This window comes from Hyaena hyaena, unplaced genomic scaffold (genome assembly GCF_003009895.1).
Source record: "Hyaena hyaena isolate Hyena2069 unplaced genomic scaffold, ASM300989v1 scaffold_73, whole genome shotgun sequence".
In the NCBI taxonomy this organism is placed as follows: Eukaryota; Metazoa; Chordata; class Mammalia; order Carnivora; family Hyaenidae; genus Hyaena; species Hyaena hyaena.
This window is the reverse complement of record NW_024080705.1, coordinates 1,763,010-1,885,877: the sequence shown is the minus strand read 5'-3', so window position 1 is coordinate 1,885,877 and position 122,868 is coordinate 1,763,010. Positions and strand designations below refer to the sequence as shown.

The 122,868-nt window shown below is 41.9% G+C and overlaps 3 protein-coding genes, 1 long non-coding RNA gene, 1 other non-coding gene and 3 pseudogenes across 7 annotated transcripts in view; 3 read left to right on the top strand and 5 right to left on the bottom strand.

The window, feature by feature from the left end:
• Positions 1-2,287: 2,287 nt before the first annotated feature.
• LOC120232530 lies at positions 2,288-2,388 on the bottom strand (annotated as a pseudogene).
• A 9,870-nt stretch (positions 2,389-12,258) lies between these two features.
• Positions 12,259-64,210, top strand: STOX1 (storkhead box 1). 3 transcript variants are annotated; one of them, XM_039233213.1, is made up of 4 exons: positions 12,259-12,571; positions 54,617-54,769; positions 57,496-59,854; positions 63,974-64,210. In XM_039233213.1, exons 1-4 carry the CDS (start codon positions 12,259-12,261, stop codon positions 64,119-64,121), a joined length of 2,973 nt encoding a protein of 990 aa, XP_039089144.1. In that variant the 3' UTR covers positions 64,122-64,210. The 3 variants fall into 3 exon arrangements, with proteins under 3 accessions (XP_039089144.1, XP_039089145.1, XP_039089146.1); XM_039233214.1 differs by having other exon boundaries at positions 57,496-57,692; positions 63,974-64,058; XM_039233215.1 differs by lacking the exon at positions 57,496-59,854 and having other exon boundaries at positions 63,974-64,079.
• A 6,911-nt stretch (positions 64,211-71,121) lies between these two features.
• Positions 71,122-104,092, top strand: DDX50 (DExD-box helicase 50). Its single transcript, XM_039233262.1, has 15 exons — positions 71,122-71,304; positions 74,771-75,070; positions 78,473-78,548; positions 78,915-79,093; positions 80,590-80,707; positions 80,822-81,007; positions 81,491-81,636; positions 87,571-87,720; positions 93,476-93,637; positions 94,072-94,191; positions 94,961-95,034; positions 95,259-95,418; positions 99,077-99,211; positions 100,307-100,351; positions 103,593-104,092. Exons 1-15 carry the CDS (start codon positions 71,215-71,217, stop codon positions 103,869-103,871), a joined length of 2,220 nt encoding a protein of 739 aa, XP_039089193.1. The 5' UTR covers positions 71,122-71,214; the 3' UTR covers positions 103,872-104,092.
• On the bottom strand, positions 86,786-86,890 carry LOC120232526. The gene has a single exon (XR_005528586.1). It is a non-coding gene; the product is annotated as a U6 spliceosomal RNA (small nuclear RNA).
• LOC120232491 lies at positions 90,458-91,041 on the bottom strand (annotated as a pseudogene).
• Positions 95,366-111,076, bottom strand: LOC120232493. Its single transcript, XR_005528578.1, has 4 exons — positions 110,969-111,076; positions 106,477-106,646; positions 103,642-103,746; positions 95,366-95,426 (listed from the first exon to the last, which is right to left on the bottom strand). It is a non-coding gene; the product is annotated as an uncharacterized LOC120232493 (long non-coding RNA).
• On the bottom strand, positions 101,220-101,758 carry LOC120232492 (annotated as a pseudogene).
• Positions 111,077-111,152: 76 nt separating the features above from the next.
• DDX21 (DExD-box helicase 21) overlaps positions 111,153-122,868 on the top strand; it is a 31,374-nt gene continuing 19,658 nt past the window's right edge. Inside the window, exons 1-6 of the mRNA XM_039233302.1 lie at positions 111,153-111,302; positions 113,263-113,706; positions 115,317-115,392; positions 116,262-116,440; positions 117,161-117,278; positions 122,065-122,250. Coding sequence (XP_039089233.1) covers positions 111,216-111,302; positions 113,263-113,706; positions 115,317-115,392; positions 116,262-116,440; positions 117,161-117,278; positions 122,065-122,250 — 1,090 coding nt within the window. The 5' untranslated portion in view covers positions 111,153-111,215. The remainder of the gene's footprint in view (positions 111,303-113,262; positions 113,707-115,316; positions 115,393-116,261; positions 116,441-117,160; positions 117,279-122,064; positions 122,251-122,868) is intronic.

Genomic DNA, 122,868 nt, shown 5'->3' with positions numbered 1-122,868 from the left:
AGGAAGGAAGGAAGGAAGGAAGGAAGGAAGGAAGGAAGGAAGGAAGGAAGAGAAAGAAAGAAAGAAAGAAAGAAAGAAAGAAAGAAAGAAAGAAAGAAAGAAAGAAAGAAAGAAAGAAAGAAAGAAAGAAAGAAAGAAAATGTGCTTTGAGAACTTACTGGCCCTAGAAGGTCTCTGATTTCCTAAAAAATTCAGAATTCTGAAGTGGAGGGCCTGCTATCTGGTGCTCTTGAATTCCAAGGAAACGGATTGCTACACAGGGCTCTAATAAAGTTGCCATAAACATCTGTGGGAAATCTGAGCGTAATCTTGTGGAGGGATATTAAATTTGCAGGGCCTGTTGGCTATTTCCCGCTCCCCCCCCCCCCACAAGTGTTAGGTCCCCGTCTGGTAAATGAGGTGAATTCCTTGACACTGTTTTCCTAAGGAGTCTGGAGAGCTCTGAGGATTGGTAAGAGGGCTGCCTTTCACTTTTTAAGCCCTGGTTTGAATCTAACCTGGGTTAACCTTGTGACCCTGAATTGTTTGTGTGCAATGAGGCCCCATCTCAGTCTTGCCTGAAGGAAACGCCTTTCACATAGAAATCGGCACTAATTGGTCTCCCTGTTGACAAGCTTAGCTGAGGGGCCAGGATTGAGTAGGCAGTGAGGACAGAAACTAAATGACCCCACCTCGGCTCAGCATGTTGGCTGGAGGACACGGAGCAGCTTCCAGTTCTTTCCCTCTGACAGCAGCATCCAGCACTGGAGGCAACGGCGTAGATCCGGGAGGTCTGCAGGCCCACCGGGTGTGCACGAAGGTCTGATGCTTTCCACATGTCAGGCCCTGCTCTGCAAAGCAGCCTTGGCGCCCATAGGGCTCTCGGCCAGGATTCTGCCAACTTCTTTTGTAAAGGGCCAGGGAGGAGATAGGTTAGGCTTTGCAGACGATACAGATTTTGTTGGAGCCGCTCAACTTGACTGACAAAAGCGGCCACACATCATACCTATGTGACTGTGTGTGTGCCAATCTCCCAACACAATCGTGGGGCCATGGAAAATTGAGTTTTATATAATTTTCACACGTCAAGAAATATTTTCCTTTGTTTTTTTTTTCAAGCATTTAAAAATATAAAGATTATCCTTAGCTTACAGGCCATACAAAAACATGCAGTGGGCCACATTTGGCCTACCCCCGCCGTAGTTTGCAACCTCTGCTTTATTTATTTTATGTTTTGTTATTTTATAATTTGTATGCCATATTTTTTTTTTCAATTTGAGAGAGAGAGGAGAGAGAGAGCAAGCGAGGGAGAAGGGCAAAGGGAGAAAGAGATCCATGTTCAGCAAAGAGCCCGGGGTTTGATCCCAGGACCCTGTCCTCATGACCTGAGCTGAAATCGAAATCAAGGGTCAGACGCTCAACCGACTGAGCCACCCAGATGCCCACCCCCCATAATTCTTTTTTTAATTCAAGTATAATTAACATACAGTGTTACACAAGTTTGATTATATTAGAATCAATATAATGATTCAACAATTCTATGCATTTCTCACTGCTCATCAAGATATGTGAACTCTGTGGCTAAAATGAGCAAATCAGAGAACTCTAGATGCTGACGAGGATGTGGAGAAACGGGCACCCTCCTACACTGTTGGTGGGAATGCAAACTGGTGCAGCCCCTCTGGAAAACAGTGTGGAGGTTCCTCAGGAAACTAACAATAGAGCTCCCCTAGGACCCAGCCATAGCACTGCTAGGAATTTACCCAAGGGATACAGACATGCTGAGGCATAGGAGCACATGGACCCCAATGTTCATAGCAGCACTCTCCACAATAGCTAAAACGTGGAAAGAGCCTAAGTGTCCATCAACAGATGAATGGATCAAGAAGATGTGGTTTATCTATACCATGGAATACTACATGGCAATGAGAAACAATGAAATCTGGCCATGTGTAGCAACATGGATGGACCTTGAGGCGTTATGCTGAGCGAAATAAGTCAGGCAGAGAAGGACAAATATCATATGTTCGCATGTATAGGAGGATTAGGAAGAGCTTAACTGAGGACCATGGGGGAGAAGAAGGAGGGAAATGGTGGGGGAGAGGGAGAGAGGCAAACCATGAGAGACTCTTGAATGCTGAGAAACAAACTGAGGACTGATGGATGTGTGGGGGAGGGGGGAGATGGGCACAGAGGAGGGCACTTGTGGGGATGAGCACTGGGTGTTATATGGAAACCAATTTGACAATAAACAATTTGTAAAAAAAAAAAAAAGATATATGAACTCTGAGTCCCCTTTCTACACCCGATAAATGTGGAAAACTTTCCGAATTTGTGTGTCATCTTTGCTCAGAGATTCTCATCTCTGTATCATTCCAACTTCAGTATATGTGCTGCGGACGCAAGCGCTCCAGACTTCTGCTGCTGACCAAGACTTGGAACTTTCCCTCATTCCCACTCCAGCAGTTAGCGGTTGCTCTAGGGGACCCTGGGCATTGACTCCACCTCTGCAGGTCTCGGTCTTTTCATCAAGTGTGTTTTGACAGATTGGGGAGGAACAGGAACAAATGAAACAAAGTTCCTTTTAGCTATATTAGATTTCCTGATTCTATTCTAGGAGTGTAAGTCAACACAAGCAATGTTACCTATGTGGAATGGAAATTAATTAAGTTAAAGGAAGCACATAAATCTTAATATTCTCAATGTGATTTTTTCCTTCTAGTAAGAGGAGCAATGTCACCATCCTGATAGCAAGACCAACATTTATAGCCTCCTATCTCTATTTGAAGGCTCACACCCTTTCTTTCTGTTTGCCAGCACTATTATTCTCTTTTCTGTGTTTTTTTATACTTTTCCTTTTTTTGGTGGGTGTGGAAAATATGATCCCAGAGTTTATTGGAAAACAGAAATGTTTTTCCTCCAAAGATGTTATTTTAAAATATTAATGTTTTGGGGGGCGCGTGGGTGGCTCAGGTAAGCCAGCTCTTAATTTCGGCTCAGGTCATGATCCCACAGCTTGTGAGTTCGAGCCCCATCATGGGCTCTGTGCTGACAGTGTGGAGCCTGGTTGGGATTCTCTCTTTCCCTGTCTCTCCTTCTTTCTCTCTCTATGCCCCTCCCTCACTTGTGCACATGTCTTTCTCTCCCAAAATAAATAAATAAACTTTAAAAATTGTTAGTGGCAAGTATATTTTATAAGCACTGCTACCCAGGTGTACCTTATTGTAGGGGGTGATGACTGAGGGTTAGTAATCATTTTCACTGAAGATCAGAAAAGAAAATCCCCAAACAGCTTACCGAACACGCTGATTTTTTTAAAGGTGAAGGTATTTTCAGAACATATTCATTTCTTCACAAATTACATTCATGTATCCCTTTGGTGTTCCTTTTGTTCTTTGTATCAAATACCCAGCCAGTGTTCAAATTTCTCGTAAGTTGTTTCCCACTTGCTTTGTTGAATTTAGGATCCAAATAAAGTCTACACTAACCAGGGCATTAGTTGATACCTCTTTTTTTTTTCTTTTTACTTTATGCTCCTCCCTTGGTTTGTTTTTGTCATCATAAATTTGTTATGAAGGCTCTGATGTTTTTTGTTTTTTCTTAAAATTTTTTAATATTTGTTTTTACTTTTGAGAGAGAGAGACAGAGCATGAGTAGGGGAGGGACAGAGAAAGAGGGAGTCATGGAATCTGAAGCAGGCTCCAGGCTCTGAGCTGTCAGCACAGAGCCCCTTGTGGGCTTGAACTCACAAACCATGAGATCATGACCTGAGCCGAAGTCAGACACTCAACCAACTAAGCCACCCAGGCGCCCCAAGTCTCTGATGTTCTGAAAAACACTAGATTGAAAGCTGAGTGAATGGAGATGTTTCCTCCATTTTGTGTCTTCCTCTTTATTTTAAACGTCTTATATATTTTGAGAGAGGGGGAGAGAAAGAGAGAGACAGAAAGAGAGAAAGAGAGCAGGGGAGGGGCAGAGAGAGAGAATCCCAAGCAGGCTCCCATCAGCTCAGAGCCTGACCCTACAAACCATGAGATCATGACTGGAGCCGAAATCAAGAGTTGGAAGCCATGCTCAACCAACTGAGCCCCCAGGGCACCCTTGTGTCTTCCTTTTTATTAACCAAAGCAGCACCTGGGATTTAGCAGGCTCAATAAATATTTTTGTTCTTTCTTCTTTTTCTTATTTTTGAGAGCACAAGGGGGAAGGGGGGCAGGAAGAAAGAAAGGGAGATAGAAGATTGGAATCAGAATCTGTGCTGACAGCAGAGAACTGAATGTGGGGCTCGAACTCATGAACCGTGAGATCATGACCTGAACCAAAGTTGGATGCCTAACCAATGGAGCTGCCCAGGAGCTCCAAGTGCTTTTTCTTGCTGCATTATAGGTACTTCTACAAAGTCTCCTGCTCTATTTGGATGCTCTAGAGAACGCTGAATGAACTGCATCCACACAGGCTCAAACCAGGGTTGGTTGGCACCGACTTGGACATCCAGTCCTTCCTTATCACACTGTTGTTCTTTAACCATCTTGTTCAGAGAACCATTTTCTGGCTTTTGAGCCATGCTGTGAGGTCATTCTAGAACGTATACAGATGAACATAAGTAATCCCACATTCCTGTTAAGAAGCTTAAACAACGGGTAACAGGTAGCCTATGAGAAGGGACAAAGCATCCGTTTGTTTCCCAATCCAAGACAATTTCAGGCGTGACGAGACGCCTTAGCATCTTCCTCCCTTCCCTCCACACGAAAGCAGAGAAGAAGGGCGCCCGGGGGCCTCAGTCAGTTAAAGGTCTGACTTCGGCTCAGGTCACGATCTCATGTTTCGTGGGTGAGCGTCCACATCGGGCTCACCGCTGTCGGTGTGGAGCCTTCTTGGGCTCTTTTGTGCCTCTCTCTTCCTGCTTCTCCCCCACTCACACCGTTTCTCTCTCTCTCTCAAAAATAAACAAAAAAATTAAAAAAGAGAAAAAAAGAAAGAAAGCAGGGAAAGGAGACTCCTAGCTACAGGGCAAGGGCCTCGCTGGAAACAGAGTTCCTTTGAGATCTGGGCATCTGGAGTGTGGCCAACTCATTTTTGAAGGGATTTGCATGGAAATAATAGGATATGAGGCCCAGCTTTAGAGCCTGTGCTGTAATAAAACCGAAGAGAAGTGGTTTCTCCTTTAAAATCCTGAAACTCAGTTTGGCATCTTGCCTGGGGCCTGCATACTTTAGTCTTTTTTTTTTTTTTTTTTTAGGTGTAGAGGAAAGAGTTAATTTGATTTTCCATGTTTCAAACAGGAATCTTGTTGACTTGCTCTGGTACCAGGGCACTTCACTGGATGCTTTTTAAACAGGCTGGTGTTGCAGCTTTCTCTCTGGAAGTAATATTTTCCAGCTCTGAGACCTGCCCTCTGACCCCAAGTGCAATGGGTAAGTGGAATGATGGAGTCTCGCCATTGTGGTGAGAAGGTTTAGTGGCACCGATGGCCCCCGTGCAGGAGAGCCAGCTGCCTTAACTTCCTTTAAAGCAAACATTACTGGGGCCTTTTCAAAAAATTCTGGTATAGAAAAACTCAAAGAAAGAAATAATAATTGCTTGTAATTCCACCATCTAGAAATAATCTTTTGTAATATAGTGATAATATTCCAGTTCCCCCTCCCCAAACAAAATGGGATTATACGGGCACCTGGATGGCTCAGTGGGTAGATCTTGTGACTCGTAATCTCAGGGTTGTGAGTTCAAGCCCCGAGCTCCATGCTGGGTGTACAGATTTAAAAAAATAAATAAATAAAAGAGGATTGGGGCACCTGGGTGGTGCAGTGCATTAAGCTTCCAACTTTAGCTCAGGTCATGATCTTACAGTTCATGAGTTCAAGCCCCTCATAGGATTCTGTGCCGATAGCTTAGAGCCTGCTTCAGATTCTCCGTCCCCTTCTTTCTCTGCCCCTTCCCTGCTTGCTCTTTCTCTCAAAAATGAATAAACATTTAAAAAAAAGATTATGAGGGTATTTTAAATGTCTTATGAGTGTTCCTTTAACCAGTGGGAAGGGGCAGAGTGCAGGAAGTTAGTATTGGTTCCTGACAAAGACTCTCCTTGACCAAACTTTGGGTCAGGCTCCTCTAAGCCTTCTTTCTTTTCTTTATTTTTTAAAAGTAGTTTTCACAGACAACGTGGGGCTTGAACTCACGATTCTGAGATAAAGAGTCAGGTGCTCCACTGACTCAGCCAGCCAGGTGCCTCTCCTCTAAGCCTTCTTTCTGAGTAGGCCTTGACTTTGGGCCCCAACGTGTCTTCTGCCTACTCAGCCTTAGCAAGAATCCTGCCAAGGTCAGTTTAGTATGAATCCCCAACCAGACCCTTGATATCTGACCAAGTTCTTCACTCTCTACCTTTGATGTATAAATCCTTGACCTGCCTTTAGCAGGAGTCCTATTAGGTCAGTTTAGCAAGAACCACCCCCCCACCCCCCGCCCCACCACTGGACCCTTGATGTCTCCTTCTTAGTGATTTTCTATCCACTGACTCCCTAACTCTGCTTCCTGGTTGAAATCCCCAGCTTCTCTGCTGTCTTTGCTTTACAACTGTCTGCTGTTTAGACTTTGCAATAGTCTTAAACAAAGTCTTCCCTCCCATTTTAGCAAGCGTCTGAATAATTTTTTCTTGAACACTTCTCACGTCAGAATCATGGGGTTTCCAGTGTTCGTCGCCTTTAAATGTTTCAAACTAAGGATCTTTTTTTCTCCAATATTTATTTCTCTGCTGGCCTCTTGCCATTGGAGACATAAAGTGGACTGTTCAAAGGCAAATCAGAGTCAGCTTTGGGATATCCGGCTCTCAGGGTCTGGATTTGCATCCCTTAGCGTCTCACTGGACTCCATGACTATTTAAAGTACATTTGGGTTTCTATTTTTGGGTGTGAAAGTGGAGGTGTAGCACCAGGAAGCTGGAAGGGATCCTAAGATGTTCTTCAGGTTTGGCTAAGTATTTTACTCTCTTTTTACAGGTAATGCTACCATGATCCAGAGTCTTATCTGAGTTCAGTGGCTAGAATAATGGAGATAATTTGTGGTGTGGTGTGGTGGTGTGTGTGTGTGTGTGTGTGTTTAAAGAAATGGTATTAAATGCCTTTCCCCTGCCCCCACCTACTCCTCTCCTATGCTCTTTGCATCAACACAGTTGCTTAGCAAAGCCTCACATTGCTCTTTGAGGAACACAAACAAAAGTCTCCAGGGTTCATTCATTCATTCTTCTGGAACAGAGAAAAAAGGATGGTATGGAAGCAGAAGTGGTCATAATAAAGAGAAGCCAGACAGAAAATGATTTCTAAATCAGCCTTTAGTGTCAAGCCATGATTATCTTTTTAAAATTTCTTTAAATGTTTATTTTGAGAGAGAGAGAGAGAGAGCGAGAGAGAGCAAGGGAGGGGCAGAGAGAGAGGGAGACACAGAATTCGAAGCAGGGGCCAGGCTCTGAGATGTCAGCACAGAGCCCATTGCGGGCCTCAAACTCATGAACGATGAGATCATGAACTGAGCCGAAGTCGGAAGTTAACCAAACATCATCCTCAGTGTAACATGTGTGCTGTAAACAGACTCCAGAGAAACCACTGAATTCTAAATGCCTGGGTATGGCCTGGGCGTGTCTATTCCTTGAAGCTCTGCTCTGGCATTGGCTGTCGGATGACCAGGTCTTCCTGTGACTCACCCACAAACCAGTAATGCTTTGGTGTGTGATGACCCCAAGCTAGTGAGAAGCAGCAAAAGTGAAGTTATTCTGGATGGAGTACTAGTTAAATCGGGCTAGGAGCGCCTGGGTGGCTCAGCCGATTAAGCGTCCGACTTTGGCTCAGGCCATGATCTCGTGGTTCGTGGGTTCAAGCCCCATGTCAGGCTCTGTGCTGACAGCTTGCTCGGAGCCTGGAGCCTGTTTCAGATTCTGTATCACCCTCTCTCTCTGACGCTCCCCTGCTCACACTGTCTCTCTCTCTCTCAGAAATAAATAAAACATTTAAAAAATACATAAATAAAACTAGTTAAATCGGGCTTGATTCAAGTAGAAAGAATCTATGGCCCAGGTACTGGACTATGTGCAGGGTCACAGACATGACTCAGGAGCCTGGCCCTCAAGAAATCTCAGGTTGCCTGACGAGACAGATAATTATTGCAGCCCTTAACACACAGGTGTTATAAAAGGGTTAACAATGTGCTCCTCAAACAGATGATACCACCCTGGATTTGTCACATCTCTCTGTCTGTCCCCTGTTCACACAAGTGCAGGCTCTCTCTCAAAATAAATAAATTATATATATGTATATATACATATATGTATATGTATATATCTGGAATATTGTATCAATCAGTGCATAAAGTTTTGTCTCAATATTTTTAACAACTGCATAGCATGCTGTTTAGATTAGTATATAGTGTTAAAATTACTTTGTTCTTTCTCAGGCATAGATTCTACTGAAAAAGATTATTTAAAAATCCCTTTATCAGGAGACTTTTTAGTGTACCTTTTAGTTTGACTACTGTGTCCCTCTTTAAGCAGACGATGATACCAAATCCGTCTTCTAAAAATGTTTCTGTGGGGCCGCCTGGGTGGCTTAGCCGGTTAAGCGTCCGACTTTCGCTTAGGTCATGATCTCGCGGTTCATGGGTTCGAGCCCCGCTTCGGGCTCTGTGCTGACTGCCAGCTCAGAGCCTGGAGCCTGTTTCAGTCTGTGACTCCCTCTCTCTCTGACCCTCCCCTACTCACGCTGTCTTTCTCTCTGTCTCCTAGAAATAAATAAAACATTAAAAAAAAAAAGATAAAAATGTTTCTGTGGGGCGCCTGGGTGGCTAGGTCGGTTAAGCGTCCGACTTTCACTTAGGTCATGATCTCGCAGTTCGTGGGTTCGGGCCCCGCGTCGGGCTCTGTGCTGACTGCCAGCTCAGAGCCTGGAGCCTGTTTCAGTCTGTGACTCCCTCTCTCTCTGACCCTCCCCTGCTCATGCTGCTCTCTCTCTCTCTCTCCTAGAAATAAAAAAAAATAAATAAAAACGTTTCTGTGTCTGGTTTCCAGAGATCGCAAAGATGGAGGACCCCTGAGAAGGTTCTATTTCTCTAGTTTTGCCATGTCATACTGGCCATTCAGGTTGGAGACCCTGTGTTCCATTAACTCTTAAGACATGTTCCAGTTGGTAGGAGTCTGCGGATATTTGTGAGGTAACTGATCCTTTGGGAAAACAAGCAGATGCATATTTGGCTGTAGTTTGAATTTCTGTCCTTATAGGGATGCCTGATTGCTCACTTGGAAGAGCATGCAACTCTTGATCTCACGGTCATGAGTTTGAGCCCGACACTGGGTGCAGAGATTACTTAAATAAATAAACTAGGGGCACTCAGCCGGTTGAGTGTCCTACTCTTGATTTCAGCTCGGGTCATCATCTCATCATAATCTTGAGATCGAGCCCAAATGGGGTTCTCTGGTGGGTGTGGAGCCTGCTTGGGATTCTCTCTCTCTCTCTGCCCCTCCCCTGCGCGCATGCTCTCTCTCTCTCAAAAATAAATAGATAGATAGATAGATAAATGAAATTAATATGTTTATTATTAATTAAGTTTATTTATTTAAACTTAAAAATAAATACAATTTTCCTCCTTACAGTCTTCCCCTTCTTTTGTTAATTAGACTAGCTTCAGTAAAATAATGGAAATGTCACACATCTGAATGAAAGTTTCCACAGTTCAAGACAGTTCTACCTCACAATTTCAGGCCATGAAACCTCATAGCTGGGTCTACTTCACAGCATCCCGGTCTCTATTAAGGGTCTGATTGTATATTTCCAGTTCAAGTGCTTAGAGAGAGAATCGAGCTCAGAACAATTTTTCAGACCAGGCAACAGGTCCCGTGAGTCAGGGCGCGGTGTTTTGCCTCCTCGCCTCGCCTGTGAGCGGGCAGTGTTGGTATCTTTGCTTCACCGTCTGTTAGCCTCGTCCTCATAGGCAAGTGGCCTAAGCTATCTAAGTTTGCTTGCTTGCTTCCTTCCTTTCTTCTTTTTTCTTTTTTCCCTAGCTTTCGTTTTTCTTGTGGAAGATGCGGCTTAATAGTATTACCCTTTTCAGAGGGTAAATTTTGAGGATGAAATTAGATTGCACATGTTCCAGGCATAGAGTGAGCTGAGAGTAAATGAGAATTATCATTATCCTTATTATCATGGAAAAGACACTGTGCTAGTTACTAGAGGTACAGAGACAGAAGTCATCGTGCTCCAGGATGGGGAACAGGGCAAAGGTGTCCTTGATCCCACAAGGTTAGGGCTACGACAGAGAGAACTCAGTGGAGGAAACCTAGTCCTCACTGTGCAGCTCCTACAGGCCGAGGAGTGAGGCTCTTTTAGGCTCTGGGCTGTATTGACCCGTCCACCTCCATCAGCGTCAGAATTCGGATGTGATGTGGTTGTCTCAGGTTTGCGTGCTCGTTTGAATTGAAAATTGTGTCTGACATGGGGCACCTGGGTGGCTCGTCGATTAAGCCTCTGACTTCAGCTCAGGTCACGATCTCGAGGTTCTTGAGTTCGAGTCCCACTGTCAGGCTCTGTGCTGACAGCTCAGAGCTTCGAGCCTGCTTTGGAGTCTGTGTCTCCCTCTCTCTCTCTCTCTCTCCCTCAAAAATAAATAAACATAATGTTTTTTTAAAAAAAGAAAGAAAATTGTGTCTGACTTACTTGTCATTGGGAACCCTAATCCATGGTTGCCCAACTCCACCTCTTATTACCTGTGTGATCAGTTAGCACTTCTTAATCCAACACAGCTTGCAGTTTCATCTACAAAAAATATAGAGATACCGAGGCACCTGGTGGCTCAGTCGTTGAACATCTGATTCCTGGTTTTGGCTCAGGTCATGATCGGGTGGTTAGTGAGATGGAGCCAGCACTGGACTCTGCGTTGACAGTGCAAGGCCTGCTTGGGATTCTCTCTCTTCCTCTCTCTGCACTTCCCTCCCCCCGCTATCTGTCTCTCTCAAAATAATTAAATAAACTTAAAAAAAATAGAGATTCTAACAGTAGTTAACACGGAGTTGTGAAATTAATGCCCCCAACATATAGTATTCAATAAATGTTAGCTATCATCATTTCATAGCATCATCTATCATTGTGAGAATGATTTACAAGGAGTAGGGTATATCCAATTATTATGGTTGTTATTGATGATTGATGAGCTGAGGGAGCGGGAAGTCTGGAGTGATTGCCCAGTCTGGCCAAGCATCCCTCCTCCCTCTTATAGGGCCAACTTCTAGTAGTAGTAATAAAAGCCCTACCTCTCATTTTCTGTTCTTTCCTCCAGGAACCCTCACCCAGTGCCCCAGCCAAGGTTCTGTCCTCAGCACATGAGCTGGACCACCTCACTCCGAGGCCCTCGCTACAGTCGGCCGGACAGATCACAAGCGCCTCTCCCTTCGGTCCTGGGAGCTACTGGGACAAGACGGTCTTTTCGGAATGCCCGGATCCAACCCAAGGCGGAATTCCACGGACTTCACCACCGCGCCTCGCCAATCGGGGTGGCCCCTCTGGAACATTTTCCTTCCCTTACCACCTACGTGTATAGGATTTCCCAGGGAGGGGGGCAGACCCTAGAACCTCGGACATTCATGGATAGAAGGAATTTTAGAATTGTTAGAATTCAGTTCCAACTCTTCATTTTACAGGACAGTAAAGGGAGACTCCCAAAAAAGGGAAGTAGCGAGCAAAACAGCAGACCGAGCCTCAAATCTGAGTCTACAGACTCCCGCCCGGAGAGAGGTCCTCGACACCCGCGGGCTGTCCCTGGTGGTGGCCTCTCTCACTAGGAAGGATCCCAAAGCCAGGGCGATGGCGGCCACTCGGGTCCGCTCAGCTCTGGGGACCGCTGGACGCGCTACTCGAGCTGCGGTTGAAAAAGGCTCTCGGTGGCTACGGGGCAGGAGAGCTCCCGGTTGCCCCGGGAGCTGGGAAGTGCAGGGAGACACCGGGGGGAGGGGGGTGGCGGGGGGGAGGTAATGGGAGGCGGGGCGGCGGTGTCCTGACCGGGGTGGAGCAAGGCCTGGTAACTCAGGCCTTGGAAACCCCCATTGGGCGCCGGCGGCCGCCCCCAGTCCTCGCGTCCCGCCCCACCCCCCGACCCGCCGAGCGCAGTGGTCCCCGCCCCCTGGAGCCCGTTCCCCCGGCAGCCGGCGCCCCGCGCAGTAAGCCGATTCCTCCCGCCGGACGTGCGGGGCCCGCAGCCGGTGCTCCCGCCTGACCATGCGCTAGGCTGCGGGCCCCGACCTCCCGCGGCGGCATGGCCCGGCCTGTGCAGCTGGCGCCGGGCTCGCTGGCGCTGGTGCTGTGCAGGCTGGAGGCGCAGGAGGCGGCGGCGGCGGGCACCGAGGAGCCTGGCGGGCGCGCGATCTTCCGCGCTTTCCGCCGCGCCAACGCGCGCTGCTTCTGGAACTCGCGGCTGGCGCGCGCCGCCTCGCGGCTGGCCTTCCAGGGCTGGCTGCGGCGCGGGGTGCTGCTGGTGCACGCGCCTCCCGCCAGCCTGCAGGTGCTGCGCGACGCCTGGTGCCGCCGCGCGCTGCGCCCCCCGCGCGGCTTCCGCATCCGGGCGGTGGGTGAGTGCGGGGGCCCGGACGGGAGGGTCGCCCGCCCCGGCCGCGGGGACGGAGCCCTGGCCACCGGGGGCGCGTGCTGCCCGGGCTCGGCTGTGAGGTCGCGGGAGCGGGAGAAGAGGGAAGAGGGGTGGGCGGCCAGCGGGCTGCTAGAGGAGGACCCGCCGCCTCCCAAGACATTTCTTTCTGCCAGGACACTGAAGCTCCCCCCCTCAACTGCCCCCCCCCCCCAGCTCTGCCTGGCCGCTGCCCTGGCCAACCCCGGGGTGCCTCTATATCCCAAGTCTTTCAGCCAGTGGAGTCAACAGGTTCTAGGCCTAAGGAACTTTTACTTAGGAAAGTGATGCTTTGGGGGAGCCCGGGGCATCGGGGTTGGGGTCAGGAGACAGAGGCCTCTGCCCCGCACCATGGGTGTGCTTAGGAAGGATACTGATTCTGAACTGGTTGCTGCCTTTTTTTTTTTTTTTAAGTTACAGGCTTGGAGCGGTCAACAGTCTGTGGTTTCCATGCCCTTCTGTACTGGGTGCTGTGGTGGTCTCGGCCCAGGGCCTAGTGGAAGGTTTGGGGTCATTAACTGCTTGGGATAAAGAAGTGACAAATGGTGCTCTGAACACAGCCCATCCCATTAGCCTAAATGGAGAGAATTCCTCCTTTTCAGTCTTTTCAGAGAGCCCGTTCGTTAAAAGACAGACAGCAACTTTTTGCTCGTGTAAAATAGCTTCATTTGAGAAACGAAAGCACTGTACCTTGAGTGGTCTTGGACACCCACCGCTAAACTCTGGAGGGTTTGTCAGCTGCCTGTGACAGTCTCGTTTGTTTGCATTTAAGTGGGGTTGTGACGACCATTTGATGGTGTGCTGTTGACAAGTCACCAGTTGGTTCAGCCCTGAATTCTGACTCCTGCCAAGGAACCACCCCCCACCCTCAGTCCATAAATCCTCCTCCTCAGATGGAGCAAATAAAACACATTTGTTTTAAGTCCCCAGGGAGAAGGGAGGTGGGGGGTGGGAGGGTAGCAAGAGGCACTTGATGTTCTTGTGTATCATCTGCTCAGAGATGATGTCTCAACATCCAGGGCCAGGTGGGCTAAATAAACCTTGGCTTTTCATCTCCATGCATTCCCATTCTGTCTGGTACCCCTGCCCCACTTTCATGGGGGGAGGGGGCAGACCTACTTTAACTCTTCTGTTAAAAGCAAAAGAGAACTCATCTGTAAAGCCACATACACACATTTCATCACCTTTGACTTGCAGGTATTAGTGAAGAAAATAGGTTTCTGACTCTAATAGCAGAGAGCCAAGTAGCCAAGCCAGAATTCTCACAGGGAAGGGGTCTTTCAGACAGGCTGGATGAAAAACTCTTTTCAGCTCTGTGTTCTCTGTTTTTCTGGTTTGAATTAGTGGTCGCATTCTCTCCCCCCACCCCCCCTTCAAAGGGTGAGCGAGAGTATTGTAGAGAAGGAGTGGAGGGAATTGGGTCTGGACCTGAGGGTGACGCAGAGCACTTGTGCTACGCCAGAGGCAGCCATGATGTTACCTCCTGGGGCCCGTCAAGCAGTGGGGGTGCTGGTTCTTGGTTTGGCCCTGTTTGCTGCCATCTGAAAAGTGCCATGGGGCAAAGAAAGTCCTGATGATGAAAGTCACCTTCCAGGAAGGCAAGGGGAGAACAGCGGTGCACTCTTGCAGGTACTGTTACCTTGTGGCAAGGATCAAAATGCTAGCAAAAGACAAAAAAGATTAGTTTGGTCAGATCAGTTCGGTTCCTTTGCTGTAGATTTTTTTTTTTTTTTTAAGGCTCATTTACTCCCATATAAAAGCATTTGAGCATAGGGAATGCTGCTGGCCAGCTCCGACAATGGGCAGGGGGTGGCCACCAGCATTATAAATCCATGGTACTCTGCTGGGTCCTTCTCCTGGGCTTCTGGACCTGGAACTCCTAGGGCCTCATAAAATATGAGGAAGGCGTGCCCTGGTTGGGCAGACAAGAGTGACTGGAGTTTCGAGTTTCTGGTGCAGACCCGAGTTTAAGGAGAAATTTATGTTTTCTCCATGTTTTGTGTCTTTTCTTTCCCTCTTCACTCTCCAAATCAACTTCCCTCTGGTGCGAAAATCCATTCCCAGGCATGATGGGCATGGGATCTTTAGCTGAGATGGCCAGGAGCTAACTCTTCTTTTGTGCTCTAGTCCTTCTGTCTTTGTTTGCTTGTTTGTTTTTAATAAGCAAGTGACATTAACAAATGAAAAGGGTGAGCTCTGGAAACTGGAGGAAAATATCTGCGCTGCCAGCTGAGCCACTGCAGGTGGTTAGGGGTGGGGGGCACCTGTATTTGTTAGGCTGAATCAGTTGTTACTCTGGGACCACACCTCCTGGTGTGGTGAAAGGTTAATGATAGCTTCTCAGGGTAAGAGAGGGAAGGCCACTTGGCCAAACAGTTTGTTCCTTTCTCCTGAAATTTATAGCTGCGGTATCCCTACTCTTTCGCACCCTAGCATGGCCTTCCATCTGTTATCATTGAATAAAAATGCCTGTGGCTCTTTCCAGTTACTTGCTTCATTAGTCCATTCATGTGTCAGGTACTGTTCTGGGTGTGTCTGTGTTTCAATGCATATTTCATTCAGAGCCTCTTGTGTACAAGGCGAAAATAGAGTCAGCCTATTTCTTCTGTATTCAGTTCAAGGTGTGATGGCTGAATGGGAGGATGTGTTCTAGAAGTTGGCTGGTTTCGGGGTGCCTGGGTGGCTCAATTAGTAAGCATCCGACTCTTAAACTTGGCTGAAGTCATGATCTCATGCTTTGTGAGATCGAGCCCCACATCTGCACTGTCAGCCCTAAGCCTGCTTGGGACTCTCTGTCTCCCTCTCTCTCTCTCAAAATAAATAAATAGAGAAGATGGCTTGTTCACACAGTCTTTTCTATCCCACTGTGACATTTGTGGGCACTACAGGATTGGTGTGTGATTTAGTTGGGCAAGAGTTCTCTGGCATGTGATTTGGGGCGTACTGAAGATCAGGCAGGTCAGACTGGTGAAAGGGAGGTAATAGAAGGATCTTTCCACCTTTCCCCATGTCCCTCATTCATCCGGATTTGCCTGAGACTTCCCTGGATTTAGAAATGATAGTCTTGCATCTTAGGAACCCCTTCAGTCCCAGGCAAACTGGGATAATTGGTTTTCCTAATTTGGGGAGAATTGACATTTTAGCAATCCATGAACATGGTATATCTCTGTTTGCATGTTCTTAATTTTTCTTACCAATGGCTTGTACTTTTTAGGATAGAGGGCATGAATATTGTTGTTAAATTTGTGTTCCTAAGAACTTTATGCTTTTGGATGCTACTATAAAATTATTTTACTTTTTTTTTGAGAGAGAGAGAGAGCAGGAGTGTGAGCAAGGAAGGGGCAGAAGGAGAGGGAGAAAGAGAATCTTAAGCAAGCTTCATGCCTAGCACAGAGCCCAGTGAGCCCAAGACAGGGCTGCATCTCACAACTGTGAGATCATGACATGAGCCAAAATCAAGAGTCAGATGCTTAACTGAATGAGCCACCCAGGTGCCCCCCATCCCCCCAGTTTTTATTTTTATCACCTGGTGCTTGTCGTGACAAGTGCACTCCTTAATCCTCATCACCTATTTCACCCATCCCCCCACCCACCTCCCCTTTGGTAATCATCAGTTTGTTCTCTATAGTTAAGAATCTGTTTCTTGTTTTCATTTCCTCTCTTTTGTTTTTGTCTGTTTCGTTTCTTCAGTTCCACATATGAGTAAAATCATAAGGTATTTGTCTTTCTCTGACTGACTTATTTCTCCTAGCGTTATACTCTCTGGTTCCATCCATGTTGCAAATGACAATATTTCATTCTTTTTTATGGCTGAGTAATATTCCATTGTATCTGTATACCACATCTCCTTTATCCATTTATCTATTGGTGGACAGTTGGGCTGCTTCCATAGTTTGGCTTTTGTAAATAATGCTGCAGTAACCATAGGGATTGCTGTATCCCTTTGAATTCGTGTTTCTGTGTTTTGGAGGTAAGTACCCAGTAGTGTGATTACTGGATCAGATCATAGGGTAGTTCTTTTTTTTTTTTTTTTTTTTTACAAATAGTTTGTCAAATTAGTTTCCACGTAACACCCAGTGCTCATCCCCACGAGTGCCCTCCTCCATGCCCATCCCCCCTCCCCCCACACCCATCAGTCCTCAGTCTGTTTCTCAGCATTCAAGAGTCTCTCATGGTTTGCCTCTCTCCCTTTCCCCCACCATTTCCCCCCTTCTTCTCCCCCTTGTTCCTCAGTTAAGTTCCTCCTAATCCTCCTATACGTGCAGACATATATTTGTCCTTCTCTGCCTGACTTATTTCGCTCAGCATAACGCCTCAAGGTCCATCCATGTTGCTGCACATGGCCAGATTTCATTGTTTCTCATTGCCATGTAGTATTCCATGGTATAGATAAACCACATCTTCTTGATCCATTCGTCTGTTGATGGACACTTAGGCTCTTTCCATGTTTTAGCTATTGTTGAGAGGTTTTTTTTTTAAGATTTTATTTTTACTTTTTTGGCTTGTTTTTAATGTTTATTTATTTTTGAGAGGGAGAGAGACAGAGAGAGAGAGCGTGAGCGGAGGATGGGCAGAGAGAGAGGGAGACAGAATCTGAAGCAGGCTCCAGGCTCTGAGCTGTCAACACAGAGCCCGATGTGGGGTTCGAACTCACAGACTGCAAGATCATGACCTGAGCCGAAATCAGACGCCCAACCGACTGAGCCACCCAGGCACCCCTTAAGATTTTATTTTTTAGGTAATCTCTATACCCAGTGTGAGGCTCAAACTCAAAACCCCAAGATTAAGAGTTGCATGCTCTACCAAATGAGCTAGCCAGGCACCCCATGGGTTGTTCTATTTTTAACCTTTTGGGAAACCTCTATACTGTTTTCCACAGTGGCTGCACCAGTTTGCACTTCCACCAGTGACGCAAGAGGGTTCCTTCTCCACATTCTCCCCAACACCTATTGTTTCTTGTGTTTTTGATTTTGGCCATTCTGACATGTGTGAGGTGATATCTCATTATAGTTTTGATTTGCATTTCCTGATAAGTGTTGTTGAGCATCTTTTCACGTGTCTGTGGGCCATCTGTAAATCTTTCTTCTTTGGAGAATTATCTGTTCATGTCTCCTGCCCATTTTTTAGTTGGATTATCTGTTTTTTAGGTGTTGAGCTTTATAAGTTCTTTATATATTTTGGATATATGTCAATTGCAAGTATTCACCCATTCCATAGGTTGCCTTTTAGTTTTGCTGTTTCCTTCGCTCTGCAGAAGCCTTTTATTTTGATGTAGTTCTGATAGTTTATTTCTGCTTTCGTTTCTCTTGCCTCAGGGGACATATCTAGAAAAAACTTGCTACAGCTCTTGTCAGAGAAATTACTACCTTTGCTTTCTAGGATTTTTATGGTTTCAGGTCTCACATTTAGGTCTTTAATCCATTTTGAGTTTATTTTTGTGTATGGTTTAAGAAAGTGGTCCAATTTCATTCTTTTGCGTATTGCTGTCCAGTGTTCCCGACACCATTTATTGAAGAGACTTTTTCCCATTGGATGTTCTTTCCTGGTTTGTCAAAGACCATATAATTTGGGTTTCTTTCTGGGGCTTCTAATCTGTTCTGTTGTTCTTTGTGTTTATTTTTGTGCCAGTTCCAAACTGTTTTGATTACTACAGTTTTGTAATATAACTTGAAGTCTGGAATGGTGATGCCTCCAGCTTTGCCATTTCTTTTTCAAGATTGCTTTGGCTATTCGGGATTTTTTGTGGTTCCATACACAATTTAGGATTGTTTGTTCTAGTTCTGTGAAAAATGTTGTGTTTTTTTTTTTAATTTTTTAATGTTTATTTATTTTGAGAAACAGAGCACAAGTGGGGAAGGGCCAGAGGGAGAGAGGGAGACACAGAATCTGAAGCCGGCTCCAGGCTCTGAGTTATTAGCTCAGAGCTTGATGTGGGGCTTGAACTCACAAACTGCAAGATCATGACCTGAGCAGAAGTCAGACGCTTAACTGACTGAGCCACCCAGGCACCCCAAATCCCGTTGGTATTTTGATAGAGTTGCACTAAATGTGTGGATTGCTTTGGGTAGTACAGACATTTTAACAGTTTGTTCTTCCAATTCATAAGTATGAAATGTCTTTCAATTTCAAAGACAAAATGTCTTTATCTTGTCTTCATTTTCTTTAATTGTTGTTTCATAGTTTTCAGAGTACAGATCTTGTTTTTCTGTTTATTTTGAGAAAGAAAGGGAGAGTGAGAGCAAGCACGAGCATAGGAGGTGCAGATAAAGAAGGAGAGAGAGAATCCCAAGCAGGTTCCGCACTGTCAGCACAGAGCCCCATGTGGGGCTCGAACTCACAAATCGTGAGATCATGACCTGACCAAAATCAAGAGTCAGACACTTAACTGAGCCACCCAGGTGCCCCCAGAGTACAGATCTTTTACCTTTTTGGTTAGGTTTATTTCTAGGTATCCTTATTTTTGGTGCAATTATAAATGACATTGTTTTCTTAATTTTGCTCTCTGCTGCTTTATTATTGGTGTATAGAAATAGAACAGATTTTTAGGGCACCTGGGTGGCTCAGTCGGTTAAGTGTCCGATTTCGGCTCAGGTCACAATCTCACGGTTCGTGGGTTTGAGCCCCGTGTTGGGCTCTGTGCTAACAGCTCGGAGCCTGGAGCCTGCTTCGGATCCTGTGTCTCCCTCCCTCTCTGCCTTCCTCTGTTCATGCTCTGTCTGTCCATCTCTCTGTCTTGAAAATAAACATTAAAAAATTTTTTTAAAAGAGAAATACAATAGATTTCTGTAGATTGATTTTGTATCCTGTGACTTTACTTAATTTATCAGTTCTAGCAGTTTTTGGGTGGAGTCTTTGGGTTTTCTACATATAGTATCATGTCATCTGCAAATAGTGAATGTTTTACTTCTTCCTTACCAATTTGGATGCCTTTTATTTCTTTTTGTTATTTGATTGCTGTGGCTAGGACTTCCACCACTATGTTGACTAAAAATGGTGAGAGCAGACATTCTTGTCTTGTTCCTAACCTTAGGAAAAAAGGTTCTTCAGTTTTTCCACGTTGAGGGTGACGTTAGCTGTCGGTTTTCAGCTAAGGTCTTGATTTCACAGTTTGTGAGATCGAGCCCCGTGTTGGGCTCTATGCTGACAGCATGGAGCCTGCTTGAGATTCTCTCTCTCTCTCCTCTCTCTCTCTCTGTTGTTCCCCCCACCCATGCTCTCTTTCTCTCTCAAAATACATAAACTTAAAAAAAAATGTCATTCTGGTGATGAGAAATGTCTAGCCTGTAGAGAAAATAATGGTCATGTCAAGATTATTTAGATAGTCACCAAGGACAAATATCTCTGTTCTATCTCTTCTTTCTCCCAAACTGATCTTGATATCTCCCGAGTCTTCTGTAGCTTGCTTATTCCTTTTCTTCTGTTAGGTGGCAATAACTCTGTCTGTTTTGCAGACAGGAAATGAAATTTAGGCTGTCCTGTGGGTGGTGGTGTGTGCATTTCTTGCCTTCCTCTCTATTCACTATCAGTCTTTCCAGGGTTCCTGTGAAAGTTCTGGCATTTGTTTATCAGTCAGTGCCCTGGCCCTCACTCTCCCTGCGAGGCTGTCAGATGGCCACCATGCCTTTGGTCCACCCCAAGGCCCAGGAAATGGCAGAAACAGCTGCTCTGGCCATGCCCCCGCTCTCACCTCTCTCCTTCCTACCCAGGATCCTTCCAGACATGTTTTTTCTGACTTCATTCTGCCAGATGTTACCTTTCTCCTTCTGTGCAGGGGCAGCTGAACAGTTCAGTCCGAAAGAGGCAAAGGGCTCACAATAGGATGTCTTGTAGGCATATTGTTACCAAGCTGGATGAGCGGTATGTAGCCTCTGGGCGGTTAATGAGCGTTTCTGGCTCCATGGTTTTACTTAGCAGCTGGTGGCAAAGAGAAGGTGCCTCGGGTTGCTGCCATGCAGCTCTGAGGCCCAGTGGGATGAAAAGATCCGTTAACCTGAAAATCAGCTTGGATTCCTCCACCCTCTTCCTCATACACCAGGCCAGCAGGGTCACCAAGTTCCATGAGGCCTAACTCCTCAGTGTCTCTTAAACCCAGTTCTTTCTCTCCATTTCCCCTGCTAGGCCTTTGTCCACCCAAGATCTTACTCTTCCTGAGTTTTGGTGTCAGCTTCTTCCCTTTCCTGGGGCGCCTCCCTTGCGCTGGCTCCATGCATCTAGTCCCTGCTCCACCTCACAGGTGGACGGACCAATGGCATCTGAAATGTGTGTTTAATTCTGCTCTTCCTCTGCTTGGATACCTCTCTTGCTCCCCTCTGCTTTTCAGAAAAAGTCCAGAGCCCTTAACATGCATCACAATGCTTCTAATCCCATTCCAGCCTGAGCCTCCTTTTCCTCCCCACCTTCTGCCGCCTGCCTTCTTGTTACCAATCCAGGTTCAATCAGAGATTCCGAACCGGTATGAGATGTATATTCAGAGATTTATTACAAAGAATTGCCTTTGCAATTGATTGTGGGGGCCGGGGAGGCAAGTCCAGAAGCTGTAGCTCTCGCCATGATGCAGGGCAGGCTGGGACTCTGAGGCACAGACGAAGCTCCTCTGTACAGGCAGAATTTCTTCTTTTGTGAAATCTCAGTTCTACTCATAAGGCCTTTCCGCTGATTGAAATCTAGATTAGGTAGGATCATCTCCCTTACCTCGAATCAACTCAGTATAAACTTTAATCACATCTACAGAATATGCGGTCCCCGAGTTAGTGTTTGATCGAATTACGGGGCTGTAGCCTAGCCAGAGCGATGGATACGACCGTCCGTCACACTCCCCTTCAGCCAGACCTGAGTGCCGTCCTCTGAAGGAGCTGGGCTGTCACTGAGGGTGTCTGCATGCTGTACCCTCTGCTGGGTGCCCAAAGTGGGTGCTCTTCCGTCTCCCCCATGCCTGCCATTGGCGGGCCCCCCATCACTGGCTGTACTTACGTGCCTGTTGCTCTTCGAGGAAAGGCCAGTTATTGAGTCATCCTTGAGTTTTAGATACTGTTACTCTTGCCTTTGTTGCTGGCTGAGGGGTGAATGTCCCAGGAGGTAAGCACGCTGTTCATTTGTTTGTAAAAGATGGTCGTCTTCCTTCTCCCATTGTGCCATGCACTGAGCCTTTTATTTTAGAGAGAGAGTAGGGGAGGGGCAGAGGGAGAGAGGACATTTCAAGCACGCTCCACGCTCAGAGTATGGAGCTGATGTGGGGCTGGATCCCACGACCCTGGGATCCTGACCTGAGCCGAAATCAGAGTCCCACACTCAACTGACCGAGCCACGCAGGAGCCCCCAGAGAAGCGTATTTTAATAAAGCAGAAGGGGAGGGCATGTGTCCTGGGCATGGCCCATGGCCCATGTGGGGAACCACAGGCAGCCAAGCACAGCCGGAGCATGGAGTGGGAGTGGGCAATGGCAGAAGGGCCTAGAGAGGGGCTGGCCTGTGACAGACTCTGACCACCATACTGAGGGGTGTGGGTTTGAGCCTGAGGCCACTGAAGAGTAGCAAGCAGTGGAGTGAATAATGAGTATGTTACACGTTACATCTAACATGGTACATAGGAAATCTTTTCTAGCCTTATGTGTGCATTCTCTTCCATCCGGAGTGTTCTCTGCAGTGGTGGTGCCTTTGGAGGGTTGCATAGCCCGTGGACCTACTGCAGTTTATGCCATTTGCACCCGTGAAGGGGTGGTAAAGCTGTAGGGAGAAGGTGAGGGCCATTTAGGACACCCAGATCTAATCCTCTGCCACTAAGCGGCTGAGTGACCAGTCCTCTGGGTGCCCCGGTTACCCCCCCGTTGGCCAGCATCCTACCTGCCCTTTCTGCAGAGTTAGCCTTAGGCTCAGATGGGACCAAGGCAAGTGGGGGCAACGTTGGAGAACACTCTGAAACGTACAGAGTACGAGAATCAAGGCTTTGCATTTATTCGTAAGTCTTTCTTTATCTTTCATCAATTTTTATTGTTTTCAGGGTACAAGTCTTTTACTTCCTCGCTTAAATGTACTCCTAAGGATTTTATTCTTTTTGATGCTATTGTCAGTGGGATTATTTTCCTAATTTTCTTTTTCGATACTTACCTGTTAGTGTATAGAAATGCAACTGATTTTTGTATGTTGATTTTATTCCCTGCAACTTTACTGTATTTGTCGATTAGGTCTAGCAGTTCTTTTGTGGAATCTTTTAGAGTTTTCTACAGTGCTCGCTTCGGCAGCACATATACTAGAGTTTTCTACATATATGATCATGTCAAAAAATAATTCCCCTCCTTCTCCTCCTCCCCCTCCCTTTTTTAAAGTACTATACCCCCAATGTGGGGCTTGAGCTCACAACGCTGAGATCAAGAGTTGCATGTTCTATTGACTGGGCCAGCTAGGTGCCCCATACTTCTTCCATTTCAATTTACATGCCTTTTATTTCTTTTTCTTGCCTAATGTCTCCGGCTAAGACTTTGAGCACTGTGCTGAATAGAAGTGATGAGAGTGGGTATACTTGTCTTGTTCCTGATCTTAGAGGAAAGGCTTTCAGTTTTACCCTATTGATTATGATCTTAGCTATGGGCTTCTCATAAATGGCCTTTATTGTGTTGATTTAATTAAGGCTAGTTTAAGGTAACTTTATCCTGTCTTAATGGATTGGAAGAGCCAATGGATTGGAAGAGGTGTGGTCTACAGATTCATTGCAACCCCTATCAAAATCTCAATGACATTTTTTTACTGAAACATAAAAAACCATTCTAAAATTCATATGGGATCACAGAGGATCCTGGGTAGCCCAAACAGTCTTGAACAAGAAAAACAAAGCCAGAAGCATCACGGTTGCTGATTTTAATGTGTTACAAAGCTATAGTAATTAAAACATTTATGATACTGGCATAAAGATAGACATATACACAAGTGGAACAGAATAGAAAGCCCAGAAATAAGCCCACATGTACACGGTTAGCTGAATTTTGATAAGGGTGCTAAGAAAACACAATGGGGAAAGTCTTTCTCTTCAACAAATGGTGCTGGGAGAACTGGACATCCACATGTAAAAGAATAAAATTGGACTCTTTTCTTAGACCATACATGGAAATCAACTCAAAATGAATTAAAAACTTGGGGGCCGGCCTGGCTTGGTTGGTTAAGCATCTGACTCTTGATTTTGGCTCAGATCGTGATCTCACAGTTTGTGGGTTCGAGCCCCATGTGGGACTCTGTGCTGTGAGCAGAGATTCTCTCTTTCTCTCTCTCTGCCCCTCCCCGGCTCACACACGCACACTCTCTCAAAATAAATAAACAAACTAAAAAAAAGAGATTTTCTCTCTTTCTCCTTCTGCTCCTCTTCCTCACTGCACTCTCTCCAAAATTAAAAATTTTTTTAATGGATTAAAGTCTTAAATGTGAGACCTGAAATTGTAAAACTCCTAAAAAAAACTGGAGGAGAAGCTTCATGTCATTGGTCTTGGCAGTGATTTCTTGAAGAGGACACCAAAAGTACAGTCAACAAAAGCAAAAACAGGCTAGTGGGGCTGAAGTACAAACACCAACTATTAATGGTGGCCGTGTTCTCCCCTGTACGGATTGTGGTGGGGGAGATGTGTGTGCTTGCGTGTGCTCGTACACTTACGGGTATTTTATATATTTTTAAGGAATTATTTTTTTTCAGGGCCTGGTATTTTAATTTAATGGGTTGCTTAGGGCAACGTATGCACCTGGTACAAAATGGCCCATAGGAAAACATCTCTTTTCCCTGCCCCCGGCCATATTTCTCTTCTCTGGGAACAGCTGCAGTGCCCAGTTCCCTAATCCTTCCAGAGACGGTTTATATGTCTACAGGCAATACAAAGGTAGATGTTTGCCCCCATTTTTTACATAAATGTTAGCATAGTACAGGTAACTTTTCTTGGAAACACAAGGTTTCTAGAAAGGTCATTAAAAAAAAGTATAAATGCAAGAAAGTTAACAGCCCTGTTGAACTGTGTGTGGAAACACTAGCTCTGTGGCATGTAGACAGGTATTACACAAAAGAGTTTCCTAGGTGTGTGTTCAGAAATTGTGTTTAAACAGGTTTCGTTACTGCAAAGACTTCTGGGAGAACTTAGTCTGTTGTCTGCCTGCATTTAGAAGGCAGGAGAAAAATCTAAGTTTTCTCCCTGTTGCCGAACTCTTTCTGGGGGACACGTTTGAGAGACTCTTGGGAAATTCTGGGTTCCTGTGGAGCGTGTTCCTGTGGAAGGAGTTGATAGGCTCATCGGGTGGGCCCAGAGGCCTGCCCTACAGAGGGCCGCTGTCTCTGAGACTTTGTGATAGTGGGATGGAGAGAGACAAAGTTAAAAACTGCCAAAGCACACCCACCCTGAGGGTCTGAGCCACGGAATATGGAAGGTGGGGAGGGGAAATGGGGAACACTGGACAGTCTGGGCTGTTTGAAGAGTATTAAAAATTTTTCTTAATATTTATTTATTTTTGAGAGAGAGTGTGTGAGCAGAGGAGGGGCAGAGAGAGAGGGAGACAGAGATCTGAAGCAGGCTCCAGGCTCCGAGCTTCAGCACAGAAGTTGACGCAGGGCTCGAACTCACAAACCGTGAGATCAAGACCTGAGTCAAAATCAGACGCTTAACTGACTGAGCCACAGATGCCCCTGATTGAAGGGTATTAATCATGGGACCTGGGACTGAGTTTTCCCAGCATTCTGGGAAATCCTGCAGCCTTCCTCTTAATGACAGTCACCATGCCTAGTTAGGGAAAGTCAGACTTTAAGTTTTAATGCAGGGAACTCTTTAGGTCAGCTGACTTTTTACAGGTGAGGAAACAAAAACTGCTTGCCCAAGATCATTTGCAATATTAAGCTTTTCATGTGATAATTTGCTTTAAAAAATTTATCTGGGGCAAGAATGTTCAAAATGGTCCCCTTGCTGAGGCATGGCACCTCACTAAGGGTCGGCAGCATTTCTTTAGCTGTGATTAAGGATCAGGAAGTCCTTTGTGAAATTCTTTTTGGTTTTTAATTTTTTTTAAATGTTTATTTATTTTTTGACAGAGTGAGAAAGCACGCTGGGAAGGGGCAGAGAGAGAGAGAGAGAGGGAGAGAGAATCCCAAACAGGCTCTGCATTGTTAGCACAGAGCCCAATGCAGGGCTCAATCTCACGAACCATGAGATCGTGACCTGAACTGAAATCAGGAGTCAGACATTTAACCGACTGAGCTACCTAGTCACCCCATATTTTTTTAAATGCTTATTTTTGAGAATAAGAGAGTAAGAGAAAGAGAAGGGGAGTGGCAGACAGAGAGAGAGAGACAGAGGATCCAAAGTGGACTCCACACTGACAGCAGAGAGCCGGATGTGGGGCTTGAACTCATGAAACGTGAGACGACGACCTGAGCCTAAGTTAAAAACTTGACTGAGCCACCTAGGTGCCCTGTGAAATTCTTTTGAAATCAGAACAGGTTTTGTCTCCTCAAGTCTAAAACCATCAGTTGTAAATGTATTTATTTGATGGAAGGGTCTGGCAACACAAATTTTTCTGTGGCTGGTTAGTCTTACATATTGCTTATAAATTACATTTAAAAAATGAAGTATTTAGCTTCTTTTTGGGGGGTTTAGTGAGGTACAATTTATATGCAGAAAAATGTTTTCCTTTTAGGTATACAGACTTGAGTTTGGACAAATGTAAACAGGTAACCCCTACCACAGTGAAGATATAGGGTACTTTTGGAACACCTGGGTGGCTCATTTGGCCAAGCATCTAGTTCTTGGTTTCAGCTCAGCTCATGATCTCATGGTTTTGTGAGTTTGAGCTTCTCATTGAGCTCTGCGCTGGCAGCTCGGAGCCTGCTTGAGATTCCCTCTCTCTGCCTCTCCCCCACCCATGCTATCTCTGTCTCTCTCAAAATAAGTAAATGAACCTAAAGATACAGGGTATTTCCATCACACACCCCCACCCCCAGAATTCCCTAGTGACCCTTGTGATCAGTCCCGTCCTTCCACCCTGATCCCGACAGCCACTGAGCTGATTTCTGTCCCGATAGTTTTGCCTTTTCTGGAATGTCATAAATGAAGCATATGAGTCCGGCTTCTTTTACTTTCGATGCTTTTCAGATTCATCATTGTGTGTATCAGCGATTCATTCCTTTGTTTCTAGTAGTATTCTACCTTGTAGATGTTCCTCAGTATGTCCATCCATTCACCCAGTTGATGGATACTTGGGTTGCTTACCGATTTTAGTGATATGAGTAAAGCTGCAAGGAACATTCAGTAACCACAGGTCTTGGTGTGGGTATGTGTTTTCATTTCTCTTGAGTAAATACGTAGTGGGGTTAGAGAGTTTTCCAGAGTGATAAAGCAGTTTGCACTCACCACCAATGTATGAGTATTCTAGTCTAGCATTTGATACTGCCTTTTATTTATTTTGATAGTTTTTGGCTATTCTAATAGATGGATAGCGGTACTTTATTGTGGTTTTAATTTGTATTTCTCTCATGCCTGCTGAGTTGAGTATCTTTTCATGTGCTTATTTGCCATTTGCATCTTCTTTGGTAAAATGTCTGTTAAGATCTTTTGCCCATTAAAAAAATTTTTTTTCCCTTGCTGGAGTGTATGAGTTCTTAATATATTTTTGATGCAAGCCCTTTATCAAATATGTGGTTTGCAAATGTTTTCTCCCAGTCTTTTTATTTTATTTATTTATTTATTTATTTTTTAATATTTTTTAATTTATTTCTAGGGGAGAGAGAGAGACAGCATGAGCAGGGGAGGGTCAGAGAGAGAGGGAGACACAGACTCTGAAATAGGCTCCAGGCTCTGAGCTGGGAGTCAGCACAGAGCCCGACGCGGGGCTCGAACCCACGAACCGCGAGATCATGACCCAAGCGAAAGTCGGACACTTAACCGACTAAGCCACCCAGGCGCCCCTATTTTATTTTATTTTAAGTGTTTATTATTGGGGGCCTGGGTGGCTCAGTTGGTTGAACATCTGACTCTCGGCTCAGGTCATGATCCCACAGTCATGGGATCGACTGTGCATCAGACTCCATGCTGAGTGTGGAGCCTGCTGAAGATTCTCTGTTCCTTTGGCCCTCTCCCCAGATTGCGCTCTCTCACTCTCTCTCTCTCTCAAATAAATAAAATGAAAAGTATTAATAAAAAATGTTTATTTATTTTTGAGAGAGAGAGACAGAGCGTGAACCAGGGAGGGGCAGAGAAAGAGGGAGACACAGAATCTGAAGCAGGCTCCAGGCTCTGAGCTGTCAGCACAGAGCCTGACTTTAGGCTTGAACTCACCAACCAGGAGATCATGACCTGAGCTGAAGTCATGGATGCTTAACTAAGTGAGCCACCCAGGTGCCCCTCTCCCAGTCTTTGTGTTACTCTTTTCACCAGCACCTTATGAAAAATGGAAATTTTAATTTTAGTGAAGTATAATTTATGAATTTTTTCTTTGTGTGTTTGTGTCCTAAGATATCTTTCCTTACCAAGATCACAAACGTTTTTGTCCTAGAAATTTTAAAAAATTTTATACTTCTGGTTTATATTTGATTTTCTGATGCATTTCATGTACACATTTGTATATGGTGTGAGTTATGTGTTGAGGTTAATTTTTCTGCATATGTATGTCCAATTTTTCAAGAACTATTTGTTGAAAAGACCATCCTTTCTCCATTGGCTCTTTGTTGAATAGCAATTGACCACGTATTCCTGTACTATGTTCTCTTCCTTTGAAGTATTTACCTGTTATTTCACCAATACTATACTGTTTTGATGACTGTAGCTATACAGTAAATCTTGAAATCCAACTTTCTTTCATTTGGCTATTATAGGTCCTTTGCTTTGCTTTTTCTTCTTTTTTTAAAGGGTCATATCACAGTAAGTGCATATTAGGACAATGTCTCAATTACATAGGTTTATTTATTTATTTTTTAAAGATTTTTTAAACGTTTATGTAAGCAGTCTATACCCAACATAGGGCTTGAACTCACAACCTGAAGATCAAGAGCCGTATGCTCTACTGACTGAGCCAGCCAAGTGCCACCCTTTACTTTTCTATATAAACTTTAGACTCAGCTTGCCAATTTCTACAAAAAATAAAATCCTGCTAGAATTTTTATTAGGATTGTGTTAAATCCACAGATTAATTTGAGGAGGCTTTATATGTTAACAATATTGAATCTTCTGATGTATATATCCCTCTCTTAAATTTTCTTTTTTTCTATGTGTTACAAATGTAAATTTTGACCTTTGACCTCTGGAGTCTTTGAAAACCTGTGGAATCAAATGCCTTCCAGATACCAAGGAGTAAGCAATGCAGGTGCAGGAGGAAGCAAAGGAAACAGAAACCCCAGAAGACCTGTTTAAATTCTTGAGAGGCACAGGGGCACTGAGGATCAAACAGGAACAAATCCCTTAGGAAGAATTAGAAAATCCATATCAACTGAGGGGAAAAGTGGTTTGAAAGACAACAAAAGATGGTGCCGGCTTAAGTTCTTTTTTTTTTTTTTTTTTTTTTTAATTTTTTAGTGTCTTATTTATTTCTAGGAGAGAGAGAGAGAGCGTGAGCAGGGGAGGGTCAGAGAGAGAGGGAGTCACAGACCGAAACAGGCTCCGGGCTCTGAGCTGACTCAGAGCCCGACGTGGGGCTCAAACCCACGAACCGCGAGATCATGACCTAAGCGAACGTCGGACACTTAACCGACTAAGCCACCCAGGCGCCCCTATGCCGGCTTAAGTTCTAAGAGCACCAGCAGGTACGTGTTTATTGTGCTGGTTTGGGTCGGTGGGGGGCTTTGTCCGGTTGGGAGTGGGTTTGGGGATTGGAGGGTAGAAGTGTTTTCAAGGGGGCACCTTGGGTGGTTCAGTAGGTTAGGCGTCTGACTCCTGCTCCGATCATGATCTCGTGGTTCATGGTTTGAACCCTATGTCGGGCTCTGTGCTGACAGCTCAGAACCTGGAGCCTGCTTGGGATTCTGTGTCTTCCTCTTTGTCTGTCCTTGCCCTACTCATGCTTTCTCTCTCCCTCTCCCTCTCTCTCTCTCTCTCTCTCTCTCATAAATAAAAAACATTAAAAAAAAAAGAAAAAAAATCAGTGTTTTCAAGTCTTTTTTCCTGTCTGCACCCCACCTGGAACTGACCAAGGCCTTTCCTTTAGTTGTGGATCAAGAACCATGCTAGGCCAGCTCTGACCTGGGTGCCAGGCAGGGCAGTCACCAGTGCTGGGTCTCCTTGCCCTTGGACATAGGCCAAGTAGCATTTCCTGCACTGAGAAACATACCTGCCATTTTATTCCCACATCTTCAGGTCAGAGGCTAGGAGGCTGCCCCCAGTTCCTGCGAACTGACCCAAACTAAAAGGTGCTAATTCTGGCCAGACTTTAGGCAGGTCAGGCCCAACCCAACTTCACTGCCACCTTCCACCAAAGCCCAGTGGCCTGCAGGCCTCCTGCTCCCAGTTTTTGCTTGGGCTCTTTGCGGGCTCTGATGCCACTGGTCAGGGCCAATATTTAAGAAGGAGGAAGAGGGAGTGCCTGGGTGGCTCAGCTGGTGAAGCCTCCGACTTCAGCTCAGGTCATGATCCCATGGTTCGTGGGTTCAAACCCTATGTCAGGCTCTGTGCTGACAGCTCAGAGCCTGGAGCCTGCTTTGGATTCTGTGTCTCCCACTATCTCTGCCCTTCCCCTGCTCAAGCTCGCAGGTGCTGTCTCTCTTTCTCTCTCAAAAAATAAATACACATTAAAAATTAAAAAAAGGAGGAAGAGGATTTCAAAACATAGTGCTCAATAAATACCAGTGGTCAAAGAACGCTGGCTCTGGAGCTAGACTGCCTGCCTTTATGTATCAAGGCTACTGGGACTGTGGAGAATTTAACTCTCCATGGCTCTCTTCCCCTCTGTGAAACTTACATACTACAACTGCATTGGGTTGTTGGATGATTAAATGGAACGATACAGGTAAAGCACTTAGAAAAGTGCCCAGCCAGCAATGATGAATTCTCAGTAAATGCTAGCAGTTCGTTATTAGTGTGGATCACACAGTGTGCCAGGCCAGGCACTCAGGCAGTGCCCAAGTCTGCCATCAAACCATCCTGGAGGCCTCATTCTGTCACTCTGGAGGGGATACTCTGGGCCATCTGGGTTCCATTTGCTAAAAGATCACTACTTTGTTAACATAGACACAGAAACAACTTTTTTCTTTATTAGGACTATACTAATATTTATTTGTGTACCCTAGGCTTTGCTTTTTCAGATTCAATCAGGCATTATTGGCCTCTGAGTCCATGAGACCTGGCTTCCATTCCTGACTTGTCCCCTCAGTGACCAGTTCCTGGCTGTCTCTGAACTTGAGCTTCAGTCTGGGGAGTGGGCGTGCTTCCTAGTGTTGTATTATTCTCGTCCCATTGAATCACTGAATGACTTTCATAGGCCAGTAATTCCTGACTTCTTCCTATTGTTTAATATGTAAACCATTATTTCCTAAAAATAGGGAACAACCCATGTTACTTTTCATCTAGAATGAATAAAAATTATATTTGAAAAACTGAAAATTGCGTGATTTCTGCTCGCTTCCCATCTAACAGAGGCACTTGCAGCTTCTGCGAGCTACAGGAGTCCTAACCAGGAAAATTGATCTCTGCAGGAGACTGTAGAGGCCCAGGGTGCTCAAGGCAGGCCCCTGCCTTGTCTTCTGTGTGGGAGGCCTCTCCAGTCTCTTTGGCCCGAGGGCCCTGTGCACAGAAATGGAAAGCCAGTAAGCCTGGGAGCCTGGGCTTTTCATCCCTGTTCCAGATTGTGATTCCTATTGGAAGAGAGGTAAAAAAAAAATTACCTGCAGGGAGCAGTTTGATATTTGCTTTGTTTCTGTTTCATTTTTGTCCCAGCCTTTGCCAGAATCCATTTCTTCTAAACTTTTCATCATCTCACTTCTCCATAACCCTAAGAAAGGGAATAAAGGAATGGTGTGGCCTTTGAATGGTAATTGTGGGTCACATAAATTGGCCTTCCCTGGAGAGCAGTAGCATTTGGTGATGGTGCTTTTCAGAAAGCCCAGGGCTGTGGTTTTTGTTTTTAAACTGAGCCCTGTAGTTGCCCATACTTGTGTTTGCTGGATGAAAGCCCTGGTAATAAAAACTTTAATTTTTTTAATTTAAAAAATTTTTTAAATGTTGTATTCTAACTGAAAGCACTGTAGAAGTTAGTGTTTTCTTGTGCCTTGAGAAGAAAGTTGAAGACAGTCTTCTCAGAAGGAAGCCTGATTCTCAGACCCAGGACACTTCACAAAGACAGTGCCTTCTATTTCTGTTCTCACCCTTCCATCCCACACAGTGGATTAGGACAAGGTGTGGCATGTATAGGATTGGTGGTGGTGCACAAGTTGATTTAGATATACATTTATTTTATTTTTAAAAATTTATTTATTTAAATACTCCCTACACCCAACATGGGGCTTGAACTCGTGATCCCGAGATCAAGCATTCTGTGTTCTTTGGACTGAGTCAGACAGGTGCCCCTAGATATACATTTAACCATTAAGCTTTTTTTTTTTTTATGTCTTTATTTTATTTTGAGAGACTAAGAGCAAGTGGGGGAGGAGCAGAGAGAGGGAGACACAGAATCTGAAGCAGGTTTCAGGCTCTGAGCTGTCAGCACAGAGCCCGATGCAGGGCTCGAACCCACGGACTGTGAGATCATGACCTGAGCTGAAGTTGGACACAACAGATTGAGCTACTGAGGCGGCCCTATTAAGCTTTTTTTTTTTTTTTTTTAAATGAAGTAAGACGTACTTTGTCTTGTAGCAAATGTACTGATTTTCCACTTAAAGTCACGATATAAAGTGTCCTTAGTAATGATTTTAATACAGTTGATTTTAAGGTAAATATTATATATATAGATAGGTCCCAAATCCCAAATGTTACTCAAATGATGTTTAGGAAACTAAGGCATAGGGTTTCTGACACACTAACTTTTCAACTTCCCTAAACCCTAAGGGGCCCCTGGTGGGTTTGGTGTTGCAGAAGCCTCCTTGGAGTTGAATACTGTGTTACATGTTTATTGTATGTACGCATGTATGTATTTATCATGCTTATTTTAAAGTTGATGCTTTTGTCACTAGCTGAGATTCCATGACATCTTGTTTATTTAATAGAATTTATTGTTAAATTGGCTTTCATACAAAACCCAGTGCTCATCCCAACAAGTGCTCTCCTCAGTGCCCATCACCCATTTTCCTCTCATCTCATTTGTTTATATTTAGACTTTTGTGTAGTTTTGCCAGCCTCTTGGGAAGGCTGGGGTCATAGGGACCTTCCTGACCAAGGAGACAGGAGTGAGGTTCTTCTTACTCCTGATTCTTCTGGACACCAACTGATTCTCTCCAGATGCCAACTGGGTGTGTCCTGCAATTTAATTCTGACACCGACTGCTTGGAGTTAGCATCAAACTCCACACATTCAGTCTTACAAGACTGATCCCCCTTTCAGATGACTGTTGTAAGTACTGGGTCCCCAGGTTATCAACACTTCTAACTTGGCTATAAAAATCAGGAGTTCCATGGGGCACCTGGGTGGCTCAGTCAGTTAGACGTCCATTCTACTCTTGATTTTAGCTCAGGTCATGATCCTATAGTCCTGAGATAGAGCCCTGTGTCAGGCTCCACACCCAGCTTAAGATTTTCTCAATCTCCCTCTGTCCTCTCCCCACTATCTCTCAAAAAAAAAAATGAGTTCTCACAATCACCTCATGTTCATTAATTTGCTAGAATAACTCACAGAACTCAGGAAAATGCACTATTATCATCTTACTATATTTTTTGAATGTTTATTTATTTTGAGAGAGAGGGGAGTGAGAGAATCCCAAGCAGGCTCTGCGCTGTCAGCACAGAGCCAAACTTGGGGCCCAATCCCATGAATCTTAAGATCATGACCTGAAATCAAGAGTCTGATGCTTAATCCACTGAGCCACCCAGGTGCCCCTCGGCCTATTATAAAGGATACAACACAGGAAATAGCCAAATGAAGGGATGCTTAGGGCAAGGTATGGGGGAGAGAGGTTCAAAGTTTCATGCTATCTCCAGCACTTTGAGCTTATTCACTAACCCAGAAGCTCTCCCAACTTCGTTTTCATGGAGGTTTCCTTACATAGACATGACTTATTAAACTATTGGCCGTTAGTGATGAATGAGATCTCCAGTCCCTCACTCATGCCCAGAGGTTGGGGAGTAGGGCTGAAAGTTCCAAACTTCTAATCAAGGCTTATTCTGGCAACCAGCCCCCATCCCGAGGCCGTCTAAAGGGGCCCGGCAGTCACTCTTATCATTTAGGAAATTCCAAGGGTTTTAGGAATCAAGAACTATGCCAGGAACTGGAGATAGAGACCAAATATCTTTCCACGATATGATAAGGGGAAACACACAAAGTCCAATACAACTCCATCCTTACAAAAAGGATGGAGGTAGAGGGAGCCTCAAGATTATAGGAAGTTTGAATGTTCCATGAGCAAAATGAATCATGTGAATCTTAACTCACTTTCTAATACATTTGTCATCCAATTGTGGCAGGAAAAAGTCATTAAATTTTAAAATCTTTTAATTAGAGTATTGTTTGGTTTTTAATATTCATCTTTATTAATTTTATCTGGAATGCATACCTAAAGTGTTCTGGGTCAGAGACAGTATATTCTTATTTATTTATTTATTTTTTATTTAAATATTTTGAGAGAGAGAGAAAGAGAGCATATGTGCAGGGGAGGGGCAGGGAAAGGGAGAGAGAGAGAATCCCAAGCAGTTCAGAGCCCAGTGTGGGGCTTGATCCCATGAACTGTGAGATCATGACCTCAGCTGGAATCAAGAGTCAGTTGCTAATCAACTGAGCCAGGTGCCTTAGACACAGTTTATTCTTTCATCACTTTAAATATGTTATACACTGAGAAAAATAAAATAAAAATAAATCTGTTATGCGCTGCCTTCTGGCCTCTGTTGTTTTTGGTGAGAAGTCAGCTGTTCATCGATTTGGGCCTCCCCTGTATGTGATGAGTTGTTTTCCTCTGGGTGCTTTCAAGGTTTTCTTGTCTTTGGCTTTTGGTGTTTTCATTCCAGTGTGTCTGTGTGAAGCATTATCCTACTTGAAGTTCTTTGAGCTTCTCAGGTCTATAGATTGGTTTTCAGCAAATTCAAATCTTTCTGCTCCTTCTCCTCCTCCCATCCTGTGGTATTCGTCCTCACACATACACTCTTGCATTTCAAGCCGTCTTGCATTTCTGAGGCTCTGTTCATTTCTCTTCATTCTGTTTTCCGTTCTTTGGCTTGCTTGTGTGATCTCTACTGATCTTCAAGTTCCCCGGCTCTTCTGCCAGTGCAGGCCTACTGTTGAGCCCCTCACATGAATGTTTAAGTTGGGTCATTGTACTTTTCAACTCTAGAATTTGCGTTTGGTTTTTATAGTTTCTCTTCGATATTGTCTATTTGGTGAGACGTTGTCTTCATACTTCTTTAAGCGTGGTTTCCTTTGTTTCTTAGAACATATAATGGCCACTTTGAAGTCTAACGCTGACATCTGGCCCTTTTCTTTTTTTTTTTTTAATTTATTTATTTTTGAGAGAGAGACAGATTGTGAGCAGGGGAGGGGCAGAGAGAGATGGAGACACAGAATCTGAAACAGGTTCCAGGAACTGAGTTGTCAGCGCCAAGCCTGACGCGGGGCTCGAACTCATGAACCACGAGATTATGACCTGAGCCTCAGTCGGACACTCAATTGACTGAGCCACCCAGGCGCCCCATAATCTGGTCCCTTTCATAGGCTGTTTCGGATGCCTACTTTCTCTCCTGCATGTGGGTCGCAGGCTCCTGGTTCTTTGCAGGTCTTATGTTGAAAACTGAACCTATAATCTATTATAGCAACTCCTTCCCCTTTCTGGGACTTGTATTGGATTTTGTGGCTTGAGTAGGCCAGATTAGGGAGGCCTGTTTCGCCTGCAGCAGGAAGCTCCCCCTGAGGTGTGCAGCCTGGGCGGTGACAGTTCCCAGGGATGACAGTGGTTTAGCAGGATCTCTTTCCCTGATCTCTCATTTAAGAGGTCTGCTTCATGTGATGTCACACCACTCTTATTAAGCTCTAATCACAATGATTGCTTTTTTGTGTTCAACAGTGCCCCAGGGCAAACTTGCCCAGCAGTCTGGTCCCATTAAATTCTGGCAGGGATTGTATTTGAGGTCAGTCTGTTTTATTTTATTTTGGTTTTTTTTTTTTTTTTTTTTTTTTTTAAGGCTATCTCTTTTTTCTGGTTCTCTCTCATGCACTAGCTGGTCTATAGTTTATTCACTGTTCTTATGAGGAGCTGGGGTTGGAGGGTGAGGTAGGGAGAGGGTTGTGGCTTAATTGCCACAGACTCTGCTCTTACCATATTGTACTAGATTTTCTCCAATAAATGTTTCCTCATTTGGCATATGACCTTAGAAGAATTTCCAGGGACTTCGGTGGTTCTTTTTTTATGGTTGCCATCAGTTTTGTTTTGCTAGGAGTGGTCCAAAGAATTTCTCACACTGACATCCTGAAGTGGATTAGTTATTACTTCCATAACAACTACATCAGTCCCGGGCAATACCACAGGAAGTAGTTAGGAAAACCTCCCACACAGGGGCTGGATGTTCCATAGATATGGGACTGAGAAAAATCAATTTTCTCTGCCTTTCCACAGGAGAAGGGCAGCATCCCCTCCCCCCCTCCCGAAAGGAGAAAAACCTTTGCTACTTGGAGACAGGGTGGAAAACATTCTAGGTTCTCTAACCTTTTGCAATGTAAACACATCTCTCTAGGGTCAGATAAACTCCAGCTTTTTGACCTAAAGAGGTCTCCAGGGTTGTGGGTCTCATTTCCCTTGAAATAGAAACACATACTTCCAGAATTAGGTGAATCTCTCTGGAGCTCCCTACCTATACAGTTGAAAACTAATTTTCCAAGAGTTGGTTCTTTGCTGATTTTCAGCAAATTTATTCAGAAAATCCCAACAGTGCAGAAACACAAAACTACTTTCTCTCTACCCAGTGATTCCACCTCATGTTTCTCCGTAGTTGGCTCCTGTTAAGTTTTTCCAGATATGCCACTCTGTTGTTCATTTTCTTTGAATCTAACCAGCAGGAGATAGGACCAAATCCACTGGGTTTGTCTTAAACAGCACCTAGCCAGCTATTGCCCCCAGAACTCCAAGGACAGGATGAGGTCATTCCCACTGCAGTGGTTTTCGCCTCAGCCTCCAAGGCTCCTTCCTGTTTTAGTCAATTGAACAAAATCTCATTTACCATCAAGGTCTACCTTAGAATGGCTGGTGGCTTTCTCAGGTTTCTGAATTAACCTTGCCTCCCTGGCCCAAGGCATATACCCAGGTTCAGCTGGATATATTCTTTGGATGCACTTTGCCGTCGCCAGCAAGAAGGAAGTCTGGAGCAAATTCTGTCATCCATGTCATTGGCCGCAGTGAGTTGAAGCTGACCTGAATGTCTCTGAGGCTGAGCCAGGCTGTAAATCCCTTCAACTAAAACATGAGGAATAAATTTCATACCACCTTTCTAATGGAATAACTCATACTGTAGGTAAGCTGCCCTAAGAGTACATGACTGAGGGCTCCTTGGTCTACCCGCAGTGTTTCTATAAACACTTGAACATTCCTGAGAACCATCTCTAGGTGTAGGTCAGCATTTCCACCAGAGAGAAGTTAATGCCTGCCTTTCAAACACACAGCCCCAGGGGGCGCATGGGGGATTATACATCAGTTCACCAGCATGAGTGCACAAGATCCCTAATGTGGCCTTCCACCAGTTGACAGGTTTTGGGGTTCCCTGCTTCAACCCCAATAAATCAGTTCAGTTCTTGTGTTCAGAGGGACTGCCTTCAGGCAGTGAGTTTCAGGCAGTCCAGCTTGCCCCTGACACCCTATCGTCTGTTCCTGGGGTACAGACGGTCCCTGGAGTTGTCCGGCGGGGGCCACATGGCTCCCCCCACCCCCCGCCCCCCGTCCAGTCATCTGTCAGGCAGCAGGCGCTCAGGGGTCAGTTTGAATCTGGAGTGCTCACAGCAGCAAGGAAGGCAAGTTGGGAAGAGGGGCACAGGCCAGCGGGGCAGGGAAGCAGCGTGGAGTTTTCTGGGAGGAGGGCTCCGGGACCCAATTCCAGAAAACAGGCGTCATTAATCCCGCTCTCCATCTCCTGGGTCTGAGGTTTTCCCCACTCTAGGGCCTTGCTTTTGGTTTTCCTTTCATTGTTACTGAGCCAGTGTCTCATCACTGTGACTTCATGCATTTTTTCCATCATACTCTTCTCTCACCCAGACATTTCGTCGGCAAGGGTTGGGTGCAAGAGAGACAAAAAGCCTTTTTACAGAACATTTTCACACAGTTCAAACAGACTTAATTATTAAATCTGCATCTCCTGAGACCCTTTACAGGCAAGCTGATCTGGGATGGTTGTTCAGGGAGAAAGATATCTCATGTCCAGGAGACTGGTCAGGGCAGCATTCTGAATTAAGACATTTTGTGAAAGAGACCGATGCTGCCCTCACTCCTACCATTCTGACCATGAGCCTATAAAAAGTTTAGAGAATCAGCCCTCCCTGGTGACGGCTGCACTGACCTGAGGTGTGTGCACCCAGAGAAGGTGAATCAGACCAGCAGCTGAGGGTGAGTGACCTCTGCCAGACCAGGAAAGGCACAAATTACGCGACCGCAAAGGTCAAAAAGGCTGAACGCAAAAAGCCAACAGCAATGAGATCTCACCGAGGGAGGGTGTCCCCTCTGATTCCGTCCACCTGAGCGGGTGGAGGGGCCACCAGGAATGGGGCAGACTCGGGCAGCAGTGGCCTCCGGGACAACAGCCCATTCCGTGGGCACCTGTGTGGGATCCAGACAGGTCCGCCCGTATTCAGGATTCAGGACTCATTTCCATGGCTCACAGCCTCACACAAGGGTGTCTTTGAACCTTCTCAGAGTTCAGCTCACAGAGCAGGGTGGAGGGGAGGCACCACACCGCTTTTTAGCTCAGGAGAGCTGAACACCTGACTCTCCGCCCATAAAAGCCAGTAGTTTTTCCTTGCTTAGGGACAGCAAGAGGAGATCGCTGCCCTCTTTTGTGCAAAGCAGACCCGCTGCCTGTCTAACAAGGTCTTTCTTGCAAGGATTTTTGTAAAAGCTCCTTTTACCTGTCAGTTATAGAGTGAGTTGACCCAGTCCGCCAACGGGCACAGCTGAATTCCACAAGAGCTCCTTAACAAGCTGATAAGCTGCTTTCCAAGAAGGCACTATGTAGTATCCATGCCAAAAACTTGTACAGTGTGCCTGACTCTGGAAGCTGTCCCCCTTCTTGCCTTCTCTCGGCCTTGCTACCTTTCCTGAGGTGAGCATCACGGCAAAATCTGGCATGGAGACTTGTTCTCTCACACCTAGAACCTCGTAAGATTTCAGGTCTCCAAACTGATGACCAGAAGCCAACAGTTTTCTCCTAGAGCCAGAGAACTTCAGGGCTAAGAAACATCCATTCCACTCACGGGCGACAAAAGGCGGCTTTCTCTTTGCAGCCTTCCGAGATGGAGGAGGTGAGATGATCGCTCTTGAGCACATATGACAAGCTTGTAACCTCGAAATCCAGTTCTGCCGTAGTCAGGCAGAACAGCACAGACAACAATACAAAGTCCTTTCTAAGTTCCTTTTTTTTTTCCCAGTGCAAAGTTTTGCACACAAACTCTTAGCAGTTAAAATCAGTATTTACAGGGATAAAATCACAGCTGCAGGGAGAAGCTGTTTCCTCCCTGATGGGGAATGAAGAAGTGGGGCAAAATGCAGGCAGCAGGGTGGTGCTTTATAACAGCCCTCTCCTTTCTCTTTGGCCTCTGTGAGAATGATCCAGGACACCCTCTGCTCTCTCATGCGCATGGGCGGTCCCTACTGCATTCCCCAGCATCTCCATTTACCCACGTCCTCTCTCCACAGGGGTGCGTGCAACCGAGCTGTCAACATTCTGGCCTCCCTGGCCCTCAGGGGGTGTAAAGGGATTAATGCTGTACCTTCTGAGGCAGGAAAGTCAGCTGGAGTCCCAGGGGAACTAAGGAGCAGAGGCAAGCAGGGAAGTGTCTCCAAGGTGGTACGCCACACCCCTTCCCTGCAGGGTTGACTCGATACCTGTAACTGTGCAGTCCTCCCAGACTTGCTCTTGCCTTGGGAGCCGCGTCTCTCTCCTCCTCACCTGGAGGAGAGCAACACGAGCCTCTCCTGCCCCACCTGGAGCCTACCTTTAAGGATTTCTGGACCCACCCAGAGCAGAGAGCAAAATCCCAGCCCTCATTTCCCAAGCCTATCTCCTAATCCCTGCCTAACAAATTTCTCTCGATCTTTTTAACAGATCTGCTGATTCCTGTGGATATTCTTTAAATCCTGCTAGCCAGCCTTGGGGCTCTGTCTCTTCCAGGAAACCACGTGACAAATAGGACAGCATCATCTTTGCTGCCATAACTGTTGGGCTTTTAATATGCATCTTTATTAATGAAAGCCAGATGGGAAAATCTCCAGCATAGGTGGTTAGACATTCCATAGGTGAGGGAGGGAGAAAAATGGATTTTCCTTGCTTATATACAGGAGAAAAGAGGCAACTGCTTCCTTGTCTTCTCCCAGGAGGGAGAAGAACCTTTGTTGCTTGCTAACAGGATGGAAAAGATCCGGGGTTCTCCTTCTGACCTTTTGGAACATAAACACATCTCTGCAGGAGCCAGAGCAATGCTGGTGGCTCCAATTTTTATGACCTAGAGCTCTTTCCAAGGTCACAGGCCTCATTTGCCCTTGAAATGTAAACACACCTTCACAGTTAGGTCAGTCTCCCTGGAGTTCACTCCCTATATAGTTGTAAATTAACTTAGCTGAGGATCTCAAGATTTCAGCAACATTTTCTCCCAAAAGTTCTAGTGCTTCAAAGTCAAAGGTTCTGCTTCTCTTGCTTACAGTTTGCTCCATTGTGCAATGATGGAAGCTGGATGGATGCAGGGCTCTCGTGACCCGGAGGTCTGTGCTGCTCCAGGCACTTCCCCAGGAATTGTCTTTGCTCTCCTACAGCTGAGTTTAAGGGCCATGCATTGGGCTGCCGGGCAAAGATGTGAGGTGGCAGTGGGAAGAGGCGGCAGTGGCCTGAGTCAGAGGGTTGGTGAAGTGAGCAGCGTGTGGGTGGCAGGAGTACCGTCTGTGCCGCGCTTGGAAGAGGGGATATTTCATAAGTAAAAGGCGAAGGTCAGTCTTAGACTCCCGGGCAGGAAGAAGAGGGGGCCAGAGAAGCAATGAGCTGGCAAGGAGTATGTTTAAAAGATGTGTTGGAGCCCCTTTTCTGGGCTGAGGCCGAAGAGAGTGAGGAAAAGAATGCGTTTGTTTTGAGTGGGGTAGGGAAGCCATGTCCGTGCGGGAGGCAGAGGGAGAAGTCGGCTAACTGTTGCAGGTGGACCCTGGCAGTTTCTGCCTAGACACACAACGTGATGTGCACGAACCCACATTTCTTGCGCCAGCACGTAACCTGAGCAGACGTCTGGCTGCCTCGGGTCAGAGGTGCAGGAATGGATGGCTTATTGTGAAGCAGGTGGTTGGCTCCCAGAAGCAGTGGTCCCCTGACCCCACATGTAAAGATCAGAGCCGCGGATGGTAAGCAAGGCCTACAGCCTCTTTTAAGATTCCTCAGGGTGGTCAACTTTTCATTTCTAAGGCAATGACCTTGTGAAAATGTGCTCAAGGCCTGCTGAGGTACTGGCACATCTGCGCAGACGTCATGTGAAGCCTTCTGGATCGAATAAAAGGGAATTCACAGTCTTAAAATCGAAAAGTTTATGTCATTAAAGTCTCTAACAGCCTAGAAGTACTTCTCAGTAAAACTACATTTATATGAATTGTATCCCCCGGAGTGGCTTTTATCTTTTAAAAGTTGATATTTCAGGAGGCCAGAAGAATTTGTAATCAACTTGAAAGCAGCTGGGACATAGCAAACAGTCTGAGAGGAGTGAAAGAGGCCATTGATTTAGAAACTCAGTGATGCTTTCCCGATGGGGGAAGGAGCAATTCCCAGGTGGGAGAGAGGGTTGGCTGACTGCGCTGAGAGCCCTGCTATGGGGGCCTGCGCACCTGTGGGCAAGGATAATCCTCCCTGGATTCTGGGGGGCAGGTCGTGTTCATTATTCTGGGTCACCTGACCCCCACCTCCATCAATAGGAGAGGCACAGGCCAGCACGAAGTCTGTATCTCATGATGTAAAGCAGAGCCTTCTCCCAGCTCCTGTCTCCATAGAACTCAGCCTTCCTCGTTGGGGCTGGGAGCCTCTGCTGGGCTTAATCCACCACCGCACAGGCCAAGCTGTAGAGACCCCAGGGCGTGGGTGAATCCAGGCTCTTTCAGGACCAAAGGCAACTTTCTTCAACAAGTGGCAGGGATTACCTACTCCTGAAATAGAAGTGGTGTTGTTATTCATTATTTGCCTCTTTAAATGCCGAGTTAATCTTACACTGATGTGAGCGGTGATACTGACTTACTGGCTCCATTTCACAAGACCTCCTTTCAGGAGAGATCGAAAGGCATCCTGTTCTCAGGGCTGTAACTGTAGATATCCATTTGGAGGGCGAGCTGTACAGCTGTGACTGTTCTTATCTTCCCCTCGGTGGTTTCTACACGCAATAAGGAAATCCTTCCTCATCCCGAGGAGAGTGTCTATTGTATTCTCTTTAGGACAGATTTCCCCAAGCAGTTAAAATTTAGCAATACTAGCTAAAGTTTCTGCTTCTCATCCTTCTCGTGGCATGTTCCAGACTCGGCATGATAAGAGGAAAGCAGCAGAAACCCTGATACCTTTTTTGTGAAGACCCAACAGTGTGGCATTCTAGCTTAAAGTCAACTGGCTGCTGTAGTCTCCAGATGCTTTACTCCAGCCCTCGGCAGGACAAACATTTCACCTACAAGTGGAAAATCTGAGGGGGAAACAAATGTCAAAAGCCCCTGACTAAGCATGTGTTTTGCTGCAGATTATAGAAAGGCTTCAGAAAATGGCATGAACAAATGAGGGGTAGATTTGTCTCAGAACAAGAAGTTTGGAGGTGGGCAGCCTGGGGCCCGCGCAGTGGCTCAGCAAGGCTACCAGACACTGGGCTTTTCCTCTTTCTGCTTTGCCTTCCTTCAAGTGTGGTTTTTTGACGTCGTGTTTGCCACCAAATGGTCACAAGATGGCTGCCTCCTCTTCAAGATCCAGGCTGGAAGAGAGAGTCAAGAATGAAAAGATAAAAGTTGAAGACGGGGCCTTTACCTGGTGAGGTCTCTTCGAGCCATGGCAGCCGCCTGCCTTTCCCTCATGGACCACAGCGATGTCACATGGTTTGAAGAGAGGTTGGGAAATGGAGTAATATGCTTTCCTGCCTCTCCCCTTGAAGGAGGCAAGGAAAAAGGTGTTTGGGAATGTGTGTTGAATGTGCCAGCCTGCAATGTCTGCCTCAAGGTGTCACAGTGTAATATCACTGAATAGAACAAAAAGAGGGCTAGCCATCGGCTTTACCACCATGAATTGTTTTCTCTCAGGTGGGGAGGAGGTCGACGGCAGGACTGGCATCTGGTCAGATAGGCTATGGGGTTGGGAAGAGAAAAGTCAGGATTGGCCGAGAAATCCATCCATGTGCAGGACCAGTGCCCTACAAGAAAAACTCGAAGTACTACTACCAACATGGAACGAGGGATGGTCAAGTTTCATATCCCTAATTTGAGAAGCAAAGTTAAAGACTATTAAAAATGTTAGGAGAACTGATGTGTGTCAGATCTTATTCTGGGATCTTAGCATGTTTTCCCACAATGACCTTTGAGCGGATATGGTTATTCATATTGGACAGTTGAGGTCACTAACGAATACTCAAAGAGGCACAGTCAGCAAGTGGAATTGGTGTTTTTATTATCCCATGTTGCTTTCAGTACCCATAAGGTCCCAGAGGGACACGCCTGGCTCTTCTTACTCATGATGATCCTGCCCAGGCATCCACAAACTTCTGAGAATGGCATTCAGGAGGGGGGCCAGGAAGACAGACCCCTAGTCCTACCAATGATAGCCCTCCTGCTGGGCCGCGATGGCCTCCAACCACTGCTCTTCCACTAGAATCAGAGCCCCTGGAGGCCAGAGCAGTGTTCTGTTCACAGTTTTCTCTCCAGGAACTGGCATCTAGTAGGTAGTCAGTAAATATTTGCAGGATAAGGAATGAGTGAATGGCTGTGTTGTTATAGTATTACGAGTACCTAAGCTATGCCATGGTAGCCGCTCATTCAGTGATTTGTTAAGTGGTCCCTATAGGAAGGAGAATGTAACTCCTGCTGATGGGTTCAGAGAACAGTTCAGGGGAGAGTCAGTCCTCCTGACAGGATTTTGAAACACGGGCACGGGGAGATGAGAGTACAGACTATTCAGGGAGAAGTCACAGCTGAAGGATACTACTAGGTTTCGGAGAAAAGAGATTGCTGCCAAGTATGACTGGGAAACGTCCGGTTAAATAAACTAAATTGCCCATAACAATCCTCAGAGCCTTTAATGACGCCACTGTGACTCCAGGCAGCGTTTCTTAAACATTTGGCCCTGGGACCCTTGCAGAGCGTTTTATGGAATGAGTTTTCCACCGAACACATCTTCGGTGAGAGACACTGATCTAGCTGGCCCCACATTTATAGACAAAGAAACTGAGACTCAAGAGAAGTGGTTTACCCAGGGCCACATCGCAGAAACTACATTAGAACCCCAGTACAGTGCTCATTTGTAATGCGAAGACTGCGTATAACGGACAGCTTCGTCGTCACAGGGAGCTTTTATTTCTCTGTTATCCAAGCAACAACTCTGTGCTAAACATTCCCCCCGGTTTTGCACAGGGGTTTTTATATTTATCACCGTGACTCTGAGCTGCCAGTCACGGTCATTGCGTGTGTGGCCTCCAGACTCTTGGGAAGAAAGTTCATCTTAAATCAGTCCTAGGTTTGCCTCCAGGGCAAAGAAAAGATATTCTCCTGGGCGGCCATTTTTAGGGAGATCCAGGACCGTTGCAGTTTACAACCTGAGCCTCTCCCCTCAGGTGTTCCTCGCTCCCAGCCCTTATATCTGCTGAGGCAGGCAGAGTGGTGCCCCAGACTCGTCCGCATCCAAAGCCCTGGAACCCGTGAGTATGTTACGGTATGTGGCAGAAGGGGCTTTGCAGATGCAATTATGTAATGGACTTTAGGGAGATTATTCTGGGTTATCTGGGTGGGCGCAGTCTAATCACAAGAGCCCTTTAAAGCAGAGAACTTTATCAGGCTGGAACAGAAGAGAAGTAACAGAAGGCAAGTCAGAGAGAATCGCAGTGTGCAACAGACTCAATGCTGTCTTTGAAGATGAAGGGGGGGCAACATGACAAATCCAGGTGGCTTTAAATTGCTGAGAAGAGGCTTTCTTCTGGCAGCCGTCAAGGACGCGGGGACCTAGGTCTTAAGTCCTGTGACCGCAAGGAACTGAATTCTGCCAAAAACCTGAGTGAGCTCAGAAAGAGAATCTCCCCAGAGCCTCCGGTTAGAGCCTAGTACTGGTGTGTAGATGGCGAGATAATAAATGTGTGTCGTTTTAAGCCAGTAAATTTATGGTAGTTAATTTCAACAGCCTGAGAAAACTGACACCCCTGGGGTAAAAGCATGAACGCATCCAAAGTGGAAGCCTCAAGGGACAGGAGGTTAGGGAAGAGGGCACCGCAGGGCCTGGAGGGCTTTGGGACTGAGGACGGAGTTTTAGTGTTTCTTAAAAAGCAGCCAGTTTGAGTCATGCACATCCTTCCCTCCCAGCCAGGTGTCCCTATATCTCTGCCCAAAATGAGGGTGGTCATGGGGGAAGGGTGCGAAAGGCCAAAAGGCTCCTCAAGGTAAGATCACCTCTGTGCCTATTCTATACCCTATATTCTGTCTGATGACTGAATCGTGGGGTCCCTGCCATAAATGGCCCCAAACCTCTGCAACTCTTTTGAAAGTGGTTATTAGGGGCGCCTGGGTGGCTCAATCGGTTAAGCATCAGACTTAGGTTCAGGTCATGATCTCACAGTTTGTGGGTTCGAGCCCTGCGTCGGGCTCTGTGCTGACAGCTCGGAGCCTGGAGCCTGCTTCAGATTCTGTGTTTCTGTCTCTCTGCCTCTCTCTCGCTCTCAAAAATAAATAAATGCTAAAAAAACAAAAATAAAAAAAAAGAAGTGGTTATCAGTAGCTATATCATTTGAAAAGAAGTGGGCCGCTAATTCACAAACCCTGACAGGCTGAAGTGTGGTTATTACAGAAGACAAGCAGTAAGGACACCTGGTATTGGACCAGCCCAGGCTTCCAAGGGAAAACCTTTAGCTTTTCAACAGAGGGCATGTCCCAGAAGGGAAGGCATTTGTCTAGGAGTTCAAAATAAACATCACCGCGCCACCACGCTTGAGAAAGAATTTCGGCTTCCACGACAGATAACCTGACTACCCTTAGATCTACAGCCCATTCCTGTGTCTTGGTACTCTTTAGTTACTAAATGTGGAGGAAAGTGTTTACATTCTTTTATTTTTCTAAAATAAAAGGGAGACCTGGGGAGGGACTTGGTTTTGCCTGTCTGAAACCTTTTTTTTTGTTCCTATTTTGTTTGATTTTCTGAACCTATTTAAGGTTCTAACACAAGAGATCTAATTATTTAAAGCCATGGAAATGTTTGCACAGCATCTTATCTCTGATGGGATACACATTGTTACAAAATACTTTCATTTTTAAAAGTACGGGATTAATTTTAATGTTAAAGAAATCTGGAAATTCTGTCTTGGATAAAAGTGCAGTTTAAAAATCAGGGAAGCTTCTTGGATTACTTTGAACAAAACATCCTTTTTTTTTTTTTTTTTATTAAACTTGAGCGTATCTGCAGGCTGTTTTGTCATCTCTAATGCACGTAGAAGATACCTTTCCCACAGTGATTCAATACAGGCGCCCAGAAAGATGGTCTCAGATTTCATGTGTCCAGGTAATTAGCTGAGTTTGAGCGGCTCGGTGAAACCTTTTGAAGGTCAATAATGCATGAATTTTTGGCACACTGCCTAGCACTGAGTCCATACACTTGTATAGGGACTACACATTTTTATAGTAGAGAAAATTTTGTGTTTTAAATATGAAATAAATGACATTAGGATCAGTTTTGCCTAGAATTTTTTGGCAAATTCAAGTTTTAGTGGGACACAAAAAAGTTCTGATGTGAGTGCTTTCCAAATTTTCTAAGTAGTCTTTCCTCTGTTTTGCATATTTGGCAGCGCAGTCTCTTATGAACCTTGAAATCAAGTTTTAGTAGCCCCAGTTAGAATGTCAGAATTTAGACCTCATGAGGAGGCCCCCTTGGAATTCTTGTAGGTGTCTTAAAAACACAAGATAAATGTAAATATTGTATGGCATTTAATTTTTCCCGTAAAGGTAAAGTTTTTATAGAAAACTTTAATTTTGGCCTTGAAGTTTTAACTAGAGCATTCAGATAGCAAAATAAAACTCAGTTTCAATAGATAGTTTTTTCTTCTGAAGTTTTCTCAACGGACAAGGCAAATGTGGGATTGGGCCAGGCACATGGCCACTTGATTCTGGTTCTGCCTTTCTCACTTGGGGGGCCTAGGATCACATGGTTCCTTTGCATCTGGCTCTTTCCTCCAAAATGGTTATGACTCCAAATCTCCCCTTCAACTTATTAATAACCACTTTCAAGATGAGGAGCAGATATGTTTGAACCCGGGTACTGCTGCCTGGCACCCTGGCATCCGACACTCACTCCGGGTGCTGGGGCTGATCACTGTCACAGTCACACTTCTGTTGGCTTGTGCCCCCCACACCCACTAACGCTGGAAAACTGAGCTCACTGGACTGACCACTGTGCTGACACCAGCGCTCCCATTTACGTGAGTGCAAAGTTTAGGCTCATTTAATTTTACTAGAGCTTCCAACTGATGATCTATATCTGGCAGATTTAGGGGTCCACTGTCCCTGGTTGAAGGTTTCTCCAGTACCACAGTCTGGGGGGACAGTTTCCTTGGTCGACTTCAGCTGCCTTACCTGGCTCCAGTGAAAGGCAGCCTTGCTGTATCCGTATTTGTCATGAGTGTACATCTGGATATTTTACACTGGGGTAGGAGTATTTATGCCTTATCCATTAGCCAGGCAATGGCTCATTTATCACCACTTTGCTGATAGAAAACAGCCAAGATAAGGTATTCTTCTGGAGGCCTTCCACCGGAGGCATATGGAGGAGGCCTTTGTGTCCTGACATAAAAAAGCCACCTCCTTTCCCTCAGAGTTTTGTTTTGTTTTGCTTTGTGTTTTGTTTTTCTCTCAAAGTTTTGAGTAGGACTTTGTTTGCCCTGGATCGTTGTAGGCTTATTGTCCCCAACTCCAGGAGCAAGCCTCACTTGCAGGGTTCTGCCATCAGCTGGGGGCTTTCTAGGCCACTATTATTAGGCACCAGGGGCAGGGATTGATTGCCTGGGGTTATACGAATTTATATCTGTCACACAAGAGTCTGATTCCAGTCACAGTGGTAGGATCCCAAGCTACAAGGGACCTGCTTGTCAACCTGTGACGGTTCAGAACTCCATACTTCCATTTCTGATTCCATACTTCTGCACACAACATATATTTAATTTGCCTTGTGCTGTTTTTTTTTTCTTTCTCCCCCAAAGTGGACTTTTAAAGAATAATTGTTTTAAAACTCATCACAATTTGGAAATTCGAAAACTGTATAAATACCAACTAAATCCTTTGGGAGTACAGCAAGGTAGCAACAACAATGTCCTCTCAGAAAAGATGGTATTGAATGTAGCAGGCACCAATATATACGGTTCGACTTTGTTGGTGTTTTTGTCAAAGCGGTCTTTCAGCCTAAATGCTTTTCCCATTTCTGCAGCACCCAGGAGTGCAAGCCTGTGTAAACAGAGAGAACATTGTTGTGAACTGTTTACTCTGGCACACAGCCTCTCCTAGCCTTCTGATCCCTGCTACAGGGCAAAGGTCAAAGGTGCACGACAGGCCTGGCTTAAGGGTGCTCTTCAATTACTCCATAGTAATTGAGGATAAAGCCAAAGGATTGCCTTTTTCTACTGTGAAATCTGGTCACATCTGTAAGTGGGACCTTCTATGCAGAAAGTTAGTATTTGTGGAAATCTCTGTTAACGGCTATTAACTGAAAGAAAAAAGATAGCTGTAGCATGAAAATGATTCCTGCCTCTGTCACAAATGTTCCCACGTCAGGGTTCACTCTGCTTTCCTGCACAAAAACTCTTGATGATTTATGCACCTGAAGATGTAGCTTAGCAACAACTATGAAGGAAATGTACTGAGAAACTTTCTCTAGGCTTTGTTTAGAGGGAGCTCCAAAGCAGAGGTTAAATGCAATTTACCATGTTCTCTAAAATGCAATTGACATATTGCTATATTAATTTTAAGGAGGAAAAAAGGCAATTTGACTTCCTGGCTGATAGATTTGTTTGCTCTTAAAATACTCATTCCCACACTGGGGTAAAAAATATGAGTACAATTTCTGAGAGTGTCTTTGAATTTGGCAAGCAGTGTCAGGATACTTTAAAAGAAGTTGCTTGGGGGAATGCCTGGGTGGCTCAGTCAGTTAAGTGTCCGACTTCAGCTCAGGTCATGAACTCACAGTTTGTGAGTTCCAGCCCTGTGTCGGGCTCTGTGCTGACAGCTCAGACCCTGGAGCCTGCTTCAGATTCTGTGTCTCCTTCTCTCTCTGGCCCTCCCCCACTTGTTTTCTGTCTCTCTCTCTCTCAAAAGTAAATAAACGTAAAAAAAAATTTTTTTTAAGTTGCTTGGCATTTTTTAAATGTAAGAAGAAAAGTTCTGTTTCTCATATATTTCTGCTTGTTTACTCAAAGGTTGCTATTTATTGATTTATCTATTTGATTTTATTTTTACGTAATCTCTACACCCAGTGTGGGGCTCAAACTCGCAACCCTGAGATCAAAAGTCATACACTCCACTGACTGAGCCAACCAGGTACCCCTAAAAGTAGTGCTTTCTGAAAAAATCTATTTTTAACTTTTATTTTGAAATAATTTTAGATATGCGGGGGATTGCAAAGAAATGTACAGGAACATCCCATGCATCCCTCCCACGGCCCCATGAAAAATCCATTTTGAGTATTCTTTCTGTGAAAAGAAATAAATTTAAGGGTTGGACTAAAAAATGGGCTGATTCAGGTCTAGCCCATAGGCATAGGGGAGATTAGAGTACTGGACAGCCACCGGCAGAGGGCACTATAAGGGCATCAGACACTGTAGCCCTTATTCTCGCCACTCTAGCCACTCATCTCCTTTCTTTCAGTGCTTCTTCCTCCCCGCATCTCAAAGTTCAAAGTGACCCGGTATAGGATAGGGATGAAGTGAGGCTTGAAAGGGGATTGTGTGGTTTGAGCAAAACTTTTTAGGTGTTGCCCTATACTTAGCCAGTACTCTAGCCCTAATCTTTCTAGGACAGACCTTTCTTCTCCCTCTTTTTGAGTTAAGGACTTCTAGTCCACATGGAATTGTGGGGGCCAGGTAATCAATATGAAATCACATACAAAAGAAAAGTCACTTAAGACCGTTTTGGGAGATGAGGAAGAAAGATATAGAAAAGTTTAAAGTCACTTATTTCAAATTAAGCATGTAGAGTTATGTTAAAGAAGCATGAACTATTTGAAATTGTATTTTAATCCTATATTTTTTCAGGTTGAGGACGGAAATGAAAGAAAGTAAATCCCAGATAACAAGGGAAAAAAGAACGTCAAAGAAAATGAAGAAAGGTAGAGAGGCTTGGGCGCCTGGGTGGTTCAGTTGGTTAAGCATCCGACTTCAGCTCAGGTCATGATCTCATGGTTTGTGGGTTCGAGGCCCATGTCCGGCTCTGTGCTGACAGCTCAGAGCCTGGAGCCTGTTTCAGATTCTGTATCTTCCTCTCTCTCTGACCCTCCCCTGTGCTCTCTCACTCTCTCTCTCAGAAATTAAAAAAAAAGAAAGAAAGAAAGGTAGAGAGGCTTATTACCCTCAGCTTAGAGGTAGAGTTTCTGGAGGATTTTGAGGTTTAGGTCAGCTAACATCCCACTGGACATAAGCTTCAGAACATCATCTCTTATCATTGCCCTTAGAAACGTTGATTAGCCATTCATCCTAGCTTCTCAGAATGCTATAGGTATCCTGGTGTTACCCAGAGGGATAGCCATGAGTACGCAAGAGGAGATCCTAACCTAGGTTGCCAAAGCATACAGCAATTCTGCCCTGTTGTGACCTTCCAAGTTCAGAGATGCCCCAGCCTGCCAGATAGAGAAGCTTAAGTACACAGGGAAACAGATCAATGTTAGGTACAACAGCAAACTGTTAATCAGTTTCCTTACGACAGTCCTTTATCTTCATACAGATGCAGTAAGTACTGTGGGCCACTCAACAGCTCTGGCTACAACCCTTCATACCTTTCCAGTCCTCACCACCTTCCTCCCCCCCTCAAAAACCAGTACAAAGTACTGGCTTCTCTGCTATCACTAGGGGAGTCAACTGCGGGGCATAACCAAGTTTTCTCAATTCTATGGCTTCATTTTGGTTACACTTGACTCCCCATGCAGCCCCAGGGCCATGTTTATTTGTTGAACAGTTACCTACTTTAACACTGCTATCATTAACACGCTAACCCTCTACCATTCCCAAGTGAACCTCACCTGGAAAGTTGTTAGAAATGCAAAATCAGAGGCTCAGCTTCAGACCTTCTGAATCAGAATCTGCACACTAGCACAACTCCCTGGGGAATTCTCGTATGCACATTAAAATTCAAGAAACACCGCTGGCCTCTCTGGCTCTCACCCTTTTCTATTCCGGGTTGCCACTTCACTTGCCAGAAACCAGACTTCAATCACCTTGAGACCCAGGGCTCCTTCACAATCTTTGTGTTCATTTTTTTTTTTTTTATTTAGCATACCCCAAGAATAGTTCTTCAAACCCCCTTTCCACTCTTCATCTCCTCGTTCCTGGGTTTTTTGTTTTTTGTTTTTTGTTTCCCTATTCCTCACCTTTCTTTCCTTGCCTTAACTCTACAGAGATCAGATGACCTTACTGTGCTAAATTTTTTTCCTTCTCTCCTTCAATATATTTCTGGTCTTCTACCACCCTCCATTTCCAGATCTCAGATGAGAATATCTTCCCTATTTCTAAGGCGGTTCTTGTGCCTATTCTGCATTTTCCTACCCCCATCTCCTAGGATCTTGCTGTCCAACTGGTCTCTCTCCAGAATCATGTACACTGTTTCCACCAAGCCCTTCCTTTTTGCACCCAAATGTGCAGAGATCTTCTTTTCAGGAAATCACAACATACACATGCATTCATGTTCGCTTGATCCTACTTCTTGCTGGTTTGCATTCTAGTCTTCCTCTTTTATAATCAGATTTTTCCGATAAATGGTGTAGAACATGCTTTGTAATTGGGGCGGTTTTGCCTTCCCCTGCTTCTGGGGACATCTGGCAATGTCTGGAGCTGCAGCTGTGGGAGGTGATGCTGGCGTCTACAAGTGGGTAGAGGCCAGGGATGCTACTAGACATGCTGCAATGCACAACACAGCCCCACACAGCACAGAATTATATGGTTAGGGTGACCAACCATCTTGGTTTGTCTTCGACTTTTTCAGTTTTCACACTGAAAATCCTATGTCCCAGGAAACCCCTGTGTCCTGGGATGATCGGTCACTCTAGATTATGCCACAAATGTCAACAGTGCTGAAGTTAAGGAACCCTGCTCTAGGAGGAGGATCCGTTAACTTTTTTTCTCACCAACTCCCTTCCCTTCATCTTGACATTTAGTTTGGAGATTCTTCTCTACGAAAACGATTCTGAGGAAAGTCACCAATGGTTACCTTCCAATCACAAAATCCAATGGTCGTTTTTCCTCCTCCCTCAACCTTTTTGACCTCGTTCAAGCATTTTGACACTGTTGCTTTACTCTTCATTTTGGAACATTTTATTCCTCTACTTTTGGTTCTCTCACTTCTACCCCCATTATGGAGCCTTCTTTCTTTTGTGGGTCCCTATTTCTATTATCTCTCTCTTTTTTATGGGATTAATGGCTTTATTTATTTACTGGTATTTTGTTAGAGAGAGAGAGAGCACACATGAGCAGGATAGAGGACCTAAGGGGGAGAGAGAGAGAATCTTAAGCAGTTTCCATGCTCAGTGTGGAGCCCTATGTTGGGTTCCATCCTTCGACCCTGGGATCATGACCTGAGCTGAAATCAAAAGTGGGATGCTAAACGGACTGAACCACCCAGGTTCCTCTTATTACCTCTTAACTGTAAATTTTTTTTAAAAAAATTTTATATCTTTTATTTTGAGAGACAAAGAGCAAGCGGGGGAGGGGCAGAGAGAGAGGGAGACACAGAAGCTGAAGCAGGCTCTGAGCTCTCAGTAGAGAGCCTGATGCAGGGCTCAAATCCACGAGCTGTGAGATAATGACCTGAGCCGAAGTCGGATGCTTAACCAACTGAGGCACCCAGGCACCGCATCTCTTAACTGTAGATAATCCCGTAGTTCAGTGTTCCTTGGCTCTCTTCCTTACTCTCCTACTGAAGAATTTATTCACTCTGTAGTTTCAGATCTCATCTGTATTAGTTGATTCCCAAATCTCTTTCCTGAGTCCTAGTCTTTCATGTCCAAGTAATTGAGGGATTCCCTTGGATGTTCAGCAGAATCTAAAACTGTAACGTGTTGGGGCACCTGGGTGGCTCAGTCGGTTGAGCGCCCGACTTCGGCTCAGGTCATGATCTCACGGTTCGCGGGTTCGAGCCCCACGTCAGGCTCTGTGCTGACAACTAGCTCAGAGCCTGGAGCCTGCTTCAGATTGTGTCTCCCTCTATCTGTGACCCTCCCCTGCGCATGCTGTCTCTCTCTCTCTCAGAATAAATAAAACATTAAAAAAAATTTTTTTAACTGTAACGTGAGTAATAGCAAGTTAAGGACACTTATTTAATACGTTGGGAAGGAGGAAGGACAATGTGGTCTAGCTTATATTTCCAGTCGATCTTCCCTTTGGGTCTGATATACCCCTTAAGTGCTATCCAACCACGATAATTCTATTCACACTTTTATATACCTTGTGTTTTCCTCCTTCCATGGTTTTGCCCCATGTCTTTGTGCTTTTGGAAAACATTTCTGCACTTTCCCTTTTCAAATCTTCCTAATCATTCCAATCAGGAAAATGTGGAATGATGAAAATACCAGATTAGGAGTCAAAAGACCTATTTCTGTCACTTTACTTGCTGTCTGACCTTGGGACAATTTCTTGAGCTTTCAGAAGTTTTTCTGTATGTTTTAAAATTTTTGTTTATTTTAAAATTTTTAAAAAAATTTACTTCTGAGAGAGGGAGAGAGAAAGAGAGAGTAGGGGAGGGACACAGAGAGAGGGAGACACAGAATCCGAAGCAGGCTCCAGACTCTAAGCGGTCAGCACAGAGCCCAGCGCGAGGCATGAACCCACAAACCTCAAGATCATGACTTGAGCCACAGTCGAATGCTCAACCAACTGAGCCACCCAGGTGCCTGAAGGTTTTCTGTATTTTAAATAAAAAAGAATCCCATCCCTACCTGCCTGCCGCAGTTAGCTAATATGGAAAGAAAAATGTTTTGAAAGATGAGAATTACCATATAAGCATTGCCCAATGTACTCTGATAGCACTTTGTGCCTTTCATCTGGGGACTTAGTATCTCTTGCATGTCAGGTAGTGACAAAGTCTACACACTTCTTAAAAAGTAGGGACCCTAATGTAAACCTTTTTCTTCTATGCTTTCTATCATTGTACAAGTTATGTCAACAGAGTCTGAGGAAAAACTGATGAAAAAATTCCAATTCCATGTGCTGTGCAGTTTTTATTCTTGATTCACTAATTCCAAATATTTTTTTCTACAGATTTATCACCTTTTTTTTTTTTTTTAAATCTCCAATTTAGGTGATGTCCTTCCAGTGCAAATGAATCCAATAGTTCAATCTCAGTTTATACCTTTGGCTGAAGTTCTTTGCTGTGCTATATCTGATATGAATGCTGCTCAGATTGTGGTGACACAGGAATCACTGCTGGAGCATTTGGTGAAACATTACCCAGGTAGGGCACCAAGTTTTCTCTATTAGTTCACTGCATGTGTTTGCTTTCTATTTACACATCATTTTTAAAGAGGGATTTCAACAACTTTAAAAAAATTTTTTAAATGTGTATTTATTTATTTATTTTTGTTTTTGAGAGAGAGTACAAGCTGGGGAGGGGCAGAGAGAGAAGGAGACAGAGAATTGCAAGCAGGCTCTGTGCTGTCAGTGCAAAGCCCAACGTGGGGCTCAAACTCATAAACCGTAAGATCAAGACCTGAGCTGAAGTCAGACACTCAACGAACTGAGCCACCCCAGGCACCCCTATTTATAAATCATCTTAAACATGTAAATAAACTGGGCGATATCTACTTTTTTTTTTTCTATTGTAGAAACTTGTATTAGAGTCCTGTTAGGAAAAAGCCTGCATCAACAAATTTAATAAGGGTATATCTTTTACTTTCTAAAGGAACTTTTTCAAAAATAATGTTTGTGACAAATCAGATTGTAGAAAGAAGTGCAAAGCAAAGCAAGGGAAAGTTCATCTCCACCACCACCCCCAGCCGCCATCACATCCTTCCATTGCCACCTCCCAAAGGTGACAGCTTCTATTATCTTTTCCTGTGTATATTTTCATAAATTGTATTTGAGCATTATGTGTTCTTTTTTTATAACATAAATTGAATCTTTTTATTTTTAACGTTTATTTTTGAGAGACAGAGACAGAGCATGAGCCAGGGAGGGGCAAAGAGAGAGGCAGACACAGAATTGGAAGCAGGATCCAGGCTCTGAGCTGTCAGCACAGAGCCTGATGCAGGGCTTGAACATACAAGCCATGAGATTATGACTTGAGCCAAAGTCCGATGCCTAACCAACTGAGCCACTCAGGCGCCCCAGATTGGATCATTCTTTACATTCTCTCTGCCCCTTGCTTAGGTTAAAATATATTTTAGAAATCTTTCTGTATTACTGTATATTGATCTATCTCATTCTTTCACAGTTGCTATGATGTCCCAGTACATGAATGTAGAAGAGTATTTTTTAATTAATTACTTTTTAATTATTAAAAAAATAATTTTAAAGATTATTTTTAAGTAATCTGCACCCAACGTGCAGCCAGGCACCCCTGTAGAAGAACATTTAAAAATTTTTCCCATTGTGAAATATGTTCATTGTAGAAAATCAAGAGTATCTAGGAAAGTAAACACTTACGGTACCACCACCCAAGGAAATCAATGTTAATATATTGATGTATTTTCTTCCAGTGTTATTCAAAGATGTATTCACAATATAAATACAATTTTGAATGCTGCTATTTGGAAAAGGGATTTTTTTTTTAGTTTATTTATTTTGAGAGAGGCAGAAACAGTAGGAGCCGGGGCCGGGGAGGGGGGGGGCAGAAAGAGAGGGAGAGAGAGAATCATAAGCAGGATCCACACTGCCAGCATGAAGCCTAAGGCAGGACTAGAACCCATGAACCATGAGATAATGACCTGAGCTGAAACCAAGAGTCAGATGTTTAACCAACTGAACCACCCAGGCGCCCCAGGAATTTTTTATTTTTATTTTTTATTTTATTTATTTATTTTTTTAAATGTTTTATTTATTTCTAGGAGAGAGAGAGAGAGACAGCATGAGCAGGGGAGGGTCAGAGAGAGAGGGAGTCACAGATTGAAACAGGCTCCAGGCTCTGAGCCGGCAGTCAGCACAGAGCCCGACGCGGGGCTCGAACCCACGAACCGCGAGATCGTGACCTAAGCGAAAGTCGGACGCTTAACCGACTAAGCCACCCAGGCGCCCCATCCCCAGGAATTTTTTAAATTTAATTTTTAATTGTATTTATATTTGAGAGACAGAGTATGAGTGGGGGAGGAGCACAGACACACAGACACACACACACACACACACACACACACACAATCCAAAGCAGGTTGCAGGCTCCTAACTGTCGGCACAGAGCTCAGTGTGGGACTTGAACCCATGAACCGTGAGATCCTGACCGGAGCCAAAGTCAGACGCTTAACTGACTGAGCCACCCAGGCACCCCCTAGGAGTTTCTTTTAAAAGGATTTGTTATCTTCCTAGTTTAAAAACTATCATAATATAGATTGTTAGGTAGTTTGCCCTCCCCCTGGTACAAGCTGGTTTTCTTTTTGTCTTTAGATTCTTATTAAGATTTAAGCTATGAGACTATTTTCAAAACTCTTCAAAAGTGCTTTCTTAAACCTTTAAATTTGTGACGAGTGGGCACCTGGGTGGCTCAGTCAGTTGAGGGCTGGACTTCGGCTCAGATCACGATCTCACAGATCATGAGTTTGAGCCTCACGTGGGGCTCTCTGCTGTCTGCGCAAAGCTGGCCCTGCTTTGGATCTTCTGTCCCCCTCTCTCTTTGCCCCTCCCCCACTTGTGCTCTCTCAAAAATACAAACATTAAACAAAATAAAATAAATATATGATGGGGTTATATAACTTACTGTTTGTATTTGAGTGGACTCAGATTTTTTTTCTTTACTCAATCATTAACTTATCCCTATGTCTTTGTGTGGACCAAAATATATTCCTATTTTTCAATTAAGTTATGACTATTATTAGTGCCTCTTTGGTGTTTTAAATTACATATATTAATTGTGTTACAGTTAACTCTGGGTTCATCAAGCAAATGTATGGTCATTTCTGAGTTACTGACTTCACTCATCGAAATGTTTTTCATCCAAAATCTATCAGTGTAATAAAATGCTGTTTGTTTTAGGCATCACAGTTCCATCTCAAGATATTCTCTATACCACTCTGGGAACTCTGATTAAAGAAAGGAAAATTTATCATACTGGAGAGGGATACTTCATAGTCACTCCTCAGACTTACTTCATTACGAATATAACCTCCCATGAAAATAAGAGAGACCTGTCAGATGAAAGCGGCCAGATGCCAACTTGCATTACTTATCTGGTGAGCGTGGAGAGCTGTGCAGAGTTGGCCAAAGAAAATGCTGCCCCTATTTCCCACTGTCAGTCTTGCCGGTGTTTCCCTGATCTGTGCACTCAGGATGTACAGGAAGCACCAGCTGCTGCAGAAGTGTCTAGAAAAAGCCAGAAAAGTCTGCAGGAACCCAAATCTTTGGGACAGAATCAAGCAATTTCCATGTCTGAGGAGAATCACATCGCTGAAAGCACCAAACCTTTACCATACACAAAAGACAAAGAAAAAGGCAGAAAGTTTGGCTTTAGCCTATTTTGGCGTAGTATATCCAGAAAGGAGAAGGCCAGAATAGAGCACAGTAGTTTCTCTGCCCAGTTTCCACCAGAAGAATGGCCTGTTCGAGATGAAGATAACTTGGACAATATCCCTCGAGACATTGAACATGAGATCATCAAACGAATTAATCCCGTTCTGACTGTTGACAATTTAATCAAACATACCGTCCTAATGCAAAAATATGAAGAAGAGAAAAAATACAATAGCCGGGGCACTTCCACTGATGTGCCCACGGTCAGGCATAAATACCCTTCAAAGGAGGGAGTTAAGAAAAGGCGGGGCCGGTCTGTAAGGCCTCGAAGGCTGGGCCATTCTCATAGGGATAGACACAAAGCCAGGAGTCAGGGAAGTGAGCCTCCGCCAGGAAGCGTTAGACCAGAGAAACACGCCAGCCTCCCTGCTGCACAGCCCGCCTTCAGAATTCAAAGCCCAAATGAAGCAGTAGTTCAGAAACCACTTGATGAGAATCCATCAGTGCTAGGTTCCCATTTGTTTTACAAAAGGCGAATTAGTAATCCTTTCCAGGGTTTGCCTCACCGAGAACACCCAGCAGCCAAAGGGCACAACATCCAACCGACCAGGGACCTGAAACCCAGTGATACTGGACCAAAGGGAAAGCCTTTCCAAAGGCCAAGGTCTTTGGATTCCTCAAGAATCTTTGAGAGTAAAGGAAAGCAGCCACATGCTCAACAATATAAAGATAAACTGACAGCAGAATCCATTTCTGTGCCTCACTCTACCGTCAAGCCTGTCGGTGATGACTTCAGGGATCCCCTCGCAAATCACTCTCAACGTAGTGTTTTGCAAAATGGTAGTAAATGTTGTTCCTTTAGGGAAAGCCTGAGGAGACATGATGTGCATGGTGGAAAAAATGAGGTAATCCCTGAAGTCTTGAGGAAAAGTTATTCTCACGTTGACGCACTAGGGGATGCAGAAGAAACACAGTATGTGCTGCCATCACAAGGTTCTTCCTCTCTAGGCCATGTTTCCTCTGCTTGTAGACTAGTTGATAAAACAATACACCAGTTCCAAAATCTTGGTCTTTTGGATTGCCCAGTTAGCGTGAACTATTTGAGGCAACCTGAGAGACAAGATGGAGGCTCAGAACAAACACTCGTAAGAAAGGCATTTGTCCAGGAAGCAAAGACTATATGTCCAGAAGACGAAGGGCTTTCTGATGATAACCAGGCCTTGTATCAGAACGAAGTGGAAGATGATGATGGAGCCTGTAGTTCATTATATCTAGATGAGGAGGACTTTTCTGAGCATGATGACTCACGTCAAATGCTGCCTGGCCACATTCAGTATTCCTTTACAGGGGGAAGCAAGTGGAATCATTTAGGAAAACCAAAGGGGCCTGAAAGATCTCTGACTGAGTACAACCCCAAAATACACAAGTTTGAGCCTCAGGTGCTTAAAGGAAATGAGTGTTACAAACCCACTGGGTTGGTCACTAACCCAGGTGAAAGCCAGACCCCTAATCTCTCTGCTGAAAGCTGTGGCCTCCATTCAGGGATTCGGCCCAGTTTTACCTATGAAGAGGGACCCAGTGTTGCTACATGTGTGCAAGCCTCAGTGAACACAGATGGAAGTATATTTGATTACTATAGTACGAGGAAAGCCAATTCTGAGACTGAAACCCTACACGACTCGGTTGGTGACACAGAAAAGAAACCAGCGAGCTGGAGTCAGGGTGCTCAGAATCAGGAAGTGAGAAAACAGCTCACGCACAAGTTAGAACTTTTCAGCCCTTCACATATGCCAGCGTTGGCTCAGGATATCCAACATGAATACAATCATCGGGAAGGAACAGAAAATCATAGCGTGGCGGGAGATAGTGGAATAGATTCTCCACGGTAAGTGTATGTAAAAGTGTTTGATTAGCTGCCATTCCTCAGGAATTATTACAAACAAGGGTGTACTGAATTACCTAGTAGGGGACTCGCCTGAATACGCTTTTAATAGTGATAGAATTCTGCCAGCTCTCACTGAATAAATTGTATAAAGTTCAAAATGAAATCTCTTACATAATAGGATAGAGTTCATTTTGAATGTGAACCAGAATTTGTTCCACTACTACTAAATCTTGAATTATTTCTAAATATAGGAAGGAACTGCTATAAATGAAGCACTTCTTGAACTGAGGGCTGGGAGTTTTCGCTTATATTTCTGGTTCTATGCTGGTTCAGAAAGAGATGAAGCTACTTTCCACCAATATTTTCCATGTTAATTTGTTAAAATTAAACATTGTTCAGATTATGAAAGTAATATGGTTATAGTAGAACATTTGAGAAGTACTGAAAAGCACTTTAAAAAACACCTGTAATCACCCTACCGTTTAGATGTTTAAAAAATCCTTTTATATTTGGTATATTTATAACACTTCAGTCTGAACATATTGATCTATATATTTTGTCTAAATATTTTATCTTTTTTGTACTTACTATTTTGTATAGTGTTTTCAAGATACAGTGTAAACATTCCCCTTAGGTTATTAAGATAGTTTTCAAAAAGTTCATCTTAAAATTTGGCATATATCTTTACTAGTTTTTTGCTATACAATATTATGTACTTCCTTTTGAAAAACTAATACAGAAACGTAAAAGGTGAAACTGACAGTGTGCACTCCCCAGTCTTTTCCATTGCCTTTCCGTTGAGGTGACCTAAACATTGTTGACAGTGTGGTTTATATTCTTTTGGGCTTTTTCCTGTGCATTTAAAAATATAATTATTTTTTAACAACAGATCATACAAAGCTGTGGTTTTCTTTTTCACCTAACATATCATGGATATCCTGCAAGCAATATACACAGATCCAACTCATTCTTTTTTTTTTTAATGTTTATTTATTTTTGAGAGAGACAGAGACAGAGACAGAGCGCAAGCAGGGGAGGGAGAGAGAGAGAGAGTCCACACAGAATCTAAAGCAGCCTCCAGGCTCTGAGCTGTCAGCACAGAGCCCATCGCAGGGCTCGAACTCATGAACCATGAGATCATGACCTGAGTGAAGTCGGCTGCTTAACCGACTAAGCCACCCAGGTGCCCCCAACTCATTCTTTTTTGTTTTTAAATTTTAAAAATATTTATTCCTTTTCACGAGAGAGACAGAACACGAGCAGGAGAGGGACAGAGACAGAGAGGGAGACACAGAATTAGAAACAGGCTCTAAGTCTGAGCTGTTAGCACAGAGCCCGACGCGGGGCTCAAACTCAGGAATTATGAGATCATGACCTGACCCGGAAATGCCCAACCTAGCCACCCAGGCACCCCTTAATGGCTGCTTAGTATTCTGTTATGTGGACTGTAGTATTTACATAACTATTATCTTCCTTCCTTTGATATTTAGATTCCCAATTTTTTTTTTTTGCTGTAATAAATCAATCTTCATTGGATTGTTTTTACATATAGATGTTTATAGACATTTCTGACTCTACCTTAGGCTAAATTCCTGGAGGTCTGCATTTAAAAAAATATATATCTTTACCTCTTATTGGGAAACAGATCTTTTCTGCTTGAAAGAATTGTTTAATTCATATCAAGTCTTTTTTTTTTTGAGAGCGCGCGCAAGTGCAAGCAAGGGAGGGACCAAAAGAGAGGAAGAGACAGAGAATCCCAAGCAGATTATGCACTGCCGGCATAAGCCTGATGCAGGACTTGAACCCATGAACTGTGAGATCACAACCTAAGCCAAAACCAAGAGTTGGAGGCTTAACCAACTGAGCCACCCAGGTGCCCTTCATATACAGTCTTTAAAGTACAACACATATTGTCCCCAAAGTAAACAATGGTAGTGTGAGCCAACAAGCTATGGGTTCCCTTTTTCTTGGGCAAAAGCAGAGACAGGGCTGACCAGAACCTTATTATAAAACAAGGACCCTTGCCTATAGTCCTTGGGTATTTACTTTCAAACGTCTCCTCTCTGTAGAGAGAGCTTTTCTACTATTCTTCCTTTCTAATCTTATATTCTAATAAACTTTTGCCTGCTGCTAAAAAAATGCAGAAACAAAAACAAAATGAAACTCAAAACAGATAAGGGGAATTTCTCCTTGACTTGCATGTCAAGGACATGCAATAATTTAAATTTGTCAGGGATATGAGAATTTTTGTGAAATCTTGAGAAATTTATTTTCTTTTTTTCTTTTTAAAAGAAATTTTAATGTTTTTTTAAAAATTTATTTCTGAGAGAGAGAGAGAGAGACAGCATGAGCAGGGGAGGGCCAGAGAGAGAGGGAGACACAGAATCTGAAACAGGCTCCAGGCTCTAAGCTAGCTGTCAGCACAGAGTCTGACGCAGGACTCGAATCCATGAACCATGAGATCATGACCTGAGCCAAAGTTGGATGCTCAACCAACTGAGCCACCCAGGTGCTCCGAAAAATTTAATTTCTTAAAAAAGTGCCTATAATATGGTTCTCTTAAAAGACTTATAAGTATAATCGAGAAAAGGGAAGATGGCATTTGGACATCAACATTGTGCCATAATTGTTACACGAATTAGAGTGACAGAGAAGACCAATAAAATGTCGCTTCTACCCATAGGAAATTTGCACTTTAGTTGAATAGACCAACCAAAAATAAGTAGACAAATTGAACTCAAGAACAAAGCGGAGGGCACCCGACTGGCTTAGGTAAAACTCATGTTGGGGGTAGAATTTATTAAAAAAAAAAAAAAAGAAGAAGAACAAAGTGGAAACCCTTTCCAATTGCCAAAGAGATGTGGAATTAAGAGTAATGAGCGGTTTGGGGGAACACTTATTGGAGGATATATTTTTGAGGCATATCTTTTTTTTTCTAAAGTATGGTGATTTTAGTTTTAATTTTTTAAAGTTTATTTATTCTGAGAGGCAGCGAGAGAAGGCAAGGGCAGAGACAGAGGGAGAGAGGAGAAAAAGAATCCCAAGGAGGGTCTGCACTGTCAGCACAGAGCCTGATGTGGGGCTCAATCTTGAGAACCATGAGATCATGACCTGAGCTGAAACCAAGAGCCCTGAGCTTGACCAACTGAGCCACCCAGGAGCCCCAAACCTTATCTTACTGTAATGAGCAAGGGATGGAGAGGATGCAAGGCGGAAAGTGGAATGTCAAAAGCAAAATTCCCAATCAGTGGTATGACTTCACTAAAGCAAGGCAGATGTGTTAGATAAAGGGCTAACCTAGCCTACAGCTCCTTGGAAAGGAACATTGTCAATATGAAAAATATTATGGTTGGCTTTTCTCTTCCATATGACTTCCCAAAAAAGAAGCAAATTACACATGAAGATATGGGCTACTTCACTTGTATAGAAGAGTTTTTTAGGGAACTTATTGTTTTTCTTTTTTGTTAAACTTATTTATTCATTTAAGTAATCTCTACACCCAAAGTGGGGCTTGAACTCGCAACCCCAAAATCAAGAGGCACACATGCTTCTGACTGAGCCAGCCAGCCACCAAGGAGCTTACTTATTGTTTCTGACTAGAATATACTTGATATTGGATCTGAGAAGATGTTCAAAAAATATGAATTTCTTGGAAAGCAGGTGTCAAATAATTGAGGTGCTATTGTGAAGCCTTTAAAATATAAGGAGCGTTTCAGGGGCACCTGGGTGGCTCAGTCAGTTAAGCGTCTGACTTCGGCTCTGGTCATGATCCCATGGTTGGTGGGTTCAAGCCCCATGTCAGGCTCTGTGCTGACAGCTCAGAGCCTGGGAGTCTTCTTCAGATTCTGTGTCTCCCTCTCTCTCTCTCTGCCCCTCCTCTGCTCATGCTCTATCTTTCTCTTTCTTTCAAAAATAAATAAACATTAAAAAAAATTTTTAAGTAAGGAGCACTTTAGATTTTAAAGGTTTTAAGTGCACCTTAGTGTTAGTAAATGTTTAGTAAATGTTAGTAGTGTTAGTAAATGTTTGCTTCAAAGTAACAAATGAAGATATAATGCCTTGATTAGAAATCCAGGCCCCTTTGGAAGGTAATAATTCTGTCATTTTTAATATCCTTAGGACACAGAGTCTGGCATCTAATAATTCAGTCACTTTGGATGGACTAAAAAGAAGACAGAATTTTCTACAGAACTTTGAAGGCACAAAGAGCGGTCAAACACTCACATCCAATTCCTTACTACAACTAACTCCAGTCATAAATGTTTAATTCTTATTTTTCTTTGGGAAACTCTTTGTTAAAAATGTACAGCATTAATATAGTATATTTTAATCAACTGAGTATGTAAGAATTCTCTAAAGCCAAGCATAATAATGAGATTCTGCTAATCTCATTATATATTTTGTTCTAGTTGCTGGTCCCCCCCCCCGCTTTTTTTTTTTTTGACATTTTAAAGCTTTTTTACAAGGTTATTTTACTATGAACTTATTGAGAATATAGATTTTTTGCAATTAAGAAACCATAAAATAGTTGGTTCTTTTCCAATTAAATGTAATTAACTCAAATTTTCAGACATTCATTAATTTCTCAACTACATAGGGTGCTCATTTACTATACCCAGTAGTGAATTTCTCTACCTACACTAGTCCACTCTTATGTTAAGTGGATTTTACCTGATTTCAACACAAAAATCCAGAAAATAGTGTATTAGGGTTGCATAGATATTTTTGTTTCAACTAAAGTCTTTTATCATTATCAGAAAGAGTTTATATAGATGTATTGGGTACTTTGCAACAAGAATTTTTTCTATCCAGTCGTTGCTGCCAAGATCTTCTCTGCAACCACCTTGAGCATGAACAGATAGCCCCCATTGTACTGACTGGCAATGTCCAAAATACATGTGGCAGCAACTGGGTCTACTGTTTTTCTGATTCCTCCTCACATTCAAGGCACTCTCTATAGCATGGTAGTGAGAAATCAGGATGTTCTCTGATGGTGGAGACAGAAAGGAAGCAGAATGGTTGCAGAATGTGTGAGTGCAAGGAGGTTCTGAATTAGAGATTTAGAGAAAAGATGGAAGATGGATGATTTACATTTACATTTGGTCTATTTCCACTAAGACTTAGATAGCTTCGCCAGAAGTTTTTCTGGCTGGCCTTTTCAGACCAAGTGGTGGAATGGTCAGTTCTCTCGGGTTTGGAGAGTATGAGCAGTCAGGACTGGTTTCAGCACATTGGATAGATACTAATGCTGACTTACGGTTGAGGGGATGTTTCTTCCAACAGGTTGCTAAGGATTATCAAGGCCTTAGATCTCAAGCATGATTGAATAATTGGAGAGTGCCTCTTTCCAACTCTCGCCATCCTGATAACAGTGAAGGCAAGATGAAACCTGGCGCTGTAGAGAGCTGCTTCCAGGCTCTGGGAGAGCACAGAGGAGGAGAGGTCAGATATGCCCATGTGTTTTGTAGCGGTTGGCCCACTCGCTCCTGACTATTGGCTTGTAGTGGCTCAGAACTTACTATGGCATTTCCAAGAAGATCACAAGGACATTTTAAACTCTGAGCAAAGTACCAAGAAGGGTAATTTGTATAGAAAAGCCTTATGTGTGGGGGTATTGTTTCAGAGGATATGACAGCTTGGAATCATCATCAGTGAAAGTTAGACTAAAGATTTCAGCTCATAGAAATAACTTAACATTTGTCAAAACTACCCATAGATGAAATAGACATTTTATAAATGAATGCATTTCCCATTATTTAGGGTATTCAAGCAGAGTCTTGGTGATCCTTTGATTGGTGTGTTGCAGAGGTATTTCCAGTCCGTAGCTTAACAGGATAGCTGAACTAGATGATTTTTTCATCTTTTTTAGTGTTTATTTTTGTGACAGACAGAAAGAAAGACAGAGCATGAGCAGCGGAGGGGCAGAGAGAGATACACAGAATCCAAAGCAGGCTCCAGGCTCTGAGCTGTCAATAAAGAGCTTGTCATAGGCTCGAACCCAAGTACTGCGAGATCATGACCTGAGCCAAAATCAGATGCTTAACCAACCGAGCCACCCAGGCGCCCTGAAGATTCCTTCTGTCTGTAAGGTTTTGTTCTTACAAGAGTCAGTGAGGGTTATATGTCAAATACACCTCGAGGGGAGAAAAATGATTAAGTAAGGATCCTGCAAAATACTGAACTCCTGCAACATTCCAGAGTTCTTCCAGTTCTCCATTTCTGTTCTACTCTTGTCACTCTTTGGAAAAAGGAGTAAGAACAATTTACTCTTTGATTTTGGACCTGAACAAATTTCCTAATAGAATGAGGAATCCAAAGTCTTTTGTGGCTCTGGTCACATGTAGGGACGAATGAAATCCATCTAATTTTGCCACGAGATGTATTACGACACTCTCTAAATGTATTAGATGAAATCCATTGTGAGACCAATAAAACTTTTCTTCTAAAGGTTGTGTTTCTTCTAAAACACAACATATGACTACAGATACTAAGGATGGGCATATGTGTTGTTTGGGAGATTATTCTCTAAAACAGGTGATTTGCATTTTCTGCCCAGGATTGTGTATGTTGACATTAGTTCTTGATTTCTTCTCCCCATTGCATTGTACTCTCTAATGAGAAAACTGTTCCTTTGAGGTAGCATGATGACCTGAGTTTAGGATTCAGACAATTTTTTTAAATGTTTAATGTTTATTTTTTAAAAATATTTTTTAACATTTATTTTTGAGAGAGAGAGAGCATGAACAGGGGAGGAACAGAGAGAGAGAGATACACACAGAATTTGAAGTAGGCTCTAGGCTCTGGGCTGTTAGTACAGAGCTGGATGAGGGGCTCAAACTCATGGACCGTGAGATCATGACCTGACCCAAAGTCAGATGCTTAACCGACTGAGCCACCCAAGCGCCTTGTTTCTTTGTTTTTCTTTTTCTTTCTTTCTTTTTTTTTTTAATGTTTGAGAGACAGAGATAGAGAGTGATAGGGGAGGGGGAGAGAGGGAGAGGAACACAGAATCTGAAGCAGGCTTCAGGGTCTGAGCCATCAGCCCAGAGCATAGAACCCATTGCGGGACTCGAACTCAGAAACCATGAGATAATGACCTGAGCCAAAGTCCGATGCCCACTCAACTGAGCCATGCAGACACCCTGGATTCAGACAAATTTGAATCCCAATTACAATCCTTGGGAGCTGTGTGATGGAGAGTTTCCAAACTTCTCTGATTCAGTTTTCTAATCTGTAATGATATCGACCTTACAGAACTGTTGTAAGATCTATTTAAAGTGCCCAATGCATGAGGCACCTGATATTGTTATATATATATATATGCATATTTTTATATATTTATATATTCACAAAACTTGTCTGAATACATGGCCTTCTATATAGGTCTTCAGTTTTTGCTAGGTTGTCCTGAATTCCTCTCAGATTTTTTTTGGTAATAAAGTATTTTTTATTCTTTTTTTAAAAAAATGTTTATTTTGAGAGAGAGAGGGAGAGGTGGAGAGAGAAAAAGAGAGAATCTCAATCAGGCTCCATGCTGCTGTCAGTGAAAAGCCCGACATGGGGCTCAATCCCACAAACTGTGAGACTTAATGACCTAAGCCGTTAAATCAAGAGACAGACACTGAGCTACCCGGATGCCCCTAGATAAAGATTATAAGAAGTTTCATCCAGATCCAAATTTGGATTTGCCTTTGGAGGTATTATGCCTTGGCAAATTGGAAATATTATGCCTGATGCTATAATAGGAATAAAATATGCAAATCATGGGCTTAATTTAGACATTTCAGACAAGATCATCTTCTTTCTTCTGGGATCTCAGACCCCTAGGAATCCCCAGAGAGTATCTGGGTTCTGCAAGGTATTTTCAATATTTCAAGATTCTAATAGAAATTGTATATTTCCTTTGCTTAACTCCTTGCTAATTAAAACATCAAGTTTCTTTGGCAGTGGCTGAAATTACACCAGCTCAGTAATACAACACCATCACACGCTGGTGTGACATTGCTAAGCTGCACTTGTATCTTATTTATAGATTAGGAGAATGATCATGAATCTATTACTAAATGTAGTTTAGCAGATAGAAGGTTTCAAAATGTTGGATATATCAGGAAAATACAGTGGAGAGAACAGTAGTAGTGTTGAAAATTGGGAACCACTACATTTTGAGAATCCCTCCTACAGCTACCTGAAAAGGCTTTGAGGGGATGCAGAAGAAATACTGCTGCCAAAACGGAGTGGGGAAGAGAGACACGAGAGTCATGAAACAAGAATGGGGGTATCAAATACTCATGACTAATTTGTTGGCCTCTACACATCTTTCCTTTTGAACCTTGGAAGCAAGCAGCTTCCATTAGTAGTAGCAGCTTCCATTTTTGGGGGAATAGTGCCCTCTTCTGGGTGGCTGATACCACTACTCTTCCACCATTTGATTCAAAGCATTTACAAAGTAATTGACTAAAAAAAACCAGTAAGACCTCTCTCCAAAAGTTAAAGTTAAAAAGCTTTTCCAAAAAAACCAAACAAACAAAAAACAAAACAAAACAAAAAATAAAAATAAAAAGCTTTTCCTCAGGGGTGCGTGGCTGGTTCAGTTGCTGGAGTATGGGACTCTTAATCTTGGGGGTGTGAGTTCAAGCCCCAAGTTAGGTGTAGAGAGTGCTTAAAAACAAAACCTTAAAAAATTTCCACGTTTGAATTAGGAGCTACAGATACATAAGTATTCATGTGCTGAATGTGTTCAAAGCTGTGTCTTCCTCAAAGCTGTCAAAACCTTGAGCTAAAGGTAGAAATGTAAGCAGCTCTGTCTGTCTGTCATCTCTGCAATACTGTTTTATCAGCTGATCCTCCCCGTTTCCCTGCACTGCCAGCATGGCTGTCCCCACATTACTTACAAAAAGACCAGATTTTAGAATTGAGTTGGCCAAGGTCATGTGGCTAGCAATGGCAGAAACATCTATCTTGTTCCCTCTTTCATTTTCTCATTTCTTCGTGCTCTCAACGCTCATTCTATCCACCAGTGTCTCTTCATCAATTTTTAACTGCTCCTTAAACTATTTCCGTGTCATAACATTTAAACATGGTAGTTCAGTTCCTTTTGTCACATAAAATTGAAATGCAGATGCAAAATGACTTTTTCTTTTTAACCTTCTATTTTTTAAGTATGGAGTAAAACAAAAAAACAAAAAAAAAAAAGAAAGAAAAACCTAGCCCTGTAGGTTTGAGAATGACCAGAGAGGCAAGTGTATATAGTCCTCTTTATTTCTGTATCTTCTGAGATCAAACGAGTTTGGGCATGTTCAGGGTGGTATGGCTGTAGACCTCTTATGTTTATATTTTAAGGGAGAATTGAAGTCTAGTCCTTTTTATTTACATACCTGCTATAAGACCTCCAATATAAAAATTAATGCCAAAAGAATCTAGAGGAGCTAAAAACTTTACTTCACTTATATTTGGTCTTCAACTACAACATACTAACATCGTTCCTATCATCCCAGTTTTACATGTGTGACGTTCTTTGCCACATCCACTACATGTTCCTATTCCTATGCACGTCCTACCTCTGTTGTGGGGCTACAAAGACCATACGATGGGAGAACTGGGGTGGATGTAAGGGAATGGCAGAAAAGGATTTAGATTTAGAGATGGATAGCGATTCTCATACACCAGAGAGATGCATTTTCCCACTATCTTTTGCTGACACTCTTTGTTCACAGTATTGAATCCCTAAGGTGACTTTGAGATATACAGCCCTTTGACTTTAGGCCTACCCAGAATAGTGCAGAAGGCGTGTAGAATCATTGGTGGTTTCAGCTATTCAGGACCAATAGTGTGGGTAAACTCCACGATATACAGCAATTTGTAATTTTGCGAAGACACAAGGTTACAAGGCTGGTGTCTTAGAAATTGTCAAGTGGTTGTCAAGTGTCCCTGCACCTACAATCTCAATTTGGGTTCTCGTTCTCCACTCAAGAGTAGCGGAGTTGAAGAGATCATGAAGAGATAAAGAAATGGCTTTGAAAAGAACGCCAATCAGCCAGCACTAGTGATGTAAGAAAAGGAGTATGCTAAGGAATCAACCTTCTGTATTGTCAAAAGGTTTCCAGTTTTGTAGGAGATTGTAATTTGGGGGCAGTTAATCAACCATGAAATTAAGTCCTTTTATGGGGCGCCTGGGTGGCTCAGTCGGTTAAGCATCCGACTCCGCTCAGGTCATGGTCTCACGGTTCGTGGGATCTAACCCAGCGTCGGGCTCTGTGCTGACAGCTCAGAGCCTGGAGACTGTTTCAGATTCTGTCTCCCTCTCTCTCTGACCCTCCCCTGCTCACGCTGTCTCAAACAAACCAAAAACATTAAAAATTAAAAAAAAAAAGTCCTTTTATTTACTGCAACTAATCTGTCGTAGACATTTAGGCTTGTTTTCTCTCTACATTTTTCCGGAGTTCTCCCAGTTACTATTCTGTATTTCATGGGAGCATCTTCCCCCAAACGCTGTGCGACACAAAGTCTTTAGCTGGTGTAGCAAGAGAGCACTGATCTCGGATTAAGAGTTCTCTAGTCCTGACTGGGCCACTGTAAATCCCTTCGTAGGGGTTGTTTCCCTTCTGTCACTGGGGAGTGTGGAAAGGACCTAAAATGAACCAAGGACCAATTTCCTCACTTAAACTTAAGAACTGAGGGACGACAGTCCAGCCCTGACACCCACTTCAAGCCCACCTAGCCGACTCCAGACCCCACCAAGCCCCTTCCCACCAGCGCCGGGCCGCCGGCGACGCGCGAAGCCGTTAGACGTTAACGCCTCACCCCGAAATGGGCGGGCCGAGGCCTGCAGCTTCCGGCGGCGAATGGCGAGGAGGCGCGTGGCGCTCCCCACCGGCCCCGCTTGGGCCTGCCCACGCGCCATCCCGCAGCGCACGGGCCCCATTCCGCCGCAGTCGAGGGCCTTACCAGCCCCGGCAGTGCACCCTGGAAAGCCCCAAAGTGTCTCCGCAGTGCCGAAGCGGAATGTTCGGAGTGGGGGAAGGGGAGAGAAGGAGAGGAAAGAACACCCGAATCATTTTATGCTAATAAGCTTGCGCATCCTTTATGGAGATTGGCCTGGGTTTTACCCTAGCAGCCAATCACATTAGAACAAGGGTGGGCCAGTCGAGATCGCTCACACTCATTGGCTGGCAGGTTGCAACGCGAAGGATGAGTTTAAACCGAGAGTATCCGGGATTATTTTTCCCCGCCGCGCGGTGCGTGTCCCGGAAGTGACGTAGGCCCTGGCCGGGCGGCCGCCCTGCCCCCGCTTCCTTTCACGCTGCCGCTGCCCGTAGGTGGTTGTGGCCACCGACCCCAGAAGGAGGCGGCGGCGGCGGCGAATGATGCCTGGGAAACTCCTCTGGGGGGACATTATGGAGCTGGAGGCACCCTTGGAGGAGACCGAGAGCCAAAGGAAGGAGAGGCAAAAGGTGCGCTGAGGATGGGCCGCGCCTCCTTTTGGGCTGCGCCGGCTTGGGCGGGGAGGGGAGCTGTCTCTGAACTGATGGCCTGTCACAACCTGGCCGGAGCATCCCACGGCCTCCCCTCGCGCAGCCCTCGTCCCTCCTGAGGTCGTTCCGGGACCATTCCCATTTCCACACCCCGAACCTGGAGAAGGGCTGCACTAGGCTTTGGCCCGGCCTCCGGTGCTTCCTCAACCCTTCCCGTCGGCGCCTACGAGATGGACACACTCAAGTTCCCAGCGCCGCGGAATCTGTTCTTTTCTTTCCTCTCCTTGTTGAAGCAGCGAGGCCTGTTACTTGGTTCTTGTTGGTCGCCTTAGAAGATGGTTGAGAAAATGGTTGCCTTTAATATGTGTTACTTCTCTGTCACTCTGACCCGTGAGCGAGAATCTTGGGGAAAGCGATCTCAGGTTTACAAATCTCGAGACCGGTCTTTAGAGGCTTAAGGAAAAGTGTCACGGCCAATATTCCCAGGATTTGGCTGTAATGGAGGTCGTGTGGGTTGTTTTACTAGTAGGCTTTACTGTTAATATTTTTATTCAGACCTCAATATTTAAGAGCCTAAATTGTGCCACACTCTTTGCTGGGCACCACGGAATTTAAATAAGCCCCTGCCTTTAAGGACCCTGTAGAGGAGTTGGAGAGAATTCCCACCCTAACCCTCAAAAGAGAGAGACTTGGAGAAAAGAAAACAGAGCTAAAGTGGGTTTCGAGGAAGCGATATTTGAAGGCTGACATTTGACCAAAAAAGTGAAAATACTCTGTATAGCCCCAGAGAGCAGAACCTACCTTTCCTACCTTATCACCGAGGTAGACTTTGCCATTACAGCCAAGCAGTTATTTTTTTAATCGTGGTGAAATAGATACGACATAAAATTTGCCGTTTTAACTATCTTAAGGTGTACCGTTTGCAGCGTTAAGTACATTCATATTGTTCTGCAGCCGTCACCACCATTCATCTCCAGAACTTTTTCATCCTCTAAACTGAAACTCTTCTCCTTAAACACCGACTCCCCATTGCCCCCTCCCCTCAGTCCCTAGCAGTCACCATTTTGCTTTCTGTCTCTGTGAATTTGACTTCTCTAGATCCCTCATGTAAGTGGAATCACCAAGCAGTTATTTTAATTTTGGCTTCTCCTGAAATACCTCTCTCTCCTTTTGCATTCAAATCTTGTGTGTCAAGGTTTAGTTTATATGTGTATTCTAAAAACTCCAGTGTACACATCCAGTAACCTCATTCCCCTTTGAAGTCTTGTTCCAGTGCTATTTTTATCATTCGATTGGTGTCTATTCTTTAACGCTTTGTAAAGTTAGGTCACTTTTCTTGTGTGTGTTTTTCTGAAATGTTTCCAAAGATTTTTGAGAGAAATGGCCATATGTTTGTCCATCCTTACATATTAGCACGTTTTTGTAAATTGATGGCTTTCACATTGTACATTCTCCAGAAATACTTGTTGATTTTCCTTTAACTATGAGGGATATAATTAAAGATTTGCAAACAGATCAGAGTACCAACTAACAGAAACAGAGCATTTGGGTAGTGATCTGGCATTGAGTTGAAGATAACTTTGGATTTGGATATGTAGAGCTATGAAGCTGGGCCATACGTTCTCAAAGCTGGAGTGTAGGGGAGGAAGGAATCATGGAAGTGTTGAAGCCATGAAAACGGTATGAAAGCGTACACAGAGAACATAGACTTAAGGAGCATCTACAGGAGGAGGGAGAGGAATCACTAAAGAGGGTAGAGGTGAGAGGACAAGGAAGGAATATAGAGTGTCAGGGAAGCCAAGGAAGTGAAGAGCATCAAGCACTATGGATCTGAGGTGAAACAATGTATTTCATCGCCTTGGGATATCTCTGGGCTTGAACTTAGAGGTCTCACTTTACCTTGCTTCATTTCCCTGAAGTACATGGCCCAAAAGGAGTTCTGAGCCCAAGGCTGGTTCTGTAAATAATCTTGTTTTTCTTTGGAACTTACTGGTTTGGGGAGATGTGGGTTAGTTCAGTTAATGAAAGACCAAATGCTATAACATGTAACTGTATAATTTATGTTAACGTAAAGCTTTACTGTTTACAAAGCATTTTCACATATGCTGTTCTGTTTTCACAGCATTTCCTCCATTTTATGGATGAGAAAAGTGTATGTGAAAGTACTCTGTAAAATTTATGTAAATCATGGTCAAAATTTTGGTGGTGGCAGTGTTTGCTATCACTAATAATTACTATCTAATTTATTTTGAACATTTGACCAGGTGATTCTGAAGTGCTAAATTGCCGTTTTGCTGTTTGCAAATACTAAAACACTGGTCACCAGTTTGGTATTTTAAAAGTAAAGTTGCAGAGTAGTTTTTTTTTTTTTTTAAGTTCTATTAATTAACTAAGAAAAAAACTTTCTAAAAGTTCCCAGGATTACTAATGTACTTGTCTTTCCATGGGAGTATAACAGTCGGAGCTTTACATGAATTTTTGAGGTTTTGTTAGTTGTTTATTCATTAACCTATTAATTATCAAAGTTCAGAGAGGCAGCATGATGTGAAAAGAGCGTGGGCTTTCAAATCAGACAGAGCTTGATTTCTAGAACTTCCACTTGAAGGAAATCCTGCATGTGAGTCTTTGGCAAATTATTTACCTCTAAGAGCTTCTGTTTCCTCATCTGTACAATGGGAAAGGTAATACAGGTTCACTATCCCTTATCCAAAATTCTTGGGGCTAGATGTGTTTTGGAATTCAAAATTTTGGGGATTTTTAAAAGGGTAACACCTCAGTAGGGCTTGGGACCCCCAATCTGTGATTGAACACCTTAATATTAAATATGAATATGTATACTAAGTGGAATAAGTAAAGGTTATAAATATCCTCACATCAGTTTGAGTCAAATTTTTCCACCAAATGAGTTCAGGTTAGGTAAGGTTTTGTCTCCAAATAAGTTACCAAAAACTTTCGGTTTTCAGAGCTTTATGGATATCGGAATTTCGGATAAGGGATTATGGACCTGTACTTCCCTTATAGGGTTGTTACGAAGATTTAAACAAGATAACCCGAAAACATTACACAGTGCTGGGTAGGTACTCAATAATATTAACTTTTTTTTTTTCCCATGGAGATTTTAAAAGTTTTTGTTTTTGGATTTGAATATGTTTTTTAATTTATAAATCTTGGGTTCTCATATTTTTCTGAAAGGAGCTATTGTGATTTCCCTTAAATCATGTAATGGGATTAAAGGGGGGAGGGGTTGAGACCAGGTCTTGAGAATGCAAGAAATAGAACGAAAAAGAAAGCAATAGGTGAGGCTTAGGCTCGGCATTTCTACCAGGTAACTTTTCAAGGTGACGATAGATTGAGCTTTGTTGTTTGGGGAGTCACGCTCCAACTTCTCTAGTCTTAAGAGGAGAGCTTGTGACCCTCTTGTCACTGCTTTTTTGTTTTTCCACAGAGTGATAGAAGGAAATCAAGGCATCATTATGATTCAGACGAGAAATCAGAAACAAGAGAAAATGGTGTGGCAGATAACTTGGATGCTCCCAAGCCCAAAAAAGCTAAAATGAAAGAGAAGCTAAATGGAGGCACTGAAGAAGGATGTAATAATAGACTTTCAGATGAATTTTCTAAATCTCATAAGTCAAGAAGAAAAGAGCTGTCAAATGGAGATATTGATGAATATGAAAAAAAATCAAAGAGAGTGTCATCCTTAGATAGTTCTACTCATAAATCAAGTGATAATAAACTAGAGGAGGTATGGATACCTTTTGTTTTGCATTTGCCATTATCCTTGAAATACAGGTTAATTTGATTTTTTAGACTAATTAGAATTGATTCCATGATGTTTCCTGCTTAGTGTTCACTACCTTCAGTTGGACGGGGAATCTGTACAGCTGAAATCTGAGCCCTTTTTCCTTTGTCCCTTGTTTCTGTCATTGTATTTCCTTTTTCTTGGGGGTGGAGGTAGGGAGGTGGTCAAATCTAAACCTTTCCTATACATTTGGGTTCCTAAATAGTTTTTCCAAATTGCTTATTGATGGTCATCTACTTGCATTTCTTATGGTTATTTCAGTCCATCCCAGTATTCATGAATTGACATCTGACTTCCTGAAACAAGGTACATAAAGCCTCTTGACTTTGTGTATTTTGCCTTCTGCTTTTGTGCTTCTGTAACAATAGCAACTTTAAGTGATCTTTAGGTCATATCGTAACTCAAAAGCTGTTTGCGTTTTTAAACAGAAATGAACCGTATAAAAATGATCTGAAGAGGGGCGCCTGGGTGGCTTAGTCGGTTAAGCATCCGACTTTCGCTTAGGTCATGATCTCGCGGTTCGTGGGTTCGAGCCCCACATTGGGCTCTGTGCTGACTGCCAGCTCAGAGCCTGGAGCCTGTTTCGGTCTGTGACTCCCTCTCTCCCTGACCCTCCCCTGCTCACGCTGTCTCTCTCTCTCTCCTAGAAATAAATAAAAACATTAAAAAAAAAAAATGATCTGAAGAAATCTGTTTTCCAGAGTATTAATATTTAGGGAGTTATAGAAACCATACTTAGTATTGAATTTGCATTCCTGAACCCACGTTTTTACCTTTTAAAAAAATTTTTTTTTTTTTTACATTTATTCAGTTTTGAGAGACAGAGAGAGACAGAGCATGAGTGGGGAAGGGGCAGAGAGAAAGGGAGACACAGAATCTGAAACAGGCTCTGAGCCATCAGCACAGAGCCCGATGTGGGGCTCGAACCCACAAACCGTGAGATCATGACCTGAGCTGAAGTCAGATGCTTAACTGACTGAGCCACCCAGGCGACCCCCCCCCCCCATGCTTTTACCTTTATCTGTTAGAATAGACATTTTCTTGTACAGAATTTATCCAGTTTGTTCTTGCAGTTTTCCTCTAGCAGAGCTCATAGATTTGCCTAGGTAGCATAAATTGTCAGTTCCTCAGGTCCTCAGACAGAAACAACTTGTGATAGTCTTAGTAATTCTTGGTATTAATAATTCTTTATATTTAATTCTTAAAACTGGGGCGCCTGGGTGGCTCAGTTGGTTAAGCGTCCGACTTCAGCTCAAGTCATGATCTTGCGGTTCATGGATTCGAGCCCCACGTCAGGCTCTGTTCTGACAGCTAGCTCAGAGCCTGGAGCCTGTCTTTGAATTCTGTATCTTCCTTTCTCTCTGACCCTCTTCTGTTCATGCTCGCTCGCTCTCTCTCTCTCTGAAAACTAAATAAAACATAAAAAAAAATTTAAAAAAATACTTACTTTTGGGAGAGTGCAAGCGGGTTGGGGCAGAGAGAGTGGGATGGACGATTGGAAGTGGGCTCTGCACTCACAGGCTGATAGCAGCGAGCCCGATGTGGGGCTCAAACTCACAGTTGGTGAGATTGTGACCTGAGCTCAAGTTGGACATTCAGCCAATAGAGCCACCCAGACACCGCAGTAATTCTTTATATTTCAAATCTGATGGTTGCTGATAATTTAAATAGGTCTTAGCCTAACTTACTATGTAAACTTTGGGGAAACCTTGACTTTTTGCCTTAAAATATGGTGTTTTTTTACTTGTGAATTTGATAACTTGTCTGGAAGCACATAGGTTGAGAGTTGATCTAAATAAGGCCCTACAGGGAACCCTGAGTGGCTCAGTAGATTTTGCATCCAACTTTTGATTTCGGCTCAGGTCATGATCTCAGTGGTTGTGAGATCAAGTCCTGTTATGGGCTCTCTGCTGAGCATGGAGCCTGCTTGGGATTCTCTCTCACTCTTTCTTTGCTTCTGCCCTGTTTACGCATGCTATCACTCTTTCTTTCAAAATAAATAAATTAGTAAACATTAAAATAAATAAGGCCTTACAAATTTGTATTGTTTAGTAGCAAAATGTACAGAGTTGCTTTTGCTCTGTTGGGATTTTATCTGGTATAATGCTCTGTATTAAGCTTAATTGTTTATTATTCTGTTTAGATCATATTAGGGTAGGAATTCTGTTTGTAAGCATGTGTCCTCTTAAGGAGATAATCATGAGGTGTATAAGGATGTATGAAACTCTCATCACAATTATGTTGATAATATTGAAAAATTTATGCATTCTAAATGATAGTAGGCAGTTGGTTTTAAAAAATACACTATATGCAATACATGACATCTATCCTGAAGGTCATAGAAGAATGTTAAAAAGTATTCAGTGTATCTTATTAAATGAAAAATGCAGATTATGAAACAGTATATACAGTATTATTTAAAAAAATTTATATGTGCATAGAGTGAGGAATGGAGGAGTGTTTGTTTCAAATGTGGCATTAGCTGACTGGATTATAGTTTTGTTTCTGTTTATATGTTGCTTCTATAATGAAAATGTATTACTTTTGTAATGAAATTTTTTTCTTTTAATTTAAAAAAATGATAGCCTTGAGGTTTGCTGAAATTGCTTACAATATCAGTTTGATATTATGTCTTTTATCTGGTTCTCTGTTTGAAAATTGTTATTGTGTATGGTTTTGGAGCAACTTTCTCTAAACACACCAATAATAAAGTTGACAGGTAGATAATACTGTCTTCTGTACATCTATTGGCTAGTACGCAAAGTTTTTAATAGATGTTAAATGGTAATATCATGCTAACCTGTATATATGTTAAGGAAACTTTCAAGCTTGCAGAACTTTGTTTTGATGACCTAAAACATGCTTTTTAGAGCCATAGAACAACTTTTTAACATTGAATTTTAGAAACAATTTATTTTTCTCATTGTGTAATTTTTTAGGATGGTTTACAGGCTTCTGTTAGTCCTTGTAATTAATACTGTCTGTAACTGTGAATATGGCTTAGATGATCAAATAGTGTTTTTGTAAGGTCTCAGTCAAATGAAAACATATTTTGATTTATGTAGTAGATATATTCCCAAAGGGAGTTTTATGTGTGAATGAATCATTTTTAAACGCACTGTGGGAAAATGAATTAAGTACGCTTGGTATTTAAAGGGATACTTTTGAAATTAAAAGAATTTTCTACTAATTGATTGTGTAAGTTAATCTATACAATTTTTGCAAATACTAACTAACTGGTTTGTTAGCTCACTTAGGAAAACTAAAAATGATAAATAAGTAAGAATCTAAATACCTAGTTGAATATGAACTATATTAGTTAGAACTTTGATTTCATTTTAACAGAGCCTGACACGTGAACAGAAAGAAGGAGCCTTCTCCAATTTCCCTATTTCTGAAGAAACTATAAAGCTTCTAAAAGGTACTATGAACTTTAATAGATATACAACTGAAAGCCTGCAACTAGATTTTATAAAAATCTTTGCCTCTTCTTACCAAAAGGAGAATATAGAAAGTGTAAGAGAAATAGTCCTTCTTTAATTGCAGTTATTTCTACATCATCCTTTTTGATATTCTGACTGGTTTTTAACTTTAATAATTGTATGTATCTCTCAAGAATTCAGACCAATTTTTTAAAAATTCCTTTTTGGGGTAGGAATAACTGTAAATGTCACTAGGTGGTATATTTTTAGGCTGACATAGAGGAATCTGGATTGTCATTTTCAAATAAATATATTTTTTCCTAACTTTAGTCTTAAATATATTTCAATGAAATCTCATTTTACAGGTCGAGGGGTAACATATCTCTTTCCTATTCAAGTTAAGACCTTTGGTCCTGTATATGAAGGAAAAGATTTAATTGCTCAAGCACGGACAGGAACAGGAAAGACATTTTCTTTTGCTATCCCCTTGATTGAAAGACTCCAAAGAAATCAAGAGACAATTAAAAAAAGCCGCTCACCAAAGGTAACCACTATAGGGAGTAAAAGGTTTAAACATTACTCTAATGGTTAGGGAAAGAAAGAATATACTGATCTTAAGTTCAGGAACCCCCAAGATCAAAGAGCTAGCTCTGTGGCAGAAGGTAAATCTTTAGGTCCTAAAGCAAAAACTAGTGGATTTGTAATATAAATCTCAAGCCAAATGAAGTAGTTATTACTTATGAGTGTAATGTGTATGGATCCATAGATGTCTTTGATAAAGATGTTTGTAAACAAAGATGTTATAAAGCCAGCGTGTCTAACTTTAGGTGTATTTATAGTGAATATATTTAGTGACCTTGTCTTCTTTTTTTTCAGTCTTGACCTTTGCTTTTAAACAATGAATTTGCTAAAGAGGTATTCATTTATTTGGTCATTCAGTTGATAATCAATATGATTTATTTCACTGGTTGATTTTTTAAGAAGAGATTATAAAAATGATACTGCTAGTCCATATGTTATTGGGATACTAGAAATCTGTCTTAATGTATAAGTAGTAGAGAGCAGAGAGGACCTAATGAAATTTTAGCCTGAAATTCGATGTTTTCAGAACCTGTGTTCATTTTACAGTTAATAAAAGAAAAAAGAAAAAAATCATCATGATTTGAACAGATATGTGACTAAAAGTAATTTGTCCTTTGAGACTCCTACTGAATGGTATATTGCAATATGAAAGTAAATTCATTTATATGAATATAATTAAGTCATAATGGTGTTGGATGAGGTTGGCCAACATGAAAAACCTATTTTAGAGAGTTTTGTTTCTTTGGTGAAATTAAGAAAGACTGCAAGTAATAGAAACAGGACACTGATTTAAAAAGCTTTTATGCTAGGAGGACATTATTGGAGAGTCCAGCTCCACCACTTCTAGCTGTTTGATCTTGGACAAGACTCATCTTCTCTAAGACTCAGGTTCCTCATCTGTAAAATTGGGATAATCCACCTCACAGAGTTTTTGTGTGGATCAAATTCCGTAATTCACTCAAAGCACTGGTGATTGGCTTATGAACATTTGTTTCTTCATTTAATAAATACTTTTTGAGTATCTGTTCTGTGCCAGGCACAGTCTCAAGTGTAAGGAATTCAGTAACTTAAATTGACATAAATCCATGCCTTCATGGCAGTTTATATTTTAGTGGGTGAGAGACAGTAAACAAAAAGGTAAAATATGAATATTTTATATGACATAAGTGCTCAGGAGATACATTTAAGGAGGGAGGGAGGATATGAAAAGAGGGTTAAGAACCTCATTGAGAAAGTGAGTTTTGAAAAAAAAAAAACAAAACCTGAAGGAAGGGGGGAGGATATTATCAATCAATATAAGTTATTGTTCTTATTGGTATTGGTGCTCTGTCTTTAAATACTATGACTTTAATGTTTAGAGTTCTAGTTTTAAATGCACCTTAGAAAAAAAGTGTTCTCAGTTTGAATTTAGTTGTCTTTAGAAAAGTATCTTTTTATTTTTTTAAATCTCTTGCTTAGGTACTTGTTTTGGCCCCTACAAGGGAACTGGCAAACCAAGTAGCCAAAGACTTCAAAGATATCACTAGGAAACTCAGTGTGGCATGTTTTTATGGTGGAACATCCTATCAAAGCCAAAGTAAGTAAATATGTATGAGAGTAGTGCAAAGATGTATTTGCTACTTAAATCTAAAGAAATAATTGAAAATGTATTTTGATTTTTATACATTATGATATATCTCTCCTCTAACAGTTAATCATATTCGAAATGGTATTGACATCTTGGTTGGGACTCCTGGTCGTATCAAAGACCATCTGCAGAGCGGCCGATTAGATCTTTCTAAACTGCGCCATGTTGTGCTTGATGAAGTGGATCAAATGTTAGATTTAGGATTTGCTGAACAAGTGGAAGATATCATCCATGAATCCTACAAAACTGGTATATCCTAATTCAAAATAAACACATTAGCAATTATTCTTATATCTAAAAGTGATAAATTTTTCATTTCATAATTATTATAAACTGTCCCCAGCCTTCTAACAAAACTAAAGTTATTTGGTATCTGTTCTCTTTCTAAACAACAGAGTATGGTGACGTACTTTAACATATTTGTTAGCTTCCTACACTTTCTTTCATGTATTATTTTTTATAGTCCATAGTTAGATTTACTAACTTATTTTTACTGAATTCTCTGATCATTGTCTCAAATTCTCATGTTTTTTTTCTGGGTTCAGTTTTCTTCATATTTTCCCTCAATTTTGAAAGTTGAAAGTTTTAATAATTGGAGTAAAGTTCGTGTGTTCAAAATTTACTCCAAGTCTTGAGTTTTTTATTTCTTTGAAGGTTGGGGGGGGGGGGTTTGAAGAGCTGACAATGTCATGGATATTAAGAAAGCATTTGAATTCTTTTTGTTTATTTAAGATTCTGAAGACAATCCTCAGACTTTACTTTTTTCTGCAACTTGCCCACAATGGGTATACAAAGTTGCAAAAAAATACATGAAATCCAGATATGAACAGGTTGACCTTGTTGGAAAAATGACTCAAAAGGCTGCAACTACTGTGGAAGTAAGTAGCTTTCTAGCATGATAGATTGTAGCTTTTAGTTGGTATTTGAAATTTGTTGAAGCTGAACTTTAAGTTTTAGGTACCAGTTCAGGCCAAATCTCTTTTTTACCTTTAGTCAGTAAGATACCTATGTATTTCTGTGGTCTGAGACTAAGAAGCAGAATAGAATAAGTAGAAGAAAATATGTTAATAGGCAAGTCCTAACAGGAGATACACAAGCAGCCAGAGTAGAAGGACTTAAAGTATGTAGAAACTGACAGAGGAGACAGTTTATATCAATATGAAGAGAATAGTGCTGATAATAGTTAGAGCTTCATCTCCTACCCTACACCAAAAAAGTTCCTAACATAATTTTAAAAAGTGAACAGTAGGGGCGCCTGGGAGGCTCAGTCGGTTAAGCTTCCGACTTTGGCTCAGGTCATGGTCTTGCGGTTTATGGGCTCGAGTCCTGCATTGGGTTCTGTGCTGACAGCTCAGAGCCTGGAGCCTGTTTCAGATTCTGTGTCTCCCTCTCTCTCTGCCCCTCCCCAGCTCGTGCTCTGACTCTCTCTGTCTGAAAAATAAATAAGCTATAAAAAAAATTTAAAAAGTTTAAAAAGTGAACCATAAAATTTAAAGCAGGTGTAGATGAACAATTATTTGGTTTCACGGGAGGGAAAGCTTTTCTAAACAGTCAGAAGAAGATACCATAAAAGAAAAAGTTGATAATTTTCCCTCCATAAAAATTTAAACCAATAGTATACATATTTTTAAAAAGAGTGAAAGGGGCGCCTAACTAGCTCAATTGGTAGTGCATGTGACTCTTGATCTCAGGGTTGTGAGTTTGAGCCCCACATTGGACTTAGAGCTTACTTAAAAAAAAAAAAAAAAGAAAAAGACAAAAAACATAATTAAAGCTAGTATTTGTGTTATTTATGTTAGGTACCATGTATATCACTTTTCCATTTAATAGATGTGTGTGTATATATATATATATATATATATATATATGCAAATAAAAATAGGCTAAGCAATAGAATGTATAAGTACAGTGGAATGGTTAAAAGAATGAATTTGAGTGATAAAACCCAAATTACAAAGTGATATGTACAGAATTATATACACAAATAATGCTAAATGGATTCTTTAGGTATTTATGTAAATGTATAAAGATAGATTGGAAGGATAAATGTCAAAGTAATAGTAATTACTTTTGGGGAAGAAGACTTTTATGGTACAGGATCGTCAAAGGGAACTTTCCCTTAAATTTTGTAATCCTTGAAAGTTTTATAAGAATAAAATGTTTCAGTGAAAAAAATTGATTAAGGAAGTTTCCAAACATATGCAGAAATGGAATATTATAAGGGACCTGATGGTACCCAGCACCAGGCTTTTTTTTCTTTTTTAATGTTTATTTATTTTATTTTTGAGAGAGAGAGAGAGAACAAGAGCAGGGGAGGGGCAGAGAGAAAGGGAGACCAAGAATCCCAAGCAGGCTCTGTGCTATCAGTGCAGAACCTGATATAGGGCTCGAATCCACCAACTGTGAGGTCATTACCTGAGCTGAAACGAAGAGTCTAACGCTTACCCCACTGGTAAGCCGTCATCACCAGGCTTTAATGATGATCTTTTCTATACCCCCATACAGTCTACATTCCTACATTTGAAGCAATCCAGTCATTGTTTCATCTTCATGTAATTGTGTATATTTTGAAAAGAATAAGTGTTCTTTAAAAAACAAAACAAAAACTACAAAGTAATCACAAGAAAAAAAACCTTATAATTTAATATTATTGAATATCTAGTGCCCATGTTATACTAGTTGTCTTTTTCTTTAGTAGTTTCAGTCTGGATCCAAATAAGATCTTTGAATTGCCACTGGTTTATATTTCTCTTAAATCTTATAATCTGCAGGCTCCTCTGTCACTTTTTACTTGTAATTTTTTTTTTGTTGAAAGGACATCATCATTTTTCAAATGATGCATTTCCCACAGTCTTAATTTTGCTAATTGGCAGCCCTGTGGTGTTATTTAACATGTTCCTCCACTTTCATTTTCCTGTGAATTGATGTTTGGACTATGAGGCTTGATGAGATTTAGGTTCTTGGATGTTTTTTTGAACAATGGGGAGGAAGAGGCAGGAGTGTCATAGGTGGTACAAAAGATTCTTCGTTTTCTTTGTTCTTTTCTCTATTTTCCAGATGCTCTATAGTTAATTTATATTACATTTTATTACTATTTTTTAAAGTTTATTTTGAGAAAGAGAGAGTGCATGCACATATGTGCACACCTGTGTGAGTGGGAAAGGGTCAGAGACAGAGGATGAGAGAGAGAATCCCAAGCAGGCTCTGCACTATCAGCATAGAACCTGACTTGTGGCTCAAACCATAAATCATGATGTTGTGACCTGAGCCAAAAACAAAGAGTTGGCCACTTAACAGACTGAGAGCCATCCAGATGCCCTATTATTATTATTTTTTAAAAATGTTTATTTATTTTGAGAGAGAGAGAGAGCACGCACACACCTGCACAAGTGGGTAAGGGCAGAGAGAATCTCAAGCTGAGCATGGAGCCCAACCTGGGCTTGATCTTAAGACCGTGAGATCACAACCTGAGCTGATATCAAGAGTCCAATTTTTTTTAACGTTTATTGATTTTTGAGAGAGAGACAGAGACAGAGTATAAGTGGGGAGGGGCAGAGAGAGAGGGAGATCCAGAATCTGGAGCAGGCTCCAGGCTCTAAGCACAGAGCCTGATGTGGGGCTTGAATTCACGAACTGCGAGATCATGACCTGAGCTGCAGTTGGACACTCAACTGATTGAGTCACCCAAGTGCCCCTGTATTATATTTTAAAAACAATTTTATTGAGATATAATACATGTTAAAATGTACAGATTTAGAATATACAATATCAGTTTATCCCGAGCATTTTTTAGAAGATTTTTATTTTTTTAAAGATTTTTAAAGTTTATTTATTTATGTATTTTGAGAGAGGGAAAGCTTGTAAGAGTGGGGGAGGAGTAGAGAGTGATTGAGAGAGAGAATCTCAAGTAGACTTCACATTCAGTGTGGAACCTGATTAAAGATTTTATTTTCTTTTTAAAAAAAAGATTTTTTTAAATGTTTTTTTTTAATTTTTTTTTTAAGGTTTTTTTTTTATTTATTTCTAGAGAGAGAGAGAGCGTGAGCAGGGGAGGGTCAGAGAGAGAGGGAGTCACAGACTGAAACAGGCTCCAGGCTCTGAGCTGGCAGTCAGCACAGAGCCCGACGCGGGGCCCGGACCCACGAACCGTGAGATCATGACCCAAGCGAAAGTCGGATGCCTAACCGACTAAGCCACCCAGGCGCTCCAAATGTTTGTTTTCTGAGAGAGAGAGAGCGTGAGCAGGGGAAGGGCAGAGAGAGAGGAAGGCAGAGAATCTAAAGCAGGCGGGGCGCCTGGGTGGCTTAGTCGGTTAAGCGTCCGACTTTCGCTTAGGTCATGATCTCGCGGTTCATGGGTTTGAGCCCCGCGTCGGGCTCTGTGCTGACTGCCAGCTCAGAACCTGGAGCCTGTTTCAGTCTGTGACTCCCTCTCTCTCTGACCCTCCCCTGCTCACGCTGTCTCTCCCTCTGTCTCTCCTAGAAATAAATAAAACATTAAAAAAAAAAAAAAAAAGAATCTAAAGCAGGCTCCAGGTTCAGAGCTGTCAGCACAGAGCCCGATGCAGGGCTTGAACTGAGAAACCACAGGGTCATGACCTGAGCCGAAGTTGGACACTTAACCGACTGAGCCATCTAGGCACCCCTAAAGATTTTCTTTTTTAAGTAATCTCTATACCCAACATGGGGATTGAACTCACAACCTTGAGTTTGTTGCGTGTTCTACCAGCTGAGCCAGTCAGGTGCCCCGCCAACATTTTGTCATGAAAATTTTCAAATAATGAAAAGTCAAAAGAATTCTATATTAATCATCCATACACATTATAAATTTTTTATTATTTATTTATTTATGTATTTTTATTTGAGAGAGAGAGTGTAAGAGTGCAGAGGGAGAGAGAGAGAATCTTAAGCAGGCTCCACAGGTCATTGCAGAGTCTGATGCAGGCCTTGATCCTATGACTCTGGGATCATGACCTGAGCCAAAATCAAGAGTCAGATGTTCAACCAACTGAACCATCCAGGCACCCCTACAAGTTTCCTGAAGCAAAATTCACAAAATTAACTGTATAACATGTACAGTTCAGTGTCGTTTAGTACATTCATGATGTTGTGAAACCATAGCTTTTGTCTACTTCTGAAACATGTCATCGCCCCAAAAGGAAACCCGATAACCATTAAGCAGTTGCTCCCCATTGTCCCTTTTGCATCGCCTCTGGCATCACCAATCTGCTTTCTGTCCCTATGGACTTACCTATTCTTAATGTTTTTTTAATTCTTTTTTATTTACTTAATTATTTTTGTTTCATTATATTTGTTTTATTTATTTATTTAAAACTTTTTTTTTTTTTTTTTTTTTTTTTAGACAGAGCATGAGTAGGGGAGGGTCAGAGAGAGAGGGAGACACAGACTCTCAAACAGGCTCCAGGCTCTGCGCTGTCAGCACAGAGCCCGATGCGGGGCTCGATCCCACGAACCGTGAGATCATGACTTAAGCAAAAGTCGGACGCTTAACCGACTAAGCCACCCAGGTGCCCCTATTTAAAACATTTTTAAAAAATGTTTTACTTATTTCTGAGAGTGAGAGGCAGTGTGAGCAGGGGAGGGTCAGAGAGAGAGGGAGACACAGAATCTGAAACAGGCTCCAGCTCTGAGCTAGCTGTCAGCACAGAGCCTGACATGGGGTTGAACCCACGAACCATGAGATCATGACCTGAGCCGAAGTTGGACGCTCAGCCGACTGAGCCACCCAGGCTCCCCACATTTGTTTTATTTTTAATTTTCCTTACGTTTCATTACATTTTATTTTTTCAAATATAATTTATTGTCAGATTGGTTTCCATACAACACCCAGTGCTCACCTCAACAAGTGCCCTCTCCATTCCCATCACCCACTTGCCCCCCTCCCCCACCCCCATCAACCCTCAGTTTGTTCTCTGCATTTAAGAGTCTCTTATGGTTTGATTCCTTCCCTCTCTGTAACTTTTTTTTCCCCTTCTCCTCCCCCATGGTCTTCTGTTAAGTTTCTCAAAAACATATGCAATGCTTCACGAATTTGCATGTCATCCTTATGTAGGGGCCATGCTAATCTTCTCTATCATTCCAATTTTAGTATATGTGCTGCCGAAGCAAGCACTGGACTTACCTATTCTTGATACTTCATATAAATGTAATGATACAGTATGTGACCTTTTTGTGTTGGGCTTCTTTCATGTTAGCATATTTTTGGGTTTCATATAATATTTGCAATTTTTAAAGATGAGATTTACTTATTAAAAAACCAGAATTTTAAGTATATTTTAGTGTTGACAAATTCATAAATGTATATACCTAACTCCCTACCCAGTTATAGAAATATTACCATCATCCCAGAAAATTCCCTCATACCTCTGCTTCAGTGAAGACCCCATTCAGAGACAGCCACTGTTCTGAATTTTTCTACATAAATTAGTTTTGCCTATCATAGAACTTGGTATAAATGGAATCCTACTGTGTGTGTTCTCTTTCTGTAAAGCTTTATTTACCTAGTGTATGTTTTGAGATTAATCCATATTGTTGCATCAGTAGTTGATTTTCTCTATTATTTTTTTGTGCCTTTTAATTACTGAGTAGTATTACATTGTATAAATATACTAGATTGTATATCCTTTCACCTATGCCCATTTGTATATTATTTTTAAGTGGGGTTCAGAAGAATTGCTGTTTTATTATCTCCCAGAAAGACCAATTCTTGAACAGATTAGAAAAAAATATACAAGGGGAATCATTTTCACTAATTTCAACGAAACAGATAATTGGTATTTTCTTTCCTCAAAGCATTTGGCCATCCAATGCCATTGGTCTCAGAGGCCAGCAGTTATTGGAGATGTCCTTCAAGTCTACAGTGGGTCTGAAGGGAGGGCTATTATTTTCTGTGAGACCAAAAAGAATGTAACTGAAATGGCCATGAATCCACACATAAAACAGGTAAGTCTTTTCTCATACTTCTCTAATTGAGATTATAGGGATGACTCACTGAACAAGAATATTGTTCTTTGTGGACCAGGTTTGATAGTCATTTTTAGAATAGAATCTAAATCAGAATGAAGTTATAGCCAACCTTTCATAATTCCACCCATTTTCATGAGAAAGTTTCTCAAGATTTTCACAATGTGGTCTTGAAAATATAAGCGTTGAAACAAAATGAGTTTCTGTGGGTTAGAGTCACTTTTTAAAAATTATTTATTTAAAATTTTTTTTAATGTTTATTTTTGAGAGAGAAAGAGAGACAGAGTGTGAGCTGGGGAAGGGACAAAGAGAGGGAGACACAGAATCTGAAGCAGGCTCCAGGCTCTGAGCTGTCAGCACAGAGCCTGACCCAGGGCTCGAACTCATGGACAGCGAGATCGTGACCTGAGCCGAAGTTGGACGCTTAGCTGACTGAGCCACCCAGGTGCCCCAGAGTGGGGACTATTTTAAAGTTGTTGTTATAAAATGAATCACAAATATTTATTGAATGGGTCAGAATACTAAGTTCGTATGTCTTTTTTTCTTTTAGCTTTTTTATAGTAGAAAATTTTAAATATATACAAAAGTTGACAGTGTAATGAACCCCTGTGTGTTCATTCTCCAGCTGCAACAATTACCTTATTTCATCCAATGCCCACTCACTTCCTGCTCCTGAATTATTTTAAGCAAACCCTAGATAACATACTATTAAATCCATAAATATTTGGGTATGTATCTCTAAAAGAAAAGAATTGGTTTTTTTCTTCAACCTATAATACTGTTACCACACCTAAAAAATTAATAGTAATTAATATCATCAAATGTCAGTGTTTAATTGTCAATTGCCTCATGATTGCTTTGTTTTTTCTTTTATAGTTTTTGTTAAAAATTTTTTTTTAATGTTTGTTTCTTTTTGGGAGAAAGACAGCGCATGAGCCAGTGAGGGCCAGAGAGAGAGAGATAGACACAGAATCTGAAGCAGGCTCCAGATTGTGAGCTGTCAGCACAGAGCTCTACACAGGGCTCGAACTCATAAACTGAGATCATCACCTGAGCTGAAATTAGATGCTCAATCGACTGAGATACCCTGGGGCCCCTATAGTTTTTGTTTTTACAGTTTTCTTTTATAGATTCAAATAAGATTCGTAAATTGTGTGATTTTATTATATCTCTTTATTGTTTTACTTTTTAAAATTTTTATTTTTTGAGAGAGAGAGCACAAGGGAGGATGGGCTGAGAGCGAGGGGGACAGAGGATCTGAAGTGGGCCTTGTTATCAGTGTGGAGCCTGACATGGGGCTCAATCCCACAAACCATGAGTTCATGACCTGAGCTAAAGCCAGACGCTTAATTGACTGAGTCACCCAGTCAAAGATCTAATCTTTGTATGTGTTTCTTCTCACTCAGTATATTCTTCCTGAGCATAGTGATTAATACCATGGATTTAGGAATCAGATTAGGGTTTAAATCCTAATTGTATTACAGGTTCTGTAACCTTGAATAAGTCACTTCATGTTACTGTGTCTATGTTTCCCTTTTGAAAAATGACACTAAAAATAATTTTTTCCACTTTTAAGGTTTAAGTGAAATCATTTATTTAAAGTATTTAGGACAATGCTTTTCTTATAGCAAGCAGAGAGTAAGTATAGAAATAAAGAAGCATAGCTATGTATATAGATGCATGTGACTATTCACTCCCATGGTTCCTGTGCACAGGCTAGTAATGTCCACATCTTTTTCCAGGTTAGCTCTTTCTCTAGAATCCAGACCTATGTTCATCCTACTGGCTACAGACACCTCAATCCATTATTGGGTACCTAAAATTGAATTCATTCTTTTATATTTTACTATACCCACTCTATCTCCAACATTCCCTATTGTTAAATGGTACATCTACCCATAGCCTAAGCCAGAAATCTACATATCACCCTTGACTTTTCTTCCTTACCATTTGCCATTCAGTTAACTACAAAGTATTTTTATTTTTTTATTATTTTTAAAATGTTTATTTATTTTTGAAAGAGAAAGTGTGAGTAGGGGAGGGACAGAGAGAGAGAGAGAAGGAGACAGAATCTGAAGCAGGCTCCAGTCTCTGAGTTGTCAGCACAAAACCCAACAAGGGGCTCGAACGTGTGAACTGTGAGATCATGACCTGAGCCAAAGTCAGACGCTTAACCAACTGAGCCACCCAGGTGCCCCAGCTACAAAGATTTTTAGATTCTATCTTCCATGGCTGAAAATGGTCCATTTCTTTCTTACTACTGTTGGAGAAAATTAAAATCTGGGAGTCAAGAATAATGCTTCTTTCCTTTATACCTCATTTCTCCTCCCTTCACCAAGGTCCCCCCAGTTTCATCTATCAATAGTTCTTGAATTCATTTATGGCCTAGCCCCTACTTACCTTTCCCTCTTCATCTTACTATACTTTCCTGTCATTTCTTTTGTTGTTGCTGTTGTTTTTTCTTAATTTTTAATTTCTGGTTTAAAATTTTTTAAATAGTTTATTGTCAAGTTGGTTTCCATTTCCTTTCATTTCTGCACACTCTCCATACCTGCCATGTTTCCTCACACCACAGGGCTCTTGAACTTGTAATCTTCCTTGAGTAGCAACTCGTACTCCTCTTTCAGATAAAAATCTAGAGCACCACTTTCAGGGAATTCTTCCTTGCTCCAAACTAGGTCAGATTGTCCTCTTTTTTTTAAACAGATAGTTTTTTTTATTCCTCCTCCGCCTCCTCCTCTTCATCTTCTTCATCTTCCTCATCTTCCTCTTCCACCTTTTTTTCTGGCAACTTTAGGATCCTTTCTTTGTGCCATCAGACTTTCCTTTGGACTTATAGTCAGCATCATCCTTCTCATTTTCCTTCAGCTTTGCTGCCTTATTGTTGTAAGGCTGCTTTTCACTGTCACTAAAGTTATTCCACATCTCCCCCAGCTTCTTTGCCATGTCTCCAATGGAGATACCAGGGTTTGTGCATTTGATCTTGGGGCAGAATTTTGAACAAAACAGGAAGAATCTAGACGGTGGCCTTTGGGGCACTAGGGTCCTTCTTTTTCTTACCTCCCTTAGGTGGTCCATAATTCTTCTTTTCCTGATCATAGCACACTTTATCTGCCTTTGCCATTTCATCCACTTTATACTTCTCTCTCCCAGACATTGTCTTCCACCTCAGAGCACTTCTTGGGAAATTGTGCAAAATTGACAGGGACCTCTGGGTTCCTGTTCCTCTCTGCATGTGTGCACAAAGAAGGCATAAGCAGACATCTTGCTCTTTGGTTTCTTGGGATCACCTTTAGCCATCCTGGCCTTACAACATTTATCTTGCTGATTGACAGGCTTCTCATTAGACAGTGACCACATGAGGGCAGAGACCTCTGTTCTCTGCTGTTTCTTCAGTATCGGATTGCCCTCTTAATAAATGCTCTTTCCCTCTTGGACCCATGCGTCATCTATTACAATTGTTGGCTGAATTTATTTGTGTGTTTCATTATTTGATTAACTTCCATCTCCTCTACCAGAGTATAAAGATCATGAGTACACAGGCAGTCTTATATTTGTTTGCCTTGGTGCCTGACATTTCTTAGGTTACTAAGTATTTGTTGAGTGCATAGATGGTGATTGCCACTGCCTTGGTGAGGCCACTGGTATGTCTTTTGAATTCTACAACAGCCTGCTACCTAGGTCTCTAGCTTTTGCCTTGCTGTTTTGCCATTTTCTAATACTTTCTATACATTGTAATCAAAGTGTTCCTTCTACAGTGTTCATGATAATCCGAATGTGTTCATGATAGTCCTGCTTACAGTCATTCAGTTGTTTCATATTGTTCTCAGGATACAGTTCATTTTCCTTTCCAGCCTCATCTCTCATCACTTTTCCTTTTACACACGAAGCTTCATCGATACTCAAATATTGTAGATCCCTCAGACACTGTTTATGAATGAAGCTTTTTTTTGCCCAGAACTCCCTCGCCTCCTGCTTTCCTTCTACCTGATTACTGGTTCCTTATTATCTGTCACATCTCAGTGTCAGTGCTGCTTTCCCCTTAAACAAAATTGAGTTAGATTTCCCTTGTAAGTATTTCTATAGCATCCTACACCTGGTCATAGTATATATCATCATACTGTATTACAAATGCCTGTCAGCCTGTTTATCCCAGGGATATTTTCTTCATGATTGTTCAAGAATCTTGGGCACACCAAGTACGTGAATCACTCAGGAATTCATTAGACTTAGTTACTAAGGTTTAGATATGGACTGTTACTTTTATAAACTTTTTAATTTTAATAGTGGATAGAATGCTAGGAAATTTGTTTATAATAGGAAAATTGTTTCAGTACAAATGAAAGATAATACATAAATCATATAAAGAAGGCTCAACTTCATTAAATATTATAGAAATGTACATTAAAAAATTGGGAAATCATTTTTGCCTAAATGATTAGATTCACAAAGATTGTAATGATTCACAATACACAAGGTAGGCAGGTTATGATGAAATAAAGACTCCTAAAGGTTGAAGAGTAAATGGGCACAACCTCTTTTTATAACACACAATAGCTATTAAAATGTTAAATGTTTGTAATTTTTAAAATTACTTATTTTTAGTGAGGGGATGGGGAGAGGGAAAGGAGGAGAGATTCTTAAGCAGCTTCCATGCTCAGTGCAGAATCTGATGCAGGGCTCAATCCAACGACCCTGGGATCATGACCTGAGCTGAAATTGAGTCAGACGCTCAACCAACTGAGCCACTCAGGTGCACCAAATATTGATAATTCTTGACCCCGAAATTCAACTTCTATTTATGTTTCCTACTGAAATACATCTCTATGAGTTGTCTAGAGATAAAAGTACAAAGGATTATAGTATAGTATAGAACTTGTATTGTGAAAGGTGAAAACTTGGATATGACCCAAACATCAGTAGGATATTCCTAAATTAAATGACACTGCATCCATATGAAGAAATCATATCCAGTTTTTAAAAATTAAGTAGAGTATGTCTATAGATGTGGAAAAATGGCTAAGGCAATAAGTTTATTAAGCAGGTTTCAAAACAGTGCATATATGCTATGATCCCATTTTTTTTTTCTTTTTAATGTTTATTTATTTCTAGGAGACAGAGAGACAGCGTGAGCAGGGGAGGGTCAGAGACTGGAGTCACAGACTCCAGTCACAGACTGAAACAGGCTCCAGGCTCTGAGCTGGCAGTCAGCACAGAGCCTGACGCGGGGCTCGAACCCACGAACCATGAGATCATGACCTAAGCGAAAGTCGGACGCTTAACCAACTAAGCCACCCAGGCACCCCGCTATGATCCCATTTTTATAAGTATATACATAATATTATATGGTGTTATGTGTGGGTTGTGTGTCTTGTGTTTTTTTTTTTTTTTTTAAATCTGGAGGACAATTCACCAAATGGTTAATGAACTATCAAGGGAATAAGTGATATTAAGGGAAGCTTTTATATTTCATATTAAATATTTATTTTCTGTAATATTTGGACAATAAGCAGCATCACTGTAATTACCGGAAAATAAGATTGGGGCACCTGGCTGGCTCAGTCAGTGGAGCATCTAATTCCTGATCTTGGGGTTGTAAGTTCAAGCCCTACATTGGGTGTAGAGATTACTTTAAAAAAAATTAAAAAACAACAAAAAGAGCACAGACTGTATGATGTTGTGGTGCTATCAATTGCAAGTGTGAGTTGTATACTTTTTCTCTTTTGTCAAATAGAATGCCCAGTGTTTACATGGAGACATTGCACAGTCACAAAGAGAGATTACATTGAAAGGCTTCAGGGAAGGTAGTTTTAAAGTTTTGGTGGCAACCAATGTGGCTGCTCGTGGTTTGGACATTCCTGAGGTGGACCTGGTGATTCAAAGTTCTCCTCCCCAGGTAAGAAATGAGATTTTATTTATAAATTACCATTTTATTTATTTACAATATATTGCCTGAGATATGCAAAATATGTTATCTGTTCTTGTTCTTAGCCATGGTTTTTTTTATTAATGCAGTGTTAAATTGTTCAGAATCTGATGCCTTAGCAAATGATTAACTTTGTTATTTGGATTTGAAGCATGCAATCATGCAAAGGAATTATACAAAGCTGTCATACGAAGAGAGGTAGATTAAAAAATCTAAAACTTCAGCATAAAAGTTCTTTGGAATGGTGAAAGAGCAACAAGATTGAAATAATATTATTATTGGTGGTAGTAGTTTTGTTTTTGTTAGCATTATTATTTGAATGTTGGAATGACTGTTTAACTTGCCAGATGTTTTTGGTCAGAATTTTTAAAAAAAGTATTGAAAAATGCCTATTTTATTCTTAGGATGTTGAGTCCTATATTCATCGTTCTGGACGCACAGGTAGAGCTGGCCGGACAGGGATTTGCATATGTTTTTATCAGCCAAGAGAAAGAGGTCAACTAAGATATGTGGAACAAAAAGCAGTAAGTAGAGTTAAATTATTTCAGGCTTATTATCTAAACGGTGCCTTAGAAAAGAACTCTTTTTATATTTGTTCTCACAAATAGATCCTTATAACCATTTTCTCAGTTTAAGCTGCATTTGGATGTGAAGCATGTGGAGAGCTAAATTTATATGAGCCGCAAGACTTTGTTTTGATACAGCTTTTATTGTGAAGACAGAAGAGCTGACTTTCTCAGTTTTCCCTTGAATTTCTCCCTTGATTCTAAAATCAGAAGCACATTGTGATTTCAGTATCTCCTAGTCCAGCATTGTGAAGGGGTGACTGTGACATAGTCTTGGTGTATTTATTAAGATTATATTGAGTCATGGTACAATGGCCAATTTCTTTAAGAAATTATATACATATTTTGTGGCCTGGATTTTTTTTGTGGTATTTTACATTTTTTCCTTTTTTTATGATGTCTGTTTTTAAACACTGTTTCATCTACTTTGTAAAAACGAGATAGGGTAATAAGAAAAAAAAGTTGATAGACATAAATGTCTTTTTTCCTGTTTCGGAATTAGCTTTATTTTGTAAGTGAAATTTCAGGATTGTCACTAAGGGCAATTAAATTTTTTTTCTCTTTCTAGAATTTGTAATTGATGATTTATTAGAAAAAGCAGGTCTTTTGATCTACTGGGGCTTGGAAATCTTTAAGTCCAAGAAATGGAAATTCAACAAACTATATTAATTTAGGAATTAATTGTAAAGACTTCCATTTTTCTTTAATGTAATTCTTTCATTTTCAGGGAATTACTTTTAAACGTGTAGGTGTTCCTTCTACAATGGATTTAGTTAAATCTAAAAGCATGGATGCCATCAGGTATGCTTTCTGACCTTGCTGAATAAGTTTTTCTTTTGTATTAGGCTATTCATCTTTAAGCTCTCCTAGTTCAAATATCAGAAAACTTAATCACCAGTTTTACCAGCAGATTTTTAGTTATATTAAAATACGAAAACGTTGCTCTTTCTTTTCCCATTCATTCTCTTATCTTTAATTTTTTACATTTGTCTTGACCAAAAAAATGTACTCTTTTTAAACCATAGGTCTTTGGCTTCCGTTTCTTATGCTGCTGTTGATTTTTTCCGACCATCAGCTCAGAGATTGATAGAAGAGAAAGGAGCAGTTGATGCATTGGCTGCAGCATTAGCCCACATTTCTGGTGCATCAAGTTTTGAACCACGATCTCTGATCACCTCTGATAAGGTAGAAATCTATTAGAAAATCATGTGATTGAGAAAAGATTAAAATTGAACCATAGATACTTTATCTATCTGAAGAGATAAACATGAAACCTTTACTTTGCCAATATTGTGTTAACTGAAACTTTACATACCAGAACCTGTTTATTTTGTAAGTTGCCATGGAACCATGCAAATCAAAGCATAGATGCTGTGCAGTTCACACAGTACCACACAACGTAAGGATGGTGTGTGCGTGGTGTGACACTATCTGACCTAGTCCCCTGCTGGGTCAGTGTCAGATGTCAGAACAAATCACATCAGAGCTATTGGCTGCAAATAGTTCAAAGATTTACAACTCATCATGGTATAAGTGAGGAGAGTCCCTGGATGACAGGACCCATCAATAAGAGAGCTCTGATGTCTGGGTGGAGAGAGAGCAATTGAGAGATAGAGAATTGGTGGGAGAGGAGAACAAAAAGAGCAAGGCAGGTAAACTTACATGTGACTCTTTGGTGGTGTAGGATAAATGAGTACATCTGGTGTGTCTGAGGTTTTCCATCTGGCAAGTGTTAATGGTTTAAACAAATGTCATTTTGCTGGGAGTGACTTCATGTGTCCATCCCTCCCGCCCCCACAGCCCCACGTATACTGTGTATTTTTAAAAAAAAACATCAGGACTTGGGGCACCTGAATGGCTCAGTTGGTTGTCTGTTCGACTTTCAATCATGGCTCAGGTCATGATAACACGGTTTGTGAGTTCGAGCCCCCCATAGCGCTCTGCACGGAGCCTACTTAAGATTCTCTCTCCTTCTCTGTCTGCCCCTCCCCCACTCACTCTCATTCTCAAACAAATGAACATTAAAAAAAAATTTTTTTTTAATGTTTTATTTATTTCTGAGAGAGAGAGAGAGAGAGAACAGGGGAGGGTCAGTGAGAGGGAGACACAGAATCTGAAGCAGGCTCCAGGCTCTGAGCTAGCTGTCAGCACAGAGCCCGACACGGGGTTTGAACCTACAAACCTCCGCTGAAGTCAGACACTTAACCAACTGAGCCACCCGGGTGCCCCACAGATGAACATTTTTAAAAAACCGTCAGGATCCAATTCAGGTTCATATATTATATTTGGTGTTACGTTTCTTTTAATCTGGAGCTGTTTTCCCATCTTTTCTGTTATTTTTTTTAAAGAGTATAGGTTAGTTGTCTAGATCAGAGTCTAAAATTTCTCACCTGAATTTTTCTGGTTTTCTTTTTTTTTTTTTTTTTAATTTTTTAATGTTTGTTTATTTTTGAGAGACAGAGACAGTGTGAGCAAGGGAGGGGGTGGGCAGAGAAAGAGCTGGACACGGGGCTCGAACCACAAACAGTGAGATCATGACCTGAGCTGAAGTCAGATGCTTAACAGACTGAGCCACCCAAGTGCCCCTGGTTTTCTCTTTTTCATACATCACATAACTTTTGCCTTTATTTAAGAAAGTTTCCTGTAAATTAGAAGTAATGTCAAAGTGTGATTTTATATTCAGGTTAAATAGTTTTAGCCAAAGTACCCTGTGGGTGATACTATGTATTTTATACTATATTACATCAGGAGGCATATGATGTCAGATTGTTTCAGTATTAAAATTGCTTAGTTTGATCACTTGTTTACAATGGAAAACTGCCATGTATTCCCTCTGTGAAGGTATCTTTTACTTTCTGTAATTATTTTTTATTTATTTTTATGATTATTTTTAGTTTATTTATTTGAGAGAGACAGAGAGAGTGTGAATTGGGGAGGAGTAAGAGAAAGAGTCCCAAGGAGGCTCCACAGTGTCAGCACAGAGCCCGATGCAGGGATTGAACTCACAAAACTGAGATCATGACCTGAGCTAAAATCAAGAGTCAGTTGCTTAACCCACTGAGCCACCCAGGCACCCTGCCACCAAATACTTCTTAGGAAAATACTTAAAACATATTTTTTAGGAAAATGTTGATAGACTTTTAGGCAAAGGAGTACCTAAGAGATCATTTATTCCCAGCCCTTATCTAATAAAGGGATCCCTCTTTGGCAGATGGGTCATCTAACTTCTGATTAAATATCTTAGAAACAGTGTTAGTGGGTTTGAAATTTTTTTTATAGGTTAAACCAAGATCCAAAGTCTTTACCACACATGCCCTATAGGGTCTTCCCCTCTGTACCTCTTTGACCTCATCACTTAACACTCTCCCCTTGCCTGTTTCAGCTACCCTAAGCTACTTGTTACTCAAGCGTAAACCTACTTCCACACAAGACCTTTGCACTTACTTGCACTGTTTCATATATTCTTTCTTTTTACCACGTGGTTTCCCCCTTCACTTCATTTAGGTCTCTCTTCAGATACCACTGTGTTATAGAGGTCTTTCCTGATCACTCTGCAGTCAGATGCTCTACCATTGAGCTATACCCCTGTCTAATAGCTTACCTTTCCCTTTGCTCTCAATTTCCTTGTCTTGCTTTCTTTCTCTTCATGATGCTTATTACTATTTGGCATTTTACGTTTGCTTATTTGTTTACTACCTACCCCATGTCATCACCACCACCCCTACTCCCAATACGAGAATATAACCTTCATGAGAGAAAGGACTCTTTACTGCTAAACCTTCAGCACCTACTATGTATGACTCTGGCACATACATAGGGGACAGTCAGTAGATATTTCTTAGATAAATGAGAGGACCCTGGCTGGCTCAGTCAGTAGAGCATGGTACCCTAGATCTCAGGGTTGTGAGTTCAAGTTGCCTGTTGGGCTTAGAGCTTACTTAAAAAAATTACTACATGACTCCCTCCCTGTATCTTCTTCATGCTGATCCTTTTGCTGTCCAGTGAAGTTTTACGGAACAAGTAATCTTTGCATATGTAATAGTCCTTCAAAAGTTTAAAGAGATTTAGGGGCACCTGGGTGGCTCAGTCGGTTAAGCATCTGACTTTGGCTCACGTCATAAGCTCATGGTTTGTGAGTTCAAGTCCTGCTTCGGGCTGTGTGCTGACAGCTCAGAGCCTGGAGCCTGCTTTGGATTCTTTGTCTCCCTCTCTCTCTGCCCCTCCCTTGCTCATGCTCTGTCTCTCTCTCAAAAATAATAAACATTAAAAAAAAAGTTTAGAGATATTTATATCTTCTTGTTTTTCCACGCCAAGCTTTGACTCTTTCAGCATTTTCTTAATTCTTTATTACTTTGTTTTTTTCTCTCAAGCTCTGATTATTTCTTAAATCATGAGTCTTTACAGCAATACAAAGAAGAATGGTTCTTTCAACGATCTGTAAACATTAGTCTTCTATTAATAAAGTTTCAAAGAAGTTATTTTTTGGGACACCTGGGTGGCTCAGTCGGTTAAATGTCCAAGTTCAGCTCAGGTCATGATCTCACGGTTCGTGGGTTTGAGCCCTGCATTGGGCTCTGTGCTGACAGCTAGTTCGGAGCCAGGAGTCTGCTTCAGATTCTGTTTCTCCCCCTCTCTCTGACCCTCCCCTGCTCACGCTGTCTCTCTCTCTCAGAAATAAATAAAAAACATTTTTAAAAATATTTTTAAAAAAGTTATATTTTTAGCAGCCATGTAATACTGATGTCTCATGAAAAATGTACAGTTAGGTCATAAAGTTAGAACTTCATTGTCCTGCTTTTGCTGCTTTTTTTCTCCAAAGATAATGTGACTTTTAATTTTTAAGGGGTTTGTGACCATGACTCTGGAAAGCCCAGAAGAAATCCAGGATGTCAACTGTGCTTGGAAAGAACTTAACAGAAAACTGAGTAGTAATGCTGTGTCCCAAATTACCAGAATGTGCCTCCTAAAAGGAAATATGGTAGGTTTTTCTAGACAAATAAAAAGCTTTTTAATCAACTACTATAAATGTTTCTGAAGACCAGGAGATTTTGTTTCTTTCTTTTTTTCAATTCTCATAGGGTGCATAATACAGTTTTCTCTGTGTGATGGATTACTTCCAGTTGTAAATTTGGGGAGTTATATAAATAAATAACTTCTCTAGAAAGCTGTAAGTCATTCTGCTTAGTTTGTTTAATATCCAAGTTATCTAAGTTTCTGCTCTTGTACACATATTATCTGTGGTTGTATGTGTTTTACTCTATGACTAAATAACTTATAATTTCAACAGCTGAACAGCTCTGTTATTTAGAGAATATGCAGTGTTGACTTTTAAGTGGCCTGCTGTGGTTGCTAATACATTCTTGAAATAGCAAAGTTAAAACCATTTCTGATCTTAGTGACTGTTTCTTCTAATGGTTTTGAGAAAAGATGTTATATTTTTTCATCCAACTCTGCTACATAGATTTATTCTAGTCTAGACTTTATTAACTTTATTATTTATTGGAAATAATCATTTCTCTCAAAGTTTAATGTTACATTAAAAAACGTCTTGTGGCAAATATGAGATGCACATTCAGGAAAAATGTGAAGGGCAGGGAAAATCTAACAAGATCTTTAGGCCAGACTAGTTGCTGTACTTGAGAATTAAAGTATCTTTCAATTTATTGACAGCAGTATCAAAGAAGAAACATCTTGGGTTATATCATATCATTAAGTGATAATTACTGCATCTCTTCAGGATAGAAACTTTCCAGCACTAAATTTTCCAAAGAATTTATTACATGGATCATTTTACAGTGGACATGGAACAACATTAAAGTGTCTACAAGAACTTTTCTAGAGAATACTTTACATTTTTAGTAGTAGATTCCTGTTGGGTATTGTATTTACTTTTCAGATTTAGAAAATACAGTAAACAGCCATTCTCATGCATTATTTATATGTTGTTTTAATCTTATAAGCATTCATGGAACACACCCCCTTTTTTTTTTAAGCTACTGTAAGATTACCAGCAAGTATTAGTAAATTTCAACTCATCTGCATCTAAATAAAAATTTTTTCATTTTGCTTTCAGGGTGTTTGCTTTGACGTTCCTACAACTGAGTCAGAAAGGTTACAGGTATTTTAAAAATATTATGTTAAATAGTTGAATATTTAACTATTTAAAATAGTCATTTAAAAGAAGTCACAATATCATTATGATGCCTAAGTCAATTAACTTTCCTTTATGTAATATATCTAGCCTATATCATCATTTAAAACATTTTTTATTGTATAGAATTTCAAATATAAAAAAATAGAATTGCATAATGAATATTCATGTACCTATCAATCAGCTTCAGTTGTGATCAGCTCACAGCTGGTTTGTTTCATGTCCCTTCCATCCATTTTCCTACTCTCCTGTATGTATGATTTTGAGAGAAATTGTAGGTATTCTATCATTTCACCATAAATATTTCCATATACCTATTAGGGATACTTTTTAAAAATATAATCATAATGCTATAGTTCAAATCCCTAAAATAATAATTCCTTAATATCACCCAGTTTTGTGTTTAAATTTCCCCTATTGTCTCCTAAGTATTTTTATTTTTTTAATCTCCTGAATATCTTAGAAGTCCCATACGTTATAATTTAATGTTTCCTAAGTCTCTTTTAATCTGTAGTTTCTTGCTCCTTTCTCTGCCACTTTAAAAAATTTTTCTTGTATTTGTTGAAGAAAGAGATTGTCTACTAGATTCTTACAGTATAGAATTTGACTGTTGCACAGTATGTATTTGGGTATTCTGTTTTTTAAGTCTTTTTAAAAATTTAGAATATATTGTGAACACATTCCTTTTTTAATAGCTCCCTGCATTAGGTCATATGGGTGGTCAACTTTGCTCTTTTTTTTAATTTTAAGTAGGCTCCATGCCCAATGTGGGGCTTGAACTCATGACCCTGAGATCAAGAGTCACATGGTCTACCAACTGAGCCAGCCAGGCACCTTTGGTCAACTTTTCTTAATGTTCTGTTTTCTGACATTTAGGTTATTTCCAATAATATACTGTTATAAACAGGACAGCCATGAATGATGGTATAGCTAACTCTTCTTTTTTTGGTTTTTAATCCAAAATCTGTTTATTAGGATAGTTTCCCACTTGTGTTGGTTCAGGGTGCTTTTATGCTGTTTCTGTCTGAAGGAGCATCCTTCTGTAAGCCTTGCTTTTCCTCCTGTTGGCTGACACAGGACGGTGGAGCAGCCCTCGCACACCACCACTTGTTTGTGTGTGGTTGAAGATGGTGATTTTGTAGCACCTAGGGTACTTCATATCCATGAAGTAGGAGTTGGGGCTCTGCACCAGGTGCTTCTTTTTGTCCTTCCTCTTTTCTGGGGCTGGGTATAGGAGGTCCTTTGTGAGGGGCTTGTTCTTTTGGTCAGGTTGTCACCATCAGAAAGGGGTAGTATAGTTAACTCTTTATGCATTGCCATGTTTATCTCTTTAAGATGAGTCTAAAAAAAATGTTTATCTTTTTTTGAGAGAGAGCAGGGAAGGGGCAGAGAGAGGGAAAGAGAATCCCAGGCAGGTTCCACCCTGTCAGCATAGAGCCTTACATGGGGTTGAACCCATCAACCACGAGATCTTGACCTGAACTGAAGCCAAGAGTCAGAAGCTTAACCAACTGAGCCACTCAGGTGCCCCTAGATGAATTTTTTTAAGTTTATTTATTTTAAGAAAGAGAGAGAGAAAATATATGAGTGGAGGAAGGGCAGAGGGAGAGAGAGAGAGAAAATCCCAAGCAGGCTTCTAGCTGCCAGCACAGCCCAACCTGGGGCCCAGACTCATGAACCGTGAGATTATGACCCAAGCTGAAATCGAGTCCGAAACAGTAAACTGACTGAGCCACCCAGGGCCCAAAGATGATTTTTTTTTTAAAATGTTTATTTATTTACTTAGAGCACATGTGCACACAGGGAAGGGGCACAGGGAGGGATAGGGAGAATCCCAAGCAGGCTCCGAGCAGTCAGCAACAGAGTGTAATGTGGGACTCCGTCTCATGAACCCTGATATCATGACTAAAATCAAGAGTCGGTAGCTTAATTGACTGAGCCACCCAGGTACCCCTAAGATACTCCTCATTTAATTATAATTTAGGGGCACCTGGGTGACTCAGTCAAGTGTCTGACTTCGGCTCAGGTCATGATCTCGTGGTTTGTGGGTTCGAGCCCCACGTCGGACTATGTGCTGACACCCAGCTCAAAGCCTGGAGCCTGTTTCAGATTCTTGTCTCCCTCTCTCTTACCCTCTCCTGTCCATGCTCTCTTTGTCTCTCTCAGAAATAAATAAAAAACATTTAAAAAAATTATTAATTTATTTTTTCAATAGAATTTATTGTCAAGTTAACTAACATACAATGTACACAGTATACTCTTGGCTTTGGGAGTAGATTCCCATACTTTACTGCTTACATACAACACCCAGTGCTCATCCCAACAAGTGCCCTCCTCAATGCCCATCACCCATTTTTCCCTCCCCACCGCCCTCCCTCAACCCTGTTTGTTCTCTGTATTTAAGACTCTTGTGGTCTGCCTGCCTCTCTGTTTGAAACTAATTTTTTCCCCTTCCCTTCCCCCGTGATCCTCTGTTCAGTTTCTCAAATTCCACATGAGTCAAAACATATGATATAAGATGATTTTCTAAGATGATTGCTTGGCCAGAAAGTTTGTGCATTTTTAAGGCTTTGGTCATATATTGCCACCAGTGGTATGTGTGTTTGTCTCTGCTTGCTCTTACCAACAGGGTATTTTAATATTCACTTTCCTTGGCAACTCAACGATCACAATGAACAGTTAATGTAGCAGGGTATAACATAGTTTTTTTTATGTTTTTAAGAGCTTTTAAGAGCGCTGATTTGTATGTCTTGAGTTGTTTACCCTGACACCAAATTATTTCCAATGGCTACATATTTTTGTCCTCAGCTGTGTTGACAGGTTTTAATCTCCATCATTAGCTCTCACTTCTTGCTTCTGTCAATATAACTGATAAAAGAAATACAGTATTTATTAATGGCCTACTTGTTTAGTGCCAAGAAATCAGTGCTCTCTTTTAGAATATATAAACTATGAAATTATGAGCCTCAAAATGAGCCTAAGAATTTCTCCTAAGACTAAAATTTAGGAACTTAAATGGATGTACTTTGAATATGTTTTTATTTTTGTTTTCTGGCTTTCAATTTTGTTCCAGAAACTTTGAATTTAATGGAAAGATGGCCTTTAGCTAGTAGTTAATGGATATTAAAAAAAGAATCTCCTGTACCTAGTATGCTTGCTTATGTTTTCTATTTTGCATTTATATTAATCCTCTGAATTCCCCCAACAGGCAGAGTGGCATGATTCAGACTGGATACTTTCATTGCCAGCCAAGTTACCTGAAATTGAAGAATATTATGATGGAAACACATCTTCTAACTCCAGGCAGAGGAGTGGCTGGTCAAGTGGCCGGTCGGGCCGGTCGGGCCGGTCAGGTGGTCGATCTGGTGGCCGGTCAGGTAGACAGAGTCGACAGGGGAGTCGATCAGGAAGTCGACAAGATGGTAGAAGACGAAGTGGGAATAGAAATCGATCAAGAAGCGGGGGCCACAAACGGAGTTTTGACTGAGTATTTGATAGTTACCTACCAGTGTGAGCTTGCCTATTTCTGCCTAATCATGTACATTATCCACCAAAAATTAGGTCATCATAGTTGAGGTGTGTGTCTGCTCTTTGCAAAGAAGTTGGTCATATTTTTTTAAAAAGTATTTCACAAGAATGGTTGTAAACAAATCTACTTATCCAGTTATACCTTTGAATAAAAAAACCTCCTTTTATTGTCTCTTTTCACTATGTGTTAAGAATTTTGTCATTGTAACCTATGGTTTCTTCTAAAACATGACAGTCAAATTAATCTTAAGATTACTTGGATTTTGAAAAATGTGGTGTATTTGTATTCAGATCATTCCTTTCATAGGCTATGTAGTAGAAAAGAAATCCCTTCCACATTAAAGGGCTGTATAAACTGGAGACTTGATTGGTTAGGCATAACATTTAAATTCTAGATATAGTTAATTAAAAAAGTGTGCAAGCAGTGTATGTTCAGTAATTTATTCACCAAAAAAAAAAAAATAATTTATTCACCAGATAATGATTGAAGTCTACTATGTGCCTATCACTGTGTTGATCACTAGAGATGTAGTGGTGAACAAGGCACAGCACTATCTTCAAGGAACTTAGAGTCTAAAGACAAACAGTTATGAATGAGATTAACATCTAAAGGCTAAGGTAGGTAGGATGGAATGTTAAGGACCTCTTCGGGTATACCAAACCAGTCTTAGGAGTCAGAAAGGCTTTCAAGAAGTGACACCCAAGAGAAGAAGTAAATCAAAAGTATCTGTTGATCTAAGCAAGTATGTGTGAATGGTGGGAAGAAGAGTTCAGAAAGGAGAGCGTTTGCAGGCAGGGAGAACAGCATATGCAAATAACCAGAGCCAAAGAATACCATAGTAAGTCTGAGGACCTACAATTAGTTCAGTATGGTTTGCATGTGACAGGCAGAGGGCAGGAATAAGAGAGAACAATTTAGTATTTAACAGGGACCTGATTTTAAAGGCCTTGTATGCATTGTTAAGTTTAAACGTTCTCTTGAAGACTGTAGTCAACCATTAAATGATTTAAAGTAAGGAATGACATAATGAGATTTGTGTTTTAGAAAAGATTATTGGCTACACTGAAGAGGCTGGATTAGAGAAGAACAAGATTGGAGGTAAGGAGACCTCTTAAGATGCTGTTGGAAGAATCCAAGGTAGAGATGATGCTGGTCTGCATTAATAGTAGGTAACATTTTGATGATAAGAACTGAGGCATTTGGGAGCTTATTACTTGTCCAGAATCCCAGCTGGATCATATGTAGTGGAGTGAGGATTTAAACCCAGATAAGTCTACCTTCTGAACCAGCATTCTTAACCACTGTGCTAACTAGTGGTGGGTGACATTGAGAAACATGGATAGATTTCCAAAGTTTTGTTGTTGTTTTTTTAAGTTTATTATTCTATACTCAAAGTGAGGCTTGAACTCACGACTCCAAGATTAAGAGTTAACCTGCTCCGCCAACAAGCCAGCCAGGCATCCCCAAAGTTTTTAGGAAATAAAATGGTAGGACTCAGTACTTAATTGAATTGGAAGATGAGAGAGATGCAGAAGAATAAAACAGATTTTTGTCACTGAGATAAGGTACTAGGAAGAAGAACAAGTAAAGTTATGTGGGGAGGGAAGGGGGATATGATTAGTTCAGTATTAGATATATTTTAATATCGAATAGCCATGAGATCTAAAAAGAAGATATAAGAGGAGGTAAACAGTATGCAGTTGAATTTGTAAGTTTAAAGCAGGAGAGAGATCTAGAGGTGTAAAGATTAGGTAATAATAAAAAAAAAAATGGTAATTGTAGTTAAGGCAGTGGAAGAGCTTGTCTAGGGAAAGTATAGTAAGAAAAGAGGACTAAGGAGTAGACCCAGAAGCAAACTAATGTATTTACTACATAACAGAGGAGGGAATTCCATCACCATCAAGAAGAGGTAAGAAGGCATAAGGCCCAGAAGTATGAGGCTTTCAGAGGAACCAGAAGATGAGTCTGAGATGGCCATTGGATTTGGCAAAAAGGAGACGTTTGACATAGGGAACAACCATAGTAATAAAGCATTGAGAGTAGAAACCACTGAACAGTGGCTTTAGGAGGAAATGAGAGATAAAGTAAGGACAACAAATCTGTCTTCCAGAAATCTGGCTGTGAATAGGGAAGAATAAACTAAAGCTGGATTGAAAGAAATGACATGAGATGACAGAACTTTTTGTATGTGTGTGCTAGGGGAGGATGAGGGAAGTAAAGAGCATGGGATACTACTACAGGAAGGAGCCAGAAAGGAGGGAGGAAGAGAAAGAACATATGATGGAACAAGATCTCTATGAAGACTTGGAGGATTGAACTTAAGCAGCGAGAATTTAGCATTAGAGGTAGAAGCACATTTTGCCAGGAGGAAAGTACGATTATCATGTAGGTGAGTTTGCAGGTGTTAAGGTAAAAAGTTGAGGGAGTGCCTGCTTGATGTCTTCTGTTTTTTTCTGTGGTATTCTTTCATGGTCATCTGAGGGTGAAGAGGGAAGTAGCAGGCTTGGAGATCTGAGAAACTGGAGAAAAGGTGAGGTATCACCTGTAGAACAAGATTGCTTACTAGGCAAACTGAGGGTCACAGGCAGCTTTGAGGGTCCAGGTGAGATTAGAGACTTCATTTATTCTGGCAGCAATTAGAGCACTTGAGTGATTTCCTGTAGTAACGTTTGATATTCTGTTGTAGGAATGGAGATGGGAGATGCCTGATTGATCCAGGATTGGGGTTTTGCTCTGTGAGATGAAAGGATGAAGAACTTTGGCAAAAGTGACTGGAGTAATGGTCCATGGAGTCTAGAATGCCTAGGGATTGAAGTGGAGGTAGGGTTGATAACGGAGAAGATGGAAGGGGCTAGGACCTGAAGGTCACTGAAAGTTCTCTGAGGTTTCAAGAGTGGAGCAGTTGGGGAGAAGACAAGTGCAGGGTTTGGTAGCAGGCCTGTTGAGGGGCAAAGGTCATTTCAGATGAGATGGTCAAAGAAGAGAATCCAGCATCCTTTGGGTGTTTTCGTGGACAGTGAAGTCTCTAGGACTGAGGAGGGAGAGGAAGACTAAGCCAGTGAATGGCAGAGTTTAAGTTATGTGAACAAGAAAGAGTATAGGGTGATATTGCCACGTATCTTCAAGGGGAAAAGGGCATTTACATGATAGTGAAGGAGCAATAGTTTGGAAGTGGTTTTGAGGAAAAGAAGAGGACATGGATACCAGGGTACATGGGATATGGGGATTGAGCAACATGTGTGGGAGAGCTGCAGGAATAGTATTTTTCAGCAAGAGCCAGATTTCAGTTAAGCCGGGGTGTGTGGGGAGGACTCAGTGCTGGATTGAGAAAGGGGAAAGTTTTGATTATGGGAAATGGGGTTCCGGATAGCCATGACTGGGGGTGGGGAGGGGGGAAGTGTCAGTTGACTCTGCATGTGAGTAGTTGTGAGCTGTGAGTTTATGAAGATGTGATATGAAGATTTTTGAAGGTGAAATAGGGGCTCCATTCCTACAAAAGTGCATGAGTACTAGTACTTCAGTCAGAGTATGTTGTATACCAACAATGCCCCAGGCACCATGTTCGGGGTACAAAGGTGAATAATGTGTGCCTGGTCTTTGCCCTCAGTAGCTTAGAATCTAGTGAAATAAATGGTCACCTAAACCTAGGTCCATGGCAATGACTAAGTGCAATCATTTTGAGAGCTCTGCATAAGGGCACTTAGCCCAGCCCAGGAATGGGGGTAGGAGTTCAAAGAAAGCTTTTTGCCATTAGGATATATATATATTTTTTACATTTATTTTTGAGAGACAGAGACAGACCACAAGTGGGAGAGAGGCAGAGAGAGAGGGAGACAGAAACCGAAGCAGGCTCCCGGCTCTGAGCTGTCAGCACAGAGCCCGATGCGGGGCTCGAACCCATGAACCATGAGATCATGACCTGAGCCGAAGTTGGATACTTAACTGACTGAGCCATCCAGGCGCCCCTGGACAAAGCTTTTCGGACATGATGATTGAAAATGAATTAAATCAGGTAAAAGAAGCAAAGTGGGAATGAACATCCAGGCAGAGGCATAGAATAGCTAATAAAAAAAGGTCTCAGTATGGTGAACAAGAAATTGCTCTCATTGCTGGGATTCTCACTGTGAGGAAATCAGTGATGAGAACAAGGTAAGGTCATATCTCAGAAGGCTTTGTAGGCCTTGTTTTGAAACCCACTTTCAGGGAAGTGAGTGAAAAAGATAAGCATGTAGGGGTGTGATAGCAGGGTAGAGGTAGATTTTAGGGGTCCACTTGCTAAAGGCTGGCTTCCCTATTAGCAAGGAAGATGGGGCAGGTCCTAAGAAGATTAATCGCTTTCCATACCTTCTAGAAGAAGCGGAGGCAGAATTCTCAGCTTTGGGCTGCATTTAGCCCCTTTGCTCTTACCTCATAGAGCACAGCACCTTCATGCTTCCATCTTTTGGCTACTCAGAGCCTTCTGTTTGGTATTTGTGCCCTAGTGTGGCCACTTAACAGCTATTTGAATTTAATTAAATCAGTCACCCAGATCTTCAGTTTTTGAACTTGTATAAATGTCTGTTTTATTTCCTCCAGCATTAGAAATTTGAATAATGAATTCACATTTAGGTGTGAATGAGAGCTTCTTCTCACATAGGTTTTGTTTCACATGTTTTGTGGGTAGTGTTTAATAAGGTTTTTTAAATCATAATCCTTTTTTCATATTAGTAATATGCGTCCATTGTTGAAAATTTGAAAAAATAGAGGAGCAAATGGCAGAAAATAAAAACCATCCATAATCCCATCACTCAGATAATTACTGCTAACATATTGTTGTGCAGACTTTTGAATGTGTGTGTGTGTATGCGCATGTGCGTGCGTGCGCATGCGCGTGCACGCATACTTTCTGAAATAGAAATCCTCCCACCATTTTGTGAAAACACGGTGTTATCTACATCAGAGGAAACTGGTCTGACAGAATCAATATCCAGAACTTTACTTTTCCAATCAAATGTATATATAAGACCTATTTTTTTTCTACTTGTTGCTGAATTTTATACTGATAACTAGATTTAATACAGTAATTTGGCTCCCTTTGAGCCAAAAAGGGCCTTTGCATGCTTCCTCTTAGACTTTTGGCCTTATGCCTATGTGCAGGTATATTACAAAGGAAATTACATATTTTCTAAGTCTTGACAACAGTTTTCCATTAAGTAGTGTTCTCTACTTGTTCAACTCACTTGTTCAACATCTATTGGTAATAAAAATGTCCCTGTATTGTTTATTGCAGTGTCATAGAGGTTCCTTAAGGGATGGACTGGGCCTTCACTAAGGTACTCCAAAGTCCCACATACAATGCCGAAATCCTAGATGTTAAACATTTTATCAGTTGGTTGATTGCATTCATGCTTCCTCCTGCTTCTACACCTAATACCAGGATGACTGAATTGCTTTCCTGCCTGGGCATACAGTTAAAATTTATTTCAAGAGATTTACTTCTCTTCCCCACACCCCAACATTGCCCTTTTAATGGTCAATCAATTTTTAGTGTCAATCTACTATGTGCCTATGTACCAGGCACTGTTTGAAACCTTTGGGATACAAAACTTTACCAATGAAGGTTCCTAGCTCAAAGATATCGCAGAGTATAAGTTAAAGAAAGAGTTGCTGTACATTTACATAAATTTACCTGTTAAAAAACTGAGACTGTGAAACATCAAGTAACAGTTTTATGTGAAACATGAAAATTTTCCATTAAACTGTCATTTTAAAATGTGCAGTAAAAACTAATCTTATGAAATAGAGAAATAAAACTTCTGCATTTACTTGTCATAAAATGATTACATTTTAAGTTGTCTTTTTAAATATCTATAAGTCTTAATGGCTCTCATTTATTGTGCTTTAGGTGCCAGACACTTCTAACCCCTTTTCATTCATTATCTTACATAATTTTTTCAGCCCATGAAATAAGTTTGTTATCCTGATTTCATGCAGGAGAAACTCAGGTGCAGACTAAGTAATGTGTGCAAAATCAAATACCAAGCAGTGCAGGCTTTCAAAGCCAGGTGTGATTTAAACGGATTTTTAAAAATGACTCCCAATTCTTTGGATCACTAGTTCTTCAGAGTTTGGTAACATTGTCATAGATCACTCAATGGACCACTATCCTCAACTCCTCGAATTAATATATTGCCTCAATTATGCAAGATTTAGAGCCCTGTATTTTTTTAATTAAAATTTTAATGTTTTATTTTTGAGAGAGCACAAGCAGGGGAGGGGCAAAGAGAGAGGGAGACAGAGCCCGACTTGGGGCTCAAACTCAGGAACCCCAAGATCATGAACTGAGCCTAGGTCCCACACTCAACTGACTGAGCCACCTAGGTGCCCTTGTATTTTCTCATAGAGGTGCATGTGGTTTGGGTGCTCTTTCTACTGGTGCTAAGGCAGGCTCGGGTGCCTCTCTGTGTCTTCAGAACAACCGATACTCCTCTATTTCCCACGAGTGTATAAAAGTTCTTGATGACAAGTATTGTATATTGTCTGTTAACTGAATCCTAGCCTTGTTTCTCCTGACACCTGACACTGAATGTTCAGGGATGTCTACGTGCACGCAGGAAGGAATGACCATATCCGACTGAATTCTAGTTCTTATCCAGGCTTTTGAGTCTCGGCATCTCCTTTTGGTGTCGACGTTTCCGCAGGTGATCAAGAATACACACTTCTCGGGGCGCCTGAGTGGCTCAGTCGGTTAAGCGTCCGACTTCAGCTCAGGTCATGATCTGACGGTTTGTGGGTTCGAGCCCCACATCAGGCTCTGTGCTGACAGCTAGCTCAGAACCTGGAGCCTGTTTCAGATTCTGTATTTCCCTCTCTCTCTGATCCTCCCCTGTTCATGCTGTCTCTCTCCCTCTCTCCTTCTCTCTCAGAAATAAAACATTTAAAAAAAATTCTCGCGTCTGTGCGTTAAAGGATTTTGCAAACTCCAGCAATCTAACATATACACTGAAGAGACACCACCGAAAAACAAGTTATTTATCAGGTCGGGGCTAGGTAGAATCTGACTAGTGTTTGCTAACCTTTGCGGTTTCTCCCGGTTGGACTCTGCAGGCCTTGTGAGCAGTCAATTCACTACGCGCAGCCATCGGGAGCGGCAGGTGCTCCTGCACTACCGAGTTGGCTGTGGCCTGGCTGGGATTTTCTGCTTCCGCAGGAAATGCTTTGCTACCGGAAGTGACGAAAGTGGGTGGGCTGAGTGGGAGGAACACTCTCTTCCTCTCCACGCGGTGGAACTGACCGGTCGGCCTGAGTTGCTTGTCCTGAAAGATGCCGGGGAAACTCCTTAGTGACGTGGATTTGGATTCAGACACGGCCATGGAAAAAGTGGAGACACCGCGAAAGCAGAATGCGAAGGTGCCACCGAGGGCTGAGGGACCTAGGGCCCTGAGAGGAGCCGGGTACAGGATGGGGGGATGCCCGGCTAAGGAGCCTGTGGCTCACATGCGGACCCGGCGCGCCCGGAGCCTGGCGTGGGGCTCGGCCGGGGGGCGCCGGGGAGCGAGCGGTGTCCGCGAGCGGCCCAGGTGGACCGAGCTGGGGTGAGCACCGCTCCCACGTGGTTCTGCAGTCTGGGTGCCCCGCACCTAGTGCGCAGTTAGGTGTTCACGGTTGGGCCCCACGTTGCTGGCTCAGGCTCAGACCTAACCCGGGGTTTGAGCGTGCGCGGAGGGAATTGTCAGTCCAGGTAGAGCCTGAAGCTTTAGCTTAGACTAGCCACACCTCAAACCCACCTGCACACGTGGGCGGCGTCAGCCGTGACATTTTACTATAGTAGTACGCGAAATACAGTTTGTTCTTCGGTAAGCAGCTTTTCGAAGATGAAGTAGTTCAGTTCGGCTTAATGTCTGTTGACCAGATTTCCCTTGGAAATGTAACAGTGTGTTGTGCTAACGGTACACCGTTGTTTTTTTTTTTATAGAGGCCAGCAGTATGTAGTGGCCTTAGGTTACCTTGATACCTGTCCGCCTCCTTACTGTTACTTCTTTAGTGATTTCACTTGTGACTGAGTCTCTGTTCTTAGATAAGGTCAGTCAGTGAGAACAAAGATTGGCCCTGAATTTGCATTGTACATGACTTAGAATTTTTTTCCCTTGGATGTTTATGGGTCTTTTTGATGGGGAGCTTTTGCAACAGCAATATTTTGGCGTTGTAGGAAGCTGAGGGAGCACAGGCTTGTCCCCACAGGTGAGGAGGAAGTGGTCCTGGTTTACCTGCTCAGCATCAGTGAAGGTATTCAGTTGTGGGATGGTCAAGTGAAGAGGGACAGGGTCAAACACCGTTAACATTCCAAGAGAGGCCATTGGGTTAGGAAATCCTCTCAGTGGAACGAAGGAATGAAAGAACTGAAGTCTTGTGGGGAGACCAGATTACTTTTCAAATGTCTGAAAGATGATCATGTGGGAAAGATCACACTCATCCATGATTTGAGAGCAGAGGCGGGGCCTGACGTTTGAGAGAGACTGATTTCAGCTAAATGTTATAGCCTTCATATTTCTGGGATTGGGCCTTTCGGAGAGGTTTTTACAGAGGCTAAGCACCTGTCTACTTGATTTTGGCTATATTAAGTAATTAATTTTCAGTAATAGGAAAAGTTGGGAAAGGTCACACGTTTCAGGTAGGAGCCATAGTCTGATTTGGCTTTGAGGTTTCACCCATGCCATTTCCTAGTAACTTGTGGGTTTTTTTCCTCTTTAAGTTAGATCATTTTTTTCTTTTTTTTTTTTTTTCTTAATCATGTGGGATGATAGATTGTGGGATTCTATAGCTTTTTGGTTCATAAAGTGCCTCTGTAAATTCATTTGCACTTGTCAGATAGCCGAGACAGATATTATGAATCCCTGTTTTACCGGTACAGGAATTCTAGCAGAGAAAGAAATCTGCTTCATATCATCCCATCTGTGGACATTTATGGCCTTATAGTTCTTCTAGAATTAAATTAAACAGTACTTGACCACTTTCTGTAGTTAAACCTCTACAGCTCTTGGAGCATCCTATGAGTCACCCCGAATCCCTTATGAAAATTTGATTTTACAACTTGTTCAACCAACGTGAATTGAATAGTTACCAAGAGGCATTCTCTTCTGAGATAATGAAATAATTGATGTATACTGCTTATTTCCATATAACTAAGAAATGGTACTAAAAAAGCATTGTGTTTTGCCTTACTACAGGAGAAGGTACAAATGTTGAAAAATGCCCCCAAATTGTGTTCTTCATAATTACATGATCTTGGAATAATCCAGAATTAATGTATCATGCAGATGTATACATGCTTTGCTCAGTAGTTTGTATCTTCTTTATTAATTTATTTTAGAAAGGTAGAAAAGAGAAGCCAAAGCCAAATTCTAGTAAGACTGAAGAGGCAACAGAAGTAAAGGAAGAAACTATTTCCCTCAAAGCTAAAAAAATTAAAAAGAAAGCTGAGTCTTCTGAGGTTGACATGAATTCTCCTAAATCCAAAAAGGCAAAAAAGAAAGACGAGCCATCTCAGGATGACATTATTTCTCCTAAAACCAAAAGTGTGAAGAAACCAAAGGAATCCTTTGAAAAGAAAGTCGTTTCTCCTAAAACCAACAAAGTGATAAAAAGTGAGGAGCCTTCTGAAGAAGAAATAGGTGCTCCTAAACCAAAGAAGATGAAAAAAGAAAAGGAAATGAATGGAGACATTGGAGAGAAAAGCTCCAAATTAAAGAATGGGTTACCTCATTCTGGACCTGCCTCTAACTCCAGTGAAGAAAGTAACAGTGAATTAGAGCAGGTAAAGTTGCGTTTTTTTTTGTGGACCATATCTTTCATTGTGGCTTCAGTAGGTAATTGCTACCCAGATTATTTAAAAGCAGGAGAAAATTTGATGTGTTGACACTTCATTGGGGTTGGTGTCCCTTGAGCTGCATGCTGCCTGCATTCAGGGTTAAGACCTCGTCTTAAGAGCTTAGGGTCAGAATGTTTCCTTTGCAAAGAAGCTGGTCTATTTAAGTTTAGGGAATGTCCTCTCTCCACACTTGGTCTGCTTATTTGCAAGTCAGAAATTAAAAGGAGGGATTATAATTATGCAAATAGGCCCTAGCTTCCCTCAGGGGTTTCACCAAAAAATCATGATTAATAGAGCCACTGAAAAGGCTTTTGTTTCATTTTGCAGAAGTTTTTGTTTGGCTGTTAACTAACTTAAAGTTGAACCTGATGATTGAATGTCCACTTGGAAGCTAGGTTCTGTTACCTTTCAGAAACTCAGTTATCAAAGAAATCCTAATTCTAATAATTATCTGTTTGTGTAGGTCATAATCAACCTTGAAATTTTTTCTCCTTGATTCATATCCAGGTGCCCCTCACAATAAATAAGTAAATAAAATTTTTTCTGATTATAGATATGTGATTTAGAGAGTTAAGAAAATATAGAAATTTGGGGCACCTGGGTGGCTCATGTGGTTAAGCATCTGAGTTCGGCTCAGGTTGTGATCTCCTGGTTTTTGGGTTTGAGTTCCAGGTCAGCTTCTGTGCTGCCGGTTCAGAGCCTGGAGCTTGCTTCTCATTTTGTGTCTCCCTCTCTTTTTCTGCCCCTTTCCTACTCACTCTCTCTCTGTCTCTCTCTCTCTCTCTCTCTCAAAATAATAAATAAACAAACACAAAAAAAGAAAATACAGAAATTTACTAAAAAGGTCCCTAGAATTTCAGCATTCATTAATTCAGTAAATATTAAGTACTCATTAGGTACAGAGGTAGCCTGTTGAATGTTTGATGTTCCTTTACAGTACTTTTTGTATATATAACTATCATTTTTTTTTTTATCAGATTAGGATTGCACTATATGCAGTCTTGTCTCCTGCCTTTTCTACCTTTATATAAAGATTATATTCTTTTTTTAAATGTTTACTTATTTATTTATTTTTTGGAGAAAGAAAAAAAACCAGCATGAGTGGGGGAGGGGGAGAGAGAGAGAGAGACAGAATCCAAGGCTCCAGGCTCTGAGCTGTCAACACAAAGCCCAATGGAGACTTGAACCTACGAACCATGAGATCATGACCTGAGCCAAAGTCAGTGTTTAACCAACTGAGCCACCCAGGTGCCCCTAAATAATAAACATTTTTATTGGTTCCATAATCCATTATATAAATGTTCAGAAACTCACTTAATTTCTGTATTGGGCATTTAAATTTTTTACTGTCAAATAATGCCACGGTGACCACCTTGAATAGGATTATGATTTCCTTTTTGGATCTTGGTTTACCTACCAAAGTTTCTGTGTCTTTTTGGTTGATTTGGAAGAGATGTTTTCAAATAGGTTCTTTTGTTTCTTTCTCAGAAGGCTTCTCTGTGATTACCTGTGGGGTTAAAGTTACTGATTTCTTTCTGTGGCCCTTTGCTTGATAGGAAATACCTGTGGAACAAAAAGAAGGAGCTTTCTCTAATTTTCCCATATCTGAAGGGACCATTAAACTTCTCAAAGGTAATATTTTTGGAACTATTGTATAATGTTACAAAATATTATTTAGAAGTACTCCATCTATTTTTGTTGAGATGAAGGACGATACATGGAACCACATAATGACGTAGATCTATATATATGGTATAGGACTATGCTAGTGATGGCTTTGCTGTCTCTTAAATAGGTGATTAAATTTTATTCAAACCAATATGTGTATTAGAAGTGTGAGGACTGATTTACTGGTACAATGAATGGTTCATGCCATGTTATTTTCTTTGTTATTCTCTCCCACTTTGTGAGGCATTTCTTCATAATACCAACTTGTCTCAGAACTCAGCCTAGCGGTGTGCCTCTGAACAAACTAGGTAGCCACAGATGCGTGAGTAGGTGTTTTCTGAATCAGATGTGGCATAGTCTGGACTGCGAATCCAGATTTGGGGCTTCTAATGACCTATGGGTGAGATTACATGACAAGTAACTAAACTCTTAAAAAAAGGTTTACTATAATTTGGTGTTCTATTTATTTTTTAGAGAGCACGAGAGGGGGGGAGAGGGGCAAAAGGAGAGAGAGAGAGGGAGAGAATCTCAAGCAGGCTCCATGCTAAGTGGGGAGCCCAATGTGGGGCTCAATCCCAGGACCTTGGAATCATGACCTGAGTCAAAATCAAGTTGGATGTTCAGCCAACTGAGCCACCCAGGTGCCCCTAATTTGGTGTTTTAAAGTTTGTTGATATTTTTCAGTCAAGCAGATTCTTCACTACCAGAATGCATTGGTACCTGACCTTGTAGATATTGACCAGAATGTAGAATTCCTTAATTCTCTAGGACTGGAAACATGGCTGGGATTTTAAGAACTGCAGTGTCAGGTAACGTGGTAAATTTGTTCACAGGCCGTGGGGTGAACTTCCTGTTTCCGATACAAGCAAAGACATTTCACCATGTTTATAGTGGAAAGGACTTAATTGCACAGGCGCGAACAGGAACTGGGAAGACCTTCTCCTTTGCCATCCCTTTGATTGAGAAACTTCAGGGAGAACTACAAGACCGGAAAAGAGGCCGTGCGCCTCAGGTAACTATCTTTAACACAGACCTCAGGGGCTCCAAATCTGCACAGGAGAAACCTTTCTTAGACATTGTTTATATATTGTATAGTTTGTTTACTGGGTTCTCCTTAAAGTGTTTTTTTCCTTTTCCTTTTCTTCTTTTTTTTAAAACTTTTTAACATTTATTTGTTATTATTGACAGAAAGAGACAGAGCATGAGCAGGGGAGGGGCAGAGAGAGGGGGAGACACAGAATCTGAAGCAGGCTCCGGGCTCTGAGCTGTTAGTACACAGCCCGATGTGGGGCTTGAACTCACGAACTGCAAGATCATGACTTGAGCCGAAGTCAGACGCCTAACTGACAGACACTAACTAACTAACACCTCAGTGGTGTTACTCCATGCTCAAGTTGTTGCTTTCCTGGAATGCCTTTTTTAAGTATTGGCAGCTCTATGAAACTCCCCAGTTCCTCCAGCCTCCTCCAGGCAGCCCTCCTGGAGCACCGCGTGTTTGGGCATCTATATCTCTTCTGATTGGTAGGATCACAAACTTTTCTTCTGAGTAGATTTCTCAGGGCCGTACTACATTTTGATCCTTCCCCATGTGAAACTATGTTGCAAAGTACATAATAGATATTTTGAAAATACTTGATAGGATGAGTTGAACCTTCTGATGAATTCCATATTTGTTAATGAAAAAAAATAATGCATAATACTTTGAATTCAGTGATTAGTTTTTCCTTTTCAGGTACTGGTTCTTGCACCCACGAGGGAGTTGGCAAATCAAGTGAGCAGAGACTTCAGTGACATCACAAGAAAGCTGGCAGTGGCTTGTTTCTATGGTGGAACTCCCTATGGAGGTCAAAGTAAGTAAATCCAAAAGTGAGGGAAGGAAAATGCCAAGCATTGTTGGATGCCTTGGTTGGATTTCTGACCTTGACATCTGGATTTACCTGGTTTAGTTATTTATCTTAGTTTTCGTTTGTTATTATTGTTCAAAAAAATTTTTTTTAATGTTTATTTTTGAGACAGACACAGAATGCAAGCAGGGGACGGGCAGAGAGAGAGAGAGGGAGAAGGAGAGGGGGAGAGAGAGAGAGAGAGAGAGAGAGAAGGAGAGAGGGTGACACAGAAGGAGGCTCCAGGCTCTGAGCCGTCAGCACAGAGCCCCCTGTGGGGCTCTCAACAACCGTGAGATCATGACCTGAGCTGAAGCCAGACGCTTAACTGACTGAGCCACCTAGGCGCCCCTCTTGTTTAAAGATGGTCAAGAACGTGGTCTTGCATAATGATGCGTAAAATCCTGGGTGTAGTTCTTCGGAGTTTTGTTTTATTTGTCTCTGTTTATATGAAGGCTACAAAGGTATCTTACTGAACCCAAGATGATGGAGTCCAGGGGTCTCTTGGAACTAGAAGGTCATGATTCAGAGTTACTCTTTTTACCCATCAAAGAGGATAGATCTGGCCTCTTTTGGGACCTTTGCTGCTTTCTTGCAGTAGGTGGGCCTTCTTTGGGCTCAGGGGCCAAATGTTGCAGACCTTATTGTAGGATTCCATTACTTACCAGTTCAAGACCTGGAAGCTTTATTAGGTAGAATACTTAATATAATTCAGGAAGGCATTTAAGGCATTAAAAATGTTAGTATTGGTACGTAAGGCTTGTGGTTATTTCTTTCCAGCTTTGGCTGAATAAACTAGGCTTTAGCATTAGAAAAGTGTATGTGTGAATCTAGACCCTGTGAATCTGGACCTTGCTTACAGTGTGATTTTAAGTTCAGGGTGCTTGATTTTTCTTTTCATTTGCTTGTATGAAAAAATAAGTTTACTGGGATGTCTGGTTGGCTCAGTCGGTTGGATGTCCAACTTCAGCTCAGGTCATATCTCGTGGTCCTTGAGTTCAAGCCCTGCACTGGGCTGTGTGCTGACAGCTCGGGGTCTGGCCTGCTTCTGATTCCATGTGTCTCTCTGCCCCTGCCCTACGTGCACTCGCTTGTGCTCTCTCTCAAAAATAAATAAAACATTTAAAAATTAATAATTTACTGAATTCATCCTGCAGGGGTGTTATGAGGATTGAATTGGAAAGTGTCTGTAGAGTGCCTGGTGTGACCCCTAGACTGAAAGAGCAGTTGAGTGCAAAGCTGCATTATTACTGCCTCACCTCATTCTGAACTCCGTTTTCCTGAATGTCTCTGTGCCTTCTGGGAATACTTGCCCTTCTACCCTGTCTCATTCTTTCTATACCTGATTACCTTACATACAGTTCTTATGTATTTTAAATTAGTTAATTGGTTTTTAAATTTACATCCACATTAGTTAGCCTATAGTGCAACCATGATTTCAGGAGTAGATTCCTTAATGCTCCTTACCCATTTAGCCCACCTCCCCTCCCACAACCCCTCCAGCAACCCTCTGTTCTCTGTATTTAGGAATCTTTTATGTTTTGTCCTCCTCCTTGTTTTTGTATTAGTTTTGCTTCCCTTCCCTTAGTTCATCTGTTTTGTATCTTGAATTCTTAATATCAGTGAAGTCACATGATATTTGTCTTTCTCTGGCTAATTTCGCTTAGCATAATACCCGCCAGTTCCATCCACATAGTTTGCAAATGGCAAGATTTCATTCTTTTCAGTTGCCCAGTAATATTCCATTGTATATATATATGTATACCACATCTTCTTTATCTATTCATCCATCGATGAACATTTGGGCTCTTTCCATCCTTTGGCTATTGTTGATAGTGCTGCCATAAACCATTGGCACCATTGGGGTGTATGTGCCCCTTTGAAACAGCACACCTGTGTTCCTTGGATAAATACTAGTAGTGCAGCTGCTGGGTCATAGGGTAGTTCTGTTTTTAGTTTTTTGAGGAACCTCCATACTGTTTTCCAGAGTGGCTGCACCAGTTTGCATTCCCACCAGCAGTGCAAGAGAGATCCTCTTTCTCTGCATCCTCTCCAACATCTGTTGTTGCCTGAGTTGTTAATGTCAGCCATTCTGACAGGAGTGAGGTGGTATCTCGTTGTGGTTTTGATTTGTATTTCCCTGATGATGAGTAATGTTGACCATTTTTTTGTGTTTCTTGTTCATCTGGATGTCTTTGGAGAAATGTCTATTCATGTCTTTTGCCCATTTCTTCACTGGATTATTTGGTTTTTGGGTGTTGAGTGTGATAAGTTCTTTATAGATTTTAACTAACCCTTTATCTAATGCTGTTTGTGAATATCTTCTCCCATTCCATCGGTTGCCTTTTAGTTTTGCTAATTGTTTTCTTTGCTGTGCAGAAGCTTTTTATTTTGATGAGGTCCCAATAGTTCATTTTTGCCTTTGTTTCCCTTGCCTCCAGAGACGTGTTGAGTAAGAAGTTGGTGCAGCCGAGGTCAAAGAGATTTTTGCCTGCTTTCTCCTCTAGGATTTGGATGGCTTCCTGCCTTACATTTAGGTCTTTCATCCATTTTGAGTTTATTTTTGTATATGGTGTAAGAAAGTGGTCCAGATCATTTTTTTGCTTGTTGCTGTCCAGTTTTCCCAGCACCGTTTGCTGAAGAGACTGTCTATTCCATTGGATATTCTTTCCCTGCTTTGTCAAAGATTAGTAGGCCATACGTTTGTGGGTCCATTTCTGGGTTCTCTCTTCTGTTCTATTAGTCTTGAGTGTCTGTTTTTGTGCCAGTACCATACTGATGATTATAGCTTTGTAATACAGCTTGAAGTCTGGGATTGTGCTGCCTCCCACCTTGGTTTTCTTTTTCAGGATTGCTTTGGCTATTTGGGGTCTTTCTGGTTTCATACAAATTTTAGGATTGTTTGTTCTAGCTCTGTGAAGAATGCAGGTGTTATTTTGATAGGGATTGCTCTTATTTCTTTAAGATTCTCATTCTTGGGGTGCCTGGGTGGCTCAGTCACTTGATTTTGGCTCAGATCATGATTTCATGGTTTGTGGGATTGAGCCTCGTGTCGGGTTCTGCTCTGAGAGTGTGGAGCCTGCTTGAGATATTCTCTACTCCTCCCCCATTTGTGCTCACTCTCTCTTTTCCCTTCTCTCCCTCTCTTTCTCCTTTTATCTCCCTCAAATATAAATAAACTTTAAAAAAAAAAAAAGATTCTCATTCTCAGTTTGTCTGTGAAACCTTTTGACACTTTTCTACTACCAAGGAAGTCCTTTCTTTTCTGGTGGTTCCATCTCCCACTGGTGCATTTTTCTGGATTGTCACTTCTTACCTGTTCTTCCCACCAGGTTAAGGAGTGCCTTGAGTATCTTTATCTTTGATTCTTAGCATATTACCTTTTTTTTTTTTTTTTTACAAATAGTTTATTGTCAAATTAGTTTCTACATAACACTCAGTGCTCATCTCCAAAGTGCCCTCCTCCATGCCCATCCCCCCCTCCCCCCCACATCCATCAGTTTTTGTCAGCATTCAAGAGTCTCTCATGGTTTGCCTCTCTCCCTTTCCCCCACCATTTCCGCCCTTCTTCTCCCCCTTGTTCCTCCGTCAAGTTCCTCCTAATCCTCCTATACGTGCAAACATATGATATTTGTCCTTCTCTGCCTGACTTATTTCGCTCAGCATAACACCCTCAAGGTCCATCCATGTTGCTACACATGGCCAGATTTCATTGTTTCTCATTGCCATGTAGTATTCCATGGTATAGATAAACCACATCTTCTTGATCCATTCATCTGTTGATGGACACTTAGGCTCTTTCCATGTTTTAGCTATTGTGGAGAGTGCTGCTATGAACATTGGGGTACATGTGCTCCTATGCCTCAGCATTTCTGTATCCCTTGGGTAAATTCCTAGCAGTGCTATTGCTGGGTCATAAGGGAGTTCTATTGTTAGTTTCCTGAGGAACCTCCACACTGTTTTCCAGAGGGGCTGTACCAGTTTACATTCCCACCAACAGTGTAGGAGGGTGCCCGTTTCTCCACATCCTCGCCAGCATCTAGAGTTCTCTGATTTGCTCATTTTAGCCACTCTGACTGGCGTGAGGTGGTATCTCAGTGTGGTTTTGATTTGTATTTCCCTGATGAGGAGCGATGCTGAGCATCGTTTCATGTGTCTGTTGGCCATCTGGATGTCCTCTTTGGAGAAGTGTCTGTTCATGTCTTCTGCCCATTTCTTCACTGGGTTGTTTGTTTTTCGGGCGTGTAGTTTGGTGAGTTCCTTATAGATTCTGGATATTAATCCTTTATCTGATATGTCATTTGCAACTATCTTTTCCCATTCCGTTGGTTGCCTATTAATTTTCTGGGTTGTTTCCTTGGCTGTGCAGAAGCTTCTTAGCATATTACCTTATACTTGTAGTTAATAAATATTTTAGATTAAAAATGTATTTAGGGGCGCCTGGGTGGCTTAGTCGGTTAAGCGTTCAACTTTCACTTGGGTCATGATCTCGCGGTTCGTGGGTTCGAGCCCCGCGTCGGGCTCTGTGCTGACTGCCAGCTCAGAGCCTGGAGCCTGTTTCAGTCTGTGTCTCCCTCTGTCTCTCTGACCCTCCCCTGCTCACACTGTCTCTCTCTCTCTCTCCTAGAAATAAATAAAACATTAAAAAAATCTTTAAAAAAAAAAAAAGAAAAAGAAAAAAATATATTTAATTGGTACCTTAGACTAATAAAAGGACTTAAAACCTAGTATATCTTATTGATGTTCTTTATAGTTGAACGCATGCGGAATGGGATTGATATCCTGGTTGGGACCCCAGGTCGTATCAAAGACCACCTGCAGAATGGCAAGCTAGATCTCACCAAACTTAAACATGTTGTCCTGGATGAAGTTGACCAGATGTTAGATATGGGGTTTGCTGATCAAGTGGAAGAGATTTTAAGTGTGGCATACAAGAAAGGTAAGCTCCAAATTCAAGGAAGTGATAAAAAGATTAGAGAAAGAGTGGTGATTAGGTGGTCTTCTAAGAGTTAAATGAAGCCTTAAATTGGGGGATGATTTATTTCATTTAGGAAACTTAAATATAAAAAACAACCATGATTTATCACATAACTATAATGGGGAAAGTAAAAGAAAAGATTTGATATTCTGCCAGCTTGGTGTGCTTTGCTTTTGGTCTATTTCTTTCTGACTTTGTACTATTGTTGCGTGTGTGTGTGTGTGTGTTAATTTTAATCTTACCACGCATATAAAAAATTTGGCATAACACTCCATGAAGAAGTTTTGCCATGATTTAATTCCATCTATGTATTTTGATTTTTAGATAATATAAATAATTCCGCTTATAGACATTATTATGTAGATAGCTTCCTTCACATTTCAGTATTTGGAATTTATTTTTTAGGGTAGATGTCCAGAAATGAAGTTACTGAGTTCAAAGGTATAAATAGTTCATGTTTCTCAATGTACATTGTCAGGTTGCTCTCCAAAAGGGCTCTATTTACTTACACCGCTATTTGAAATACTATATGAAAAAGCAGTGTTATTCAAAGAGCAAACTAAAAAGCGGGGGAGGGAG

Excerpts from the sequence above, each read along its gene's own strand:
- DDX50 (XM_039233262.1), top strand. The coding sequence starts at position 71,215 with ATGATGCCTGGGAAACTCCTCTGGGGGGACATTATGGAGCTGGAGGCA. Across the intron at positions 75,071-78,472 it reads GTGATAATAAACTAGAGGAG|AGCCTGACACGTGAACAGAA; the intron begins GTATGGATACCT and ends TCATTTTAACAG. Across the intron at positions 79,094-80,589 it reads AAAAAAGCCGCTCACCAAAG|GTACTTGTTTTGGCCCCTAC; the intron begins GTAACCACTATA and ends TCTCTTGCTTAG.
- STOX1 (XM_039233213.1), top strand. The coding sequence starts at position 12,259 with ATGGCCCGGCCTGTGCAGCTGGCGCCGGGCTCGCTGGCGCTGGTGCTG. Across the intron at positions 12,572-54,616 it reads CTTCCGCATCCGGGCGGTGG|GTGATGTCCTTCCAGTGCAA; the intron begins GTGAGTGCGGGG and ends TCTCCAATTTAG. Across the intron at positions 59,855-63,973 it reads AGTGGAATAGATTCTCCACG|GACACAGAGTCTGGCATCTA; the intron begins GTAAGTGTATGT and ends TAATATCCTTAG.